Source organism: Zeus faber (genome assembly GCF_960531495.2).
Source record: "Zeus faber genome assembly, chromosome: 13".
NCBI lineage: Eukaryota > Metazoa > Chordata > Actinopteri > Zeiformes > Zeidae > Zeus > Zeus faber.
Window position 1 is genome coordinate 17444457 of NC_137198.1, and position 131197 is coordinate 17575653.

General features: G+C 43.8%; 10 protein-coding genes across 11 annotated transcripts in view; 4 read left to right on the forward strand and 6 right to left on the reverse strand.

The window, feature by feature from the left end:
• The window catches only part of togaram1 (TOG array regulator of axonemal microtubules 1), a gene marked incomplete at its 5' end in the record, with an annotated part of 15554 nt that extends 13367 nt beyond the window's left edge, over positions 1–2187 (forward strand). The window contains 4 exons of the mRNA XM_080012042.1: positions 1–132; positions 266–485; positions 1031–1117; positions 1204–2187. The exon at positions 1–132 is cut by the window's left edge and continues 16 nt beyond it. Of these exons, the coding sequence (XP_079868168.1) occupies positions 1–132; positions 266–485; positions 1031–1117; positions 1204–1454 (690 nt within the window). The 3' untranslated portion in view covers positions 1455–2187. The remainder of the gene's footprint in view (positions 133–265; positions 486–1030; positions 1118–1203) is intronic.
• A 2258-nt stretch (positions 2188–4445) lies between these two features.
• ccdc28b (coiled-coil domain containing 28B) lies at positions 4446–11712 on the reverse strand. The gene is made up of 6 exons (XM_080011882.1): positions 11594–11712; positions 10275–10713; positions 9075–9244; positions 7975–8129; positions 6166–6188; positions 4446–6019 (listed from the first exon to the last, which is right to left on the reverse strand). Exons 2-6 carry the CDS (start codon positions 10508–10510, stop codon positions 5965–5967), a joined length of 639 nt encoding a protein of 212 aa, XP_079868008.1. The 5' UTR covers positions 10511–10713; positions 11594–11712; the 3' UTR covers positions 4446–5964.
• Positions 11713–12358: 646 nt separating this feature from the next.
• On the reverse strand, positions 12359–20684 carry tmem39b (transmembrane protein 39B). Its single transcript, XM_080011902.1, has 9 exons — positions 20351–20684; positions 17469–17658; positions 16504–16723; positions 16309–16392; positions 15347–15501; positions 14793–15129; positions 14256–14443; positions 13017–13137; positions 12359–12740 (listed from the first exon to the last, which is right to left on the reverse strand). The coding sequence occupies exons 2-9, from the start codon at positions 17600–17602 to the stop codon at positions 12507–12509; spliced, it is 1473 nt and encodes a 490-aa protein (XP_079868028.1). The 5' UTR covers positions 17603–17658; positions 20351–20684; the 3' UTR covers positions 12359–12506.
• Positions 20685–21424: 740 nt separating this feature from the next.
• Positions 21425–27203, reverse strand: LOC307238805 (KH domain-containing, RNA-binding, signal transduction-associated protein 1-like). Of its 2 annotated transcripts, XM_080011951.1 has the most exons (11): positions 26892–27203; positions 26179–26306; positions 25778–25894; positions 25465–25611; positions 25235–25359; positions 24844–25108; positions 24652–24728; positions 24497–24558; positions 24180–24357; positions 22410–22472; positions 21425–22206 (listed from the first exon to the last, which is right to left on the reverse strand). In XM_080011951.1, exons 1-9 carry the CDS (start codon positions 27046–27048, stop codon positions 24248–24250), a joined length of 1188 nt encoding a protein of 395 aa, XP_079868077.1. In that variant the 5' UTR covers positions 27049–27203; the 3' UTR covers positions 21425–22206; positions 22410–22472; positions 24180–24247. The 2 variants fall into 2 exon arrangements, with proteins under 2 accessions (XP_079868077.1, XP_079868076.1); XM_080011950.1 differs by having other exon boundaries at positions 22410–24357.
• Positions 27204–31896: 4693 nt separating this feature from the next.
• On the reverse strand, positions 31897–35920 carry zbtb8os (zinc finger and BTB domain containing 8 opposite strand). The gene is made up of 7 exons (XM_080012943.1): positions 35724–35920; positions 35259–35283; positions 34864–34985; positions 34697–34779; positions 34124–34176; positions 33811–33847; positions 31897–33577 (listed from the first exon to the last, which is right to left on the reverse strand). The coding sequence occupies exons 1-7, from the start codon at positions 35803–35805 to the stop codon at positions 33491–33493; spliced, it is 489 nt and encodes a 162-aa protein (XP_079869069.1). The 5' UTR covers positions 35806–35920; the 3' UTR covers positions 31897–33490.
• A 7877-nt stretch (positions 35921–43797) lies between these two features.
• Positions 43798–52016, forward strand: LOC307239269 (histone-binding protein RBBP4). Its single transcript, XM_080012613.1, has 11 exons — positions 43798–43849; positions 46608–46755; positions 46867–47012; positions 47652–47825; positions 48050–48165; positions 48263–48423; positions 48529–48655; positions 48758–48835; positions 49389–49523; positions 50196–50306; positions 51480–52016. The coding sequence occupies exons 1-11, from the start codon at positions 43834–43836 to the stop codon at positions 51540–51542; spliced, it is 1275 nt and encodes a 424-aa protein (XP_079868739.1). The 5' UTR covers positions 43798–43833; the 3' UTR covers positions 51543–52016.
• Positions 52017–52302: 286 nt separating this feature from the next.
• Positions 52303–55014, reverse strand: LOC307238889 (syncoilin-like; the record flags this gene model as incomplete). Its single annotated transcript, XM_080012043.1, has 3 exons — positions 52303–52452; positions 52562–52972; positions 54691–55014. 3 exons carry the CDS (start codon positions 55012–55014, stop codon positions 52303–52305), a joined length of 885 nt encoding a protein of 294 aa, XP_079868169.1.
• A 1792-nt stretch (positions 55015–56806) lies between these two features.
• On the forward strand, positions 56807–91891 carry LOC307238890 (uncharacterized protein). Its single transcript, XM_080012044.1, has 8 exons — positions 56807–56880; positions 66989–67306; positions 85540–85680; positions 85855–85898; positions 86010–86130; positions 86248–86358; positions 86580–90671; positions 90790–91891. Exons 2-8 carry the CDS (start codon positions 67021–67023, stop codon positions 90849–90851), a joined length of 4857 nt encoding a protein of 1618 aa, XP_079868170.1. The 5' UTR covers positions 56807–56880; positions 66989–67020; the 3' UTR covers positions 90852–91891.
• A 10461-nt stretch (positions 91892–102352) lies between these two features.
• LOC307239407 (sodium-dependent lysophosphatidylcholine symporter 1-B-like) lies at positions 102353–112230 on the reverse strand (the record flags this gene model as incomplete). The annotated part of the gene is made up of 14 exons (XM_080012765.1): positions 111988–112230; positions 110606–110734; positions 109302–109426; positions 105895–106018; positions 105734–105812; positions 105466–105638; positions 105221–105311; positions 104810–104928; positions 104589–104672; positions 103795–103878; positions 103588–103700; positions 103249–103392; positions 102776–102952; positions 102353–102407 (listed from the first exon to the last, which is right to left on the reverse strand). Exons 1-14 carry the CDS (start codon positions 112072–112074, stop codon positions 102353–102355), a joined length of 1584 nt encoding a protein of 527 aa, XP_079868891.1. The 5' UTR covers positions 112075–112230.
• A 12046-nt stretch (positions 112231–124276) lies between these two features.
• Positions 124277–126939, forward strand: LOC307239292 (protein L-Myc-1b-like). The gene is made up of 3 exons (XM_080012644.1): positions 124277–124371; positions 124595–125264; positions 126212–126939. Exons 2-3 carry the CDS (start codon positions 124733–124735, stop codon positions 126796–126798), a joined length of 1119 nt encoding a protein of 372 aa, XP_079868770.1. The 5' UTR covers positions 124277–124371; positions 124595–124732; the 3' UTR covers positions 126799–126939.
• Positions 126940–131197: the final 4258 nt, after the last annotated feature.

Here is a 131197-nt window from a genome sequence, read left to right on the forward strand (position 1 = left end):
AAGACGGAATACACCGGGCAGATCTCGGCACTGCTGGGCTCCAAGGACTTCAGGGACCGGATGAAAGGCATCGATCAGCTGGAGGACGACTGCCTGCACAACCCCGACATGGTGGTCAACAGTATATTCCGGGTTGGTAGTCCCCATCCTATGAGCCACAAACGTCTTTTATCTGTGGAGGACCACACACCTGCAAATTCCCCAGCTTCCTTGGTTACCATGGTTACCCCCCCTGTTTCTCACCACCCTCCTCCTCCGCTGCTAGGTGTTTGATGCCTTCACGGCCAGGCTGCAGGAGTCCAACAGCAAGGTCAACCTGCACGCCCTGGAGTCTCTGCAAAGGATTGTCCGCCTGATGAAGGACAGCCTCTCCCCAGTCGTCAACATCCTGGTCCCAGCCATCGTGGACAATCACCTCAACTCCAAAAACAACGCTATCTATGCCGCCGCAACCGGGGCCATCAACGAACTCATGCTAAACCTCGGTGAGCCTCTTTGTATATTAAGGCTTAGCCTGAGCTAACTGAGTTCTTTGTGTGTAACAGGGCCATCAAACGAGTCAAACAATTACTCGCGATTAAATCACATGATATTTGATCTCTCTTGGCCTATTTTTCTATTTTAAAAAAGCAGTGCCATAATATGATTTGATTATTGAGAACAGAAACACAAAATAATCTTTGATCAAAATATTAGCATTTGATGACATTTTCATAAACAAGCTACTATGGGTCTTCTATTTCTTTGCACTGAGCCAGTTGCTAAGACAATCAAGGCTGTTTACATGAAATGCCGTATTAAAGCTTTGAAAGATGTAAAATAAAACATAGTTATTTTGCACTTCCTCTGCACTTCCTATTGGGAACCCTAAAGGGACCATGGACCCCATTATGGGAACACCTTAGATTTGAAGGCTGTGCACCATAAAGCCTTTCATATTTAAATGTTTGTAATTCACTTGTTGGTTGAAAAGTATTGCAGTACTTACCGATGTGTCCTATATTTGGGATTGTCTCTGTTTTCGCACCAGATAACACAGTCCTCCTCCAGCCATTCTGCACCAAGGCTCAGTTTCTCAGTGGCAGAGCGAAGGTGGAACTGATTGACAAAGTTGCAGGTAAGTCAATAATAACACCGCACTGCCACCAACTCACCGACCCACCAGCCGGCTCAGCCCTCTTCCTTCCCATCTCTCCTCTCCAGAGCTGGTGACGGAGCTCTACCCTGTCAAGCCCCGGGTGGTGCAGCAGAAGGTGCTGCCCCTGCTGTGGCACCTCGTGGCCACTGTGGGCAACAGCGGCTCCGTCCACGGGCGCGGCGGCGTGCGCGGGGCCACCGCCGGCCTCTGTCAAGCCCTGCACGCCCAGATGGGCCCCGGCCTGAGCGAGTGCGCCGCCGCCCAGTCCGCCAACGTCCGCCTGGGCCTCAGCGAGTTCCTGAGAAACCCGTCATAACGTCTCCCCGAAAAAAAACCAAAAAAAAAAAACCCCCACCAAACCCCACCAAGCCCCCGAAGGAGAAGAACACTCGCGCTGAGCTTACTTGAAGAAAGAGATGTTCTACATTTCTACTCGTGCCTGCACTTTTTGTATCATCGTTAAGAGAAATTCCTTAAAATAGGAGCGCTCGGCTCCCTCCTATCTCAACTAAATATCCTCCGGTCCGGACCCACGTCGCCGCGGCCCCGTTCACACCCGGCTGATGCGATCCCCCAATCTCTGAATCCAGGTGTGAGGGACGCGTCAGGATCCAGAGGGTGGTCCCCATCCGCACGGAGGAGGGACCCGGTCGTCTTGCGACCGCAGGCCGGGCGTCGCGTGCATTTCTGTTTTGCGTTTTGCAATTTCCCCACGGATCAAATAAAACGTGTGACGTCGTATGCAAGAGATTTCGGGGGACGAAAAAGGTGGAGACACGTCGTGAAGCCAGGTGTGAACAGCGTCCCAATGCGGACCCCGGACTCCCGATCAGGGTGTTCCCTGGATCCGAGCCTCTGTCGGTATCAGGTCTGGCATCAGCTCTACAACCTGCTCTCTTTGCACTTTAAACGGTAGCTCGTCATCGTGACTTTTACATTGTAACGCCCCATGATTGTCATTGGTGTTTTTTTGTTTTTTCCGGAAACAAAAGGTAAACATATGTACTGTAGACAAATCAAAAGACACAGCCACGGAATGTAACAGGGAAATGCACAATACGGCAGCAAGGGATCTGAAAGGTGTGTGTGTGTGTGTGTGTGTGTGTGTGTGTGCGTGTGTGCGTGTGTGCGTGTGTGCGTGTGTGCGCGTGTGCGCGTGTGCGCGTGTGCGCGTGTGCGCGTGTGCGTGCGTGCGTGCGTGTGTGCGTGCGTGCGCGCGCGCGCACTACTCACAAAAAGTTAGGGATATTCAGCTTTTGGGTGAAATTTCAGGATGAACCTAAAATGCACTATAACCTTTACAGGTGAACTTAATTTGACCTTCTCTAAACTTTTGAATGCACATGTCCAACTGTTCAATGTTTCAGTACTTTTTGCACAACTTGCTGTTCTCTCACAAGGAGCTGAACGACAAAATTCACAACAGGTGTTTGATCCATGAATCGACCAATACATTTCCTGGTTCAATTAGAATTGGTATTTAAACAGTCCTCTTCATCATGCTGTTCACATTTTGACATCATGAGACCAAGACGACACCTAACAATTGATCAACAGGACCTCGCCGTTGCGAGGCTTCAAACAGGATGTTCTCAGAGGGAAGTGGCCGCTGAGCTTAGAGTGTCACAGAGTGTCATCAGCAGGTTGCAACAGAGACACAGAGAGACTGGAAGAGTCACAGAAAGGCATAGAAGTGGACGTCCTTTGGCCACATCCCACACTGATGACCGCTTCATTGTGAACAGTGCCCTGCGGAACCGGATGATGAATGCCACTCAACTCCAGGCACATTTAAGGGAGGTGAGAGGCACCCAAGTGTCACGTCAGACCATTCGAAACGTTTACATCAGCGTGGTCTGCGTGCTAGACGACCTGCAAGGGTACCTGACCACACCACCAGGCACAGGCATCATCGTCTTGCACGGGCCAGGGAGCATTCACGCTGGACGAGGGACCGGTGGCCTCAGTGCTGTTCTCTGATGAAAGTCGATTCACGTTGAGCAGAAATGATGGCCACCAACGATGTTGGAGGCGTCAAGGAGGGCGCTATGCATCAGCCACTGTTGTCACCAGACGAGCCTTTGGTGGTGGTGGTGTTACAGTGTGGGCAGGTGTGTCTAGTCAATACAGAGCTGCCCTACACTTTGTGAATGGTACAGTGACAAGCCCATACTACCTGAATAACATCATTAATCTAGTCATTGTGCCCCTGCGTGAACAACACAGGCCTCATTTCATCTTCATGGACGACAATGCTCCAGCTCATGGAGGTCGCATCATTAGGGAACGGCTGCTGGAGACTGGGGCACCTCAAATGGAGTTGCCTGCACTTTCTCCAGACCTGAATCCCATAGAAAACCTATGGAATCAGCTGAGTCACCGTGTAGAGGCTCGTCACTCTGTACCCCAGAACCTCAATGACCTGAGGGCTGCCCTTCAAGAGGAGTGGGGGGCCAGGCCTCAGCAGACAATGAGTCGACTTGTGAACAGCATGAGACGTCGTTGTCAAGCTGTACTTGATGCTCAAGGGCACATGACAAGTTATTGAGACATTGACATTTTTTGTTGTGGTAAACCCACCGCTGTTGTTGGCTTTTGTTTCAATCAGTTGTTTGAGATGAGGAAATCACCATTGCATGCTTCTACTTAAATGCCCTACTTTCACGATATATCACTGTAGCGTGAACTTTTTACATTTTCCATTCACCCAAAAGCCAAATATCCCTAACTTTTTGAGTAGTGTATGTGTGTATGTATGTACAGTATATGTGTGTATATATATATACTTTTTTTTTTTTTGCTGTTTCTAAAAATGAGATGTGTTGTTTGTGAAATGTCTCTAAAAAAAACAATTGTTTGATTTTCAAGGGTTGAGTTGAGATTCATTAAAATATCAGAGATACTTTGTACAGCTCAAATAGGTCGTTCACAGTATTGTTCTGATCAGTCAAACACACTCCTTCTGATGTTGCAGTATGTCATCTGTTGTCATTTCTTGTTTCTTTGTTTTGTAAAGTCCTGTTGTATGAAATATGTTAACGATATGCTGGCTTGGTTCCGTCCTTCTTCTGCATGACCAAAGTGTGTGTGTGTGGGCGCGTGCGTGCGCTGACCCCTGGTTCATACATATGTTCTGCTTTCATTGGCTGTGGATGGCAACGGCTAAAGTGGGTCAATTTTGACAGTTTTTAAAAAAGAAAAAGCCTTTCCATGCTCATGTTAAATTGTATTGAATGCATCTGTGAACAAACGAAAAGGACGAAAGCATCTCCACAAAGTGTTTTATTTGTGTAAAAATGACTGCCAGGTGCCTCTTTCCATATTTGGTGGCGGTGGTCAAATCAGGGATTACACAAAACCAAATTTTGAAAAAAGGTGTGCACACACACACACATGTGAGCTGTGAGTGTGTCTTGGCCTCATTGCCTTTTTACATCATGAAAAATAAGTTTAACATACAAGATGACTTCCACACTAAAGTACAGTTCTGTCTGATATGAAAAGACATCTTACTTGGGGTCTAATCCACATTTTCTGGATCTAAAAGTGATGATTGGTATGAGATACTTGTAGTGATGGAATCGTTTGTTAATAACGTATAACAAAAGTGAGGACAAAGCAACCTCATTCGACAGAGGAAGTGTCCGACATGGTCGCAGAAGCTGCAGGAACACAGTTTTCAGGCGTCATGGAGGAGGAGGTAGCAAGCAGTGGACCACAGCCCTGTGTTGCGTTGTGGAAAATGTCCTTTTTCAACGTAGCTGCCATAGTGAGGTCGTCCACGTCGCTGCCGTTTTACCCGCAGAGGCGCGTTCACAGTGGATGTGTCTTGAGGGGCCGAGGTTGAAAATTCGCCCCTTGGCACCGTCGACCCAGGGGTTAAACTGCGACGAGTGAAACTGGCCAGGGTCAGTGCGGGGCTGGAGCGAAGACGCGGCGGGACTTTTTTTTTTTTGACTTCCTGAACCTGGAGCTTTCCCACCTCGGCTTGCAGGAGACGCAGATGAGACAATCGCTGTCGCCTCAATGTTTACACTTTTTTTTTTTTTTTGCATGTCTTGCAGTAGCAGGTCGTGGGTCAGGTTGTGCTTTAAGGAAGAAACTGCTACTGAGCCCTTGAGTGCAGTAAATAGTAATAAAGCCAAAGCACTTGATGTATCGCCTACCACATCTTTCAGTTCACATATATTAAACAAAAAAAAAAAAAAAGACACAAAAAACGTACAGTAGCTGAACTGCACATTAATGTCACATCCTATCACAGGCTGTTTTACACTTTCCTACACAAAGTTCAATTTCATAGAATATACACTTTTTACATTATTTTAACTCATCTGCACCAACTAAGCGGAAAGTCGCTGCTAAATACCAGCATCAAATCACTGGGCATTCAGCTTAACCATTGGCTTTAATAAAATACGGGCCTTAGACACGTGCTACCGTCGTATGGCTTGAGACAATGACCTGGAATAACAAAAGAAGCATTATATTGTAACCTAAAACAAATGTCCCTTACTGGTCCGGAGTTGGATAACGTAGAGATCTTTTGTCTTATTTTGCCATTAGAAGCCACATTATGAGTTGATTCCAACATGGAGGGAACATGTAAAACAAAGTGGGGACCCCCCCCCCACCAGGTGGGTTCCCCCCTACACACGCGCACGCACACAGACACACACGCACACACAATTGTGCTACGAACAGGGAATTCATGCTGTTGGTTTAGTGCTTAGTGAGGCCTCTTCCGTTCCAAAATGGGGATTTCAGCTCATACGGTGTGACGCAAAGGCGACTGGACGGATAAAATGGCGTCCACGTCCCGCCCGTCAAGGACCGGGTGTCTTGGGCAAATCCTGGTTCTCTGCCAAGTGAAGCTTTTGTCTGAAAGGCGGCCTGTTAAGGATTCACAAGAGGGGCGGCGCGTGCCATGAACGCCAACGTCAACAACTCTAATCCATTGTTTGGTGCTGGGAGCATGCTGGGATCCCTATAAATAGTCTGCAGATCAGTTAAAAAAAAAAAGATACATGGAAGTGCTGAGTTCCTCCAGCTGTGGAAACAAAGGGGATGTGTCGTTAGAGCAGAGCTCCAGCTAAAAAGAACAGCAAGCGGCGAGAACAGCGTCAAGTTGCACTGCACGTAAATGACCATTAAATGGAGTCGGGTTGTATGACATTATCATTTCGGATCAATATTTGAAATCTGATTTCCATAAGTTCCCATTCCCATTGATGATAACTCATATTTATAATTAAAATTCAAGGACTTTCAAGTACTATTTTAAGGACTTTTGTTTCCATTTTCAAGGACTTAACGCAAAACAAATATAATACATTTTCAGTGTGATCTTTATTCATTTAAATATAATGGAATCTTAGTCTCATTGTCATATGTGTGTGTGTGTGTGTACACTCAAATACACAAACAATTATATGAATATATATAGTATATATACAGAATATATACACACACACACAATACATATATTTTGTTGTTTTTTATGAATCTTATTGTCATCTATTGTTATAAGTGTATTTCCAACCATGCTGAATTACATTTAATTCTCTGATATAATCTTTGTCGTAAAAGTGATTCTGGAATTTTTCTTGCGTTACGAATTGAATAACAAAACCAGGGGGAATATCACAGGTTTTCAATGATTACGTTGTTTTCTTCCCAAGGACTTTTCAAGCACTGCGGCACAAAAAGGGGCTATTTTCCAAGGTATTTCCGCACTTTAATGTCTGAGGACCAAATTAAAACACTTCAAGCACCTCAAGGACCTGTTAAGAATCCTGTATATACACATAATAATTTGTCCTGCACGCAGTATCTGTATATTATATTTAGTATTTTGTATAATTTCATAAATTTGATCACTTCTGTTTTGTATTATTTAGCTATTTGTATATATACAGTATTTGTTTGATTTTTATTTTTTATTTTATTTATTCTATTTTATTATTTTTATTAACCATTTTTTCGGACTGTTCAGTTGTTGTTCTGCACAATTCAGCATCCTCCCCCGGCAAACGCACCAGCTACTACAGTGGAGATAATTAAAGGAGTATTTTAAGAGGGTAATTTCCATAACATTTTATGTTTTACAGTTTTATTTTATATTTTCTCTCTTCATAGAAAGAAGTAGGAGATAAAAGCTTCAAATAATAACACGAAATATGATATCCCAATTTTTTTTCCCAGGGGCAAGTTGGGGTCTTGGTGTCTATGCATACTGCCAACATTTGGTTTATTGTTTAGGGGTTATATTTAATGTCAGGTTTATTTCACATTGATCGTTGTGCCTCACTGTTTACTTCATAAGCTATTGTATAGTACATTTCATTTTTGGACATGATCCATTTTTCAGGTCTTTTTCCACTTTCATCACTTTTTTTTGGTTTTTGTTGTTTTTCTGTTATTTATTTCGTTATTTTATTGGGTAGAGTTAACTTTTACTTTTTCCATGTATTGCCTTTATTATTACTATACTTTAGCCTATTGTGTTCATGTGATCCATCTATCTATAATAACAATTAAAAACAACAAAATGTTTTAATATTCTTGTAGTTTTTATATTATTCAAAATGTTATATGTTTTATTCTATACACACTGCTTCTGCATTTTAACATGTTTGTTTTGTTTCATTACTTGTGAAGGTCTCACTTTAACGTTATCTACACAGTTCATTGCTGACCTTCAAATTCATGCGAAGGGCCGGTCAAGGCTTGCGGGAGGGGGTCTTGGCTTTAACACGACGGAATGCAGGTGCTTTCGGTTTTGGATTTGGGGTTTGGGGTTTGGGGTTTCGGGTGTGGCACTGTCCCGCACTCACGTTGCACAGCAGGTGCTCCAGGTTGTGGTCGGACGCGCACTTCCTCTGGTCCTCGGACAGCTCCTCCACGTGGCTGTCCAGGCTGAAGTGCAGCCGCGCCAGCTTCTCCTGCATCTCACGCACGTGCTCCAGCTGCTCAAAGGAGCACACCTTGCCTTGGAAAACAAGACAAAGCAAAACAAAAAACAAAAACCAAAAAACAAAAAACAATAAATCAGGGAAGATGAGACGCACGGTCCCTTCCGGGTCACTCGGTTGGTGTTTCGATTGTGACGACTGGACGTCTACAGCCGTCACATGGCTATTACGTGATCGCCTGATCGATGACGTACACAAAGAACTATTTTCCCTCGCGAGCCTTAAAAAGATTCATTCAAAAATAAAGTAAGATTCAATAAATAAATAAACAAATACAATTTTGAACGCTGAATCTAGAAAACATGCATTTAACCATCCTTAAATTGTGTCACGTAATGATATCGCTTTTATTTTATTATTTATTTATTTTTTTACATGGTTTCTTTGTTGAAGATGAGTTACATGAGTAACAGGGTTTGACCCCGTCAATCACCCAGCAACAGGGTTGAGTTTTTCTCATAGAATTAGCAAATATACAAAATGTGGGTAAAAAGTATTTGTGCTTATGGCGTGGGGACTGTAAGGACCATTCCAATGATTTACCTAAAATGTATTTCAACAAAATACATGAATAAAGTTGAAGCAAATGTTTTGGTGACAGGGTTGTACTTTGGGATGCTCCTCTTAGTCAACATCACAATACCAGTGAAAATACAGAAAACTCAGCGAGAGAACTTACGTTCCTTCTTACCGCGGCCTTCATTCGGGGGGGGGGGGGGGACATGTGACTTGTGGAATGTTCCCGATATTTCACAGGGGTGAACGTGTTCAGGTGACAGGGTTGAGTGAATATTATGGGACACAACTAAAATGTACATTTTTCACAACCTAGAATGAATCGCTCACAAAAAAAACAACAAAAAAAAAAAAAAAAAAAAAAAAAAAAAAGATGTTTCAAGCTTGACGATGTGAAACGGATTCACACAAGTAGCTCAAAAAAATGGTCGGGGAGCCCCACTCACCGAAGGCTTGCAGCTTCCCCGAGTGGAAGTCGTTGAGGAGGTTGAGGAGGCCGCCCTCCATCTCCCGCACGTCCGAGACGTCCGTGAGGAAGGAGTGCTGCAGGGGGGAGGGCTGGGCCACCTTACTGGGCCCCGCCGGCTGGGGGGCCTTGGGCTTCTCCTTGTGGGGCCTGGAGGAGCACAGCGCACATCAGTCCGCACTCCGCCCGATTCTACACGATGTCACGTTTGAGCCCCGGTCCTCTTACTTCTATCTGCGGTACGAGAGACAACCATGTAACTGAGTTTATAACTAATTCTAAGTGCACAAACTGCGGCGCCGCTAGAAAGTGAAGTGTTCGTACAGGGGGTTCATTGGGTTTATTTTTGGGTTTAGTGTAGATTGACTTTCTTTCTCGCTTATTTCTCACTTTTTTGCGTTTATTACTATTGTTTTTAGGCTATGCAATATTTCTATTGTTTACCGGTTGGCATTAGGATTATTGTATATTCACAGATATAGTTGGTGATTGCTTAGTCAGGTTATTTTATATATTGCCAAATATTTTTTTTCTGTAATTGTTAGATTTGTTTTATTGTGCTGGTAAATCATTTCTAGATTATATGTATTTGTGATCATTAGGCTTGTTGTCTATCTACCAGATTTTCAATTATTCATTCTTAGGTTTTATTTTCTTGTTTATTGTCAGGTTTATTTCATTGTTCATGGGTTAGGTTGAATATTGAAAAATGTTCCCTGCCTTCTAGTTAATTCTAGGTTAGTGTATATTGGCGACTATTCTTGCTTTTTGTTGATTTCTATGATTATTTTATTGTTTGTGCTCATTCTAGGTTTGTTGTTTATCATAGGTTTGTATTGAGGTTTTTTTTATGTACATTCTCTATCTTTTATCTTCAAATTAATCCTCAGCATCTATCCACCCACCCACACATCCATCTATCCATCTATCCACCCACACATCCATCTATCCATCCACCCACACATCCATCTATCCATCTATCCACCCACACATCCATCTATCCATCCACCCACACATCCATCTATCCATCTATCCACCCACACATCCATCTATCCATCCACCCACACATCCATCTATCCATCTATCCACCCACACATCCATCTATCCATCCACCCACACATCCATCTATCCATCCGCACATCCATCTATCCATTAATCCTTCAATCCCACGTGTACAGACCTGGTGGTTTTTGGGGGAGCGACCACTGCGGTGAGAACCTCTTTGGACTGGCCTGGAGCGCCGATGGACCTCTTGTACTTCCCTCGGTTCTTGGGGGAAGGAGGCTGCGGCAGGCCCAGGGAGAAGGTGGCACTTTTGCTGGCCGGCAGTACGGAGAGCTTGCGGGGGTTGACGGGCGGAGGGGGCGGCTGGGGGAGGGACACCTTGGGGCTCCGTTTTTTGCGCTTATCCTCCATGTTGCGTTTTGTTGTTTCTTTTTTTTTTTTTTTTTTTTCTTTTCACGTCAGGTCCCCCGAGGTGAAATCAAACAAGATGACCAACCGGCGCAAAGCCAGTTCCGAAACAAGGCTTGGGTGTGGAGAGAAATCACCACCGACCGCCCTCCTCTTGACAGATCTCGTGATAAGGGGGCTGAGTGGAAGATATTGATTGGGAAGGTCTGCAAAAACAACAGCCAAGCCAAGTGGGAGTTTGGAGTCCTGCCAATATTTTGCACACTGTACATACAGTGGCCTACATACAAATATACAGTAATATATATACAGTACACACACACACACACACACATATATACACAAACAATACACACATATATATACACACACACACACACACACACACTCATATACATACATATTATGATATAAGATTATTTTGCATCATTTCTTGCTTGTTGTATATATCTTTTTGTGATTTAGTTTGTCCATTTTTTTTTTTTATTATTACTCTCATGTGTTAATGTCGTGTCGTGAATCGAATTTATTTATCGCGACCAGTGCCGCTGTGGTTATTCTAAACATTTTCAAACTGGAAGTACAGATGATAATCAAAACAAAACCCGGCGCGGTCCTCAGATTGATCCTCGCCCTGACGCGGGACTCCGCTGCCGTCACCTGACAGCGGATGGCGTCACATAAAAGCAGATGACGTCACACGTCCAATAACCCCACGGGAGGGGGGGGGGGTGTTATTGTTTTACGCCCAATACCTCTACGTGTCTACCCTGGGACACAATGGCCAAATTTTGTGCACCGTCCCCGCACGATACTAAATTGCAATAAATCAAAATAAACGGCGCTCCATTGTGAATAGAACGCATCCTCCAGCAGACTGCACAGGTCTTTGGCCAAAGATGGCTACGACAACAATACGAATGAACACGCTCAAAAAACAACCCCTCCATCTACCCACGCTTGCACCAAGTACGAAAAACTTAATCAGGAAAGCTGCGCAGGTATACCGGCGAATATGCTCACATGGCGCGTCCGGGAAAAAAAAGACCCTTTACTTCCCACCAAAAACAAGAATTATTGACCTACCGAGTGATTTAGGCAGAAATGACGAGCCCTCTCGGACGCATCTCCTCCCGGACCGAAACGTGCGAGGGCAGATAGGAGCAGCGACCCGCGGACACTGTGGTTTCCGTCCTACATTGTGTTCTACTCCGTCCCTGAGCGGCGGCGTCGGTCCGAGCGGTGCGCTTCATCCGCCGCTGAACGGACAGCACCGCTCAAAGCTGCCACGGGAGGCGGGGCCCCGGCGCGTCACGCTGCTGACGTCATCTCACGGCGGCCCCGTATGACGGATGGCGTCAGGCAGAACGCGCCATCTGTAGCGTTTATTTATTTGTTATTAAATAAAATGAGTATGCGTGAGCACTCATCCGCAGGGGGGGGGGTACTTTATGAAGTAAGATGGTCTCAAGTTATATAGAGTACTTTTACTGTTTTAAGCACGTTTAAGAGCAAACAGTACACCAGTGTCTTGCTCACCGACACTTCGACGTGTTACCAGGAGGATCGGAACCAGCAACCCTCCGATCACCAGACAACCCGCTCTTCCTCCTGGGCGACTGATGACTATTTGAAACGAATGCGAAGTTTTCCGTCCAGTCGTTTATATCCTAGCTTCACGGCACAACAGAGAAACCCATCGCTCCTGGTGGTTAAATTCGCCGGATAATCCCTAAGTGGTGATAATGGACAAAAATGTCCCGACCAAAGCATTTGTCAAAGAGCGGCCTCTGGTGGCGAGGGGGCAAAACATCCCCCCCCCCCCCCAAGAAACAAAGCAAACGTTTAAAGTAATACAAAAATATTTTTCTTTTAATTATGGCAGATCAGAACATAACCAAACAGTGACACAAAATGCAGTTGTAGAAAATATACAAAGCTCTCAAACATGGTTTCCTTGTCCCATGGTTAAGTGGTCAACCACAATAACTTGTGGTTTCTAAGTGATTTTCTGCTCAGACGAGCTGTTTGAGTACGAGTAGGCTTTCCCCAGCACGATCCTGTCTCTCAGGAGCTTGAAGAAGGCGTAGTAGTTGCTGAAGAGTATCAGAGCCAGGGAGATTGTCTGATGCCACTTTTCAGAGCATATTAACGAGTAGAGTTGGTAGAATATCATGGCACCCTCCAGTATGATGAGTATGTTCAATATTCGTAAAGGCTTGTTGAAAAAAAACTGCAAATAAGCAAACATATAAGTGAACCAATAAGCGAGACATAGAAGCAGGTCTACGTCAAATACGTCGCCATATGTTTCAAAACAATTCGGAGACAGTACGGTGTCTGATTCCAAATTCTCAAAACACCTTTCATTGCATTAATCTTTAATCTGAAACTTTTGATTAAACCAAGGTTGCACTTGTGGATTTCAGAACAGAATGCCGTCCGACGGATTTTACAGTTGTGTAATATACTATATTATACTGTGTTTTGTATTGTGCTATGTACTCACATAGAAGCGGTAATGTGACACATCTGAGGGAACTGCCACGTTATAGTGACCCATGGCCTTGTAGACATTCTTATTATGTTTGACCAGGACACCCTGGGGCCACATGTATTCCTCTGTCCATCTAGGATAAGAGAGAGAAAACAGAATTCAAATGATCCTAAATAGAGCAAAAATACATGATGCAGAGTCTGATGAAGATGAGATTCATTCAGGCGTTAAAGAAAATTTTTAAAACTTAAAAATTTGTTTTTAATGGACTTCACGCAAAACAAATACAGTGGTACCTCGACTTACGACTGTAATTCGTTCTATAAGAACGGTCGTATGTTAAAACAGTCGTATGTCGAAGCAATTTTTCCCATATACACCACGCTGCTATTTTTCTATGATTTCCTTCATAGTTTCAATGGGAATCATTGCCTTTTTCTTTTTCCCATCATCCTTCTTCTTAGGACTCATCATGAAGAGTGAAAATAAACAAAATACACAGCACAAACACAGTAAATATGAAAAAAATATGGATAAGCCACGAACTACGTGCACACACGATGTGGGTCGCCTGCTGACTGACTGCTGACTGACTGACTGACTGCCGACGCACCAACTGCAAATTTCCACGGTCGTATCTTGGAGCAGTCGATACAAATTTTCACGACTATGTCTACTCGTATCTAGTATTAGTCGTTAGTAGATGCATTTGTAAGTCGAGGTACCACTGTATAATCAATTTTCAATGTGATCTTTATTAATTAAAATATAATCGTAGTCACACACACACACACACACACACACACACACACACACACACACACACACACACACACACACACACACACACACACACACACACACACACACACACACACACACACACACGTGTCTACTTCCAACCATGCTGTATTAAATTTACATTTCCTGGCATAATCTATGTTGTAAAAGCAATTCTGGAAAACATGTTATGACGTTATGACATGAATAAAAAAAAAAAACAGGTATATTTCAGGTTTTCAATTTTTTTTTTTTTGGGGGGGGGTTCTTTTCAAGCAATTCATCACAAAAGGGCCGCTATTATCAAGGTATTGGTAAGAACCGTGCAAGAGTGTAAATTGCTGACTTGACTCAATTATTTTCATGGTTGTAATCCAAGGAGCGCTTCCACCTGAACCTGTACAGACAAGCTCCCGGCGAGCACCGTTTTTCAGCCCCGCGAGCAAAACATCCCTCAGAGAAGTTACGTACATGTGCTGCAGGACATTCGAACAGAGCGAGGGGTCGACTTTCTGCCAGCAGCCCAGGTGGGCGGCCGCCTTGTGCAGCAGGTCGCAGTAGCGCGGCGGCAGCAGGTGTCTCATAAGGATCACCGACGTGCTGACGGACACCAGCAGGAAGAGCTCACAGGACCAGCGCTTGTCCACGTACTGGGTACTCTACAAGGAAAAGTCAGATTCAAGATAATTGTTCACAAAAAAACGCATTTAAGATCCCAAAAGCTAACAAGAAAAAAAAATCCCCCACCTTGATAATAGAGGAAATTGATTATCTGGACTAAGACCAGCACCAAGACCAGCACCAAGACCAGACGGAAGGAGCTGACTAGTCCCTTCATCGCCTTAGTCTAGGACATCCTCGTCTTGAACTTGTCAATCTTAAATTAAGCAACGTCTCAGAAAGGCATTTTTAAATGATGGATTCATTTTCATAAGATTAGCTTCGTCCTGATTTAAGATCAAAGCCCGTCTGTGACACCGTCGTGTTGCTCACCCGCCAGCGTCTCACCTTGACAAACCAGACGGGCACGAAGGCCACGTAGTAGGCGCTGAGCATGGAGCTGACCAGCACCTCCTTCATCCGCAGGTTGAAGTCCATCTTCAGGTATTCCACCTCCTTGCGGATGAGGTCCGGGGACAGGCAGCAGGCGTGCGTGGGCATGGCCTGGACGCCGTACAGCTGGCTGGTGTGCTGCTTCCATGTCTCCTTTAGCACCGTCAGGTAGTCCCTGCCCCGCCCCATGCCACCGCCCACCTCCTTGGAGCCGATGCTGGTGATCGGCGACAGCGGCCCCACTCGCCGGAAATCGCAGTTCAGGCGAAAAAAGGGAATGTACATTCCAAATCTGCAGGTGGAGGGGTGTTTTTTTTGGTTTTTTTTTTTTTAAAGCAAGTTATGCACTATAGCTTTCGATTATAGACGTGAAAAAACAACTGGTGATATACCAGAGTGTTGCATTTTATTGACATCGCTTTTCTCACTCATCAATGCTTTGTGTCACAGTGGGTTAGTAAGCAAAGCTGGAAAGAAATTGCCCTCCGTGGTACGAGGATGGTACTTACGGGTAGCAGAGAAAGAGCAGGTTGAGGACTGAGTAGGTTCTGAAGAGGTATATGAGCGACCGGCACAGACTCCATCCAGTAAAGGTGAGCACTGCAAAGCGTGCCATAACCAGGAAGATGGAGTGAGGGAAGGACAGCTTCCCACTCTGCGAGGCCTGCAGGGAGGGAAAGGAGGGAGGGCGGTGAAAGGACAAGTTAAATCGGTAACGGTTTTTATTACCGGCACCACTCCCAAATGGATAGGCAGCATCCAGTGAGATATACACTAATATTAGAATGTAAACCAGGAGGAAACTTCTGTATTAAATTGTAATTAGGGATGTGCAATATGACGATATATATATATCGTAAGGTGATAAGAGAAATGACTGTCGTATATACCTTTTTCATACCGTTTCTATATTTCTACATCATAGAGTTTCTACAAACATGGACGGACCTCGCCATTCAGGAAATTACTCAATGGATGGATTATTACAGCATTTGCCCCTCTGCTACCGCGCTGCGACAACGTAAGGTGAGGGTGAATTAAAGTTGACATCTTCAAGTTTGCAAATAAGTTGGATATACAGTATGCAGTATACAGCATCCTTATTTTATCTCTTCTGTCAATTTGAGAGCGCCGTCCATGACGGGCCACGTCACAAGTAAGCTTTACCATTTGTTTTTCTTTTTTGTATATAAACTATTAATTGAATATACAGAAAACGTGCTTTATCGCGATATATATTGTGATTGAGATATGAAATGACCGATATCGGGAAAGAAGATTTTTCGGACATATTGCACAGCCCTTAATTGTTATAGAATGGTAACTAATGTCAAATTTAAACAAACTCCTTTCAATTTGGGTAAATTTTTTTTTTTTTTTTTTTTTTTTAATGGTTTACTTGACGCTGGGCTACACCAAGGCTAAGGCTGCTAAAAGTAAATAGCAGATGTACAGCTGAAAAAATACTTACCTCTTTAACAATGGCTGCAATTAGCCTTCGTGCCAGTATGATGATTGTGAACACCAACATATTATAGTCGATAAGGTGAAAGTTCTGTATGAAAAACAACAAAGTAATAAATAAAAGGCTGACATTATCATTACAGATTGAACTGCCAAAGGCCACATGTGCCAATGGTGGGCGGGTCGACCACAGAGAACTCACCAGCGACGTGTGTGAGGGCGGGTGTGAGGGCGGGTACCACCACACAGTCTTGTAGATGTTGACATAGTGGACAAAAAGGGCCACGAGGTGGCAAAAGAACAGATGCAGCTCAAACAGCACGTTGCGGTCCACGGACAACTCAGGGATCTTACAGTGCTTCAGGGGCACAACCGTCTGGGCCGCCAGTGGGGGGCTGGACATGCCTGTCCCAGAGCCATTCCTGAAGGCACAACGTACTTTAGGCAACAGCAGCGGAACTCATGCAAACTAGGACTTAAAAGGCTGAGGATAATATTTAAGACAAGATAACATTCTAACAATCCCCGGATGTGAATCCAGGTGTTCATCCAGTCAATGAAGAGATATAATTTCAAAAGATGAGAAATAACACATATGTCCAACTATCGTTCTCCAAAAAGTTAACATTAGGTAGCGCTACGCTGACAAGTGAGCCCCGTATGGGCAGGTGGCAGTAAGGCTAGAGTAAGTACAAGTCATTGTATTGCAGCATTACTTATAAAAGTGGCAGAAAGTAATCATTATATAATAAGACATTCTGTCGTCCTACAATATCAGGATGCCTGTCTACACACATGTGGTGTAATGATGTAATGACTTTGGTACTTCAGTACAAACCACAGTAAATCTTCTCCCATTTTCTATTTATGAATGTCTTAAACTAAACCAGGTGCAATGCTGATCCATGCATCACATACAAGAAAAAAAAAAAAAAAGATAAAAATACTTTATTAATCCCCAAAGGGAAATTCCAGGGATATCAGAATAAGGTCTGCGTTACTCAAAACAGCTGTGAGATATTTGTCTTACTCTCACGACTTACAGTAAGGAGAACCAGCTATTCTCCAAACAGAGCTCAATTAACCAACTCGCAGCTTTTCGTTTGTTCCAAACATGAAGAACTTGACGGACATTTGAGACAAGGTAGTACAGTAGGGCCCTATCACCTTGTGCGAGATCTCACTCCTGTTACAGGGGAACTTGTGGAGTGGTGGTTGCCGTTGCTCATGGACCCCGGCTCGCTGCTGAGCGGTGACCTGCAGTACGCAGTGCGGTTTGCCCCTCTCCTTCCACCGGCCATTGCAGGCACAACCTCCGTTCAGCAGATCGGTTGCGGCTCGTTTGCGTTTTCTTCACCTGTAGGTGGTGAGGACATTAAGTCGGAATCAGAATATGTTTATTCGACCAAGTAAATAATTGATCTATAATTTTAGGAATCAGTCGGTCTGTCCTTCGATTATCTCAACAACCGTTGATCCAATCTACTTCACACTTGGCAGGTGTATTGCTGGGGACCCAAGGACATGCAAGTGTCGCATTTGGTGCAATTTGGAAACGCAACACGTGTAATAACAATAAACTTTGAACACACTAACTAACAACGAGCTGTTCTGTGCAGCTGGGGCACTTTGGGACATCGTCCAATTCCACCAAGTGGGGCAACTTGTGACATCATCATCCAATATGTGATGCACGGCTGACATGCAGCTGCGTGCATTGCTAACATCAGGACAGAGGAAGCGCTGGAGATGCGAGCCGAGCGCCGGGCACATGACCTTCAACTTAACACACGCGAGCAAGAGGAGGAGGTCCCCGTGCAACAAGCGGCACTTGGTGCTTATTTTTTAATTGCAAAATTTGTTCTTACATTATGTTAAACTGTGCCATTTTTGACGGGCATGCACTGGAAAGAATGTGTATGCTTTATGTATGTCTGTTTGTATGTCTTTGACTATCTTGACAACCATTCATCCAATCTACTCCACACTTGGCGGGTGTATTGCTGGGGAACCATGATGGTGCAGTGTCGAATTTGGTGATATTTGGACATGTGACATGTGTACAATATCAATTAACTTCAAATAAATAGCAAACAGACGGGGCTTCATGGCTTTGCGACTGAGTCACAAAGACTGTCTTTCCCTGGTCTATAACTTTAACCGGCAGTTTCCTCTTCCATTGTGGAACACAGGACTAAATCATTGACATTTTGTTCAGCTGTGACATTAGAAAGTCCTACATTTCGAACAGGCATGTACTAGTTCCACAAAGGGAGTGCCATTTGGGTCCACAACATATTTAATAAGGTCAGTAAAACACAATAATCTGTCAACATGTTTGCCAAGCTTAAAACAATTAATTTCACTTTTTCCAAAAGACTACTGATTATTTTCATGTCCGTATAGACTTGTGTGAGTTGAATCACAAATATTACAAAAGATTTATTACCACCACAATGTTGTTATTTTAAGTAGTAAATCTGTTTCCCCAACCACACAGCCCACATTATTAATAAAATATAAAAACATAATTTTTTATTAAATTATTTAATTGTGTCCCTCAGTTTTGCTTTCCCCCTGTCACACCGACACATTGACATGTATGAACTGATGCTTTAAGTGATTTCATTTAAACGTTGATTCTTGGTTAATTCTTTGTTGTTGAAAATTCTGCTAATGTGCCAAAAAGTACATTGTTACAAGGAATTCTTCTTGGTATGGGTTGGTGCATTCTAGTGCAGACAGATGGGTAGCACAAAAAAAGTTTCATAGTCCAAAAAATAAAATGTAAAAATATATACAGAATAAACTCAATGTGATCTATTCACCAGATAAAGAACCATTAAAGGGCTACGACAGGCGAGGATGTTAGGAGTAGTGTTAACTGGGCATGGATATGAATGAGTGCTGCTGAGGAAGCACATTCTAAGTCAAAAATAAACGTTTGTATAGCAGGGTTAATTTGTTATCCTATGCAACCTGTATCTTGATCAAAAGTGTATGTGTCATTTGACTTTGAAAGGACTGGTACACTGATGTACAATCAAAAGTAATGAGAAAAATGGGAAAAAAAAAAGTAAAGATGGACTATACAGCACCAGATCAACATGACTTAATTGTACCTTGGCTGTCTCTGAGAAACGGGTTTTTTTTCCTCGTTTTTTTTGTTTGTTTTTTAACACTTAACCTAAATTCAGGCTTTTGACTCGCTTCGGGCGTGGACATCGTCATCTATCTTCCAATCTAACCACAAAGGAAGGAATATGTCTGTCTGCCCTTCGATTATCTCGACAACCGCTCATCCGATCTAGTTCACACTCGGCGGGTGTATCGCCGCGGACCCAAGGACGCGCTGCGTGGAATTTGTACACACACGAGGCATCTAACATTAATAAACAACACACGGCAGCGGCGGTTTCATCTCCCGACGTGGAACGTGGACAGCAGTGATATTGTGTGTGTGTGTGTGTGTGTGTGTGTGTGTGTGTGTGTGTGTCATCAGTTAGGCCAAAACATTTTTGAACGGGCATGCACTGGTCATTTAGTAACAGTGTAATAACTGACATTGTTATCAGAGCATCACCACTATTGCATACATACGTATTCACCATGTTGTACCGTATTTAATTCATCCCGTGCATAGAACACACTCTGTGTATTTGCTTTTGTGGTGTTTTTCTACACTGCTTATGTTTCGTATGCCTGCATCTGCAACAACGCACCGCGCATTACCAAGGCAAACGACCCGTATAGGAGTGCAAACGTCTCCGACAGAAAGAGGCAACCAGAACGAACGCAAAACGCAGTCTCCCGTGGCCTGGCCCTTCCGCCCGAACCACTAGCTCATCACCGTCAGCAGTTCGGGGTGGCACCGGGCACCGCGATGCCCCCGGGGTTCAGGACGCGCGCTAAAGAACCGCTCTCTATATGGCTTCGATATGGTTATGTTTGCGGAAGCTGGCAGACGAGCGTCCTTGCTTTCTTTTTCTGGGGGGGGGGGGGGGGTGGTGCTTTTTTTTTTTTGTACGGCGGCTCGGCCCCGTGCTTACCTGGAGGAGTAGAGTTTGCGGACACGCGTCCGCATGGGAACCAACGTGGTTTCGACAACGAGCCGCGACCCCCGACGTTTCCGCCGAGAAGGACGACGCGCACCGACGAAAATACAAAAGACCCGAGGCCTTGCTTAGCGTCTGGCTAGCGGGTTAGCTCGCCGCCGAAGCGAACGGGACGCGGGCGCTCCGCTCTAGAGGCCGCCGCGGGGCGCGTCGCGCTGGGTTAACGGGGACGTCTGCCTCGGAATCGTCTTCGAAACGCGGCCAAGGTCCTCATGGCAACGAGCGAGAATCCTCATTGTTGATGTGAAGATCGCCGCCGCTGCTGCTGCTGCTGCATAGGGGGCGCGGACCTCAAACGTCATGACGGCATTTTGTAGGCCGCTTTCTCTTCCGGCGTCTCACAACAACTACAAACATGGAGGCGGTTGGAATGTCGGGCTCTATTTTTTTTCCCCCAAAAGACTGTTTGTTTTCATGTCCGTATATAGTCATGGAAGTTAAATCTACAATACTTTCATAAGTACATACCCCCCCCCCATCCATCCACCCAGCGCACACTGATAAAATATAAGATTTTAAATTAAAATGATTAGTTGTGTCCATCGGTTTTGCACTCTCCCTCCAAAACGACTGCATTGATTATTCAAGTGACATCATAAAGGGGATGTGACATCACAAAGAGGAGGTGCCATTTAATCCAAACATCTAAGCGTCATGGATGATAAAAAAATTTTTTTAAATAAATAAGGCTGAGGTGGGGAAAATATTTTCTGGGGAATTCAACATGTATTCTAGACAATGGAAAAATAAAAAAGTTAAACAGAAGGGCCAAATAGCAGCCAACTCATGGACTCATCTGTGTGCAAGCTGCACCCTCTGCAACAGACCGCATATACACTGTACTTATCCCTGCAAAAACATGTGGATATGGATATTTTTACATATATACACTTTGGGGCTCTCATGTATATGATGCAAGTGACAAACAATTGTACACAGCTTCATACGTCTAACGCAGGAGGAGAGTAATTCAAAGACAAACCCAGTGAAAGCAAATATTCAAAGAGAGCAAATGCACATTTTTTTATTTAAATATTAAAAAAATACAAGGCACATTACGAACAGGTTGATGGGTTTTTTTTTAAGGACTTTCAATTCTCCACAGGTTGCAACTCACTGTTGCACATTAAATATTTAGTATGCAGAAAAATAAATCTTGTGTGGTTCTCTAGAACCACATTTAGATTAATAAAAATTTGAAATATCCGAGATACCTAAACAAACAGGCACTTGCGGTTCTTTGGTATTGTATATTATGGCAAAACATGGCAAGGCCTTTATTTTCACTCGTCAGAAATTACCAACAAGTATTTGAAGTGGCGTGGATTTAAATGTTAATTCAAACTGATGACATGTTGCTATACAGCTTCAAGTTGAGTGCTGCTGAGGAAGCACATTCCAAGTCAAAAATAAACTTTTGTTTAGCAAGGTTAATTTGTTATCCTATGCAACCTGTACCTTGATCAAAAGTGTATGTGTCATTTGACTTTGAAAGGGTTGGTACACTTGTTGTACAACTTCAATATTAAAAAAATAAAAATGGTTCCAACACGTTATGATTCCAACATGTGGCTACAGACTTTTAGCCTCAAAACAGCCTTTCAATCCATGTTTGCTTTCACAAAGTGATTGGCAATTTGGAACTGTGTGGACTTCTACCTGAAAGCTCATACTACACTGTGGCACTGTAGGTGGCAGACTATTCCCACACATTGTAGGTGGTAGAGTACTCCCACACAGGAGTCCAGCCTGCAATGTCCGAGACACTGCAAAGCACTTTACTGCAAGACCTGCAAGAAGAGAATACAATAAAATACAAGTCATCAACATGGACTTAGCGTTACGTCTTTTGGTAGCTAGAATGGTTAGTCATGAATGGGTTGAATGTGCTTCTGAAGAACATTCCACTCAAACTAGGAAAACAAATGCTTTCACACTAACCCTCAACTAAAATGACTCTCGCATGCCAAGGTTTATAACGAACATAACTCACCGAGCCCTCTTTTCTAGGCTGTCGCAAAAGGATTCAACTTTTCCTAGCCACAACCCTGACAACCTAAAAACAGAAAACTTAAATCAGACCCAATATGCAAGTCACACATTGGACAACACACCCATGCAACATGTACAATTATACTATAAATGCATCATGCATCTTGAGTCGAAAGGAGTTTTTTGTTCAATGGGATTTTACACGCTTTTAGTGCAAGTGTAAATTGAAAGCATTCTACACTCTACCAATTTCTCAAGATGGTATTTGTGAGTGAAATGAATGGACCATTATTATTAGAGCAAGAGTTGCATTAAAACCATTTGTGATTGTTTTGTATGGCTAATTTTTCTTGAAATAAATAACTACCAGTAGCAGATTTTAAACGTAAAAGTGTTTTTGACAGCAGGTTTTGGATGACTTGCATGACTTGATCTTTTATACAGAAGACAAAACAAATAGTCTAACAGATGAGTGTTGGGGTTAGTTTTACCTTCTTGTGGCGATCGTTTGGCTTTTAGAATCCTCTCCTCTGCGAATTTTTTCTTTTATAAAACAACAGCCAGCATGACTTTGGATCAAGGTCAAGTAAGATCCCTGTAAGCTTGATTTGAAATACTGTTGAAATTCAGTGATTTCAAATGGCTGAAGATACACTGCTCACTGAAGAGCTCCAAGAGGTATGCTAGCTAAAGGTTGATGACATAATACACATTAGAGCACTAGAAGCTACAATAGCAGACATGTATTACCACAACGTTAAAAGCTTTTTGTTTTGGAGGATGACATTGCAGAGGTTATCTAGATAAAACTTTGAAGACAAACACGAAAAGCTTGTGCTAAGGATGAACAAAGATTTTTTTTGTTGTTTTTTTTTAATGTTGAATAGTTCCAGAGAGTTGAGCACCTAAAATATATGTGCAATTAATAAGGGCTCTTCTTTGATTCAACAAAAGCAAAATACCATGTTTAGAATGATTAAAAATGAACTAGCCTTTATTGATACAACGCACTGCAGCAAAACATTTTTGGATATATTTTGTATCCTATTTAGCAAAGAGTACACAAGCATTATGCATTTTGGAGACCGCACTACTTTGGAACAGACAGTTTTCCTAAAATTATGCACATGGTATTGAGTTGGCTGCAGGATTCTTTGCAGACCGCAAAGACCGTTTGCTACTTCTAACTGCAAAAAAAACAAATAACAAAAACAACTTGTAATACATTGATCAAACTAAGTGCGCCAAAACTAAAGGCAATTGTGGTCAGATTTTACGGGATTTTTAGGAGATTATCTGAATGGAACATGAGAAGATTTGGATAGGCTATTAACACAAATGCAATACAGCATACCTCTAGAAAGTTTGTGTTTTAACTCCGAAGAGCTCAGAGAGCTGGGTTTGGATTTTTAAATTAAATCTTTTTATTGGAGTTACTTTGATTCACCATCGATATTCTTTGTTGTCCAGTTATTGGGGACATTTGAAATGCAGCCTAATTGACAACATTAATCGCCACAATCACTTCTTGTTAGGAACAAGTAACTCAAAATGATAACCATCAAACAGATTTAACTAAACAGTGCATCTTTCCTCCATTGAATTTTTTTGTAACCACGTACCAAGACATTTACTGGAAACATAGAGCAATGAAACGTCGCAGTTTTATCTTGTACACTAAAAACGCATCTAACAAAAATTGTAGTTTAAGTAGATAAAAAAAGTCAACATAAAATAAACATAAAAAAGGAACCAACAAGAGGGAAATTACTTTTGGAAAAAGTTAAAACGTGTTACAATTGTAGGCAGTTGCTAGGGCAACCCTCTACCAGAAGCCATTCAGTATCTTCCGTATGGGTGCTCCCGATACGCTCCCTTGGTCTGCCTGGCAGGGTTAGCTTTGCCTCCAGCTCCAGAGTTGGACCACGAGCCCTCCCAATCATCTTGAGCTATGAAGACACAGCAAAAAATACAGACTTTTCAAACACATGTAAAGTGAGGCTATCGTGAGACATGTTTATCTCAGTGTTTTAAAATAAAAACGGCAAAGTTTCATATGGCTGAGGAGAAGGGAAAGAATGTTCTTACTGTAAGTCTCATACGTAGCCTCCTGGGGCTCTCCGTGGCCATAATCATAGTATTCAGTATCTCTGGGGACAGAATGGTACCAAGTAAATACCCGTTCCGATGTAAACCATGGGGGGGGGTGGGGATAGCCACGTTAATCGAATTCGCTCACTTACGCGGGTGCCGGTTGTTGGCTATAATAATTATCGTAGGCCTCATAGGCTGGCTCTGTGTAGGACTCTTCATATGAAGGCTGGAGAGAAAATCAATATATTAACTGATCGAACATTCCAGAGGAATTTATTGTGATGAAGAACAACTGTGATGAATTAAAACTTAAAATCAGTCAGGGAGAGTATGTCACTTACATATTCTTCATAGCCGTCAGCTTTAGGCTGGGAAGCTTGTTGGGGAGGAAGCTGGTGGGACAGGGATGAGGGTGGGAGCATCCTCTGTGCCCCTGATGCAGGGGGTCTTGAGCGGGGGGGAGCAGCCCCTCCTCTGGCAGGTGGAGCAGGGGGCCCACCCCTACCAGCCGGTGCACCTCTAGAGGCACCACCCCTGCCTAGACCTCCCCTGGGAGCTCCACCACGGGGTGCACCACGAGGTGCTCCACGAGGCATTCCTCGTCCCCTGTGAAAAAAGGTAAGAGCATCGATAACGGTGCTTTAGATCCTTTTGCTTATATTAAAAAATATATATATATAAAAAAAAGAAAACAGACACTGAAAATAAAGCAAGAACAATGACAGGTCTTACCTGGGCCCACCAACATTGTGTGGTCCACCTCTACCCCGCCCTGGACCACCTCGCCCCCTGCCTGAACCATCCTGGGCCCCGTTCAGGTAGTGGGGATCCATATACTGCTCCTGCTCACCGGGCTCCTATAACAAACACGACAGATTATCAGCCTGTTTTCATCCAAGACTATAAGTGGCTAAATAACGAAGCCCTGATCAGAGACATGGTGTGTCATATTAGACGCATACCGGGATAAGGAACTTCTTGACTTCATCCATCGCGTGAGCCATGCGCATGTAGGCCTCTGGTATGGGAGCCGTCACCTCAATGAACACATGCAACTCCATGGACAGATGTGCATATTTAGCCTCGCCGCCCTTCCTCAGCTCTTCCTCCTGAAGATCGAATCCAGAGCAAATGACATGTTGACCAAAATGCAGTGGGATGACATAACACTTAAGTTTCTGTTGCTTTTTAAAATAACAGTTTCTGACAGGATTAACTGTAATTATTGGAGCTATTGATAGAGTACGATTTGCCTCATAATTACAGCATTCTTACCTTAACCTTGTCTCTCATGGAACCCTTTCCCAGAACAGAGATCTTCGCTCCAGTTTCCTCTTGGAGCCTCTTGATTGTGCTGCCTTGAGGTCCCAAAAGCTTACCAACAAAGTTGACCTATGAACAAAAGACAGAATAAAGCAAGGAAATGTATACGTATACTTTTCGCTGGACACCAGCAGTTTGCAGTATCCGATCAAGGTGAGAAACAAATGGGGGTAACTAAATTCAACATAGCTATGTTTCTTGACCCCGTAGTTAACATAGAATTCAATCCACCACCTTTGCCGACTTGCTTGTACAATGAAGGGCATTGTAGCACACAATTTACCAAATTGTATTTCTTCGTCTAAACCAAGGAGAAATGGGAAAGGGGATAAATGCAAAATTGTGGACTCTACCCTTGGGAATTGTTTGGATGGAATGAGCACCCGCTCCTTGAGTTTAAGATTTCTGGTGGTAAACAGGTCCAGATATGTTTCTTTATCTGCCTCTTTCTTGGACTCGCCTTTCTGGATCCTTTCGATCTCTGCACACAGGGAGAAGTCGGTGTAAAACGTCTCGTTAGTAGTTCAGATAGGACCATTAAACACACGCTTTTATTAATTTTTCAATAGACACGACGAACAGAGGCATGACGGACGCAAATTATATAAAAACATCAAGATCTCCAAGGACGAGCGTCAGTTAATGAATGTTAGAACATCAAAAAAACGGTATGCAGAAAAATAAAATCTTGTTAGGATCTCTAGAACGACATATGGATTTGTAAAAAAAATAAAATATCCGAGATACCTGAACAATGCATGTGTATTTTGTTTGAATATCCAGATTGAATTTTATACACGCAAACTTGCACAATGTGTTGTTCTTTTTTTACAGTGTGAATTGTTGCTTCAGTGGTTTATTTGTCTTGGTTCGTTTGTATGCCTTTTCTACTCTATTAATGCACAAACACCTCGCCATGAACGACAAACACGTGTTACTCCGACGCCATTGTTCGAGCCTTCAGCTAGCCGCGACTCAGCTAGCGTTAGTTATCGAGGGGGGAAAAGACCTTGCGCTACAAAACACGGCGCGCCTACATCGGTGTAGCTGGTGTGGAACACAATACCTGCAGAGATAAGTTTCATGGCGTGAGTGAAGGATGAATCCAGGCTGTCCTTTTCTGCCAGGAGCTCCGGAAGGTACTTGCTGTCCTCCATCTTGGATTTCTTTTGTACCAGGCTCGGATCCACGGCGGCGTCTGGCTTGTCGTTCGCAAGGCTCATCGTGCACACTTAGGTTAGCAAAGCTAATACCCTTAACTGTCAGAACTGGCTAGCTGTAAAAAAAAAAAAGGTGGGGGGGACAGATATTTCGCCGTAATGGTATAATGCTGTTTTCAGAGTCCTTCCTCTCCGCTATCTAACCTGGAGTGGCTCGGCTGGAGGAATGGCGCAGATAACACTCTGGAAACCGTGGCTCGCGCAGATTTGATAGGATCCCGCGATATTATTTGCCTGGTGTGGGTGTTGCGATCTCGCGAGGTCATCTTTATGGGCGGGCCGTTTAGGCGTAGGCTGGGTTCCATTGAACCTGGGAAATACGTAACTCCGAATTGATAGTCCCCACATTATGCGCTAAATATGTTCCATTGCGCTCCGCCGTTCGGGAAAACAGAACAAATCGCCCGTAGTGCGTGTTTACTTGGCCGGCGTGTGAATTCTGCACGGTACAAAATGCATGCTTACATAATATGTAACTACAGAGAGGTTGGGTCGTAAACGGAGGTTGTTTAAATGAATATTTAAAAAAAAAAACCCAAAATGGAATTCGTTCCCCTCTGTGTGCCGTCATGCCTCTGTCACGTCGGAACTGTTATCCCGACAGGCTTGGGACCGGGCGATCCGCCCCGAGATTCTGATTCGGTTCGTTTAGCATTTTTCCCCGTAAAATGTCTCATTTTCCCGATTTCCGGCTTTAATGAAATGCAGCATTATACCATTCTCCCGCTCAGTTTCGTGGTCTGTGTTTTCTTTCGAGACGCAGTCTCGTATCAAAGAATGGTATTGGTTGAAAATCACATTCTACAGCGACATTAATTGTATAGTTATTTCAAACCTTGATATCAACACTTGCATTTTGAACTTGTCAGCTACATTACAGCTATTCTCCTGTTCACTTAAGGGTTGACGGTTGGCTGACGACGTAAAGGAAGGATAACCCGGGTTGCCAGATGTGTGGGGGGGGGGGGACCCAGCCATTCTGTCCATGCCATTTCATAAATCCGCAGCCCATTTTTTATTTATACATATTCGTGTAACTTGCATCAAAAATAAGTCCCGAGAACCCGCGTATCCCAATTCCACGGGAAAACCGCGAACCTTGCCACACTGATGATAACCGTGACGACTAGGGGTCGGCGGATCGATACCAAAAGTGTCGATACTTCCAATACTCCGCCTCGTTTTGAAGATCGATTCGAGCGACAAAAGAATCTATAGCAAAAAGGGAGCAGTTTCCCTCTCCAAAATAAGTAAAATAGCTTGGGTTTTTTTTAATTTTCAAGAGGTTTACTCGTCACATACATATAAATACGCTCATACATATATGCAGTGAAACGTCTTTTGTCTTTTTTTTGTCATATATACCACGTTACAGTGTGAGATGTTCATATTGGACGTGGCCAAAGTGTCAAATAATGAGGTAAACTAATGACAAAGTAATCGCTGTGAACAAAATACTCCTCTGAACGCACAAAATTGTGTTGTTTTTTGTGATGTATTTAGTTGTTTTATTTTATATATATATATATATATATATATATATATATATATATATATATATATATATATATATATATATATATATATATATTATTTTTTTTTTTTATTTTTTTTTTTTTTTTTTTTTTTTTTTCTGATGTTTAGAGATTCCGGGTGCGTCGCGGTGCGGTGCCCGTGGCTCCCATGGCAGCCAAAGTCGGAACGAACTTTTAAACGAAGCCCTGTAGATCGAATACGAGTGACGGTTCAACAACTGGATTATTGTTGATCATTTCTCGCCTCACATTTGTTCGGAAACAGATTGACCGACTGACAAACAGGTAGATAAGGTGAAATGGGTGAAAGTTTACAGAGAAATACCACAGAATCCGAAGTAAAAAGCTCAGTTCCCAGGGCGGCTCACAGAATTAGAGGCGTCGGCACAGTCGGTTTTGACACAGGTGGATTGGGCGCACGTTAGAATGACTGGAATGCATAATCCCAGTGGTATTTTCAGAAAAAAGAAAACTGCAAAACCTGTTTTGGGGAACTCAAAAGACCTATATTTGCTTGTGTAAAAAGGAGTCCACTCGAAGGCACACATGCACTCGTCTGACTGTGAGGTTTTATTTCAATGCGTTATTTTACTAGTATTATATAAGTGTGAAAAATACTGTTGAAACCTGTTCTGCACAAAAACAACTAACCAGTGGAGTAACGTGATGGTGATCCCGCCGATGGGATGGGCCCATGAGGCCATCCCGCCGAGGTGATGGGGCCCCTAGCGGCCACTGGGCCCTGGTGCACCGGTGATAGTTGCGCCACTTGAACTAATTACAAAACAGTACTTTTTTTATTTATTTTTACTGTGAAACTTAAACTGTAAAATAAAACTTAATTGAATACATATCAATGGCAAATAAATAAACAACATACTTAGGGAGAGTATCGTATATTTTCACGTGTTATTCACCGCGCCACGCATGGCAACTTGACCCCGGGTTACTGTACTCGGTATCGGATCGAAAACCTAACTTTGCCGTAGCGCCCACCCCTAGTTACGGCCAGGTAACCATAGACTTTTGGATTAAAAACGAGGACGCAGCTCGTTTTGCTGTTTCTCTCCTTCAGACACAAAACAGAATATATGAAATAAAATATGAACACGACTTCATTCCTATTTTCGATATATATATATATATATATATATATATATATTACATATTTTAATGTTGTGGGGTAAGGCGGAGTAAGTGTGGTGAGCGCCTGTTTTTTTTTGCCGTAGACAGTGACATGCTAAATTCCCTTATTGAATAAATTCGGAACGCAATTTATTCAGTATTTTTCACGCAAACAGACAAACTGTGGCGTGTGCGACGATTATTTTTCTTCTTAAGGTTTTTTTTGTTTGTTTTTTGTTTTTTGGCGGGTTGCAATACCAACTTTGAGGCGCAAACCGCCACCCACCGTCTACTTAACATGAACGAGCCAATGGGTGGGGGGGGTGAAAGAGCGCCCCCTGGCGGTTACGCTCCCAAACCTCGGGTGGCGTGTATTGCGTGTCCTGTGCTGATTTCTACGCCTGCATTGTAAAGGACGCGCAACTACTCGACGCTGCGAGAAGTGACAAAAAAAAAATAATAATCCACACGGAAGAGAAAGGAGTCCAAAACGGATTAACTCCTCGAGAGAGAGATGCGGAGAAAGGTAGATGGGTGGGAGAGGGGAGTTTGTTTTAATGGCTTGTTTCTATGTTTTATAATATATTGTAATATACACTCACTGAGAACGTTATTGGGAATATCTGTAAACCTAGTTATTCATGCGATGATCTCATCAGCCAATACGATCAAATGTGATTTCAGTGTGATCGTTGGTGCCAGGTGGGCTGGTTTGAGTATTTCTGTAAATGCTGATCTCCATGGAATTTCACGCACAAGAGTCTCTCGGGTTTACTGGTGCGAAAAACAAAACAAAACAAAAAAAAAACACCCAGGGAGCGGCAGTTCAGGGGGAACGGTCAGATCGGCACGCACAAATGACAGCTCACACAAATCCCACAATAGCGTTGCAATCTACGGATTGGTCAACACCCACGTCCTCACCAAGATGGCGGCACGTGGCGATGTAACTGACGTCAGACCTGTATGGACGTCATGGATCCGACGAACCCACAGACAATCTGAATAAGATGTGTATTCAGGGCGGTTGCGATATGACGTGCTCCAAGATTGGACTTCAATTAAAGGAATATAAGATACAAACTCTTTATTTTTTTATTACAATGAACCTTTATTATGATTGAATTTTTTTCTTTTAAGTATTACCAGAAGACAATGCGATGAAACAAAGTGCAGTGTATTAAACGTCATAAATATATATGTTTCTGAGGACAACTGACAGTTCTACGAAATAAAAACGGAAAAACATCACTCTCAGAATTTATAGACATTCCAGAGATATCAATGTATACAAACATCCTGAATTATAATGACTGGTAACAATAACCATATGCAATTACATAACACAAGGAACATGTATTTATTGTGTATCTGTTAATATAAATATATAAATATAAATATTTTCATTCTTTTGTGTTTTCGGTGTAGCCCACTACCCACAATTTATTTCATTATATATCAATTGAAGTCAGTTAAACCACTTACCTTAGTTTATTTATTCATTTATAGGTTTATAAAATACATTATTATTGTGAAGTTTTCTGTTGATTTAAAAAGTGGCATAAAATAATTCTGTTCTCCAAAACGGATGAACGATCGTGATCACAATACTGACTAAAATAATCGTGATTACCATTTTAGCCATAATCATGCAGCCCTACTCCGTAAAAGTAACCACCTAAGGTTGCAGCGTAGGAAACCCACCCGCAGCCGCAAACACGGCCCGATCATAGAATTATACTGTAACCAGGCTGGAACAAATTAACTTCTGCGGTCACAAAACACACTGGAACAGAGAGCCAATGCACACTCCTCCATTTAACTTTAATGAAGGGTCGACTACCCTGGACCCCAAGTATTGATGCCTGCAGCTTTATTTATATTTACAATTATTGTTCTAATGTAATCCTTGTTCTAATGTTTATTGTTAATTGCTAATGTTTTGCTAACTTAAAGAGGGCTACCGTTCAACAAAGGTTTTTACTTTTGCAGTTCATTAGTATTCAATAATAATAATAATAAAAGGACTTTAGTTTCAATTTTGAGTATGGGTCTGTTTTCTTGAGACAATATCATCGGTATTCTACTTTGATTACAGTTGATTGTCCTTGTTGCTAGATAGAAATTTCAGTGCTGGCTGGCACAAGTTTAAATAATACCACTGCACAATACATAGAATCAGGACAATAGGTCAGAGAGGGCATTCCTTTTTATTATCATTGAAGGTGGCGCTTGGCCTTATATGAAATATGTAGTTACCAATAAAAGAGTCAAATGGAGTAAAGACCACAAAATGTTCAACTGATGCAAAGTGATGAATTTAGAATAATATCTAATTTATGCTGCGTTTGTTAAACATTGGAAGGGCTTACATAATGTCAGCAGTTAACAGTCTATTTACAAACACAAAGTAAGTGAATAATTAAGTTAATGAATAAATGAGTAATTAAATGAATAAATAATGCTGTTTCCAGTCTAGAAGTCTCTGTGACTCTGCGTGCAGGGCCGGGTTGGGAGGACGAGGACGTTGGGAAATGAGTATTTGAAAATATCACAACTTATGTTTCATTGCCAGACAAAAACACAAGTGTAACAAATTAAGATGAGGGGTTTAAATATATATCTATATATATATTGTTAAGTTTAGTTAAGTTTTGCAGGATAACAAAAAACAGTATACATCCTGTATAAATGCTGGATTGTAAGACATGGAAATTGGGAATAGAAATACAAAGAAGTAAGGTTTTTCTATAAACTATTTTGAGTCAGTTAACACTTTGATATCCTTTTTTGAAATTGAACAACACAAATTAAAAGTGCAGTGTGTAGTATATAGTTGCATCTAGCGGTGAGGTTGCATAGGTCAGTTATTCAGGCAACTGGGGATATGTTGTTGGTGTTTTTGGTGGCTTGGACCTTTCCACATAGAGTCTACATGTTCACCCCATGGTCACATGGGTTTCCACCACCCCAAAATACATGCGTGTTAGGCTTAGACGCTCCTGTCAATGCCCCTGAGCTAATTCATTTCCAAAAAGCCCCAACCCAGGGACCACTGCAATTACCTTTTAGGATTCAACTTGGAGATCGATTTTGATATAGTTCAAACTTGATATTTTTAATCAACAGTTGTCACTCCAATTTCTAATCGTGAGAACCATGTAATTTGGATAGAAATAGAGATCATTCTATTTGCAATTTCACCCCCATCACCACCACCAGGGAGAGAGAGAGAGAGAGAGAGAGAGAGAGAGAGAGAGAGCGAGAGAGAGAGATCTCTGTTGAACTTGAACTTGTGGGAGAATACAGAAAAATGCATCAGATTATTAACATGGGATAGTGAATTTTGTTTCAACAATGTAGTGCCAAAATTGCCATTATAAAAAGGTATCTCTTTAATACAAAATTAAAATGGGAAGTTTTTTTGCTTTCATAATTACTCTATAAGAGTGATACATATTAAAATGGGAAGTTTTTTGGTTTTATAATTACTCTGTAAGTGAAGGGAAATCCTAGATGGCCCAATGGTGGTGAGGACGCTCATCATTTATAAAGTAATGAAAAAGATCTCTGTGTCATCCGTTTGATAACTCAGCAGTACGTCCATCACATCATACACATCCAGAATCGCAGGGTCTGTTTTGACAATATCTCCCTCCATAATGGCAAACCCAACCACAGGGCTTCATTTTCAGTGCATATTAAATGGCCATCCACGGGTATGACACCATGGCTTCAGTAGTCCAACAGCGTGACACCCGCATGATCCGCCTCCAATTGTGTCGTCAGATATCCACAATAGCAAAGATTTCTGGTTTTTCTATATCATGGATTTGCATTGCAGAGTATGTGATGGCCTTCACTTCGGTTCCCTGGAAAGACATCGGACAAAATATTTTGTCAGTATCCAGAGGCCACAGACACCCATCCGTGAGCAGTGAGGCAAACAGCCGAGCAGCATTGGTCAGGGTTCGTCTGGTGCTACTTTCAAGTACTTTTTTTAAGCACTATTTTTCAAGGACTTCATGCAAAACAAATATAACCATATTTCAATGCAGTCTTCTTTAATTAAAATATGATACACACATTGCCCCGGCTGACGTACCTGCGGATGCTTGCTCAATTTGAACTCTTCACCCCACCTTAATAAAAGGAAAAAATTATTATGAAACAAGTCACACAAGAATAACAGAATAATGAAGAGGTATTTTTAAATTGTACAGGATACTATCCAGAATCATCCAACCATCCTCCTACTTCTCTGGAGGGTAACAACAGTGAACAGACAAACCCCTGATAAGTTCATGGCTCGTAAAAGCAAAACGGGTTTCTGGCTTATTTTGACACAGGCTGAGTTTCAAAATGCCGATTATTTGAAGCCTTTCAGTCAAGAGTGCCCAAGGTTCTGAAATACGTACCCGATTGAACGGATCCTGAAGTGCATTCTGTCGATGTGTAAAACTTTGACTTCCTGTAGCACAGAAATGCAATTCAGCCACATAACGCAAAATAAGACAGAAAGTAAATCAGTCACTAAAAAGACGTGTGCTACATACTTCCCCAGTGCTTCATATGTGAGTATGAGGCCATTGACTGTATTCAAGCTTGTTCAAAAAAAGTAACAGCAGAAATTGTATTATATAAATATTACATATATATATATATTTTAAAAAATAACAGAAAAAGGTCTTCACGACTAGTTTATTCTTAAAACGTTTTTGCTGGGAGATCAGTTGAAGAAAACAACAACCCAAAAACTTCACCTTTGTCATATACCATTGCTAAGATAGAACAAATGTAATAGCACATCAGCGATTGGAGAGAAAATGGATGCATTTATTTGTCTACGCTTTTCTTCGTGAATGAAATAGAACGATTTGAAAGTGCTTCCGCCGGTCGTTTGACTGTGGAACTTGGTTTCCCCGGCTCCCAGGAACCTGTCGCCAGGGTGTTAAAGACAGTCAAAACAGAGGGCTCTGGGAGGCACTCACCCTGGGAATGAAGAAGAGATCTGCGCTAAACTTGAACAGCCAGTCGTCAAGGAAGTGGAAAAGAAGAGACTCCATATCGTCACCTTCACCGGAGAAGAAGATGGAAGGCTTAGCAGAGCTTTTCTAAACTATGTAAGGAAGAAATGAGCTTCACCAACAGCTCTCACCCTCCGACTCCACTTCCAGCGTGTCGGTGGGTTCCACCGTCTCCGTGTCCGTCATGTAGCCAAACATGCCCATTGCACACTGCTCGAACGCCTCCTCCAGAGAATCCCCCCAAGAGTGAATTCTAGGAACAGGACGCATGTTTTGTTTTATTGTGTACAGATACGTTTATTGTCCATAGTTTATTAAAAAAAAAAAAAAAAAATTCTATTCATATTGTTTTGCTTAATTATTATTTAGCCTATTGGGTCTAACGATAACGTAAAAAAAACCAATAACATTGAGATATATAAGCATTGTGTGTGTGTATGTATATATATATATATATATATATATATATATATATATATATATATATATATATGTATGTGTGTGTGTGTGTGTGTATTCCACTCACTGTACATCAGCAGTGTGATCCAAATCTGAAAATAGATAGATATATAGATAGATAGACAGACAGATATATAGATACTTTATTCATCGCCGAAGAGATATTTCAGTGTCCCAGTAGATCACATCTAAACAATATGTAAAATAATAATAAAGCAATACAATAAAAATATGAAAAAAAATAAACAGTTAACTGTACCCAGAAGAAATCTGCCACTATACACTAAACCAACAGATAAAACCTCAAAATAATACAAACAAAGAGAAGCAAATGAAAAAGAACGTCCAAAAATTAAAGCCACGGTCCGATACGATAACTTAGGAAATAAACAGCAAAAGGAAGAGATGAATGTACAATAAAGCTGATACCAAATATAACCCTTAAACAGTAAACAAAAAGTCAGCGCACACACACCAAACCAGCCCAAACGGCGAAAGACAGTATGACAGGCGATCGGAAGCGCGGTCTTACATTCGTATTTCTTGTTGATCGCAGGGTATTTGGACTTGGTCGCCTTCTGCGCCTCCGTCAGGTCTAACTCCCGGTCATCCATTGCTGCGTTGTGCTGTGGTGTGTGTTGTTGTGCAAGTCGTGTTGTGGTGTGTTAAGTTGTGGTGTGTTAAATTGTGTTGTGGCGCGTGTTGTGTTGCGATCAACTTCGTCTCTTCGGAGGCGTCGCAACAACAACACGCGAGTCAGGAAGTACTCAGCCCACGTTAGCGAAAGCGGGGGGGAATGCGTCACGTACGGCGTGACGTTTGCTGCGTTCCATAGAGGGCGGAACTCGGGCAAAACAGACTTCCCACTGGGAAAGGTGCAAAGGACCCGAGCCTTTCAATAGGGGCCCGTCGGAATTCACTCACGTCAACATATGTTTTGTAGCTTGTAGAATTCACATGTTCGATAAACAAATACGCATTTCACTGCGGACCCCCATGTTTTCGCCGAAAAGAAGCAATGGAACACAAGCTCGAAAGTGGGGGGGAACTCGGAATGACCGATTTCGGTTTTTCGCGCGATGCAGCATAAACCTGTTGAGATCCCTTAAAAGTATTTGTGACTCCATATTAGTCTAAAAATAAACAAATCACAAAACAAGTTGGGGAAAACGACTTTAAATTGTAGTTCACTGAGACTGAACCAGAGTAGATCTAAACACATTTTAATATGAAATCAAAAGTATAGAGAAGGTGATCAGTTTATAGTTTATTCGTTTTGGTCATTCCTAATGCAGCACCAGGTGCCTTGGCACAGTGTACCGATTAAAGGGCACCTATTGCGGTCCTTTTTACACCTGTAATATCGTTACACCTGTATAATAATTCAAAACATGTTTTTGAATGATTTGGGCTGAAAACACCACTCAAGCTTGTGCATTCGAACCGTTGTGAGATGCCTCTAGACATGGACTGTTCCAAAACGGGCTGTTTCAGTGTGTGTAGCTTTAGTTGTGAATGAGCAGCCAAGCCCCTGGTTTTGTGAGCCAATGGGGTTTAAGCACAAGTTACGTATTCCGTAAACCAATGGGCTTTGAGCTTTACCCAGGGCTCCATTTTATTTACTCTGTAAACTTTCACTGATTTAACCTCATTAGTACACTAACAAATGTATCTGAACAAATTTGAGCAGAGCAAATTTTGACAAAATAAGCAATCCAGTTGCTCAGTAGTTACTCATATTAGATCTACGATGCCTAATTTAAAAGTTTGTTACGACTTTGGCTGCCGTGCACCGATGCTTGCGGGAGACACGGACACAACGCCGGGACTCTCAAACGTGGGGATTTTTGTTCCATGTAACCTTTGGGAAATAAAATAAAATAAATAAATACATACATCTACAATAAAAACACACAATTTTTATTGGTTTGGTTTGGAGAAATGCACGGCAGATCGGATGGAGCAGATGACCAGATTAAGAAATCCGTGACGACCTGACGTCAGCTTGTGCAGAGAGGAGAAAAAATCTTTGCAAAACGATAGCGATTACTTTGTCATTGGTTTACCTCATTATTTGACACTTTGGCCACGTCTAATATGAACATCCGACATTGTAACATTATATATATGACAGAAAATAAGGAAAAGCATAATAGGTTCCCTTCAACATGGATGTAACAGGCAGCGTGTTGTAAGTATACGCTCCCTATTACATGCTCCACTGGCCACATCAGTGGCGCGGGTTCTGCGCCTAGCCGCGTGGCATTTCTCTATTTTTGCGCGAGAGGAGTACGTATGTACAGTACGTGTGGCTACGCTAGCCTTTTCCATAGGATCAACAGACAAAACTATGTAGAAATGTTTTTGTAGAGAGTGCTATCAATTTAAATGTATTTAATATGAGCCAATTGTACCAGAGTCATAGAGCTGCTGTCGGATTTGCTTATCGGGGTTATTCCGGTTATCTCCCAAATAGGAGCCTTTCTGTGTGGAGTTTGCATGTTCTCCCCGTGCTCACATGGGGTTCCCTCCACCTCACGTCAGTAAGGACCCCCACGAAAAACATGCACCCATCATCGTCTGACCAGCGATGGACACTCATCACCAGGTCCCCGGGCGCGTCCACGAATGCTGCCCACTGCTCCTGGCTATGCCCCCTTGAGGAAGGACAAGCCAGGATGGGTTAAACGCAGAGGCCTCATTTCACCGGCCACCATCCAAAGCATGTGCATGTGTGTTTGTGTGTGCCCGCATGTGTTGTAGTGTGGTGTGCTGTGTCATATGAAGAAGTTATGCAATACAGTACAAAAATGGCCCACCGACCAACTTCAACAATTAAAGGGATATTCCTGAATTGGAGGACATTTAAAATAAAATTTCTAATTTCAAAACAGTGCTGGTGTTTATGTAGGTACTGTAGGCCCTACCTTGTCCAGATAAAGCACAAGAGATGTTCCATCTGGCAGACCCATGTTCCATTTTACACCAGCTATCACCAGCAGCCACCGCCGGGACCATCCAGTAGCCCAGCAACCAGGCCACCCCTCCAAGCAGCCCCCGCAACAGCCAAGTCCGGCCACGCCTTCACCAGCGAGCACAGCAGCCCGAGGTCCCAAGCTCCGGAAGGGAGGAGGGGGCAGTCTGGTCTGTCGTCGCCCTGGGGGAAGAAAGCAGATTGGCCGTGGTGTTCCGGGGAACCAGGTACCCTGGAAGGGGAACAGTTAATTGGTTTTGGACTTTTGTAGGTTTGAGGTATCGGAACCCTGTAATAGTCTGAATTTTAGGCATTATTTTTCCCTGCCTGGTTAGGGAGGGGCCCTCAGCCAGGTATTCTCCCTGGCCGCAGTTTGGTGTCGGGTATGTGATGTGGGGATAGTGTGGTTTGAGCAGCCACACCAGGCCTTGATCTAGGTAATTGGGACCCAGGATCAGAGTGGCTGCATAACTGTTGCTTGTTGGTTGGTCTAATGAGCAACAGGTAAAACCCCCATCCCCACACACACTCAGTAAAGGAGCCCTTGTCATGACACATGTCTTATCTGCTCCTGGGCTTATTCCAACTGGCCCACTCTCTACAATAAACTGGTGTGTCTACAACTCCGTCGTTTGTGTCTCTGTACTGGAGGTCCCTGAAAACACCACTTGGGTGGCGTGTGATGGCGGAAACTGCCACAGCCGGATTACACCGCAAGTCTTGGAATTACCTCATCTACGCCGTCCCATTTTTTTCTCCAAAGTATCAGAATCAGAATCAGAATCAGAAATACTTTAATAATCCCAGTGGGAAATTACTTTTGTTACAGCTCCAAATCTACATACAACATATTTACATACAACATATAATAATAATTAAGAAACATATTTATATATAAATATATATATGAACATATCTATATGTTATAAACATATCTATATAGAGTGTAAAATGTACAGTTAAAAATATGCAAAAAGAAGAAGGTGCAGAAGTGGAAGTCCGTGTTTTGAGGTCAGATTACAGAGAGGGGGTGTCTGACTCTCTGAGAAGGGCGTTGTAGAGATTGATGACCACAGGCAGGAATGATTTCCTGTGGCGCACTGTGGTGCATCTGGGTAAGAGGAGTCTTCTGCTGAAGGTGCTCCTCTGCTGGGCCAGTGGGTCGTAGAGAGGGTGTGAGACATTGTCCAAGATGGACTGAACCCTGGACAGCATCCTCCTCTCTGCCACAGTCGTCAGGGTGTCCAGCTCCTCTCCTGCTACATCACCGGCCCTCCTGATTAGTTTGTTTAGTCTGTTGTTGTCTGCGACCCTCAGCCCACTGCCCCAGCATGTGACAGCGAAGAAGATCGTACTCGCCACAACAGACTCATAGAACATCCTCAGCATCGTCCGGCAGATGTTAAAGGACCTCAGCCTCCGTAGGAAATAGAGTCGGCTTTGGCCTTTTTTGTAGACTGCCTCTGTATTTCTGTCCCAGTCCAACTTGTTATTGAAGTACACCCCCAGGTACTTGTATTCCTCCACAGTGTCCACAGGGACCCCCTGGATGGAGACAGGGGTCACGGGTGTTTTTGCCCTCCTCAGATCCACTATGAGCTCCTTTGTCTTACTCACATTGAGCTGTAGATGGTTCAGCTCACTCCAGGTGACAAAGTTGCCCACAACAGTCCTGTATTCACTCTCATCACCCTTTTTAATACAACCAACTATTGTTGAGTCATCAGAAAACTTCTCAAGGTGGCAGGACTCAGTGCAGTAGTTGAAGTCTGAGGTGAAGAGGGTGAAGAGGAAGGGAGAGAGGACAGTCCCCTGTGGGGCCCCTGTGTTGCTGACTACCCTGTCAGACACACAGTTCTGTAGGCGTACATACTGTGGTCTGCCCGTCAGGTAATCAACAATCCAGGACACGATGGGGGCCTCCACCTGCATTGCAGCCATCTTCTCACCCAGTAGAGCCGGACGGATGGTGTTGAAAGCACTGGAGAAATCAAAGAACATGACTCTCACAGTACTCGCCGGCTTGTCCAGATGAGTGTAGACTCTGTTCAGCAGGTAGATTATGCTGTCCTCAATTCCCAGGCGGGGCTGGGAGGCGAACTGTAGTGGATCAGTGAAAGGCCTGACCATAGGCCTTAGCTGCTCCAGGCCTCTCGAAGGTCTTCATGATGTGGGACGTCAGAGCCACCGGTCTGTAGTCCTGAGGGCCGCTGGGACGCGGCGTCTTCGGCACAGGAGCGAGGCAGGACGGTCCGCACGGCCCTCCAACCCCATGCCACCAGTCTTCTGGAACCCAGTGATGGTTCTCAACCCCTAACCCACACATCCCTCATGTTGTTTTGCTGGAGTTTTTTCTCCAGCTTTCTCCTATAACTGTCTTTCGCCTCCTTGCCTCCTCCTCGCACTCTTGTTTTCATTCAGGATGGCCTTAATGTCCTTAGTGATCCATGGTTTATTGTTTGCGTAACAGGTGACCGTCTGAGCTGGGACATTGCAGTCCACACAGAAGTTGATATAGTCCGTGATGCACTCTGTGAGCCCATCAATGTCCTCCCCGTGGGGCTCACAGAGTGCAGGCCAGTCGGTCACTTCAAAGCAGTCCTGCAGTGCCTCATAAGCCTCCTCCGACCACCTCCTCACAGTCCTTGTGGTCGTAGGCTTCCTCTTCACCAGAGGCACATAGCAGGGTTTGAGGTGAACCAGGTTGTGATCTGGCCTGCCCAGAGGGGGGAGAGAAGAGGAGATGTATGCATCCTTAATGTTAGCATACATCAGGTCCAGGGTCCTCTCCTCTCTGGTAGGACAGTTCACGTACTGTTTGAAAGTCGGCAGAACTCTGTTCATGGTGACATGGTTAAAGTCTCCCGACATGATGATGAGGGCACTGGGGTGTTGAGTTTGAAGTTTGGAGATGGTGGTGTGTATGATGCTGCAGGCAGATGTTGGGTTTGCAGAGGGAGGGATGTACAGGACAACGATGATGACATGCGGGATCTCTCTAGGCAGATAGTATGGACGGAGTCCAACGGCCAGCAGTTCAGCATCCGGGCTACAGAGCTGTTCTATAATGGTGATGTGACCAGGATTACACCATCTGCTGTAAACTAGAACGGCAAGCCCCCCGCCTTTCCGCTTACCGCTCTCGATACAATCCCAGTCCGCCCGGACGGTGTGGAAGCCATCGACAGAGACGTTCTGGTCCGTAATGTCGCTGTGCAGCCATGTCTCAGTGAAACACATCAAACTGCACTCCCGGTACTCTGCGTGGCTCCGCGTTAGCGCCGTTAGCTCGTCCATTTTGTTGCTAAGAGACCATACGTTTCCCATAACTAACTTTGTTAGAGAGAGCAGGACGTCACAGAGTTAGAGTGGAAAAAAACAAGAACGAACAAAAGAGAATAAAAGTTAAGAAAGTTAAGAAGCAGACTCAAAAGTTGGAGCAACGTAACAGGCAGCATGCAGCTTTCGCGCACGCGCACTGAAAAGATGCCTTATTCTGAATAAATGTTGTTTTTATGCTTGGTCATTTGAGGCAGTTGGGATATTTTTTCATCGAAGGGTGCTGTTACGTGCAAAATCGGTGCATTCTTGCCAGGAAAGGCGGACCCCGCCACCAATGATGGAAAAAACATATACTGTAAAAAAGCAAATGCGCAACACAAATACATCAAATGGCTGTTTTTCATTAAGTGGGAGCTAAATAAATAAAATATAAATATTCAATATTCAATATAATTAAATGATCTTATGGTTTACCACTTTAAGCTATGAACAAAATAGTTTGTTGTAATATGACTGTTATTCCAGGAGGTGTCACTGTTTAAAGAAAATTCCCAAATGGGTTCTTATGCCACAACCTAGACACTCAATAAATTTAATTGCTGTTGTTATGATTCTATGTACATTCTGTTTGTACCAGTAAATAATAATTTTCCTCAATTAACTGTTTCGCCTTTTAGTTATTTCCGAGTGTTGTGGGGGGGGGGTTCTCAGTGAATATCCGAACAATTTATCACAAGACAAAGAATCATGTCCAAAAAAGTGTGCTTGTGTGCAAAATCTATCAAAAATCAAGTACTATTATGACACATTAACGAGAATTAGGTCAAATCAAAAACAGAGTTTGATCCTTGCTGAAGCTCTCATTTGCTGGCATGGGCACGGGTATTGATGATGGGCTGGATGTGGCATCAGTGTTCTCCTGCCAGCTGTCTAAAACACACATGAAAGTAATAGGTTAGCATGCACAACATAATTAACATGGGCTCGACCCCTCAGATGTCTTGTCGTTCAAGTTTGATCAATTATCGATCAACATTTTGAGCAGAAATAAGTGGGAAAATGTCGTAATTTCATTAGTTTCAGGCCTCCAGCCACTTGCGAGTATGATATTACGACAGACAGCTTGAGCAGGGGCTGTGTTTAAAGAAAACGCGGAAAACTGTAAGTGCTGTGTTTTACAAAACATGTGACACGAACAGCCAATCGTACAGAGCAGAGAAAACAACCACGGGACACGAACAGCCAATCATACAGCGGGAACGCCGGCGCTTCCACTGCGGCTCTCTCCGGCCTGGCAGCGCGCAGCAGGGATGAGGCCCCCCGGAGCTGACGCCGGGGATCTGCCTCAAACACCAACTCGAACTTGAATTCGCACTCCTCTGAACCCGAGGCTGGCGCGGCTCCCATCCTTGCAAAAGGAGAGCAACATTGTTTTTCATATCCATAACTACTCTACTTATATTTGTGAACTTATGGAAACATGTATTTGGAAATGGCTTTGAATTTTGATTACATTTTGATTTGACATTTTTGACATTTTGATTACTTTGATTACATTTCACTGCATATATGTATGAAAGTATGTATATGTATGTGACAAATAAAAATCTTGAATCTTGAATCTTGAACATAAGTACCAGCCAAATGATCTCATGTAGCCGGAATGTTGTGTTTCAAAGTTAATAAAAACACGTTATGGAAGGAATTATGTGTCACAATTCACAAATACATAAAATGAAATAAATACAAATACAAATGGGAAAAGATCAATAAATACTACAATCTACAAATCTGTATTAAGGTTTAAGAAAAACAGACATAAGACATAAATGTCTTTTTAAATCCACAAATAATCCATTACTTGCGTTGTGTAAACATTTTTACAAATTAATGTAACCGAGCCGAATAGTCAAAATGTCAAAAAGAGTCAAAATAGTCCTCTGTTTTTTTTTTATTCCAAATCCTAATTTGTACTGACATTGATTATATCAACGTTTAGATGTCTCCTCTTCATTTATTTTTTTAATTATTATTTTTTTTTTACAAAATTCACATTTGCTCTCGATATCCACAAATCTTAAATGTGTTGGTGGCATAGGTGTTACGCACAATTTCGAACGCACTTCTTTTCCTTGCCGGGCCATCACAAATGTATTTGGGGACAAGCCACGCTCGAAAACAAATGCGAGCGCCGCACAAATTTCCCGCGGGGACCCTCCGCCCGTCGACGGCTGCTCCGGCTCCCGGTGACGACTTCCGGGGGGGGGGACGCCGATTGGCTGCCCCCCTTCCTCGCGGAATTGGCGCCATTGTCGGGTTGTTCGTGCTTCCCGAGCGGCGTCCCCTGGGGGTTCCTCTTCTCGCCGAGCCGCATCGCCCCAGCGCCATGGCCGACAAGGAAGGTGAGAGCCGGTGGCTTCCCGGTTAACGTTTGTCAGCGAGGGCAATTCAGATGAGGGGCGAGACGACGACGACGACGACGTCGCCGCCGCTGTTGGCGCGCCATTACCGCTCATTGTTAAAGAGCCGCCGCTCAGTGGAGCCGCGTCCACACGCTGAGGCTGTTTTGTTATTGTTAGAAGTGACCCTTCATGTGTCACCGGCGAGCTGGTCAGCCGAAGTCAATGATATTTTAACAAAAAACGGTCTTTAAATGTTTCAATAACTAACGTCAGGCCATGGAAGTCATTGAATGAGAAGCTTGTACAGGCGTTGCGGCTTAAAGTACAGCGCCTGTGCACTAAATTCACAATAGCTGTACAATAATCAGCCCAACAGCAAAATAAGGACGCTGCTCAAGAATGCACAGCATAATTGCTTAAATTAAATGCAAGAGAATAGTTAAAAAAAAAAAAAAAAAAAAAAAAGTGTTGGATTTGAATGTATAGATATCTTTGGTTTAACCGTGAACGTTTTGAGTGCGCTTTATTTCGTTTTCATCGAAATGAGCCTTTCTGGTGTTATTATGTCGCAATGTAGCTGAATGTTATTCTCCCTTGTAAGTCGCTTTGGATAAAAGCGTCTGCCAAATGACTAAATGTAAATGTTATTGTAAAACCCTAACACCAGTGATCAAGGAAGTACTCAGACCTGTTGCGTCTATGTAAACCTACAAACGCCCCAAACCAAAAGGACTGACAAATTACCACATTGACATGTCTACATAAGTGCGCACAGTTTATACACAAGTACATTTGGGAAGTTCAGACCCCTTCACTTTGTTACAGCATTATTTCAAAATGGATTTAAACCCCTTTGCCCCCCAATCTACAACGAAAAAGCAAAAAACAGGGTTGGAACTTTTTTTTTTTTTTTAATTGTAAATATAAAACTGACAGATCAAATTTACATTATTATTCAGACCCTTTTCTCAGTAAGCACCTTCAGCAGGGATTACAGCCTTGAGTCTTCTTGGGAATGATGCTACAAGCTTGGCATGCCTGTATTTGGGGAGTTTGTCACAGTCGTCTCAATCCGTCAGGTGAGATGAGGCACAGCCGGTTTTATGTTCGATCGGGCTCACGTCAGTGCTCTGGCTGGGCTACTCAGACCGGTCCCGACGTCACTCCTGTGTTTTCTTGGCTGTGTGTTTAGGGTAGTTGTCCTGTTGGAAGGTGAACCGTGGCCCTAGTCTGAGGTCCGGAGCAGGTTCTAATCAAACCATATACTTTTCTGCATTCATCTTTCCTGACTGTTCTCCCAGTCCATACCGCAGAAAAAACATCCCCACAGCATGATGCTGCCACCACCATGCTTCACTGTAGAGGTGGTTCTGGCAAGGTGATGCGCAGTGCCTGGTTTCCACCATACATGCTGTTTGGTTTTCAGGCCAAGGAGTTCCATCTTTAATTCCTCAGACCAGAGAACCTTGTTTCTTATGGTCTGAGTCCTTTATGTGCCCTTTGGCAAACTCCAAGAGGGCTGTCATGTGCCTTTACTGAGGGGTGGCTTCCATCTGGCCACTCTACCATAATGGCCTGATTGGTGGAATGCTGCACAGATGGTTTTCCTTATTCAAAGGTTCTCCCATCTCCTCAAAATAGGTCTGGATCTCTCAGTGACCATTGGGTGATTGCTCAGTTTGGCGAGGCAGCCAGGTCTAGGAAGAGTTTTGGTGGTTCCAAATGTCTTCCATTTAAGAATGATGGAACCTTTAACGCTGCAGAAGTGGTTTTTTTTTTATCTGTGCCTTGACATCCCATCCTAATCCTATCTCGCAGGTCTACGGACAAGTCTTTTCAATTTACCACAGGTGGACGCCGATCAGCTTGTAGATACATCTCAAGGATGATCAATAGTGACAGGATGTGCCTGAGCTCAATTGTTTAATTATGACATTCCAAAAAGGAAAAAAAAAAAAAAAAAAACGTTGTGCTTTTGTCATTATGGGATATTGTGTGTAGATTGACAATGGGGAAAAAATATGAATTAAATTAATTTTAGAACAAGGTTGTAACAAAGTGAAGGGGTCTGAGCTTTCCAAATGTATTGGTGTGTATATACGGGTATCGTGTGTTAAGGCTGTAACATAAGAAATTGTGGAAAGCGTGACTCTGTCTGAAAACATTCACAATGCTCTACTACTCCGTTACTTTCCACCGCTGCCGAAGCGTTTAGCTGAACTTCATACTTGCCTTCATACTTCCCTGCTACACTTGCCAGTTCCAGATGAAAGCAAGTCAGTTTTTACTTGCCTGTAGAGAGAAATGTTTTTTGGGGGAAAAAAATACCCAAGTCAAATCCGATGACACTTTATTAATCCCCAGGGGGGGAATTCAGGAAGTACAGTTCCTAGTCACTTACCTTGCTGTCTGACTTAAAGACAATATAATGATGGTTCATAGACTCATCTATTTTATAACCTACTGTTATTGTACCCCACACTTACCTCCACCTTCCACCGAATAAATAGTCCTTACCAGCAATACTTCAGCGAGTATGAGAGATGATTTGTCCAAAAATCAGTCTTGAATTTAGTTCAAAATTTTCTTAAAGGGATTTTTTTTGGTTCATACCTGCAAACACCCTAAAAAGGGAGCCAATTGGCCTGCCCACTACGATCCTACTACTGTTACTCCACCTTTGGGCCTACACGGAGTCTGCGTGTCTCTCGGCTCTATATACTTAGCCTGTTTTTTTTGTTTTTTTTTGGGGTCATAGCTTCGTTTGACGATGCCGTGGAGGAGAGGGTGATTAATGAAGAGTACAAGATCTGGAAGAAGAACACCCCGTTCCTCTATGACCTGGTGATGACGCACGCCCTGGAGTGGCCCAGCCTCACTGCCCAGTGGCTGCCTGACGTCACCAGGTCCAAACACTGACACAGCCAACTCAACTCCGTCACAAATAAACCCCGACGTAACCTGTGTGTTGTCATACCAGCTGTGTCCTCTCTCGTGTTTCCCCCCCTTTTTTACAGACCGGAGGGGAAGGACTACAGCGTGCACAGGCTGGTTCTCGGGACACACACCTCCGACGAGCAGAATCACCTCGTCATCGCGAGTGTCCAGCTCCCAAACGACGACGCCCAGTTTGATGCGTCGCACTACGACAGTGAGAAAGGAGGTACGGAGAGCTCAATGTATAAAAAAAAAAAAAATATATATATATATATAATAATGATAATAATAATAACCTTTATTTGTATAGCAAAATGCACTCAGAAAGTAGAATAATAAAATTATTAAAATAATGAAATAAATTACCAACATGGTAAGAATAAGCCCAATAAAAGAAAATATACCAAATTGCATTAAAAGAAAAACCAAACAAGCAAAATACATTTAATAAAGAAGGTAAATATATACTCATTTTCAGATTTTTCTTATCTCACTATAGTCAATATCATTCCTCAGTGAATTATTTACCTTGAATTACTGTTCTTAATTCACAACAACATTCTTGATTCATTAATTCTCAATTAATTATCACTGGTAGACCCTCAGCCCCCTGCCGACACAACAGTCAAACTTAGTTAAACTTAAAAGCAAATGACAGTAGTTGTCACACTGCCTTCTTTTACATAAATCTATAATTTAGAAATGCTGGGATAAGAGACCAGATGGTGGAATAAAACTTTTGAGATTTGCACAAATATAATAATTGAATAGATAAAGGGCTTTGGTGGTGTTAGGATATATTTTAGTTTGATAGTTGCCGTGTCATTTAAAACCGTAATGTTTTAATCAAACCTTTTTTCTTCAGAGTTTGGCGGTTTTGGTTCGGTGAGTGGTAAGATAGAGATTGAGATCAAGATCAACCACGAGGGAGAAGTGAACCGAGCCCGCTACATGCCTCAGAACCCTTGTATCATCGCCACGAAGACGCCCACCAGCGACGTGCTGGTCTTTGATTACACAAAGCACCCCTCCAAACCAGGTAGGACCACCGGCAGTGCATTGATCATTCACATCTTTTCGTAATGAGGACACCATTGGCCCTACAAGAACTTCTATTCGTGGCATGGGGAATTGTCTTGTTGGATTAATGTTTATTATTGTTTTTTGCTTAAGGAAATAAAGTAATCCGACCTCTACATCCAGTGATGATTTTTTTTTTTCTCCTTCTATACATGGTATAAAGTTTCTGTTTTTATATTCCAGATCCCTCTGGAGAGTGCACCCCTGACCTACGTCTGAGGGGGCACCAGAAGGAAGGCTATGGCCTCTCGTGGAACCCCAACCTGAGTGGCTGTCTGCTCAGCGCTTCTGACGACCATGTGAGTACTGCGTGACTATTCAGTGCTCCCACCGATCCTCATTCCTCACTGGGGGGAGTTTGAACTTTTTCTCCCCCCCCCCACCCCCCACCCCCAGACAATCTGCCTGTGGGACATTAGCACCGTTCCCAAGGAGGGGAAAGTCGTAGATGCCAAGACCATCTTCACGGGCCACACGGCCGTGGTGGAGGACGTCTCCTGGCACCTGCTGCACGAGTCGCTCTTTGGATCCGTGGCCGACGACCAGAAGCTCATGATGTAAAAAGCAGCTTTCACCCCACAAACAAAAATCTGCTAGCTTCAGGGAGCAAAAACATGTTGTTGCCATGCCTGTTTGACAACAGTGTCTTTGTGTGCGCTCAGTTGGGACACGCGCTCCAACAACACGTCCAAACCCAGCCATGCGGTGGACGCCCACACCGCCGAGGTCAACTGCTTGTCTTTCAATCCATACAGCGAGTTCATCCTGGCCACCGGCTCAGCAGATAAGGTAGCACTTTGCCCTGTTTTGTTTTTTTTTGTTTGTTTCTTTAAAATTAGACATTGATTAAGTCTGTTGAACTCAAAAAAATGTTTGACACTTTGATTTTAGACCGTGGCTCTCTGGGACTTGCGAAACCTGAAGCTGAAGTTGCACTCTTTTGAGTCGCACAAGGATGAGATCTTCCAGGTAGGAAGCCGCCCTTCAACATAAATAATATTTATGAAATGATTAATTATGAATGAAAATGTACACAAATTGAAACTCATAATTTGTGTACTTTTTAAAATTAATTTCATGAATTTAATTTTATTATTCTACTTTTTAAATGCATTTTGCTTGTTTGCTTTGCTTTTAATGTCACTATTTGATGGCCTTCTATTAATGTAAATCACTTTGGGTTACATGTCGTGTATGAGAGCTGCTATACAAATAAAGGGTATTATTATCAAATTGAAACAGAAGTAAATTGTTAAAGAAGCAGAGCAGTTTTTGGCCTTGATTTTATTTTTATTTTTTTTGTGGTTTGGAATGGCTGTGTGTGTGTGTGTGTGTGTGTGTGTGTGTGTGTGTGTGTGTGTGTGTGTGTGTGTGTGTGTGTGTGTGTGTGTGTGTGTGTGTGTGTGTGTGTGTGTGTGTGTGTGTGTGTGTGTGTGCTTTCGTTCTCAAATCTGGTAATACATAAAGGAGAGAAATATTATTATTAATTTGTGTTCTTGTTGATCGGATGCCTTTGCTACAGGTCCAGTGGTCTCCCCACAACGAGACCATCCTGGCCTCCAGCGGCACAGACAGACGTCTCAACGTCTGGGACCTCAGTAAAATCGGAGAAGAGCAGTCTCCGGAAGATGCTGAGGACGGCCCTCCGGAGTTACTGGTGAGTTGTGTTGCTTTTCAAATCAAACGCTGCATCTTTCGGGAATGGCCTACTATATCCTATGTAATACTATATTCTAACCATTGTCCGGTTTACTTAAGTATGCCAGTCAAAGGAAAAATGATTTTTTTTTCGGACATACTACTGTATATTGTCACATATTGCACTGCTCTGTGGAATACTCAATTGATGTAGCTGTCCAGTTTAACAGTAACAACAATAAATATGTTTTTCTTTTCTTTAAGGGTGAATATTTGACTGTGTTGTTGTGGACTATTTCCCTTAGCGGTGGCTCTTAAACTTGGCATACTAGGGATCAAACCAATTCTAATAAATATTATGTGTCAATGAATTTGTTTAATAAGCAGGATAATGTACAGCCTTAAAATTATGGCGAAATAATAAACCTGTCTGGGTTATTTTATTGATGATCACTGCATAGAAACTTCACAATGCATCGTGGGATATGTCTGCCATCATAATTCGCATGCCACGATATGTAACCAGACGTAGTACGCCATCCTGATACTTTTTGCATGAGGTTCTGGATCTACCAACCACTCATTTGTTACACAAATTATTACTCCATACAGTATTCTGTTACAGACACAGCAATACGCCAATGTACTGTAAAGGTTAAAGGTTACTGACCCACCACCTTTCTCTCTTTAGTTCATCCATGGTGGACACACAGCAAAGATCTCCGACTTTTCCTGGAATCCCAACGAGCCCTGGGTCATCTGTTCTGTGTCAGAAGACAACATCATGCAAGTCTGGCAGATGGTGAGACCTCGCGGTGGGGGGAAATCACGCTATTTTCCCGCACGATATTGTGTCGATACCCTGACATTAATAATATGAAGAAGAAAGAAACAGTCTTTATTCATCACGCAACACACCACACTATAACACATGCTTGCACACACACACACACACACACACGCACACGCACATGCTTTGATGGTGGCCGGTGAAATGGATTCTCTGATTTTGACCCATCCTGGGTTGTCCTTCCTCCGGGGGCACAGCCAGGAGCAGTGGGCAGCATACGTGGACGCGCCGGGGACCAGGTGATAAATGTCCATTGCTGGTCAGACAATGATGGGTGCATGTTTTTGGTGGGGGTCCTTACTGACGTGAGGTGGAGGAAGCCCCATGTGAGCACGGGGAGAACATGCAAACTCCACACAGAAAGGTTCCTATTTGGGAGATGTGTGTGTGTATATAGATAGATGGATGGATGGATGGATGGATGGATGGATATATATATATTTATATATAGTTTTATTTATTTCATTACCCGTATCAGTCCCACAACGGGGAAATTTGCAATTTCTCTGCATTTACCCATCCTAGTAGCCGAGCAGCACCAACGACGCAGGTTTACCTTGTTTATGAGCAAGAAGAAGCAGGGTTATCGTAATGCAGTTAACGTCGTTGGTAATTATAGATTCTCAACACAAATCACGAGGCAGAAAATCTGACGACAAACATAATTTTATTCACCCCCGGCGGTCAATTCAGACGTAACAGCTGCAAAAACAGTGCTGTCAGCGATCATAATATTCGGACACAATACTGTAAGGGCGTGATTCCGAACGTTAGAGACACTTTTAATGGAAACACTGCAAACTAATTTCATTACTTGTGAACATGTAATTAGACCAAACAGTACTGACCACATGTAAACAAACCAGTCGTCAGCCGTCGCTCATAGTTTCCGTTTTCAAGAAACTCCGTGTGGACAGAAGACCAAAAGAGAGGGGAAAAAGATGCATTTTTAAGCTTTTCACTGCAGTCAAAGGAGAAAGAAATGAATAACATATCAAAGTATCGTCATACTTGGTGTATTGAAAAACACAAAGAATTGTGGTGTGATCGTGTTGTGATTTTTCTTTTTTTTTGTACATTTCAAGTGTCAACAGTCTACGATTCTGTTATGTCTTCACTCTTCAGGCTGAAAATATCTACAATGACGAGGACCCAGAAGGAGCTGTAGATGCGGAGGTCCAGGCATGAGGTGGAGCCGGCGCTTGTTCTGCACTTCCCCTCCATTGGCGAAATTGGTTTAAAAGGATTAAAGGAAAACAAACTCAGTCGCTCCATTAGAACACAGCAGGTAGTTTTTCAAAGTAGACAAAAAAAAACAAGAGCATTGTTTTTATTGTTGTCATAATTCATGTTGCATATTTATAAAAATGACGCTCAGTCTTTAGGTTTACTGCACTATCGGTGTACAGAATTGTTTGGTGAAAGGCACAGGCATCAAAAAATGAGCCGGTGTTGTTTCTTTTTATGTATTTGTTTATTTTTATTTTTATTTTTTCTCGGTTTCTTCTGCCACCCTCTGTGCCTTTCCTCGTGTCAAATAAACTCTGCTCCATTTTTTTTTTATTTTTTTTAGCAAATAAATTGTATATAGATTTTCATTGTCTGTTTTGTATGTGTATTGTTCCTGTGCGCATTCTCCCAGTTTCTCATGATCTTTTTTTAGTGTGTTCATAATAAAATTTTATATTTCAAGTAGATATGTCTGGCACGTGCTTCTCTTGATGGCATACATGCATGTTAGATGTGAGGAAAAAAACATGTTAACAGGCTGAAATAATGCATACTTAAGTGACTATTCTTATTGGCAATGTCTGTTTAATGGCTCCACAGGCTCTAGGAAGTCATGCATCCTCTTCCGCGGTAGATTCTGTTGGTTCATCGCAGCGCCTATAATAAAGAAGAAAAATGGATCTGGAAGGGGATCGATGATTAAGTGTATCCGTGGTGATTAAACAATTATGACAAGGCCAAACCTGAGAAGGTCCAGCTCTCTTAAAAGGCTGTTCTTAAGCTCTTCCACATCTTGCTTGGACTTCCTCAGAATCTCATATTCTATTCCCAGGTCTCTCAGGGTGTCCTCCAGCGTGGCCACTGTCACCTGGTGTGACATATCGGTACACTGCAAATGTGTTGGATGTGTACAAAATCCTATACACGTTCTGTAGCGGTTGAATGTCTAGTACACTATAAATCCCCGGTCCCTGTACCTTGTGCTGTGCCATGTCCTCCTCCCTCTCCTTTTCCATGAGGACCATCCTTTCTGTGTGACAGGCTCGCTGCAATTCCAGCCTCCGGACCTCCTCCCTGAGGGGCCCCAGGCGACCCTTCAGCTCCTGCCCCAGAGCCTTGCTCTTCCTGAGGGCCTCCTCCCCAGCCTGCCTCCTCTTGAGCAGGGCTGTGAGCCGGGGCTCGAACCAGCTCTCCAGCGACGTGATGCTGCCGCTGAGGCGTCGCTGCAGGCTGAGCGAGGCGCGGCGGCAGTGGCTGACGTCGCTCGTGGCTCTGGGGCGGCGGGGCTTGTCGGCCACATCTCTCAGGGCGTTGAGCTGGTTCTGGTGGGCCTCCTGGAGCCTGGACAACTCCTGGATCAGGCAGGGGATCTGGGCCTCGAGCTCCTCCTAGGGCAAGGGTCGGCAAACTTCCGCGTTAAAAGAGCCATTTGGGCGTGATTCCCACCAAATAAAACCCACCCGGAGCCGCAAAACCTATTTGACCGCTATAATGAAGATAACACCGGATATACAGTATAGTTTTATTACACTTATGCTATGTACTGTATATAAGAACTGTAGTTTGTTGCATTTATGAAATAAAAACTACAAACTGATAAAGACTGTCATTTTTTTTCCTGTGCTTGACACAGCACAACACTAAATTCTTTTGAACTCAAAAAAAAAAAAGAATACTGGCACGGATCATTTTTCTTTGAAATAAAAAAACAAAATGCAGGCCCTTCACTTATTTGTGGATTTGAAAATAATAAATATTCACTTTAATTAAAAGGGGCAAAAAAAATGTTAGTTATGTTTTATCACGACTTAAGTCTATTTCAGTGCTGTCATCCGCCACTATTTCCTCAGTCGCGTGCCGCAGTCAACCGTCGACCTGAATATGAAGCACAACGACATCAGTGCAGGGTCCCATATAAACGTCTATATTTGCAAAATTAATAGCTCGTTTCTCTCAGCTGCTTAATGCGATTTCTGCCCCTGAACGTCACTGCAGAGCTTCTCCATATCCGGGCTGTATGGTGTAACTTTGAGCTTCACACACACACACACACACGACTGTTAGCTGTCATCGGTGAGTCGCGACCGATTTTTGCTTTTTATGAAGTTCGTGGTGGAAATGTGAATGCAAAGATGGACAGGGCCCCAACTGCGTACTTGTTCATGTTCAAATAGGTGTCGGGAATGGCTTGCCATGTCTCGATTCCACTCCGCCATCCGTGAAAAGAACTTTAACGTTCTATTTTCCTCAGAAACTTTTCTTTTTTTTGGATGTATCCAAAGTGAGCTTACCGGGAGCTCAAAACAAGTCACCAGCCTCTCGGCAACAGGTGACGCATACAAGGTGCGACGCATATTTTGATCGACAAAAATTTTAAAACACGTTTTATTTCAGTGTTATAAGATCACCTAAATCTCCAGAATCATAGCTACTACATCGAAAAAATGAACCAAATAGAATAAAATGTATTTAAATGAAATATCCATTATTTATTCACACTATTTTCTCAAAGCCGCAGGGAGCCACGGCGGAGGGATGAAAAAGCCACACGTGGCTCTGGAGCCGCGGGTTGCCGACCCCTGTCCTAGGGGCAGAGGTGAGAATGAAAAAAACATCACGCGGCAGGCTGGATCCCTGATCCCAATCAAGGAAATGTATCCAGAATGTACCCGTTAGACAACACGAAGCCCTTTGGAGAAAGCTCAAGGGTCTTGTGAATAATCCATGTATTGATGCTGTCATCATTTCTTCCAGCTGTGTGTGTGTGTGTGTGTGTGTGTGTGTGTGTGTGTGTGTGTGTTTGTGTGCTCAAGATTCGAGAGGTTTATTCGTCACATAAATAGAAATACTTCACTACATATTTGCAGTGAAATGTCAATGCAACCGATTATGCACAATATGTTCTAGACTTAACACAATAGCTACCCAATTTCTACTTGACTAACCAACTGAAACTAACGGATTCCTAAAACAATGCAGTAAGTAAATATAATTATAAAATAAAATAACTCAAAAGTAAAACAGAGTGAGGGTACAAAATATAAATAAAGGGAATGTGTGTGTGTGTGTGTGTGTGTGTGTGTGTGTGTGTGTGTGTGTGTGTTACCTGGGTGACAGCGCCTTGAGCCACCTCATACTCCTGGGCGGCCAGTGTCACCTGGCTCTGGATACAGTCCCTGGTGGCGATGAACAGCCTCCTCTTCACCGGTCTCATGTCCTCTCGCACGGCAATACAATCAAGCTGCACCAGGGTGAGAAGGCGACGCGCTGCGTCGAGCTTCTCCCTCAAGTGCTCCACGACCCGCAGCATGGGTTTGTGCGACTGCAGAAGCTCCTCCACAAGCTCGTCCCTTCGAACCTGCAGACGGTGCACCTCCTGTATGACCAGGTCAAGACGCAGGCCCAAGTGGCTCATGTCCGCCTGCTCCATCCTGCATCTCATTGTTTCGGCGGTGTGACCGCGTCCCAGGTGCCCTGTGTCGTGTGTGTTTTCACGATCCGTCTCCGAGCCGGTGTTGCGCTCCTCAGGGCCAGCGACGTCCTGCACATATTTAAATGCAGCATGTGAGTCGTCTTGTGATTCCATATCATTCCCACCCTGGGGATCCTCGACAGGCCCATGGGGGTCCATCACCTGCAAAACTAAGAGGAGGAGGAAAGCACAGGAGGAACCAGAGGCTTGATTAAGATTGATGCCAACGCAGCTACCAGACAACAAAACCCTGGTGATCTTTGTAATTGAATATTTTCTTGTCAATAGGAACCGCATATCTACCTGAAACGCAGTGCAATATTTTGATGAAGAGGATCTAACACACGTCGTCAAAGACGTTATGTGAGAGTGTCAAGGCCAAAACACACACACACACACACACACACACACACACACACACACACACACACACACACACACACCCCAAGCAAGAAAGACACAATTAACAGTTTGAACTCACATTGTCCACAGATGACAGCAGCTCCAATTGCTAGAGACGACTACGGAGGAAGAAAAAAATTATATATTTGATTCAACACGGCTGTGTTTTGCGTGTCCCCTGCGGAAACAGATAGGACTAGCAGTTAGTGTTTATTAATAACGCGGCAGGCAGAGGAAACACAATCTGATGGCTCTGAGGGGCACTCTCCCAGCCACCCTCCCCGCTGCTCAAGCCCTGTCTCTCTCAGGGCCAGGGTGTGTCCTACATGTTTTGGTTGAACAGGCTAACATGTCTGGACCAGTGGCCGTTCCATCTCTAGACAGAACTGATATTTTTAGACCAGCAATGCTCAACCTTTCTTTTTTCTTGCCAAGAACCCTCAATTCCGTATGATTTGTATTAGTCCAAAGCTCCATACGTGGATCTACCATAGTTCAGTATCATAGTTCTTCATTTTACTGTCGTTATTGTCTATAAATGTGTATATTGTCTTGTATTGTTGTTTATTGCTTACATTATATCATACAGTCTTAGGTATAGGATTGGTCAAATGCAGAGGACAAATTTCATTGTACTTGTGCAATGACAATAAAATATATTCTTTTCTAATATGTTAAATTGATGGTCAATTTAATTTGATTTCATTGCATGTAAAGTCAGATATTGCGGTCCAATTTGCCCACAATATCAGAGTAGAAAATCTGCAGGGAATCCACAGTAAGCTGATCTAATTTTTGGGTGGGATTTTTCACATTAGGTATAAAATTGTGATGATCTCATCCTAACGCTACAACGGTAATTCAATTAAACATGATAATAAAGTAATTATTATCATGATTATTATTATTATTATCAATAATAATAATAATAATAATAATAATTTAAAAAAATACAAACAAATACAAAAACAAATAAAACAACTAAAAATAAATAATACTTTTTTTTTTACAACAAAATGTGAAAAACACGTAAAGGAAAGCGCTTGGTTTTACCGGTGATTCCCCTGCGCCGCCACTAGATGGCGCCACGACGCCCACCGGCCCTCTTTTCCTCCGCTGACCCCTCACCTGCCGCTACAGGTAGGACAGGGGCGCTAACTTTAGTCATTTTCCCACAAACCGCTGGAGCGTCTACAACCCACACGCGTCAGGGGATAAAGTAGTTTACCCTCAAAAAACAACAAGGACAACAACAACAACAACAACAGCAGCAGCAACACCTCGGACGGATGTCGGTCTCCAACAAAATGCCCGGCGCTTCCTGACTGTGGGCGCTTCTCGCGGAAATGTTTTACCTGAAGTTTGTTTTGGGACGCGGCTGAAAAGTCAAGTTTGGAGGAAGACGCTTCGGATGGAGAGCGGGTGAGAGGGTGAATTCACCCTTCTGGATTATAAAAAAAAAAAAAACACCAAAACAGAACCCCCCCAAAAAACAAACAAGGAGAATAGGTACGAACAAACAATTCATTTTTCTTTCGTGAACGTTTTAAAAAAAGCGAGGTGTACGTGATGTTTCCGTTGGAAAATAACTCGTTTGAACACATTGGGGGGGGGGGGGGGGGGGACGTATCCTAAATTTGTATTTTAAAAACTCAAGCTTTTTACACGTCTAAAAAAAAAATACATTTACATAAAATAGCTTGTTGTTTTCGAAACCATGGCGTTAAAAAAAAAAGTTTTTGTTTCCCCCCCCCCCCCCCCCCCCCCCCCCCCCCCGCTAACGCCCGGTGAGTTATAAATCCGCATTAGAGGGGAAGTCGGATGGATGAAGGTTCTGTCATTTGTCTGATGTTTCTGAGGCGATTACAAAACCCTTTCTACGAGCTGGTTTTGTGTTGGTACCTGCAGAGAGACGGGTTCTGTATTGACATGCAGGGAAAACAAGGCGTTGGGAGGGTTTGCTTTGCATCGCCTTGGGGGGGGGATCCCAACGAAAATGAAACGCAAAACCCATCCTCTCAATTTTGGAGCCGTTGACAATGGAGGCTATTGTGTTCTCTTTCCCATCAGTGACCCAGAAAGTGTGACATTTTGCCAGTATGGCGATATTTATAGATACTTTCTTCGATCTATCACTCAGTGACAGTCTGCAGTGTTGTAACATGCCTGAAGATAACCCTCCAGTTGCAGAACATTCTTTTTCGGCGGTCCATGCCTCTGTTTGACTGCCACCTGGCCTGGGATTTTGGACTGGAAGCCGCCGCCACAGCCATAAATCCATCCAGTCTTTCAAAACACAGCAGCAAGTCCATTGATCTGATTGACAACTGACCCTGTCAGGGACCCAGTCAACCTGCTTTTTATGCCAAGGAGAGAGAGAGAGAGAGAGTGAGGAGAGAGAGAGAGAGAGAGAGAGAGAGAGAGAGAGAGAGAGAGAGAGAGAGAGAGAGAGAGAGAGAGAGAGAGAGAGAGAGAGAGAGAGAGAGAGAGAGAGAGAGAGAGAGAGAGAGGTGTGTTTTTTTTTTTTTTTTTTCCCTCCTCATTCTGGTGCTCCTTCCCCAAATGTACCATGCCATGGCTTGTACCCAAGGAGGTTACAGGTGTGTTACGTTCACACCAGAGACGGGACCGACGCCAGTCCATTTCCTGGCACCGAGAGTAAAGCAGTGTCGGAGTATGCATGCAGGAGCGCATAAGGTGGCGTGTAGGGAGGAGGTGTGATGTGGTGCGTCTAAGCTGACTCTAAGCTCTTCACCTCCCTGATCAGTGTTGAAATGAAGAGCCACATTATAATAAGTAAAGCCACATGACGAGGCATGAAAGAAACGGAGTGGGACCTTCTGTAGTGAGTGGTTTCACAATGAATGATGGAGCTGGTGTTGAGAGAGAGAGAACCTGGCTGTTGAGTGGAACACAATGGGGCCGTTAATCAGCAGCTACTGGCTGATCAGTAACTAATTATCAAGTTTTTATCTGCGTCATTGCAAAGTTTGATCAATAGGTGTGTGTGTGTGTGTGTGTGTGCGTGTCTGCGTGCGCGCTTGCGCATTAGGGCTGGGGGCATCAATGACAAATTGGAATATCACAACTTCTTGCATGATTTCATTTTGGATAATGACTATTTTTGCGCTTTCACAGGGAAGATTTGAGAAACCATCATTAGCAACGTGGATATTATGAGCACGCAGGTGGAGGCATTGACCACAACAGGTGAAACAGTCTATGACATTCAGAAAGTTGAACTGCATTTGCCTATGTCCCGATATAAAAATAGCCGAGAACGACATGCTTACAGTGTTTGGGTTTTCAAAATTTTCTGTCTTGCAAACTATGGCAGATGTGACGCGATAGAACTCGAACTTTGGGTTATAAGTTGTAATTTCTTGGCCCTGGACGCGGTGGCTTTGTTTTGGCTCTGGAGAGGACACGGTCTACAAGATTCCAGGGTTGTATTTTTAAACTGGCTGTGTTTGCCTTCACTGTTCCTCTGTCGCTGCTACCAAATTACACCCACACACTCACCCCCAGCCCCATAGAAATGGTCGTTTCAGCATGGGATCCCGCAGACAAACCCCTAGGAGAAACAGCAAGTCGTAATCTCAGGGACCTGCGTGGAGTTCCTTCGTCCTCTTATGGCTGGGAATCCTCGTCTCATGTTCATTGAGGGGAATAAGAAGCAGAACGCGAAATAACTATTGAGCTCAACCCCTAGAAAACCCCCAAACCAAAAACAAAGAAATAAAAAAAGGACACACAATGAACAATAACCCCCAAACGGTGCATAACATGGCATATTAGAATGTTATCTCCTAATGACTCTCATGCGCCTGCCATTATGCTTCTTTATAGGCTCATTACAGGCTTGGGCCACTTTGACAGCAGCCAGGGAGAGATGGGGTAATGGAGAGAAAGGGAGAGATTTGGAGAGAACTGTTCCTCAGTAATTATCAATCTCTCAGGAATGCAGCCTCTGCTCCTCGCAGACAAGCTGCTGCATGGCTAGAGTGGCCCGACGACAGGCAGAACCCGCTCCGAGCTGTTTGCGCATATCCTCATTGTACCCCACGCACTCACACACACACACACACACACAGTTGATCTTGCCATCTGCCTGACTTATTTTTGTTACTCACATTGGCAGAGACAGGCTCCAAACCCCTGCTGGGATAGTAGTTGGGCAGAGTTGGGTTACATAGAAATGTAGGTTTTATTTATGTCATTATTGTCTTCTGCCATTGTGGTATTTATACTGTGTGTGTGTGTGTGTGTGTGTGTGTGTGTGTGTGTGTGTGTGTGTGTGTGTGTGTGTGTGTGTGTGTGTGTGTGTGTGTGTGTGTGTGTGTGTGTGTGTGTGTGTGTGTGTGTGGTTTTTTTTCGTATCACTGTCATTATCTACATGGTCTTTTTCCCAAAATTGTATCCTCTCCACAGCAAACAAAGGGACCACATAATGTCAGTAAAGGGTTTTCTTTCAATCCAACGGTGTATTTATGTTGACGTGTTTGTAAGAAAGCAGCCTCCGGGGACAAGCTGGTTCCTTTTTCAAAAAAAGGACATTTTTAAAGACCCTTTGCTGTTTCAATCAAAAAAACAAAAGTTTTTCGATTTGACACCGAGAGAACAAATCTATTTGTTTGACGGTTAAATGCTACTTTAAAGACTTATCCAGTCGAGAAAGTTACAATTCGGAATCGTAGCAAATGGGAAGTAAAAGGCACATTCGGTTGACTGTTAGCTGCCCGAGTCAGGGAAAAGCTGCTCACGACGTGGAATTGAGTTATTCCACTTTTTCCCCTTGTCGGCCTCAACTTGGGTTAAACAGCAGAGTGTGTGTGTGTGTGTGTGTGTGTGTGTGTGTGTGTGTGTGTGTGTGTGTGTGTGTGTGTGTGTGTGTGTGTGTGTGTGTGTGTGTGTGTGTGTGTGTGTGTGTGTGTGTGTGTGTGTGTGTGTGTGTGGTTCTAGCCCTAGCCCAGACATGGTTTTCTCAAGTTAAGCCGCTGAGCAGCAAGAGCGCTCCTTTGTTTGATATGACCGAGAGGAGACGGCCAACGCCCAAATTGAAGCCTTGCAGGTGCTGTACAGTAACATCAGCGTTCACACCGCTAATGACTTGTCTTTCATCAGCGTACACACACACATTCTGTCAGGGCCTTTCACGCTAGCTTCTTAAAAGTCACCCTTGTTGCACAGTCAAAATCGGTGCTGAGGAAATTAGGAAATTTGCCACATGTTGTGTTTCTAGAATACTTTTTTTTGGTCATTATGAGAACTAAAAATGGTCCGTTTCTTGTAATGATCAGATGTTATTCATGGCTTAAACTTAACCTTGTTGCTCGTTGCTCGTTGCTCGTTGCTGAGCCAGGCAGGAGTCAATGCCCTGCTGGTTAAACTGCGTCCTAATGCAAACAAAGGTGTCTATCTGCACCGCTGCCACTCCCTCGTGCCTTTTAACTTTTTTTCCCGTTGAGTCCGCTCCGTTGGCTTCACGCTATGACTCCGGTCCCTGAACTCTCCCCTACCTGCCCAAAACACACATTGTTCATATTTGTCGGAGTAGATAAGGAAATGATTGCACTTTTCTACGGAAAGTGTATTGTGCGAGTTTCCTCTGGGCCTTGTCATTGGAAGAATGACTCGCTCCATAAATATCAAACTACAAGTCTTAACTCTTGCAGGATGTTTTTTGTCCCAATCCAACCATGTTAACTTATAACCCCAGTCAAATTGTGTTTCATGTACAAGGTGGCATTGAGGTGTGATTGTACAAGTCAATAAAGTCTAGTCTGGTTTTAGAGTATATTCGCCGCCATTTTGTTCTGGGCGGGGATGGATTTTTTTACCCAAATTTATTACAAACAGTTCTGCTGCGATGACTTTGCTCAAGGCGAGGCAGGTGCCGGAGCTTGCACGTCTCTCACCGTTAAAGCAGGAGAGGACACCCAGATTCCTTTTTGGAATTCGTGTCCTCCAGCTCTTCTGACATGCAGCTGTCAAACAGATAAAATAAAACGTTGGGGTTGTGTGGTGTGGTGTATTTGCTGCTACGTCATACACGCTATCAGCCCTCGATATTGTGCTGCGTTCACTGACAGTGCGGCAGGCCGAGGTTTGCTGCAGAGCCTGGTACCAAGCGTCCAATGTCAAAGCCTTGCCTCCTATGTGAGAGAAAAGTAAACATGTTAGAACACACGCTCGCTCCAGCAAGGTGTGTGTGTGTGTGTGTGTGTGTGTGTGTGTGTGTGTGTGTGCGTGTGCGTGTGCGTGCGTGCGTGCGCGCGCGCGCATTAGGGCTGGGGGCATCAATGACAAATTGGAATATCACAATTTCTTGGATGATTTCATTTTGGATAATGACTATTTTTGCGCTTTGACAGGGAAGATTTGAGAAACCATCATTAGCAACGTGAATATTATGAGCACGCAGGTGGAGGTGTTGACCATAACAGGTGGAACAGTCTATGACATTCAGAAAGTTGAACTGTATTTGACTATGTCCCGATATTAAAATAGTCGAGAACGACATGCTTACATGTGTTTAAACACAATATCCTTGTTTTGTGAGCATGCCTGTGGAAGGCCTTGGCCATGTGGCTGGGTGCTTGTTTTGATCATATGGTCCATAGTGATGAGCTGAAGTGTGCGCTGCGCTGGGGGATGTTACAAGCGGTGGACTGACCTGCGGCTCCTGCAAGAACGTTTCCAGAGTTATTAGACCCTACAAGCTGCTTCTCCCTCTGCATTGTTTGAGTATCAACATTCACAACTCGGGAGGTGTGGTTAGGGGTAATTACAGTGGCAATGGGGTTATTCTATAATAGTCCTCAGAAAAGGGAACTTTTAACTTTGACTATGAAAGCAAGTGTTCCAGATAGATTATCTTGCTTTAATTAACCCTGACTCTCATAAGTAAGTCCCAGTAAAAAAAAAAAGAAAAAAGACATTTCAGTCATGTAAGTTGTCAAGGGTGCTCTGTTGTCTGCGCAACATTTATTAATTTTGTATCAACAAGTTGGAAAAACCCCCAAGTACTGGTTTTTGTCCGCTACCCTAGCAACGGAGACATGAGTCAACCCCTTGTGACTGGAACACAGTCAAGTGGGTGGTCCTGCGCCTTGTCCCAGGGCATCCAACGCCGCCGTCGTCATCCTGTGTGATGGAAATAGGAGCAGGCAAGTCAGATCACTGCCATCCACCCTGAACGCACCGGCTCCTTCTTCTCCGGGCAGACGACTGGGTATTGTTGGCCGCAGTAGCCCGTACAGATGCACACAACTGAGTCACTCCCAAATAACTATAATTTGCAGTCGGAGAAACACAGGGCTTAGCCCTGCCAGATGAGAGGGCTTTGGTACTTTTTTCCTGGAGAGGATGGAAGCCCTAAAGATCGGCCTTTCACTTCAGTGGACACATGCGTCTCATCCGGGCAGTCTGCACCACTCAATTGAGACGCACACAGTGAAAAATTTGACTTTGTCGAACCGAATTCACAAGCTATATGTCCTAACACATCCATACAAGGCTTTATCCCCTGACATTGGTTTGGACATCAACACCCCTCCCGTCTTTCTGGAGAGGCCAAACCAGAATTATGTTGCAGGTGTTGCTGCCGTCTACTTTGGTACTGATGTTTGACATAGACTTGTGTTGAAATGCTGATGTTGTCAATGGATAAGCGGGCAAAGAAAGGGTTCATTTATGACCATAGTGTAATGGGCGTCTGACACCTGGGAAGAGTGAATCTGCCTGGAAAAGCTGTGTGCCATCGTTCAATATCTGCACCCGGAGCCCGGCTCCTTTACCCGATTCATTCTCCTTCTCAAATACTGTGACGCTAAAATGAGCCACTGTAAAGTAATTCAGATCAAAGACTTGTTTTGTATCGCTCCCACACAGAAGGTTTGTGTTGTTTGGCTTGGGCCGCGTTGGCCCGGCTTCTACAGGAAGCTGTTCTAGTGTCGGGGTGACGGGAAGCAGGGCAAATTTGGCTCCTTGCTCTCGAAGCGGCAAAATCTGTCTCTTCCTCCACCTTGGTAGCTGAGGGGCGATGTGAACTTTCTCATCGCTAAATAAACATTGCACTTCTTATCAAAATGTTTGAGGTGATTCTCAGTTTTTCTTTCCTCCACCACGGCCTCCCCCTGGACGCCACAGACTCCCGCCTATCGCTCCCAATTCCATCTCATCTGTTCACAGGCCTGGCGTCGGCTCTGGGGGCCCGATCCGGCTCTTATGCCTTTGATTTAGAGATGAGTCTCTAATAAAGCACTTGGCTGGAAGCCTCAGAGTAGAGCAGTTTGGCGAGGTGGATGAAGGATGGAGGGAGGAGAAGAGCAAGACCATGACCCTGTTAAAATGAGGGAAGAAATAGTCATGAAAAACTACAGTGAAGGTGAAAACATGCATTAGTTGGGATGCAGGGATGTTTAATTCTTCTGTTCTTTAGCAGTTCTTCCTGCACCGATACGCTGCTTCCAAAGTGTGTGTGTGTTTGTCTGAGTGCGGGTGGGGCTTTGTGAATTATGACTCGACACTGTGGAATGAAAGGAGCGCTGCCAGTTCTTTGCAGAACAGAGGAGTTTGGTTGAGCGGGGGGTGGTGTCTGTGTATACTGGGTCTGCTGGGCTGAGCGCTGCCCACAGCGGCACAAAAACACAAACACATGCAAGTACATGTTGTAAACCCGTTGGTACGCAAGCATGCACGCACTTCATTAAGCAATCTAAAGAATAATACGTTTTAGCGTTCATAATAAATGCTGCAATGCATAAACTAGGGCTGCCCCTGGCTAAAGATTTTCCTGGTCTATTAGTCTATATATTTAATTATTTAATTATGTTTTTGGGGTTTGACTTCCAGGGCTGAGAAAGAATGTTATAACTAACATTGTGAACACTGTGCTACATGACAGATAAATACAAAACCTGAATATAGTTGCAGGCATCAACACGTGGGGTCCAGGGTAGTCAGCCCTTCGTTAAAATTCAATGGACGAGTGTGCTTTGGCTCTCTGTTCCAGTGTTTTTTGTGACCACAGAAGTTCATTCGTTCCAGCCTTGTTACAGTGTAATTCTGTGATCGGGCTGTGTTTGCGGCTGTGGGTGGGTTTCCTATGCTGCGACTAACGGCGGTTATCATTCATTCCTCATATCATAAATAAACTAATGTAAGTGGTTTAACTGGCCTCAATTGTCGAGGATATATAATAGTGTGTAGTGGGCTACACCAAAAACACGAATAGGATTAATAAAAAAAAAAAAAAAAAAAAAAAAAAAAAGTCAAACACATACACAATAAATACTATTATACTAAAATTATGTTCCTTGTGTTATGTAATTGCATATGGTTATCGTTACCAGTCATTATAATTCAGGAAGTTTGTATGCATTGATATCTCTAGAATGTATATAAATTCTGACAGTGATGTTATTACGTTTTTATTTTGTAGAACTTACTCTGGTGCATGTCAGTTGACCTCAGAAGCATATATATTTATGGTGTTTAATATGCTGCACTTTGTATATTCCAATTGTCTTCTGGTAACACTTTAACAATTTTTTTTCAAACATAATAAAGTTTAATAAATAATTCCAGTCACTTTGGAAATTTGTATGGTTAAGAGTTTGTATCTTGTATTCAGAGATGGGTCCGATCCAATATCGGTATCGGGTGCTGATACTGATGTCATTCACTCATTGGATATCGGACTGATAACTGATATCGTTGATCCAAATTACATTCCATAGCTTGCGGTAGACCATGAACCCACCGTTTTATTTTGCTTATTTAATGGTCTGGCTCCTCGAGGATTCAACTCGGCAAATAATTGACCTGTAAAAATGCAACACGAAAATAGGAACTGGCTGTTGGAGTTGGGCAAACCATCACTGCACAGCAGTCATTCAGCTGTGTTGTAGTGCTGCAGGAACAAAATTTAAATAGACTAACACCATTTGAATGCTGAAATTGCCATTCGATAGATTATAAATGTTTTGGCTAACGTTAGCAAATCAATTCACTGGTGATGATCAATAATGTTCAATATAAGTTCATCCAGTTTGTAGCACAGTGAACGCACATTAGAGAGAAATATTCCCGGTAACGGTGTGCGAAGTTTGCATCGGCGGAGACGCTCGAGTGCACTGGGTCGTTTCCCTCTCCTCCGGCATTCACTGTGTACAAGGGAGTGTGTTCGCCTTGACGAGAATGTCCAGTAATTCCACACAATGAAGGTGGGAAATATACCCGACCAACAAAATGTCCTCTTGTGCAGAGGTTCCCAACCACTGGCTTGTGGGCCGTGCCGGGCCACGGAGCATTTGCTACTGGGCCGTAAGAACGCGGGTGGGATTTTTTCCGTCCATGAAGTTCTGACGTCAGTCCCATCTGTATGTGCCGCCATCTTGGTGAGGACTCAGTTGTTGACAAATCACTAGACTACAATGCTAACATGTACCCTGTGCGAGCTGTCATTTGCGAATGCACACGTGTTGCGGCGATGATTAAAAAAAATATTTTTTCAGTAAATTATTCCACAATATTGGGCCAATCTGGATCAAACTTGGACAACAGCATGTTGGGACTGCCCTGAATACATGTTTTATTCATCTTGTCCGTGAATGCGGCAGATCATCCATCCATCATGACTACAGACGTCAGTTTTTCATTAACAATAGGGCTCCCTCCCCTTCAGGGCTGAATCCCTAATAACCAGCCTTTAAAAATATACATTTAATTTACAAGCGCTACAAGGGGCGCATGCATGAAGCAAGCCGCTTGTTGATTAGCCGGTTAAACATTACATCGGTTAAACTTATTAGGCCCTATTATTATTTTATTATTGTACACATTTAAATTACAAATTGACATAATCTGCACTGGAATGTGGTGTACGGAAGGTTGGTTTCCCGGTATCGCTGTCCCTCGTAATGGACCCCTCGTCGGGCACATTTACCAGGGCCACGGATCCCCGCCTGTAAATCCCTGCTCCCTGCTATAAAGCCTTTGCTGCGTCTTCCCAGTCCCCGGCCCCCCGGGGCTTGGGCACACTGCCGCCGTCGGGGCATTTAAAATACGATTTGGTTTTTGAAGAATGTGATTAACCATTCCAAATGGCTCTTGTAATATACACAATATTTATTCAGACTTTTAGATGAGTGGACTTCATTGTTCTTCTGAATGTGTCGGGACAACCAGCAAGGTGACGGAACATTTATTTTTGTTAAAAATTTACTTCAAATTAAAGCCCTCTCGCGTTTTATGCAAGGGTTCAGCCATATAGGTTTTCAGGTTAATTTTGACAAGGCGCAGCTCCCGAATGGAGTTCATTTTATTTTTTTTCTGCAACTAACCGACCAATGAAAAACTTGGTCGAAAGACTCCTCGTCAAATAACGTTTGATCAACTATTTGGGGGCAGCCCTAGCAAAAATACTAAGTGTAAATTTCACTCAGCGTTGTTCCAAAGTCCGTACATTGTTTATTGAGTTTTTCTAATTATGCTCCTCATATTGTCTCCTAATTGCTCTCCCCAGCTTTCAAGCCATTGCTCCCAGTGTGAGGTGGGATGTCAAACCGGGACTCGCTGGGATTCGGGGACCTGATCCCCCAGGATGTGGCTGAGGTGTTTGCCCAGGAGCGCTTCTCCAAAGGGAGGCGGAAGAAACGCAGCAAGTCCCTGGGGCGGGCTTTCGGCTGGCTGAAAGGCAAAAAGAGGAAGAACATCATCGCCAACGGCCAGAGCCTTGGCCTGGGACCCGGGCCAAACTTGGCCCTGGATGGACCCCCTGCCGCCGGACCCCAGGGAGGGCAGAAGGCAGGGAAGCAGGGCCACCCCCCGGGCAACAGCCACGGTAAACCCACCTTCGTCCTTTTTATGATCTGTTTTGTTTTGTTTCGTGACGTCTGTTCCTTTATATCGCGGTTTAGTTTGCGAGCCAAGGGTGTTTGAGCATGACTTTGGGTTTTTGTTGTACTTACTACGTAAATTTCACTGATTTCATCTCATCAGTCCACCAAAATCTGTTTCCGAACAAATTCGAGGCGAGAAATAATAACATTCCAGTTGCTGAATCTTCACTCATATTAGATCTACAAGGCCTAAATTAAAAGTTTCTTTCCGACTTTTGTTGCCATGCTCCAAGCTTGTGGGAGGCACGGACACTGCACAAGGACTCTCGGACGCGGGGATTTTTAGTTTCATGTAAACGTCAGAAAATAAAATAAATGCATCAACAATAAAAACACTATTTTTATTGGTTTTGTTTGGAGAAATGCACAGTGGATTGGATGGAGCAGATGATACTATAAAGAATTCCGTGATGAGCAAAACTGGAAAAAAACAAAAAAAAAAACATTGGAAACAGCATTCAGAGCGGTCAGAAGCCTCAGTGTTTCGCTCACAGTGATTAACTTTGTTGTTAGTTTACCTCATTAGTTGACACTTCGGCCACGTCTAATATGAACATCTGCGATTGTAACATTATACACCGATCAGCAACATTTAAAACACCACTAATATTGTGCAGCTCCCCTCGTGCCGCCAAAACAGCTCTTACCCATGGAGGCATGGACTCCACAACACCTCTGAAGGTGTCCTGTGGTATCTGGCACCAAGACATTAGCAGCAGATCCTTTAAGTCCTGGAAGTTGTGAGGTGGGAATTATCGATTCGACCGATAAAATTCTGAGTCGGGTACATCCCTAAATATATCCCACCCCTTGGCAGGTGCCATTGGAACGAGATGATCAATGTTATTCAGTTCACCTGTCAGTGGTTTTAATGTTGTTGCTGATATATGACAACAAAAAGGAAAAGCATAACAGGTTCCCTTTAAACATCCTGTTCCTTGGCTCTCAGGAGTGCATGTTTGTTCACTGAGAGGCTGTTTGTGTAGACTGACTCACAAGCTGACCTCTGAGAAGCCACCACCTTCTGTTGAGAAATCTGTCTGTTTTATGGTACTTCAACTTTTTTATTTTTATTTTTTTACTACTTTTTCACTTTTTATTTAACATGCTGTATTATATCAGTATCCTATACGATATATTACATTCTGTATTCCTATACAGACAGGCAAATACCCTGGGTTTGATCAGATAACTTAATTACCAGAAATGAGTAATCAGAATACTTTTGGATATCTCTAGGATAATCTCTAAAGAAGAAGAAAAGAAGAAACAGTCTTTATTTGTCACACAACACACCACACTACAACACATGCTTGCACACACACACACATGCATGCACATGCACACACACACATAAAACTTCATACAAAGTCAGAATTTCACACCACTAAATGACGGCAACGCAGACATCTGCAATACACAAGTCTTGAATAAAATTCAAGTCATAAGTCGAAACACTCCAAAACCAGGCAATTTGAGAGGCTAATACTTCTCCCCATAGACCCACAGAACTTGACCGTCTGACAGGGTTTCGGCTCAGATTTAACTCAAACACGTGTTTGTTTGTTCCTCTGTCACGCCAGCCGTGGTTTGTGTGACTACCTCTGTTATTTACTCAACACAAGAGCACAGATGTTCTGAACAAGAGAAAGCGCTTTTTTAACTCTCAAAATGCCTCAAGAAATCCTTGATAAACGTGAGGCGTGAACATTTTTCTCATTGGAACTGGTCCTGCTGCTACCGGCAAAACGGCAAAAGAAAACACACACCAAAAAATTTTTTTTCCATCTGATTACATAATTCTAATTACCAGTAATAAATTCCTGCCGAACTGTCAGCACACACACGCTTGTATGTACAGCAACTCAGCTCTACACTCGCATTAATAATGAAGACTTCACGTTGACTTTTCTTCCAGTCTCGAGCCTGCTGGCAGATCGTGTTGCAGCCTGCATGTACAGTACCATGTGCATTTATATATCAGAATGTCACTCTATCAGATGCGCTTTTTTGGGTTGCAGTTTTTTGGGTCTTGCAGAAAACGAAAAACGGTTGATACATTTTAATGGTGTGGTTTTAAAAAAAGATAAACCCACCCTGTCTCCAAGCCTCATGAAACAAAAACACATCAGACAAATTGGTCTGGGTTCTGAGTCTTGTGTGAGCTGTCAAGTCAGATAATGTGACAATACTGCCATGCAAGCTGTTAACAAATAATTATTTTGGTATGCATTTGTACATTTTTTCATTAATTGCTTCTCAGATTCGGGAAGCCCCGTCTCTTCCTGCGCCTCTCCAACTGGAAGGCCAGAAGTTTTCCACTTCTTGTTCTAATAACCTTGATACCCCCACGGCCAAGACGCCTCATGACCGAAGACGAACAAACACGACGATGTTTGTTCAACAAAAACACAAATGTACATGCATGTAAACACATATATCTCGCCATACATAGCTCCAGGGTATTTTCACATCATCAGCAGTCTGCTGCTATAAGGATTGAGTTGGGTTTTTTTGCGATAGTATGCAGAGTCTGAGACGTGATAAGGTCCAAGGTGAGCACAGAAGCAGCCTCTTAGAAAGACTCTGAACCAGACCTGTTATTGGAGGTGATGATTGAATCCCCGAATAAATACCTCATTCATACATAAATATTTCTTGGGCCTTTAGTTTATACATATCACATCTATTTGGCATGATTTTGGTGATAAAAACGCTGCCTGCTGCTGGTTCTAGCAAGGATGGGGAAAAAGCTGTGAGCTTGAGCTTCCTTCGTGACTGAAACCCTGTCCCATGTGACGTGGACACACCAGGGTGTGAAATATCAGGCCGTGGGCCGATGCGCTTTTAGAGGCCAAAAAGACGTTTTTGGTTTGCCTGACTGGGTTAGTTGCCTGTGCGCTGAATCAATATTATTGGTTATTGACTTTGAGGGGCTCCTGTTTTTATCATGAGGTTAAGATATCCTCTCATCTTGTCTTATATCATAATTGACATTACCATAGTCCAGTGTGATGAACCTCAGGATCTCTCTTTAGCACGGAATTCTTCTCTTTCTTTTGAAGTTTTTAACATTCCCTGTGATAATAGAGAGGTGCCGGGATGAAGTATTTTTTGGAGGCCAACCCAGAAGTGAGCATCGCTCTGGTTCCCTCGACAAAAAGCCAATCGGATTTTTCCACTGCATTTTGGATTATTGCAGAAAATAAACTCTGTGGCAAACAAAAGTTTATGATACTGACATGTTTTGTTCAGCAAGCTATTCTCCACAAATGAACACCACTATTCTGATTTTTGAAGCGTAAATGCAATCACCAGAAGTATAAAGTTAATGTTAGTCTATTAAAGAACTACACCACTGTTGCATGAATTCAGCCTCACAAGACGTTGGTCTGGGTCCCGACAAATGTTCGACAGATATGAGTCTCGACAAATTTCTGTCAAACACTTTTTGTTTTCAGCATTCAGTCCTCAGAAAATGCAGACTTAAAATAAAATATTAATACAGCCAAACATAAGCGATGATAGTAATAATAATAATAAATATAACTGCAGGCAGCAATACTCAGGGTTCATCTTATTCGTGGTATGTATTACAGTTATTTGTGTTATGTGAAATGCATCACAATTTACTAAACTTACAAACATCAAACATTGTGGAATCGGGTAGTTACACCCATAGTTTTATTTTAGAATATTGTGACTGACCTTCAGAGTGACTTATAGTGACGTATAAACGTAACGTCATTACATTCATGGAATTTCCTGTATGCAACTTTCATAGCTTTACGTATGAAGCATTTCGATGAAGCATTATGCAGATAGGTCAGTTCTAAATAATTGTTCTAAATAGTCTTTATTGTCTTATATTTTCTGATCTTTTTCAGCATCTGTAACAATGACAAAAACAACCTCAGTAATTACTTTTTACAACAATATTGTTAAATATATTTAATTTGATAAATATATGAAGACATATTTGTAATTACTACATTATTGTTCTTATCATTTGTACAATCATTATTTTCTTTTTTTTTTGGTCTTTCCCACATGCCCAGTATGGTTCATTATATACATATTTGTCTTTTTTTAATTTCATTCCTTTTTTTGTAATCCTGTTCAATATTGTACTTCACAACAGTGTAACGTCTTTTGAGTTCATGCATGTGTTTTTACTTTATTAGTATCATATTTTACTTTTTTTTTTTGTTTTATATCTTTTCTTTGTATTTCATATCTATGGTATTTGGCGAATTGTCGAATCCACAATTGGAAAATCCCGTTTAACAGATCACTTGATTACTATGGATTTTAACATTAATTTAGCATTAGAATTATTATGGAAGAACTTGTCAATACTTAACACTTACTGCGTTTTCATCGAACTTTGCTACGTTTAGCTGTAGGAAACTGTGTATACATGAAGTTTCTTTAAAACAACTGATTATTTTTTACTTTAAACCCGACATCAAAGTTTAGTGTCAGTGCGGCCCACGCGTTTTTCTCACACGCACCTTTTTGCCGAGTCGTTGCACGAAACTTTGCCCTGGGCGTTTTTTATATATTTTTTTATCACTTATGGGCTACCATAGCTCAGGCTCATGACAGCTTCCGGTGGCGTTTGTTGACAAGTTAGCCAACGCGAATTAGCAACGTTAGTTACTTGGTTTAAACGTAATTCCGGAGTGACACCAAGTGGAAGGAAAAATATCCTGTCACCCAGTGCAAGGTACAGAGGACTTAGAAAGTGGACGGACTCAACAAGAGTAATCAGTGACCTAATAAAAACAGAGTCTCGCAATAGGAAAGGGAAAAGAATTACATGGATAGCAAATAGCATGAGATGGGCGGCAAGAACAAAAGCCAAATGGTGGTTAGAACCTGAATATTATAAAGAAGAAGTTATAGATTATTATTACAAGAGAAATGGAGAAGGAAAAAGGATGCACTTGATGTTTAGAATTAAGACAGGTGGAGTAACATGGACATATCTGTGTGAGAAGCTCTTCTCCACAATGAACTTTAATAAGTCAAAATACAGGTCCAAACTTGCTGATGAGCATCTTCAAGCCATACTGAGGCTCTCAATTGCTTCCTCCCTCAAGCCAAATGTGGCTCAGCTGTGTAAGAGGAAGCGCTGCTAGGTCTCTGGCAGCAAAGAGTAGGTAACAGAAGCCTATGTTGATGCGGCCCAGCCTCACCCAGAATCTAGCTCCAGCGGCCCCCAGGTAAGTTGAGTTTGAGACCCCTGCTCTAAACCAAGCCTTGTCATTGTTATAAATTACCTTGTTGTGTGTAAGTACAGGTACAGTCTCAGTGACGGCAGGTGACTTTGGGTAATTTTAGTGGTGACTTTTTTCCTTGGATTACATTTTCAATAAGTTACGTTTCCAGGAAATGTGAAAAACGTTGTAGTACGTTATGGTATTTCTGGGAGTAATTACCATATCACGGCTACTATTTTTCCGATGCCTCGCTGGATGTTGAACACATCCCTCACTCTTGACCTGACGTGGTCAAGAATTTTTGTGGACAAACGTTTTTCGCATTTTATCATGAATCCGTCAAAGTAATAGGGACCAAACATTTGAAATATCAATCAAACAGATCCGCAGACATCTACCAGGTAAGAAGGTAGTTAAACATATACACAGACTCCTAGTTTGTAATCTCTAAGCACTACAGAGTGACGGGGTTTACACCGCACACTGGACACGGGTGCGAATGTATGACAATGTGATTTTCTGGATTTTTTTTTTTCTCATTTTGTCATAGTTCATAGTTGAGGTATACCTATGATGAAAATAACAGGCCTCTCTCATCCTTTTAAGTGGGAGAACTTGCACAATTGGTGGCTGACTAAATACTTTTTTGCCCCACTGTATATATGTGTGTGTGTGTGTGTGTGTGTGTGTGTGTGTGTGTGTGTGTGTGTGTGTGTGTGTGTGTGTGTGTGTGTGTGTGTGTGTGTGTGTGTGTGTGTGTGTGTGTGTGTGTGTGTGTGTGTGTGTGTGTATATATATATATATATATATATATATATATATATATATATATATATATATATATATATATATATATATGGGGAATCAACAGTTTTTATTTTAAGGCGCCTCATCTTCATACATTTTTTTCATAGATATAGTTTTAATTTGTGTTTCAAAAGTTATTATTTTGTTTAATAGTTTTTAAATAATGGATGCTTTGGCAATTGCTTCTTTATTGCCTCAGACTTACGGCTTCTTTTGGAATGTAGAACACAAATGTACACAAACTTTGCAATTATTTTATATCACAAACATAATAAATACATGTTACTTTCAATTTGTATTTTATTACACTTCTTGTGCTAACAACCTACAATTCAAGAACACAGTTAAATAAATTAATTGCAGTAACGTTTATTGGACATTAACATTAATTTGGAATTGGACTCATTATAGAAGGATGCGTCACTATCAGACCTTCTCTTTTTTCAATTGAAGCCTGCTATGTTTAGCTGCAGGAAGCTGCATGTAGATGAAATGTCTTTAAAGCAACCGTCTTTGCCTGGAAACCAGAACTTTTCATTGTTATAACTTCTGTGGAAATAGAGCAATATTCTCAGCGACGTTTGGTGCCATGTCGGGCAATGATGACGTAGTGATGGAAATGCGACCGTTTGAAGCTGTGAGAGGCAACAATGGAGGAGTGACGTGGTGGCGACTTTCTGTGGATTATTTATAGCTTTCCGTGTCCACGTTTTCTGATGGGTTACAATTTCATGAAATGCATTATGGACTCCTATAGTTCGTATCTTAATTCCTACGCTTAAGCGTGTGTGTGTGTGTGTGTGTGTGTGTGTGTGTGTGTGTGTGTGTGTGTGTGTGTGTGTGTGTGTGTGTGTGTGTGTGTGTGTGTGTGTGTGTGTGTGTGTGTGTGTGTGTGTGTGTGTGTGTGTGACATTAAAACCACCACTAATATTGTGTAGCTCCCCCTCGTGCGGCCAAAACAGCTCTGACAGGCATGGACTCCACAAGACCTCTGAAGTTGTCCTCTGGTATCTGGCATCTCTTCTCTTTAGGGTGTCTATGACCCTGTCGCCGGTTCACCTATTGTCCTTCTACCACTGTACTAGGTACTAACCACTGCATACCGGGAAGACCCTACAAGACCTGCCGTTTTGGAGATGCTCTGACCCAGTCGTCTAGCCATCACAATTTGGCCCTTGTTAAAGTGACTCAGATCCTTACGCTTGCCCGTTTTTCCTGCTTCCAACACATCTACATCAAGAACTGCCTGTTCACTTGCTGCCCAATATATCGACCCCTTGACAGCTTTTATTCACTGCACCTGTCAGTGGTTTTAAGTGTGTATGTGTGTGTGTGTGTGTGTCTGTGTGTGTGTGTCTGTGTGTGTGTGCGTGTGCGTCTGTGTGCGTGGCAGTTTCGCCTACCAAGTGGCCTTTTCATGGACCTCTGGCACAGAGACACAGAAGACGGGGTTGTAGAAAACACGCAAGTTTATTGTGGAGACGGGGCTTGATAGAACAAGCCCCGGCGCAACTGGACAAAGGTCATGACAGGGCTCCTCTCCCCTGAGTGTGTGTGGGGATGGGGGTTTAACCTGTTGCTTGTTAGACCAACCAACGAGCAACAGTTATGCAGCCACTCTGATCCTGGGTCCTTAATTACCTAGATCCAGGTCTGGTGTTGCTGCTCAAACCACACCATCCCCACACCACATACGCCCGACACCAAACTGAGGCCAGGGAGAAGCCTACCCCACCTCCAAGCAGAGAACAAAAAAGAAAAAAAATACAGACTGTAACATAGGGTTAATATACCTAAAAATACAGACTCAGACCCAGGGTAACTATACCTAAAATAAATAAAACATCGGACTCTGAAACAGGGTTCCCATACCATAAGCCAACAAATGTCCAAGAACAGCACAGTCCACCGGCTTCCTTCCCCCAGGGCGACGATGCAGACTCCCTCCTCCCTTACGGAGAGAGTGGGGCCTCGAGCTGCTGTGTTGCATTTTTCTGCATACCTGTATGTGTGTGACAAATCAAAATCTCGAATCTTGGCTGGTGGAGGCGTGGCTGGGGTTGGCTGTTGCGGGGGGGCTGCTTGGAGGTGTGGCCTGGCTGCTGGGGCGCTGGATGGTCCTGACGGTGGCTGCTGGGCGGAGCAGCTAGCGGTCACCTGTGGTGGTTGCTGCGGCTGCTTCTACCCCAGTCCTCTGCCTGACCCCCTTGGTGCTGCTGCTGCCAGTCATATGTATATACGTGTGTGTGTATATATACATGTATATACATGTGTGTATGTATGTATGTAATACACACACACACACAACTTGATAATCTCTTAAGCTTGTGTTAGCCGTAGACCTTATTTCAGGCATATAACCAAAAACCCATTCAAAAATCCTAATGACAAGGGAACCGCAAATCCAGAAATGCTGACTAATTTCTGGGTTTTAGGACTCATTACTGCACCTCTCTATAGATTCTTCCATATCATGTAGCTCTAGTTACAAGGCCTCTATCCCTGCAAAGTAGCATATTTCAAGGGATCAGGAAGGGGGGTTAACCCTTGGGCATTTGACCTGGTTACATCCAGAAGCTGCCTTTATGGCCAGGAAAAGTTAATATGCCCTTTATCGAAACCCTCGGAAAACGGGTAAAAGGGCTTGGCTCCTCCCGGGGACGCTGATGGTGATTGGCGGTGATGACCCGGGGGGCCCGCTGGATATCGGGCAGGGAGTGAGGGGGTTGGCCCAGGGCCAGTTAATTAAAGGCCCTGCCAGGACCGTTCCACTGAGGAGGAACAAGGGGTTCTGTTTTTCCTGACCCCACAGCTTATTCTGTTCCCCATTTCAATGAGATTAGAGCGGTACCCATGGCAGATCAAAGTGTGTGTGTGTGTGTGTGTGTGTGTGTGTGTGTGTGTGTGTGTGTGTGTGTGTGTGTGTGTGTGTGTGTGTGTGTGTGTGTGTGTGTGTGTGTGTGTGTGTGTGTGTGTGTGTGTGTGTACACAATGTAGATTCTTCGGTCAAACAATGTCGTAGGAACTGCGGGCTGGTATCTACACACACAGTAGGATTCACAGAACGTAATCTACTAATGTATTTGTTTTTCCGTTTTATTGAATAATTACAATGGTTCTTTTGATTCAGTGGTACCGTGTGAGCCCCCACACCAGCAAATTGTATTATTTGTCGCCGACACGGATAATGGAGTTTGACCAAAGCGAGTAGAGATACCCGGTAGCTGCTCCGTGGAGATAAACTGCCCCCACAGAGCTTCTCACAGAGCTCCCAGTGTGGAGAACCTGCTCGCCCACTAGCTCTGTGTTTACACACTGTCTGGGTAGTGTGCACTCTGCTACGTCTCGGGACGACCTGCAGAGATTGTGTCTGCAAGCTTCCCTAACTTCCTCAAAGTTAGCTTAGCGCAGGTGTGTACATAGATGTGTGTAGGCGTATTCGTGTGTGTGCTCTTGGTTCCATCAGTCAAGTGCAGCATGTTGCAAATGTGACTTTAAATGTATCTCCTGCCTTTTATGGCCAGCTTTGTAACAGTGTTTTAAAATTGAATCCATAAGAAGAACTAGTCACTTTTTAAAAGTTACTAGTACTTACAGTATATTTTTGTTATTAGTTGCTAATACATCGGTTACTAGTAACTTTTTTTGTTTTCCTCGTAAAATGTAGTAGGTACTTGGCTTGGGCAGATTTGCTATTAAATCGTCTATCGGCGACGGACTGCTTCGATCGCGATTGGTGTTGATGACGGACAATTTTATTTATTTTTTTTCAGTCCCCAGGAAAAATCAGAGCATTATAATATATATATATAATATAATAAAAACATATATAATATAATTCAATAGAGAAGGATTTAGATCTATTTTGTTTCCTTAGTTTCTTACTTGTATGGAAAATGGAAAAACTCTGAACTCAGAGAATTGGAGCAGAGTTTTTTTTAATTATTATTTATGTCTCCTCCAGACAACGGTGTGCGCTGACTCACATGCCTGTTTATTTTAGATCTGCCTATTTTTGTTTGTTTCCTACATGTAGGAAACAATCTTGTTAAAAAATCGGATCCATCTTGTTAAAAAAAACAAAAAAAAAACTGTGCTTTTTTCCAAAAAACACCGCTGTCGGAAGTCTCCACATTGCTTTCCATTGCTATGGGACTTCATTTAGTAACAACTTGATATTTTGGTGTAAATATTTAACCTGCAAATAATGAATCCTGCACTTCACCACATTTGTCACATTACATAACATTCTATGCACGGCGCACAACCCCCCCGCATAAAATCGTCAATTGGCGATCAGTGCCACCAGCGATCGGCGATGTATGTATTTATTTATTTTTTTTACTTGTCATGAGAAATTAGTAGTCAAAACAACTAGTCAAAATAAAATTGACACTGCACTAGTATTAAATTGTACTAGTAACATAGAAATTGATACTAGCAGTAACAATCATAAACGTTTTCCATTGCTAATGAATAAGTACAAGTACCTCAAACATTTTGACTAGTAAAACTAAAATAGTTACATGTAACTGTGGGAATAGTAACTAAGTACTAGTAACTTTTAAGAGGTGACCAGTTCGTCTTATAGATTAAATGTCAAAGCGGCTTGCCATAGCCTTTCGTATCATGCCATATTTTCCTGTAGTCTTCCACGGCCCTCTTCTTGGATTTATTAAATGGCGCTAGGGAAAGAAAGGGCGGTGAGGAGGAGGAGGAGGAGGAGGAGGAGGGGTGATGATGAATTCATGGCGTTCTGACTCTGTACCTGGTCAAGGTCACCGAGTGTCTCCGCACGCACACCCTGAGATTCCTCACATTCCGGAGCTCTATAATGATATTATTTCTCAGACTGAACAACAGAGTGTGTGTGTGTGTGTGTGTGTGTGTGTGTGTGTGTGTGTGTGTGTGTGTGTGTGTGTGTGTGTGTGTGTGTGTGTGTGTGTGTGTGTGTGTGTGTGTGTGTGTCAGTCTTGGCATTTTAAGTTTTCTCAAGGTAGGAACTACTTGGAAAAACTACTCGTGAACCATGTGCCATCAGTAAACACTTGTGTTTCATCATGTCTTGTCTCTGTGGGGTGTGTGGCTGGGTAGTTTTACTTCTAGAGGGACGGTCACACAATAGCCGGGTAGGGCAGAATAACGGGTTTTGAGAGAGAGCTGCTGATAGTGTTTCACTTTTTTCCTGCTCTCAGGGCGGGAAGCAATCAAACGGGCGGAAACTTCGCTCCATCGCCCAGTTTTAGAGCATCAGCCCCCAGGAGGTTTCCTCGGCTTCCTTCTGACCGATACTTCCTTGTTGACGACCCTGAAAGTCAGTGGCCACTTTAAGTGACAGTGCTTTAAAGGGTGTGCGGTGAATTGTTATTGCTATCGAGTCGGAAATCTGAATCACAATTACGGTACTTTATTCCACCAGGTGCATTTACATGTACTAGGAATTTGTCATGGTGATTATTGGTGCGTGTTTACAGCTAGCGCAAAAAATAAAAGGCTTAACAGTCAAAAATGTTTTTATATAAGTAATTAAATAGTTTAAAATTTATATTGAATACAAACTTTAATTACATTTAAAAAAATAAGTTCGCCAAATATAATAAATACAAACTAAAATAAAATATAAAAAATAGCCGAAAAAAGCAAAACAGCAATAGCCGAGCAAATATACAATGTGATCCCATGCACAGGATATTGCTATGGATTGTTATTTACTGGGTATTTATTTACTAGATTGTCACAGTTTGTACAGTGTAATTGCACATATTTATATATGTATATTTATTGTGTTATTGTGTTTATATATAAAATGTCACATAAAACCTGTCTTAAGAATGGATTGACGCCACTGATAGCACCATGACTGCGCATCACTTGCAACCGCTATTTGCTCCGTCTTAAGGTCCAATTCGCACGCCGATAAAGTTTTTCTGCTAAGTGCACCTTGTTTTGCGTCTGATTGCAATTATCCCCCCGAGGCACCAGTCAAAAACGAAGAGCCAAAAATATGCATATATCCTTATTTAAATAAGTCCAAATAGCACTGGAGCACTGAGACGCTATTTGCTTGGCAGCACAGGGGTGCATTTCACCCTTTGTGCCCGGCGGCTTTGGGAATTACACCGTTTCTTTTTGTCTGATTTGCGCAGGTTTAGCAGCCGCAAAAGCTGCGCAATCCTTTTGTGAATCTGCCCCCTTGGGTTTATGAGCACCGGATATCACACCACTCTACTCTATTAATATCATATTCGGTTCCTCTAAGGTACTCTCAATGCCAGTTTGCCCTCTAGTCTATCGCGTATAAAGCACAGAGGTTTGATTTCATCAAACCCATATCGGCCTTTGTAACATGATACCGCTTGGCCTCAGTATTGCCAACCATGCCTGATGGCCAGTGGCAAGTTATTATTTATGAAATCATAGATCATTTCATTGTCAAAACATGGAGATATGTTACATTAACTTTGCACAGCCTGCATGTTTTGCAGGCTGTGGTACATTTCCACGACAAAAGAAGCATATGTGTTTTGGCTACATTTTTTACAGTTTGTTATTAATATTTTTGAGGGATTTATCATTTCTAATGTCCAATTAATATTCTATTTTAGGTCTGGGGTTGTGATAAGCAGGCGTCCAACTTGTATGTTCTCTTAAATATCGCCGCCGGTTCTGCCAATGCAACGTGGTATACAAAGGAGGTTCATGCTCGGAAAACGTTAAGTAGGCATGTGACATCATCGACATCACTGGACAAACTGTTTCCATAAATTGGCGTTATCTAATTGATCTAATCGAATCTCTCCCAAAAAAGCCTATTTTTGAAGCTTTGACATTGGCTGCAGCAGATGTCTGTTTTCAGCCTAGTTCTCGTCATGAACCCTAATAACCGTTAGAACACCAGGGGCCTAAAGCTCTTACATCAGTGTCTCAACTGGTCCTTTAGTCACGACCCAAACACAACTAAAGATCTGAACGACTATGACCGTGACAAACGTCTGAACGGCGCTTCAAAATAAAAGCACGGCATCGGAAATCAGGTACATTTCCGAAAATATCCATTAAGGTTTTTGAATAAGTGGACGTATACACTACCGGGTTTGGATCTTGACCTTTTGGGGCATGCTCTTGAAGTGTGTGCGTGTGCGTGTGCGTGTGTGTGTGTGTGCGCGTGTGTGTGTGTGTGTGTGTGTGTGTGTGTGTGTGTGTGTGCGTGTGTGTGTGTGTGTGTCACAGGGGCCCCATTGTGTTATGGTGGATATTGAGCGTGACAGCGCAACCAGACATCAGCCGCAGTATCTGTTTCCCTGCTTGATTGTTATCCCTGTCACACCATGCTTCCTTCCCTTCTCGCTGCTTGACTGAAGGGATGTTTAATTCATTAACAACCGAGCGTTATGAGGAACTCAAGCCTCGACCCGGACGCGTGAAGCACACCTCTGCTAACCGTGAGGCTAACAGTGACGCCCAAGTCATCTCACTGTCTTTTTGGGCTTCAAGCACCTGGCAGAGAGCAAGCTGGAGAGAGTGTCTGCGCAGGGCTGTGTGCCTGGCGGGGCCAAACCGGAGAAAAGGGGCAAGTCGGGGCAGGGGCGGCGCGGTGGAGGTGGTGGTGGTGGTGGTGGTGGTGGTGGTGGTGGTGGCGGCGGCGGCGTGCAGGAGTCTGCGTAATCCCCAAAACTCCCTCTAGTTAGGACATGAATAGATGCGCTTGGCTACGTAAGTGCATTTCTACCTGTGCACTCACTGCATCCGTTGCAGATGTGGAGAGTGACCACCCAGTGAGCCCCAGACATGACACCAACATGCCATCCACGTATCTCCCCCATCAGGCTCCCAATCTATCTGGCTAAATGTGGCCCGATTCTAGAGTTGGGTCGATTTGCGATATTTCCAGTCGATGTACAAGCCTAAACCCGTTTGACTTTATGCTGAGATGTTCTGGCAAATTACTGTATTGACCCAAATATAAGACAGGGTTTTTTTTTCCTGGAAATAGGTTTTTGTTTTTACACCAGCCCAACCCTAACTGATTCTAGCCTACACAAAAGAAAAACTGTTTTTTATCATTTAAGCCCAGCCCAGTGTTACACTTATTAAAATGCCTTAGAAGAGACTCGCCGAGTAGATTTGGTTTATTTCTCAGTTTTCTGTGCTTCGACAACAACAACAAAAAATGACCAGCTATTGATATCGACTTCTATGAAACATCTACTGTTGGAAAACCATATTAAAGTCGAACAAATGATCCACCCAAAAATTGTCCCACAGAACAGCCACCTCTTTGTTCCTGGTTGCTCTTACTGATGCTCGTGTCTTGGATTAAGGAAGCTGTTGCTCTGGCAGAGCAGCTCTACTTACTTCAAAACGCTCTCCAACCAATCCACTATTATTTATATGTCATGAAGTGTTGGCATTAAACTGCTGTAATCTGACGTGTTATTCATTGTTTTTCTAAACTGACATCTTCTGCGTCAGTGGGTGTTAAGCCGGACGGCCGGTATTACGTCCATTTAATCCCGGTATGTTTTTTATTTTTTTATTTGCTAAATCCCTGCTGTAAACATCATTTTGTCATTCACATGCTATGGCCAACATCCCGTGTAATACCCCACCTCCCCACCCCCCCAGCTTCCTTATTGTCCATTAGGGACAGATGGTGTGTTAAATATCTCTGTGATTTAATATTGATATAATTACAATGGGATCAGATAGCCGGTGATCATATGGGACCCTCATTAACAGATGTGCAGTCACTCTGCCCCCAAATGTAGTCTGCCACAATTCAGTGCATTCCTTATGTATGCAACAATCACAAGATCAGAATCAGAATCAGTTTATTCCAACACGACATTTACATATACAAGGAGTTTGTCATGAGTTTGGTGTGTTTCTCTACAGACAATCAGAATCAGACTTTATTAGCCAAGTAGGCTGACACATACAAGAATTTGACATAAGTTTTTCAATGACTCCTCGTACCTACAGGACAACAGTAAAACATGGGAAAAAAATCCAAAGGTTACAGAAGATTTTAGAAAATATTTACACAAAACTATGTACATAAAACATACAAATAGAAATATAAAAAAAAAACATAAAGATATTTTTCAATTTGCATTTAAAAGCTCAATAGTCGGAAAAATAAAATAATAATTATGATAAAATAAATAAGAAAATAGCTGAAAAAATACAAAACAGAATTAGTAAAATATATATAAATATACAGAATATACAAAATGCAATTCTAGTTTCGAGACTCGGCGTGCTCGTCTCATTAGTTTAGGATACTGTTGTATTAGAACTTCCAATTCTGTTTTGTGCTTAAATGACAGTCCACACTCCTACTTTATGGCAACCTGTGTGCGTCGGCTGTTTTTGTCTGAGTCAGAATCATGACTATGGGAATGCTTTCCATTTGCTCAGATGTCGTACATTCCATGTCGTGTCTGCTCAACACACCAGGAAGTGAAGCGACTGGCTCCTCTGCCTCACAGGGCTCGGCGGTTTCTTAATCCAATGCAGTGAAAAGGGGAAAAGAGAGAGGCTTTAAATTGGAGAAGGAAATGACAAGAGTTATAGGGCTGGGTGCCTCCTAAAAGCAAGGAGAAAAAGGAAGTTCAAAGGGAGTTTTGAAACCATCTAAACTTTAATAGTCCACAAGAAAACAAGATTTGGGATATTTTCTCCATGGGTTATAAGAGGGTAAAAGTTCTTTGATCCTATTTTTAAAGAATAGGCAAAACATTTTTTACAGATGTGATCATGTTCCGTAGAGCTGAAAGATGCATGTTTTTAATCTTATTTGTAGGAGTGAATCATTTCCTTTCACTTACTCCCCCTTGTGGCTTAAGACAGGGGACACTTGGCCTACCAGGAAAAGGGAAGTGGAGATGTATTCATTTATTTAGTTCAAAGAGAGATATTCTGATTCAGGCACGGTCTGTACCCCAAAATCCCTGACAACAGCCTTTCCCTCACTTAAGAGTGTTTACAATTATGAACTCTGCCCGATGCGTGTCACAACCACTTTCTGACCAATCGGCGCTGGACGTACTCGCAGATGGCAAGCAACAGTAAAAGGCTGGCTACATTAGTATTGTCGGTGGATGGCGGTAGGGGTTGTTTTTGGGCACTGGGGCCTTCTGATTGGCCAGCGGGGACAGTGGGAATTAGGCTGTGAAGGATTAGCGTCTGAGCTCTGATTGTCTATTGGTGCTCGGAAGCCTCCATGTGCTCCACATGGACTGGCAATAACAACCCGTGGCACAAACATGCAAGATTATGATCCTGCCTCGATCTCTGCGGGATGTTTTGTACTAATGGAATGTGACCAGTCAAGTTGATTTGTTAGCATTTTGTTTTGGTTTCCTGGATATATTTTTAGATAGATACAAGTCTAGCCATGGTGGTGCTTCTCACGAATAACCTCAGCAATAACTTTTACTGCTTTCCAATAATTTTCAAACGGAAAGGTGAGTAGAAATACATGCCATCTACCCGTGATACTTTTTGAAAAAAACATTTTTTAATCCCTTTTATATTAGATTCTTTGAAGGAACAGTGCTCATCTACTGCACCTAAATTATAAAGTTATTACTTTCTGCTCTAAAAAGCCATTGGTAGCATAGATGGATGGATAGATGGATAGGTAGGTACTTTATTTATCCCAGAAGGGAAATTGCAGTGTCCCAGCAGCTCACATCACCACAAGAGGAAATATAATAATAAAGGAATACAATAAAATATGAAAAAAGAAAATGGAAAGTATGGGAAATTTAACTGTACACAATGAAGAAATCTGCGATTATAGACTAAACCTAATGATAATCAACAGTTAACCTAACCTTAATGTAAACTAAAAATAACCTAGAAATAGCAGAAAAGCAATAACATTTGAAAGACCTGAAAAATAAAAGGTCCTATACAATAACTTGTGAAATAAACAGTGAAGCAGCAAGATGAATGTACAATAAAACCTGACTTTAAATATATAACCCTGAAACAAGTTGTCTGTTAATTGATATCATCTTGTTATGAGGAACGAGTGTAAAGTCCTGCATTGTGCGTGTATTATAAATAATGGGTTAGTTGAATTATGTATGTGCTGCAATGTGTACTCGAAGGACCACCTCTAATGCTGTTATAGCAGTGACGAGGGGTAACTACAGTATAACTGGGATCATGCCGAGCACATGGCTGTCGAGGCTAATTCCAGCACGGTCTTACACGACCAGACTCTGGGGAACAGTATGCCGCTAAATGTAGAGCAGCTGTTACATTTACATAAAAGTACCTTGGCAGGTTTAGTCTGCCGACCCCAGGCTGTGCCCTGGAAGTGCACGCATTACAGTGCAGTTTTGGAGCCAGTGAGACATGTTTAATTGAGCCAAAGGCAACAATTGCCGTTCATTTGTTGTATTTGTTCCTGATAAACTGTTCTATTCTATTCAACTATTCATAGTGTGTGTGATTTGCAGATGAAAAGTGAAAGTAAAGTTGTGTTCATTTTTGTGCACTGTTTTTGCACCTTCTATCTGTTGTCATCTTATTTACATAGTTGTATTTCTGAATAATGTATGATTGTTGGTGAAGCATCATAATATGTATTTGTATCCCCTTTCTTATGACTTTTCACATTATTTTCTCATGTATTCATTCTTATTATTACACATTATGCAAAGTTCACATGAGACAGTTGTGTTGGACAGTTGCCTATTTTTCTTCATTTTATTGAAGGCATTGACTTTAGCAATTAGTAGGCATTTACTTGAAGATAAACCAAATGCTGTATTATCTATTTAACATGATATGACTAGATTAAAGAGCATATGTTGCTATAATCCCCTCATAAAAGTCCTTATCAAATGGATTTAATTCTGATATTAATGGAAATGTATACAGCCGTTCCTTGCCGCTATCTAATTTATTTTAATATTTCCTTGGCTTATCCAAAATGCCAAAAGCACTTTTCCCTTCATGTGTTAACCCATTAATGCATTTGTACGTCTATGCGCTTAAGAATTTAAGGACCAGATTGCACTTGCACTGGCCATATGGTTACCATGCCCCCCCTGTTACCGCAATCCAAAGCTTTTTGGCTCCCCAGGAAGGCTAACCCCTTCCCCCCCTGTTCTCTCTGCTTCTAGCGGTCCTAAAGCAGGAGGCGGAGGATAAGACGGTCCCCTCGCTGTTCCAGGAGAACGTCTTTGTTGAGGCCAGCAGGCCCAAGTACGTGGAGGACCTTCACAATGAAGCTCAGGAGGGACTGAAGCTGATGCAGCAGGAAGGTGCTAACCCTCCCATTTAACCTCTTAGTCCTATGATGCCACCCCATAATTAGGATTGAGAATGACTGCTATGAAGACCGCTATGATTTACTATTTCTTTAAACCGTGTATGTGTGTGCAAATAAATGAAATTGAGTGTTTCAAATGAGAAATTTTGTATACTGTTCTCTTCAGAGACCGACAATGGAGTGGATTACAGAGATGATGAGAGCACCATCGTAAGTAATACATAAAATGAAGGTTCTTTCACAGAATTTGGGGAATTGCATGGATCATTTCCCTCTGAGAGAGAGATTAGTGATTATTATTATTATTTTTTTTTTATACAGTCAACGGTCCAACAAGAAGAAGATGGCGGAGGGTTTCTGTCAGACAGCACCATCCCTGATGCTTCCTCCATGGTCTCCACGCAGTCCACCAGGTCCTCCCACTCGGGAATCACCAGACAAGGTAGCTAAAGGGAAATTAACTCCGCTTCAGGTTTTGAAAATTGTAATTTATTAATGGCTATAAAGGGTTTTGTGGCTCAGAGGCTCAAAGATTGTATCCATGTGTCTCGCCACTTAGGATCCACATTCCGGCCGTTGAACTCCGGGAACATGCCAGAGAAAGCCAAGAACAGAAGAAGGCACAGGAAGACCGTTATGGGGATCCCGCATCATGTCCAGAAAGAACTGGGTACGCAGCTTATCCTTTCCCTCGTATGAGACGTTCCAGTTCAATACATTTCATATCTCCCATAGCTTTTACATGAGTACTGTGATATTAAATATAATCTATATATCGTTTTTTTGTGATCAAGTGAGTTTCAGGACATTTGGAATTTGTATTTTAGGAAGATCTATTCTTGAAGCCATTTATATGAATGTGTCGTAATCTGTCTTACTGCCTTCTGTCAGGGCTGGATAGGGTAGGCTGGACAGTTAAACCAGTACTGGACGAGGAGCAGCTCTGCAATGATGAGACAGCAGATAATGCTACTGTGGATGGGGCTCCGCCGGCACCAGAGCCCCAAGAGCAGGCTAGTGTCAACAAATCTGAGAGCCAGCAGATTAGTGGATGTCAGGTTGGCCACAGGGATGACCTGGCCCTGCTGCAACTCTTGGGTCCTGAGCTGTCAGCCCTGCAGAGGCCACGGTCCTTGGCCGTCCCCTGGATGACCACTGCCAACACCCTGCTGCCGCCCAGCCCCGTTATGTCCATGTCCCCACAGGCCACCTACCTGTCCAAAATAATTCCCAATGCTGTGATGCCTCCATCCATCGAGGTGGTGGAAATCAAACGTGGGCGGAGCCGCAACAGCCTGCGAACTGTCAGCAAGAGCAGCCTCCTGCTCGCCAGCCCAGCCTCTTCCCGTGCTTCCTCTCGAGTTTCTTGCGGCAGAGCCTCCACCCTGTCCTCTGCGTCTCACTCCAGACTTCAATACCTGTCCGATAGCTCTGGCTGGAGTCGCGCCGAGTCTTCGGAGACCTTGGTGTCAAACTCCTCCACCATCTCCAGCAGCAGCACCCCACGACAGAAAGAGTCGGATGAGGAGAATTCGCCTCCGAATAGTTCTTCCAGGGAAGACAAAGTGAGCATTTATTCCTCTATCAGCAAGGCCTCCAAGACCACCTCTAATGGAAAGCCCAGAAGCAAAGGAATTGACCACAAGAAGGAGGGTGCCTTTGTACGCAGCCTCTCTGTCATGAAATCAAAGAGAGCTCCTACTCCTCCCAGCCGCTCCTACTCGCTCCACAATAAGATGAAACGGAGGTCTCGTGACCTTGCAGAGGTCAGGGTGGTTTCAAGGCAATCTTCTCCCCTGAACACCTTAGCTTCAAGTGAAAAAAGTGGAGGAAACGATGCTGGAGAGAGTAAAGTTGCTTTTCTCCCCCCTATGTCATCCGTGACCACAGACAGCCCTGGCTACACTGCCGACACCAGCTCTCTGGATGACTCCACCGGTTCTGTGTCTATCAGTCCTCTTAAATCCCAGTTGCAGGCACCTGAGAAAGAGGTCACTCCAAAGACGGAGGAACCAGATGCTAAAGACACTTTAGCTGCACAGCACCAACCACCCGTGGAGAATGGGATAAAGATAACAGCCTCCCCCTCCAGTGGCTACTCTAGCCAGGCTGGCACACCCAATCAAGCTTCCAAACCGCCCGATAGCTCATCCCCAAGGCACAAAAGGGGATTCCTCGCCAAGCTGCAGAGCATATTTCCTGGGTCATCTCCTGCCCCTGCGGTATCAGCCCCATCCCCTCTTACACAGACAGCCACCCCCGAGAGCAGCAAGCCCGGCCAGTCTCCCGTACCTCCGATTGGTGCTGCCAGCGCGAGCCCCTCAGTCAAGGCCTTGAGGGAGCTCTTCAACATCCCAGCCCCACCCAAGATCCATGCACCTCCACCCCCTCCTCCAGAGGTTTGGGTCCACAACAAACGCACCTTTGAGTTGTTGCTGGGACCCCCTGCCCCGAGTGACACTTATGCTGCTGTAAAGAAAAACCCTAAGGATAGGAGACAGCAGAGACCATCTCCTTCCATTTCTAGAGATGGCTCCAACAAGAGCTCATCATCAGAAAGGAAAGGGAAGAGACAGATTCTTCCTACAGAGATAAGTGATGGAAATGTCACCTCATTGGTTACAAGGAAAGTTCAAGAAAGTGAGCAGTTGAATTTAGAGTCTAAGCAAGTAAACAATGGAAGATTGAGTCGTGTAGAGCAGTGTGAAGATGGGAAAGGAATAAGTAAAGTTACAGGAAAGAGAGAGATGGTAAATGGAAGAGAGTTAGCTCATGGGATGTTGGTGGAAGTCATAGAGAAGTATCACCAGAGGCGTACGGCACTACAGAAAGAGCAGGACAAGACGGCAACTCCCACTCAGTCATCAGTTTCTGAGGTAAAGACTAACACGGAAACATTATCTACTGCTACATCAGTGTTTTTCCCCCCATCCCCTACCTCTACTCCAGCACACCAAGTACCACTGCCCCCCACAATACAGCATGTACCTGTAGATACCGCCGGCGTGCCCTCTAGTCAAGCTACTGGCCCTGCTGCACCACCTATAATGGAGTCATCCTGGCCCCCACCCCCTCCACCAATGGAGCAAGCTACTGTCACCCTACTCAGTGGGAATGAGGTGATGGATTTCCCCCTTCCACCTCCACCAATATTGAGCGAGGAAGGGCTTGTTTTACCAGACAACGCACCCCCAGTGCAAGTGCCACTGGTGCAAGCCATTCCCCACGTAAACATTGTGCAAGAGTCGGATATTCAACAGTGTGAGCCTGCACAAATGAAAACATCAGTTGCTACATCTGTAGAAAAGGCAGTACGTCCTAATGTAGCCACTGAGGTTGCACAGCTGACGCCAAAGGATGTACGCACTGCTGCACAACCAGTGGCACCTAAATTGAAGTTAACTGTGTCTGTGCACCAGGGAATCCCTCCTCCACCTCAAAGTATCCCCCCACCACCACCATTTTCAGCCCCTGCGCCCCCTGCCAAAGAGGTTTTGCCTCCGCCTTTGCAAGAGATCCCTCCATCACTTCCTCAGGAGATGAGTGCTTTAAAAGAGCGCATAGTCGGCCCCCCTCCACCCTTAGAGTCAGACTCATTCCCATCAGCCCTGAAACTTAATCGGCCACCCGAGAGCATTCCGCCTCCACCTGAAACTCAGACTGTGGTGTCCACAGCGCCAAGTATTTCTCCACCACCGCCTCCGTCAGAGGCCCCCCCCCCCTTTTGCGAGGCACCCCTTTCTACTGATTATAGCGACCCAGCAGCTAAGGAGCTCTCCACTTTACCTCCCTCTCTAACCCCTTTAACAACTTCAGTTGAGAGCCCACCCCCAGCCACAGTGTGTGCTCCCACTGACGACACACACCAGCCTCTTCCAGATATCACAGACAACCAAAGCAAAGATCAGATCTCTACTACAATGCCAGGAGAAGCCCCAACGTCTATGGTCACCCCCCCCCTTCTGCAAATGGTCAAGCTCAGGTCTGTAAATAACAGTACTGACTCCAGAAAGCCCCAAGAAGAAGTCCAGGAAGAAGTCCAGGCTGAGGTCGTAAAGACCCGGCAGCCCAATAATCTTGTTCCACTTGAAAATTTGTCTGTGGTCCCAGAGCACCGTCCTTCACAACCCGCGGACATCTCTGCACCTTTACCTGCCCAGGCCCCTGCGAAAATAGCACAAAGAGAGACCGCAGAGCGCAAAAGCAACGAACAGATCTCTGCCCCTGCCCAAGAAGAGGACAGCTCTTCCCCCTCCCCTCTACAGACAGTCAAGATGAGGACTGTAAATAACAGCTCTGACTCCACAGTAGCCCAAGGTGGAGTCAAAGTACAGCCTGAGGCCGCAGCAGAGGGTCAACAGCCCAATCATCCAATTGCCATCCAACCCTCCAGTGGCGAAGCTCCTCAAAAGCCAATCAGAAGATCCCTGATTATGCTCTCTCCTACACACATAGCTCCTCCTGCCATAGTCACCCCTCAAGCAGCCATTGTCAAGTCCCAATCCGCAGTGGTTCCACCCTCTTCCCCTGCCCTCGCCTCTCCTACAAATAAGTCTCCGCCTGCGACGATCCCCTCCTCCTCCATGAACCTGCAGGAGGCCATCCGGCTGAGGACGGCAGCTCGGACAACCGACGGCCCTTCTCCTCGTCGTAGCCTACAGCCTCCGGTGTCACCTCTGGGCGGAGACATCCACAAGTCTCCATCCAGCACAGCCAGCTTCATCTTCTCCAAGAGCACCAAAAGGGTGGTCATTGAAACGACGTCCCCTCTAGAGACCCAGGCACATGTCCAAAAGAAGCTGGCTGCTGAGATGCCTTCTGTGTCGAAACCAGTGGTAGAAGCGGAGTCAGAGAAGAAGGCAGTCAGGGTTCCGCCACCTGTAGCAAAGAAACCCAAAGCCAAGGTCAAAGACGCAAAGAATGATGGGGAAACTGAGAAGATGCCTACTGCAGGACAGGAAGCACAGCGAGAGAGCAAAGAGGGTAAGTGGTTGTAGTTGTTTATGACTTGCAGTTGATTACCACAAACAGTATGAGAAAACATTATTTCTGTTTTTGTGACATTCGTTAATAATGAACCATTGCTCCCATATGACCTAAGGTACTCCAGAGAAACCAAATGGGACCGCAGGTGGCATTGAAGGAGGGAAAGCGTCGACATGATTTGAAAAGACTGATTATCTATGAGGATGATGAAAACATAGATTGGAGAATGACCTTAAGCTTAAAAAAATAAAAACATACTGGACTGAAGTTGAAAAGTTTGTTCGTGTGAGGAAGAAGACACTGGCCGGGGGAAGATGCACGGAGGAAAAACATTTTTCAGTTTTTGAAGAGTTCTCTTTTAATGATAGTTGGACAAAGTAGAGAAATATAATTTCGATCTTATGTTAGTGGTGTGGGTCTTGTCGTTCTCAACTATTCATGTTATATATGTTATGATATGCAATATTGTATTATATATAAAATTTCCTTTGCCAGAAGTGCATCTCAGCTTTACGTTCCCAATACTTGCAGGTTATGAATGTTCATTAGAGTAGGGGAAGTTCTGCCCTCTAGTGTTGGATAATACAATTACTACTCTGCCTGCTGAGCTTTCACGTGGATGCGTCTAACAATGGGTAACGTGGGCACCTGTCTATTACATAACAGATTGTCTTTATTTAATATATCCGTTACTTTGGATGTGCACTATTGAAAATCTGTCTTCCAAAGTGGTGTTTTTCACTCGTTTAAGTGTTTTATTTTTTTGTAATTTTCCATTTCCATTCAAATCTCTTCACCTATTTGGGGCTCCTTGTAAAAGATCCTTATCTCAAGGAGACTTCACCTGTATAAATAATGGAAAATAATATAAGAGCGTAATACTTAAGGAAGCCTTCAGGGTTGCAAACTGTTTTCATCTTCTCAAATATCCCAAGTTGTTGCAACCCCAGAATTTAAGAAAGTAAACTGTACTTATGTACTTCTGTGATTTTATTTTATTTTTTCTTTCTGCTAATGTAAATCAAAAGAAATGAAATGCATGTAAATTATGATTTGGGAGTACATTTTATATTGGTTTCACTTAACAACCAAGAGCTATATTTTACATCAGTTATGTTGATAATTGTTTGGGAAGATCTGTCTGTCCTGGAACTGTAAAATATGTCAGACTGATTTCAGTGATCATATATTAACTGGTTATCTATGGTTAAAATAAACAAACTAACAAATGAACTTGTCTGAGTCTTGAATGTTTGTAAGTTGCGTCAAAGGGTAAAGAGCAATTAAACAAATAAACATGAAAGTCTTTGTGAAGTTGCAAGATGTCAAGATTTCCATTTTCCTCTGTTATATATTATTCAATAAGGTATGGCTGAAAAAAAACCTGTTTCTTTTAAGATAATCGTGCCAATAACAAAACAAGAATTGTTCTCACTAGACAGATGAAGCACTCCCCTAGAGGAATGGCCTCATTTATCAGGCAATTAACAATTTGAGCAGATTCAGATCATTCACTCAGTACGCCACATTTAAAATGCAGGTTTGTCTCCATTATTCACCCGTTCATTTGAATAGCTGACAGAACAATCAAGGTAGGGAGAATATCAGGATCATCTTACAGGGCAAATGGCTTGAGAAATTGAGTTTCAACAACAAAAATTCTCAATATTTGTGTTTGCAATAGATAAAGTCAGTCTCCCACCTCAAAGACCAGTCAATGCCTTTTAAAACAGACCCGCTGAATTGACAAAATAATCAACACAAATCAAACCCCATTTAATTCTAAGATCCCATTTTCTACTCGGTTCTTGTTCATTTTGTAAAGTTCCAGTATAAATAAGAGCTGAATGCATTGGGTGGTTTGGATTTTATTGAAATTAGTCAGTGGAGTAGGTCTACTGTAATGAAATGTTTCAAAGCATTACAGTGAGCAGCTATTGGTTTTTTTCTTTTCCCTCCCACTAATGCTACCTCCATGTGAAACTCCAAGTCATCATCCAATCATCTGCCACGCCCGTCTCTACCCACCCTGTATCGACACCCTCACTCCCTTTGTCGTTTTTGCAACCGACTTTGGACATTTTAGTCCGTTCAACCCCTTTGCTGCTCGTCTTGCACGTCTCTCCGTTCACCTCCTCTCCCCATTCCCACACCCACTGTGACTCTTCTTCTGGAACAGACTTTTCCCTCATCCCCACAGTTACAGCGGGCTCCGTTGGTTCCACCTTCGTCAGATTGACTGCCACGAATGGCCCTTCAGAGACCTCGCCTTCACCCGACACCCCTAGCTCTGCTGGATTCCTTTCCGATGAATCCATTGATCCTGACTGATCGTCCTCCTTCTCTGGAAGCTCTCCAACCCGATACCGCGAGTCATCGTCCACGCGAAACTCCTTTGACTCCCCCACGCCAGACATTTCTACCTCCTCCTCCTCCGACATTTCTTCCTCCTCCGACATTTTTTCCTTCTCCGACATTTCTTCTTCCTCCTCCTCCTCCTCCTCCTCCTCCTTGCTTTGGGGCTCAGTGAATGGCCGATTAATCTCAGGCTTAATTGCCGAGATGTCGTCAAGCTCCCAGCCATCATTTGCGCTGACTAGGGATGGGGCTACTGTTGAAATGCGATGTTGTGGTGCGGACAATTGATCAGAGACCTGCAACGGCCCACTGTTGGCATAACCTTAAAGAATTTTTTAAAAAACACATTATCAGTGACATCGTTGAAAACTGGCATTGAACATCTATTTTTATTTGTTTTATAAATAATGCATCTACCTTCCATCATGGCCCTTTTGGATTTAGAAGTCACACATTGTGAGTCACAGCATTCACAGATTGAGTCATCGCCGGTCAGGGCTCTCCACCTGCACGGCGACGTTAAACAAACACTCACGCCCTTCATAAGGAACTGAAGAGAGACTCAATCCCGACCTAAAAACGTCATCGCTTTACGCGCCATACCTGCCTTCCTTGTAGGTGCAGGATTTGTGTGCAGGACTGGGGTCCTCGTTTGTCACCAGCAATTTGCAGTGAACACGTACCTAAAAATAAAACAATTGAACCAAAATAGTGCACGCGCGCGCGCGCACACGCACACACACACACACACACACACACACACACACACACACACACACACACACACACACACACACACACCTCAGCATCTGGGACAGAAGTGAACTGGAAGGCACGGAGTGAGAACCGCAGAGTCTTGTCCTGCCGAGGGGCCACGAACCGAGATCCCCCCGGATCTTTCTGGCTCTCCAACAAACACCTGAGAACGGCACCAGTTCGGCAGAGTCTAGCTCAGTAACCAAAAATAAATAAATTCATTTGAAAAAGGGACACACTGCAGTCTGCCATACATACCCAAAGTTATCAATCAGAGTATATCTAACGGATGGTTTGGCGTTGTTGAACGGCGCGGCAAAGCAGCTCGTCACGTAGAGCTTTCCTCCAGAGAGAAGGCGCGGCGCAGACACCTGGAAATTCATGGTCTGCCCGAGCTGTAACGTCTGGGACTCGACCGGCGTGCTCCATGTATCTGGGGCAGCGGAATCGCAAAAGATCACATATTATTACCACGTATGCCTCAGAAAAACGGTGCGCGTCGCGCTGCACGAGTGACTATGGGTTGCTCTGTATCACGCCCCGCCCTAGTCCAGAATGCACTCTGCACACCATCCAGCAGTTGGATTTGGAACTCGCTGGGCCTCCCCTGCAGCTTCTTACGGGCCACGGCGGTGCTCCAGGTAGGACGCATGGCCAGCTGGTACACGTGGTGATACCTGCAGGATGAGAGACGCGGTTGCTGAGCGGGGCGCAGCCTCAGCGTCAGCATCACTCACAGAACCTCAGAGGGGCGACGGGTGACGGGCCAGTCGCACCTTTCAAACCGGCACTGGATGTTGACCTGGACGCTCGGGACCCAAGGCCGTGAAGGCGTGTAGGTGAGCACGTGTTTGTACACAAGGTGGCCGCTGGGGGGCGTCTGTTGGGACGGCGCAAACACAGTTATGCAGAAGGGGACAAGGGCCAGGGAGGGAGGGAGGGAGGGAGGGAGGGAGGGGAAAAAAAACCCCCAATATAATTGTTTTGACATTTAGAATTTAGATAAGGCAAAATAGCGAGACGTAGAATAAAAAAGGGCGGTTTCGAGAATACAGCTGACACTTTAAAACTTAGAAAGGACGACATGTCAAGATTAAAGTCAGGAGTAACTGTAAATACAGGTGAAGAGAGGAAAAAAGTTGCATGAATCTTTTTTTCCTTTTTACTCTTAACCCCTTTTGTCAGCATTGTGACTTTAAACTCACAAATTTTAGTGATTATAGAAATTCCCTTTAAAATAAATAAAACAATTACCCAACTCAATTTATTAATTATTATTAAGAATAATAATAATAATAATAATAATCAATTTATTTGTTTATTTATTTATTCCCTCCTATTAAAATAAATAACAGGATCATTCTCCAACTCAATTTATTTATTATTATTATTATTATTAATAATAATAATAATAATAATAATAATAATAATAATAATCAATTTATTTGTTTATTTATTTATTCCTTCCTATTAAAATAAATAACAGGATCATTCTCCAACTCAATTTATTAATTATTATTATTATTATTATTATTATTATTAATAATAATAATAATAATAATAATCAATTTATTTGTTTATTTATTTATTCCTTCCTATTAAAATAAATAACAGGATCATTCTCCAACTCAATTTATTTATTATTATTATTATTATTATTATTATTATTAATAAAATTATTAATAATAATAATAATAATAATAATAATAATCAATGTATTTGTTTATTTATTTATTCCTTCCTATTAAAATAAATAACAGGATCATTCTCCAACTCAATTTATTTATTATTATTATTATTATTATTAATAATAATAATCTATTTATTTGTTTATTTATTTATTCCTTCCTATTAAAATAAATAACAGGATCATTCTCCAACTCAATTTATTTATTATTATTATTATTATTATTATTATTAATAAAATAATAATAATAATAATAATAATAATCAATTTATTTGTTTATTTATTTATTCCTTCCTATTAAAATAAATAACAGGATCATTCTCCAACTCAATTTATTAATTATTATTAATAATAATAATAATAATAATAATAATCAATTTATTTGTTTATTTATTTATTCCTTCCTATTAAAATAAATAAGAGGATCATTCTCCAACTCAATTTATTAATTACTATTAATAATAATAATAATAATAATAATAATAATCAATTTATTTGTTTATTTATTTATTCCTTCCTATTAAAATAAATAAGAGGATCATTCTCCAACTCAATTTATTAATTACTATTAATAATAATAATAATAATAATAATAATCAATTTATTTGTTTATTTATTTATTCCTTCCTATTAAAATAAATAACAGGATCATTCTCCAACTCAATTTATTTATTTATTATTAATTATTATTATTATTAATAATAATAAAATTATTAATAATAATAATAATAATAATAATAATAATAATAATCAATTTATTTGTTTATTTATTTATTCATTCCTTCCTATTAAAATAAATAACAGGATCATTCTCCAACTCAATTGATTTATTATTATCATTATTATTATTTATTTTATTTTATTTTTGGGGGGGGGGGGTATGTGACCCTCCTACCTCCCTCCGAGCGTCGCAGTCGGTCAGCCGGTAGGTGAAGAGCAGGTCTCCGTACGGCCCGAGCTCCCCGTTGCTCCCGCACGCGCTCCCGAGTCGCAGGTTCTCGGCGCTCGCGCCCAAACCGTAGAAGTCGGTCTTCACGCGCACCACCAGGTCGGACGCGGAGCACGTGGCCGACACGTCCGGGAGGCGCGCGCGGTACGACCCGGGCTCCGACCTCTGCGGCGCCGCGAGCACCGCGCCGGGCGGCGCGCGTGGGGCCGACGCGCCGGTTCCCGGGGGCTCCGGGTCGAGGAGCGGGGACGCGCGGGCCTCCGCCGCGAGTGACAAGACACTCCACAACACGTACCAACGCGTTGTTTTCATCGCCATGACTCTTCCGTCTTGTTTGTTTCTTTTGTTTGTTTGTTTGTTTGTTTTCCGGAACTCTCCCCGGGGATTTGCGCGCCCGCTCCCTGGGTCGCGGCTGGAGGGAACCGCCGCTAATTAGTGATTGGCGACGCAGGACTTCGCGTGCGATTCGCTCGAAGCGAACGAGTGTTTGAAGTGAGTTGGGGGCCGGGAGTGACTGTGGCAGCAGGGAAGCCTGGGGACCGGGGCAATCTGCGGGATGCGTCTGGCCACCCTCCCATTCAAACAGATTCCCATTGGACCTGGCCGGGGGTCGGACCAGTCGCAACCGTTTATCTGATACGGAGCGGGTTCGATACGGTCCGGAGGAGAGCCCTTGACGCACCTTACCAAGATGGCTGCTGCTGACGTGAAACGTTGAATTTGCTATCGCCCGCTGCCACTGACGTGGAGCTGTTGTATCCACTGCCGTGACGGTGTTAAACTAACTGGTCGGTGTATTTTCTCTAAAAAGCTTTTGTTGGTATGAAAGATGTGTTTGCCGTACTTCCGACATGATTTGGTTAAAGTTTAATTCACCAGCTTACTCTCTCAGCGCCACGTCACACGTTTTGTTGCTCTGATTGGTTGCAGGTCTGTCCAACGCACTGATTGGTTGTAGGTCTATCCATTGCTCTGATTGGTGGTAGGTCTATCCAGTGCTCTGATTGGTTGTGGGTCTATCCAACGCTCTGACTGATTGCAGGTCTGTCCAACGCACTGATTGGTTGTAGGTCTATCCATTGCTCTGATTGGTGGTAGGTCTATCCAGTGCTCTGATTGGTTGTGGGTCTATCCAAAGCTCTGATTGGTTATCCAATGCTCTGATTGGTTGTAGGTCTATCCAACGCTCTGACTGATTGCAGGTCTATCCAATGCTCCGATTGGTTGTAGGTCTATCCAGTGCTCTGATTGGTTGTAGGTCTATCCAGTGCTCCGATTGGTTGTAGGTCTATCCAGTGCTCCGATTGGTTGTAGGTCTATCCAGTGCTCTAATTGGTTGTAGGTCTATCCAATGCTCTGATTGGTTGCAGGTCTGTCCAACGCTCTCAACGGGGATGGTAGCTCAGGAGGTAGAGCTGGTAGTCTAGTCATCTAAAGGTTGCTGGTTGGATCCCAGGCTCCTCCTGCTAGCATGCTGTAGTGTCCTTGAGCAAGACACTTAACCCCTAATTGCTCCTGATGGCTGCGTCTGTCGGTGTTTGACTTGTAAGTCGCTTTGGATAAAAGCGTCTGCTAAATGCAATGACTTGACTTAATGACTCTGACTGGTTGCAGGTCTGTCCAACGCTCTGACTGGTTGTAGGTCTATCCAGTGCTCTGATTGGTGGTAGGTCTATCCAGTGCTCTGATTGGTGGTAGGTCTATCCAATGTGCTGATTGGTGGTAGGTCTATCCAGTGCTCTGATTGGTTGTGGGTCTATCCAATGCTCTGATTGGTTATCCAATGCTCTGATTGGTTGTAGGTCTATCCAACGCTCTGACTGATTGCAGGTCTATCCAATGCTCTGCTTGGTTGTAGGTCTATCCAATGCTCTGATTGGTTGCAGGTCTATCCAGTGCTCTGATTGGTTGTAGGTCTATCCAATGCTCCGATTGGTTGTAGGTCTATCCAGTGCTCTGATTGGTTGTAGGTCTATCCAGTGCTCTGATTGGTTGTAGGTCTATCCAACGCTCTGACTGGTTGTAGGTCTATCCAGTGCTCTGATTGGTGGTAGGTCTATCCAGTGCTCTGATTGGTGGTAGGTCTATCCAATGTGCTGATTGGTGGTAGGTCTATCCAGTGCTCTGATTGGTTGTGGGTCTATCCAATGCTCTGATTGGTTATCCAATGCTCTGATTGGTTGTAGGTCTATCCAATGTGCTGATTGGTGGTAGGTCTATCCAGTGCTCTGATTGGTTGTGGGTCTATCCAATGCTCTGATTGGTGGTAGGTCTATCCAACGCTCTGACTGATTGCAGGTCTATCCAATGCTCTGACTGGTTGCAGGTCTGTCCAACGCTCTGACTGGTTGCAGGTCTATCCAGTGCTCTGGTTGGTGGTGGGTCTATCCAGTGCTCTGATTGGTGGTAGGTCTATCCAATGTGCTGATTGGTGGTAGGTCTATCCAACGCTCTGACTGATTGCAGGTCTATCCAATGCTCTGCTTGGTTGTAGGTCTATCCAATGCTCCGATTGGCTGTAGGTCTATCCAGTGCTCTGATTGGTTGTAGGTCTATCCAATGCTCTGATTGGTTGCCGGTCTATCCAATGTACTGCTTGGTGGTAGGTCTATCCAGTGCTCTGCTTGGTTGTAGGTCTATCCAGTGCTCTGATTGGTTGTAGGTCTATCCAGTGCTCTGATTGGTTGTAGGTCTATCCAATGCTCTGACTGGTTGCAGGTCTGTCCAACGCTCTGACTGGTTGCAGGTCTGTCCAACGCTCTGATTGGTGGTAGGTCTATCCAGTGCTATGATTGGTTGTAGGTCTATCCAATGCTCTGACTGGTTGCAGGTCTGTCCAACGCTCTGACTGGTTGCAAGTCTGTCCAACGCTCTGATTGGTGGTAGGTCTATCCAGTGCTATGATTGGTTGCAGGTCTGTCCAACGCTCTGACTGGTTGCAGGTCTGTCTAACGCTCTGATTGGTGGTAGGTCTATCCAGTGCTCTGATTGGTGGTAGGTCTATCCAGTGCTATGATTGGTTGTAGGTCTATCCAATGCTCTGACTGGTTGCAGGTCTGTCCAACGCTCTGATTGGTGGTAGGTCTATGCAGTGCTATGATTGGTTGCAGGTCTGTCCAACGCTCTGACTGGTTGCAGGTCTGTCCAACGCTCTGACTGGTTGCAGGTCTGTCCAACGCTCTGACTGGTTGCAGGTCTGTCCAACGCTCTGATTGGTGGTAGGTCTATCCAATGTGCTGATTGGTGGTAGGTCTATCCAGTGCTCTGCATAAATAAATAATTTGACAGACTTAATTGATTCTTTGTGACAATTCCACTCAAAACTCAGAGACAACGGACTTTTCTGACTCGTTGATGGTTCACCGGAAGGTTTTTATTATTTTATTATATTTTTTTAACTTCTTTCGCAAAATCACTAATGATGGTGGGAGGTTGGTAGGAAAAAAATGTTGTTAAATGTGCTGTTTTTCCAGCAATGTTTAAGTTAAATGTTAAACGGCATGACAGTGTATTACTTACAGATAAAGTACTTGTCCTGCAATAGGACCCTTATCAGTCTTCACAGCAGGATCTCAAACCCAAACTACCTGGGGGCTGCCAGCCAGGGTGTCTCCCCGTAGGGGGGCCACAGTGGACATCAAAAACTATCTGGAAAACAAACTTTTTATTTATTTATTTACACTTAGCCTAATAATAATAATAAATAAATAAATAAAATGAACTAATAAATACATTAAATTCAATAAACAATTAAATGAATCAAAAATAAATTTAAAAATAAGTAGAAATAAAATGAAATCAAAATAGATTGTATTATCAGCAATAAAATGAATCTTTGTTATATTCTTATTAATTCTGTTTTATAATCTGAAAACGCGATACAGTAAAAACGTGCCGTTTGCTTATTCCTTAATGCTATAAATAAGCTATGAGTTACGTGGTCAGCGTGTGGAGTGGGTTTAAACACGACATGAAGTGCAGTGATTCAGAGGTGAAACATTCCAGGTGCAGGGAAAGCACTGATCAGCCGGTTCCTCAAGAGCTGGACCAGACATATTTAATATCAGCATTCAGTCTGAGAAGTGAAATTTAATGACGATATGTTTGCTTGAATTTATTGACAAAATTGAGAGTTACAGAATATTGATTTGTCACCTGATTAGTTTACACAATATTATTATTCATTGTGACATTGTGGTCATACTCGTCAAAAAAACAAACCAAAAAAAAGTACAATTTACACTATATACAATAATGTAATCACTTTTTTAACTAGGAGTTCATTGCACAATTTAAATGTGATTCATTAAAAATAATTGATATGTTAATCAGTTGAAGGATTTGAGAGCTTGACGCACCCAAATCTAGGAATCTAGCATGGGATAATTCATGGTAATTTATATATAACCTTTTAAAACCGAATAAAGTGCTTTACAATTATTAAAGAAAATGTAACAAAAAGTACAACACAATATCAAGCAACAGCTCCGAAGACACACGGAGTGAAAATTCGCCCTGTCTTAAATAAAAAAAAAATTAAAAAAAAAGTGAGGCTGCTCTTCTTGTTAAATGGCATGTTCAATGTATTTTATAAATGACATGAGGTCATTGCCACGACGAAGTGTAACCCCAAACTTGAAACAAACTCACTGCTGCACACTCCAGTGTCTTCATCAGATTATCAATCTTAATCTCATCCGATAAAAATCCCTTACGATTGTTATGTTGAATAAAGCCTTTTTTTAATTTATTTTTTATTTTTTTCCCTTCCTTTGGGAAATGAACATGGCGCTTTTGACCTTGAGGTCAAGATCACTGATCAGTCTTTCAAAGTCATTTAAATAAAAAAGTTTTAAAGCACGTTCCCACAAAGGTGGATTGATGTAAAAACCCTTTTCAGTAGCACAAGGAGAAAAAAAAAAAAAACGGTCGGACAAATAGGCTTCAACTGTGAATCTCAGCGTGGCTGCAATCGGTACGGATACGCTAGAACGGAACCCGACCATTGATGTGAGAATACGTATATGGGGAATTGAGCAAATCCTTATCAAGGACCCTTGGTCTTCACCGACCGTCGTCAAGCTTTCACGTCAATAACCTTCCACAGATAGATCCAATTCTCTGACGTCTGGGCAAACATAAGCTTCATTTCTTCAGTCTACTGCACGTTTGCTTCAGAAATCGAGACCATCCGGGCCTGGACTGCACCTGTCCATAACTGACTTCACCTTTGAGAGTGGTTAAAAACAGGCTACATTTAAATGTAAAGGCACTACGTTGTACGTTTGGATTATCGGCGACGTAAGCAGCGCGTGTGAACAGAAGCGGTGTTTTTCTTTTTTCCCAGCTCCGTTTCCTCTTGTCACAAAGCAAATTCAACTTTCTTGTAGTGTGCACATTTGTATTGAAGAGAGCAGCAAGCAGTCATTCTGAGCGACAGTTGTTTGCGTGGCGTATATAAATAAGGTGACATCATTTGTGTGCACACATGTCTTTCGTTCATGGATATGTCAGCTTTTGCAAAGATTTGGAATCTTTGTATAGAAATTGTCGCATTTATTGCAAATGGTCTCACATTCTGATGTTCTTTATGTATATGCATAAAAAAATATGGATACTAATGAGTAGTGGGATCTAAGAGTGGGGAAATTAAGTAGTGCCTTTAAAACAGTATTTTACGGAGATGCGATGTACTGGATGCACACTAGGGGGCGCCATTAAACTGTGCAATGCACTCAAAGGCTCGTTTTAAGGTAGTTTGAGAATAGCTGGCCACAGTGCGGTCAGTGGTCTCTCCTGTGTTAGTCCAACTAAACCAAAAACACACACGGTGTCCAGTCTCCCCGGTGGTCTCGTCCCGCTGGTCCGCCATGCAAATAAGGAGAAACACTGTGTTGGCCTCTTTTTGGGTTGGCAGCGCCGAACCTCCTACACGACGCTTCCAAGTTCTGCAGAATCCGATTCGGAATCGAGTTCAGTGTCCCTGTTGGAGGATGGGAGAGAGCCAAGGTTGACATACAAAGGTGCTCTGCTCGTCCAAACCGGGCAGATAGTACATTCACTTGACAGAGCAAATCGGAGGATTTCTTTTTTTTTTTTAATTGAAGCTCACAATAAGGTGCCGGGTCAGAAACTGAATTTAGCATCTCTGTGTGAAGCTACTGGTTCAGCAGAACCCTTTCTTACCTCCATGGTTTGCCCAGTGAATAAGAGAGGTGGTCATATTAGAATACTGCAGGGCAACAAAAGGCCTCTGGCCTTCTTTGGTCATCCCAAATCAAGTATAAACCTGTGTGTGTGTGTGTGTGTGTGTGTGTGTGTGTGTGCGCACACACATTTGGCCACACTTACAGCATCTCCTGCAGCAGCTTGCGGTTGCTTTGCCTCCTCTCCTCGTCGATGGGATAGGTCTTGAATATTAACAGTCCCAGCGCTATGAGAACCACTGGAACAGGCGAGACCAGCACCTTCAGGGTTAAAGTGACCGAGTCCGGCTGCGAGCAGCCCCTGGTCACGTACCCAGCAAAGCTGTACAAAAATGTGGAGATAAGGAGGAGAAACGACGGGGGCTGCGACTGCAGTTCGGCTCGGTTATAAGTTAAAGGATTTCGGGCCACATGACCACGGACTGTAAATGCAGCTTAGCTCTAATATAGGCAGGAAAGAGTAGCAGAAATAAAGGCCTACACCAAGTAAGATATACAGTTTGCTATAATATAGAGTCAATATAAAGTGCAAGCAACAGAGTATAGGAAAAGGTTTACATAAATCCTCAAATTGCATGGTGACTTTCATGATCAAGACAAGAAAAAACTACCACTCACTCTAAACTCAGTGTCGAAATTCCCAGCGACACTCCAGAGGCGAATTTGGTGAAGAAGACGTAGAAGGAGTAGAAGATGGCCTCGTGGCCGTGGATGTCGGGATTGTTGACCTTGAAATCGTCCACTACGTCTGGCAGCATTGACCTGCGATGGCAAGACCCAACACGGGAATGAATAGTAATAATAATAATAATAATAATAATAATAATTAATAAATTAATAAATAAATAAATAATTAGAATTATCATAATTACAACCTTTATTTGTATAGCACACCACTGTCACAACTCGCTAAAACAGAAGGGGATCGAATTTGGCTGAGGACTCATTCGAGCTCACCAGGGCAGTAGAAAAGCTGCTGCCACGCTCACTCCAGCCGCCACCGACACCATGTAGGAGATGACCAGATTGCTCTTGATGCAAACGATCAGGACCATGAAAGGCACCGCCCACTGCGGAGGAGGAAAAGAGGGCGCGGCCGCCGTGACTCCACCGAATCCAAAGCGCGGGCGAGAGAGACGCGTCCCGCCGGCGGGCGCTACTCACCGTTATGCCGAAGTAAACCGCCGTCTTCTTTCCGAACCGGGTCAGGAACCACTGCCAGAACGGTATGGACACCGTTCCCGAAAGCTGTTTCAGGACATGACAATACGGGGGAAGTACATGGTTCACAATAGGATGAAAAGACGACGCGACTATATGAATACAAAGGGATCGACCGAGGAAAATGTGGTCAGTGATAAAGGAAACAATGAGCAATTGAGGGGAAAGAACAATGGACTGAGGCGTCGTTTGTTTGCGGGGCCCCTCCACTGAACTTTGCGGGGAGCTGCGACAATCGTTGACATCTCGCGGTGGCGCCGGCGGCCAGAGCGTGAAACCCCTCGCGCGGGAGGAAATTTGACGCCAAACTAAAGGGGAAGCGTCCTCTCATGTCAACTGGAACCCCAAAAAGTGAGCGAGTGACGAAACGGAGGGAGCGAGCGAAGCGCGGCTCCCATGGTGCCGCCGACGGAATCGCCGCCGGGGCAACAAAAGCGCCACTGTGTGCCCCCGTCTCTCTCTCTCCCTCTCTCCCGGGATCCCCCGCCCCCCCCACTACCCATGCAGCGGGTGTGCGAGCCAGCGACGGGTTCCCAGGGGCCAGAACGGTCCCTCTCTCGCCCCGAAAAATCCCTCCCCTCTTTTGTGTCCGGCACGCGAGGGAGCCAAAGGAGCCGGCGGCCGCCACCGCCGCACGGGTTTCGGTCTCAGAGAGAAAGTTAATATCCGTTGAAATGTTTAGAATGTGTCCTACAAACAGCTGGTTTTGGGGTTTTCTCCGGAAGTGGATCACTCACCATGATGACCAAGAGAATGTTCTGAAAGTCGTTCCTGTGGCCCAGAGCGCACGTGAGGAAAAGGGCAAAGTTGCCCTCCAGGAGCTGTGCCAAACAGAGAAGTTACAACGGTTACAATGCAAACAAATTAAAATGGAAATTCCAGAGGGAAAACCGATTATCCCATCATTCTTTTGTTGTTTATTTTTTATTATTATTATTATTATATATATTTTTTTTACCATGAAGGCCAGGGAGGTGAAGAGGAAGCCGAGGACCAGTTTTATGTACGGTCCATGGCCCATCACCAGCCTCAGGCCCTGGCAGAACGTGATCTGCTCCGACTTCATTCGCACACTCACTGGAATTAAATCAGAGCAGGGGAGGGAAAAAACAAAAAAGAAAAAAAAAGAAATGAGTCGCCCGGCCCACGTTGCCCCGAACGCCGGAGACAAAAGCAGTCAGTGCAGTAGCAAACGCAACGAGTCGAGCCGGTGCATCCAAGAAACGATCCGGCCCGACGATCTGAGACATTTGGCAATTTGGAGTAGGAGTTGCTACAGCTGATAAAGATTTGCTATTTTTGAGCATTAGAAAGATTTTTGGAATGTGCGTGCGTTTTCAACCCATGCAGCTCGTAAACGTCTCCTCACCCTCTCGCTCTTTTACGCCCATGAACAGGATCGCGGCACAGAGGACGTAGATGGCACAGATGACTCCTGAGGCGATCATGTAGGCTTGTTTCTTTTGAAGGGAGGAACAAGGATATTAGCTTCTAATATCTGTTCCAGTATGTAATGACAACAGGCCTTTCGCCGAAATTTTTTTTTCTTCTGTCAGATCCTCCGTGAACCAGTCACGATTTGCGACGTTTTCGCCGCACACAGCCGACTCTCACCGTCTCGTCCAGCGAGACGAAGGAGGCGTTCGCGTGCGACCCGAGGCGGGATCCGTTGCCGTCGGGTGGCAGCGCGTCGTACACGGTGGGGACGCAGGGGGCGATGGCCCCGCCCACAATCTGCCCCTGGATCGCCGTGCCCACCACAGTTCCCAGCACCTCCACCGTCATACCTGAGGGGGAAAAGCGGGGCGGGGAGAGGGGCCGGCGGATTAACGGCCGGACGGATTAGCGCGCAACCGTCGGGGTCGAGGGAAGATCGTCTTACGGTAGGCGGTGGCGGAGTCCCTCTCCTTCTGATCGTCGCTGATGAACATGGTGAGGGCCGAGTAGGGCACGTGGAAGCACTGCCAACGCACAAAGAGGAACCGTGAGATGTGGCCGCGCGGGCGGACGCAGTGATGATCGCCGGCGGCGCCGGATACTGACCGTCTGCAGCGACTGGAAGAGGCAGTAGAAGACCAGGTACCAGAACACCTTCCCTTGCTCCACCGGAGGAACGTACCAGATCATGAAGTAACTCAATACCGCGAAGGGAGTCGAGAGGAGGATCCTGCGGAGTTGAGGAGCGGAGGGTCAATCCACACAATCAGCGGACAACAATCGTGGGCTGTTGAATATAGTAGACCTATGAAGGCCACTTTATGCAAAAGCTTTCATGAAAGTACTGCATTCCACCACCGTTGTCGAGCAAAGCGGCAGCCGCTCTTTCACTTCAATGCATAGAACAAACACACGTACATCTGTCCTGTATCTTAAATATAACTATATCAGCATTTCTTTCTGGACACATTTTACTGGGGTTCATGAGGAGGCAACCTACCGCTCTAAAACTGCGATGTTGCAGCGAGCAAAGGCGTTCCGTCGGCCACTTCACAGTGGTAAGGCCTGTACTTTTCCTCCACATCACACTGTATAATTCAAGGTTTTTCAATCTGCGGGTCTCACATTTTGTTAACGCGCTGTTCCCACGATCGCACGATCGCGTTTTCTGCTTTGGCCGTCGCCAAATTGGCTTACGAGAGGCGGCCGTTTTTTGCATTATTCATTCCGTTTCATACTTAGTGTCATTTTCGTTCCCCGCCAAACGTCTTTTTTTAAGATGATCTTTTTTGCATGTAATCCTCCTAATCCTGCCTTGTTTGATCCTCAGTGTGGTTAAATGGACTTCGCTGCCCCGGGGGAGGAGGACGGGCTGGCACGATGAGGGGAACCAATCCGGCCCACCTCACCCTCACCCTCAACCTCACCCTCACCCTTACCCTCACCCTGCGCTCAAAACAACTCAGAAACAGCCTTTCTCCAGCCCTGACTCCTTCAAGTAATGCCCGCAACAGAATGAGCCTGAAGGAAGGCCGGTGAGTTTACGGCCCTTTTTTGTTTGTTTGTTTGTTTGTTTTTTGTTTTAGGTGAAATGTGCCTTTTTCGGTGGCAGCAGCTCCCATTTTCACTGAACTTAAAGCGGCAATCCATAAAGTTGGGTGTGCTGGGTGGGGTTACGCCGAAGAATTAACGTCTCTCTATCAGGGTGGAGGGTTGGCTTATCCTCAGAGAGCCAGTTCCTTTCATTAAACACACACTGATGTTTGCCTATTACACATCATTTGTTTCCACACTCACACCTGGGGTCATATTCCGGTTGAATCACGAAAGCCACGCCCATATCTCCAACAGATCCCGACTGAATCGGGTTCATGAAAGGCAAGCGGGTTCATTCAGCTGGAAATAGGAGTCACATTGCACATTCATAAACTGGTTCGAACGTGGACGATTATACGCCACGGATGCAGGTCAGATTTAGAGGTCAGTGAGCTGACTGCAACGACCTGAAGGCAAAACACAAATACACGCATGGTCGCATACACTATCTCTCTCTGTCCCGCTGTCGAACAATGTCCGAGGAGGACGATTATAACACACAAAAAAATGTGTTCAAATGTTTGCTGTGCTGCATTATGGAAAACAGTTAGTCATAGGGATTTGTCAAAAGCATAATAAATGCTAATTTGGAAAAAAATTGGTAAATTCTAGAGGAATGTAGTAAAAATTCACCACCCCCCCTCTAAAGACGTGTGCCCTTGCTAATACGTGACATCATGTGATGGGACACGATCTGGTAGCACTGTAGAGCTGAGTGCGGGCTTTGACGCTGCATTGGCCATAGAGGACCATACGCACATCCCCTTTAATAATTACCTCAATTACCTAATTGAATAATTACCCCACAATTTAGAGCTACTCTCACCACACACACCGTACATCTGTGCACGCCGCACACAAGACCACACACACACACACACACACACACATACAGTGCATGTGCTTTTCACAACCTCATTGGATTAAGATGATGGTGTGTTGTGGGTTGGACCAATGGCAGCAGGAGAAGCCGATGATTCCCACCCCGCCGCACAACACAGGCAAGCTCACACGCGACCGGCACTCCGGCCTATTTCAGGGTCCCTCCGATATGAATTCTATTTGGGTCGTAAAAGCCTTGTTGTAATGTTTGCATATTTTTCCTCTCGCAGATTCCAGGCGACACGCGGTTGCTCAATTCACTTTAAAAAGGGCACGGAGGAAGTTAGGCACATTCCAGGCCTGCATCCCAATGCTGCTGTTTAATCCTAAATGGAGGATTATCAGACCTCTTAGGTGAGAAATGCTTTATTGGGTGACATGTACTGGCAAAGGGAACAGTTATGTTTTATTATGTCATATTAGGCGTCTATCGTCGTGTAGTCATGCACCCATTTACTGTATTATTAGGGTATTATTACAAAGAGACCACCAGTTCAAAGACAGCGGCAGCCGAGGAAAGATAATGTCATCTTGAATGTTGGGTTATTTATGAGGCATATTATAGTATGTTCCGAAGTAGAAAAGAATCACAACCACAAATTATTTTCGCTCTCGTCCGGTGGGCGGCCAACTTGCGGCCCGTGGCCCCCCAAGCAGTCCGTAGACCCCTGCGGTGCGGCCCTCCAATAGATGATGGAGAAATGAAGATTCATTCCAATTATTACTCTTTAAACATTTTTTCCTAAATAAAGCCTTTATTTCATGATATTTGTTATTATTTGGCTCAATTAGGTTAATTAATATGATGTTTTTGTACCATTTTGGGATACTTTGCGCTAGTGGTGCTCTGCGCTCTTAGTTGCTCTGCGGGGTAAATGGCCAATGTTCTACTGTTTGATTCGGTCTGCACAGCGGCCACAAAAAAAGAAAGCCCTGGCAGCAACGTCTCGAGCTTTACCTCTTGACCACCGCTGTCCTTTGGCACGCCTTGCCAAGCCTAGCGGTCTGCTTCATGCCCGCTTAGCCACAAGCTTTCAAGCTCTATCAGCTCCTCAAGGACCTTTTATGGTACCGGGCCGGCACAAAAGGGGAATGCCAGGTGCCAAGTGCTCACAGTGGCCACTTTTTGAAAAAGGGCTTTCTTTGATAGAGTTGAAATAAGGATGGCCTGTATTCAAGGTGAAACTGCTGGGAAAAAAAAACCACTTTTTAATGTGTTTGTTGCACTCATTTGACACACTCCAGTTAAACATTTCTCATTCACTCATCTTCCCTATCAGCCTCATTGCCATGGATTCTAAACACATTTGGAATATTTTTCTTGCATATTTGTCGCAAATTACAAGAACTTGCTCAACATTCCACGGAGAGGTTTCATACTTTAGCCACATTATATCAATGATTCTCAGCGTTCGACCAGCTTGGATTTCTTTTCGTTGGAAATCCGTTCCCCCCCGCCTTCCCATCCCGAAGAGAGTATTCCAGCCCGACCCCGAAAAACAGGCGCACGCGGCTGCCCGAGTGGGAACACCTACCACGGCATCATGCGGCCCAGTCGAGTCCATTGCGTGCGGCTCACCAGGAAGCCCACCGTCGGGTCGGTCACTGCATCCCAGGCCCGGCCCACAAACAGAATGATGGAAGCGTAGAACGGCTCCAACTTTGAGGGGGGGAAACGGAGAAATACAGGGACGTAAGACCCAGGGAGGGAAGACGCCGACCCACTCACCCCCCGTGGCACCAGAGTCATTGTGAAGGTTTGAAAAAAAAAAACATGTCCAATGACATCCGGGAGAGAGGATGCCTGCAGGAGCGTGTGAAGGGAGCAATGTGAGACTAACACTACAGGAGGTATTCGCAACAATGAGCAATTATTAGAGAACTGAGTAGCGTTTTAAGAACATTTTAATGAGCTCATCTCCCGGGATGAATGGATTCGTTGGGGCTCCTACGGGGTACACTGCATCTTATTAATGCACTCTGACTAATTTAGCGGCAACGCTAACGCTAGAGTCTGGGTCCGTGCCATGACGTGCCACCCATGATGAAAAGAGTAGGGATTAATGACCCTGTGATCATCCTGATAATCTGATAATGAAATTAGACACAAGGGAATAATGATTCATTCGACATGAATTCAATTAGTGGGAAATGTATTTAAGTAAAGTCAAGTTTATTCGTGGAGAGTCGAAAAGAACTAGCGCCGTGCCCCGTTCGAAACAACCCCGTTCCGAACGGATCGATACCAAAGGCGTGGATACTACCGGTACCGCGTCTCGTTTTGAAGATCGATTCTTGCGTCAATAGGATCTACGGCAAAAAAATTCCCAATTTCTCCCAATATATTTCCTCCGTTGTGCCTGCTTGGTGCCCATCGCTGTCCTTTCCGCACACACGGGACGCTGACGGCCGCCGCTCGCAACGCCGGAGCGGAGTGCCTCGCTGTTCACGAAAAGCCACGCCCCGTCGGCGCACAGAGCGGAGCGGCTCGCCGTTCGCTCGTGTATTCAAGATGTATTAGTATGACGCGTGTCACGTGTCCGAACTGCACCATATTGGACGCTTGCCCGTCCTCGGATCCCCCGGCGATACACCCAGCGAGTGTGAAGTCGATCGGATGATGAGCGGTTGTACGAGATGATCGAAGGACACACAGACACAGATTCCTTGCTTCGTAGTTAGATATGTAGGTTTCTGGAGGTTTTCTCACATCATTTGACTTACGGTGGGAATTTTAAATGGGACCGCCGACCCTTAACGATGTGGTTGAAATGGTCGGTTGACGTGAAGCCCATGTGTGTCTCCCTGTTCCCTTTTGTCCAAAGCTCCTGGAACTGACCTGTGCCACGTCCAGCAGGTAGATCTGGAGGAAGAAGCCCAGGGCGCTGCCGGTGATTTGGTAGGGGGCCCCGCCGACGGCATAGCACAGCTTGCTGCAAACGGAGAGTCGGCTCCTCTGCTCCCTCGTCTACGAGGGGGAAAGACGGGACGGGAGGGAATATGAAAGTGTGAGTTTGCGTTACAGAGAGAGCAACGGGGCAGAGATCTGGCAACCGCTATAGATCATACTTCCTCTCCTTTCCTGCAGATTCCCCCGACCGCCTTTCGCCGCCAAATATCGAGAGGCGGTCTTCGAAACCGAGGTTTGCGATGAATTGATATCGCAACTAAGCCACCTGTCACAACTAGGGGCGGAGATTGGCCAACTCCCCTCACCCCATGGCTGGGAATTCCAGATTAGGAACAAATCCCACATGACTGGGCCTTTTCCTCAGCTCAGAAAAGTGGTGTGACAAGTGTTAAGCCGCTGCCGTTCACACACATGCACACGCTCTGGCTCCGCCTTGCTCAGCCGCGGCCATTGGCTCCGGCGGTGGGATGTTGTAGCGAGTGTGACATTCAACCAACAGTCAGCAGACAGTCAGGAGTGGGCTGCCATTGTGCAGCCAAGAACGCGGCATCACTTAACAATCAGCTCACAGTGGTTTCATAGTCACAAAAAAACACAGGCACTTATGTTAGGATCCTCTGGGTTTTATCAATGTGTTACTTGTACGAATGAGGGATGAAAACCCCGGTTTAATTATTCCAGTTGTCCAAGTCCCTTTCTGGCCACCCAGCCACTCAGAAGGCAGATGCTACCGAAAATAATCGTGTGAAACTTTAAAAGGCTGCAGCCCATGGCTCCACCCTGGTGGTTTAGACCGCTTCGCCGATGGCAGGGGGACGAGACGCATCTCAAGAGCCGACTAAACATCTTCGATCGCATAATACAAATACATCGTCCAAAATGACAGAGCAGTACGGATAGTCAGTTAACGTCGATGTGGGGGGGGGGGGTTTCATGAATTGAGATGCTGCTCCTTTAAAGCAGAGACAGAGACAGCTGCACCACTGGCCCCGACAGATGGGAAACAGAGGCTGAAATTCAAACCCTCAAGGAAAGGAATCGAAAGACGTTGCAGTGGGTGCTGGTGTGGTGCCTGGCCAGCCTTGGTAGCCGATCGTGATTATCTCAAATGATTATTCTTTTTTTTATTATTGATGTTCTATTATTATTATTATTATTATTATTATTATTATTATTATTATTAGTAGTAGTAGTAGTAGTAGTAGTAGTATTATTACTCCCCCGGCGGATGGCGATTGCCTACAATTTGGGAAAGTAGGTCTTGAATAAGCCAATGACACCCATACACGTGACGGGAGTCTGCCACTCACCTTGACTTTGATTCCATCCGCACTTAATGGTTTCACCGGTAATAAACTGGTCGCGGAGTACTGCTCTGCGCCCTCTCCGCGCGCCATATTCTACCGAACCCCGTCAGTGAAAAAAAAAATAATAATAATAATAATAAATAAAATAAAACGGGAAAAACCTCAAAGAAACATCTCGTTGAATGAGGGGAGAGAAAAGCAGCAAATAAAAAAAGATCCGAGTCACAATGTCCGGAACGCGGCGGCGGTCTCGTCCGTATCCAGCCGGCGTCTGCGGCGCCGCGGTCCATGCCCACGCAGCTCATTCAACCAGGCTTTACTACGCGCCCCCCGCTGACGTCATGGAACCCTTTCGCTGCCGCGCCCGATGACGTCGACGATCACGTACCATGGACAGCAGTCCGAACGCCCGAGATGAGACGGAAGCCAAAACCCTCGTATTCAATCGGTTAAGATGATGATATTTCATGGGAGAGATTATTCTCGTTTTTTTTTTTTTTGAGAAAGCGTTTGAGCGTATTCTATTTGAAGACATTTCAAATATTTTTTATTATTTTTATATTAGTAAGTATTGTATTATACCAATATATTATTAAGTATTTTTTTGTCCAAGTGTATTTTATTTGATTCGATTTAATTTAATTTGATATATATATATATATATATATATATATATGTATATATGTATACTGTATATATATATATTTTTTCTTCTCCAAGTACATTTTATAGTGTGGGTGGGTCAATTCATCTAAGGTAAATTTATGTTAACTGGTTATACTGGTATGTTTAACAACTGTTTGCAAAGCTCGTATGTAAACGATTCCTTAATAAGCCACAAGGAAAGGGTAAATAATTCGCCCTTGGAAAAACAGTGCGTTTGGGTTGAGTCAAAACACCCCACACACTCAGCCGCCCCCCACCACACACACACACACACACACGCCCACACACACACACACACACACACACACACACACACAGCCTTGACGCATGCATACACATGACACTTCCCAAGGTCACAGTTGTATTCAGACAGGCCCTCTGGGATAAGAAGCCCTAAAGGGGATCAAACGTCTCCTTACCAGTGCACCCAGTGACCTTGAGATCACCTTCTTCCTATTATTATATCTCACTGTTCCTAAAAAGCTAAAAAATAAAAAAAAGTAAAAAAGGGAATGGAGACACAGCTGTCTGTTCTTGGAACTGTGTGTGCACAAACCTGCAGCACGACCCAGGGATGCGAAATAGGGAAACTGATTGGAATGTTTTATGAAATGAGTTTCCTGCTTTTCCATTATTGCTCATAGCCTAAGTGTGCTTTGAGTTTGGCCAAGTTATAAAACGCTTAAATAGCATTGCCCTTGTACTGTAAGTGCCGCATTTACTGTCTTTGTACGCTTGGTGGACTGCTCGGCCATGCTTCCCCTCAGCTTTAACTCCCCGTGAGAAACATTTAATAACGGATCTTCTCTCACTGCCGATGTCCCCTCACTCTCTAATACCACCTGAACATCGTTCACTTGTCTCGCAGCTCGAGGGTTACATTTTGACATTTTCCATTTTCCTAAAAATGACCAAGCTGTCTTTCCTGGAGGGCACATCCAATTACGAACAATCGCTCACTGGTGAGCAAAGACGCAGGCTCGCATTACAAACGTAAAGTCAATTGACGCTCAAGTCAAATACGCACAGACGTGAAAGCACCGTTCCTCCCCCGCCGCCTCCACTGAGAACCAGTTCTATCCAACCCCCCCCCTCATTCGGATTTCTACACCATTTGACTGACCGCAATAGCAGAGCGTCGTTGGCTTGACACTGTTATTAAAAGTAGTCTTCAGTTTACTGTTAAAGGCCATGCATTCAGCCGAGTGAGCGTGCTTCAGTTTGCAACTCAAGGGCCGCTGACTGGCTCCATTTGTGTGTGTGGCTGTGGAAATGCAGAGGTTATTTCAAAGGCACAACATCCTTTTCCACTCTAAAGAAGAGATTGAAAAAAGTCCCATGTTTGATTTTTATCCCATTTTTATTTAGCTGTCACTGACTGTATAAGGAAATGTTTGTGTTCTGCGGGTGCTCCTCTATATGCGGCTAAAATTGTTGGTGGCAGGGTCCGCATTTTCCGACAGGAATGCGATGATCGGCCCCCATCCCCCATTTTTTATTTTATTTTTTAAATCAAATCCGAATACGCCGGGCTTTGAAGCCCAGGGTAACCCCAGGTGTTGACAAAAAAAACCAAAACATTGTCATTTTAAATGGAATTACGGGAATTGTAGTGTCATCCACGCAACACGGATGATCTTATGGATTTCCACTTTAAAGTCTATAAGTTCTTCATACAACAATTAACAATATTTGAGCCTGCAGCCTTAGGTGTCCATTATGACCCGGTGTGGCCTTGACCAAATTTTCACAAAACAGTTGCGGAATAGGAAATTTTCGTCATTTTGGCTCAATCAAATCCTTCCTCTGATGTTTAACCTAATTGGGGAAGTGGGATTATAAATCTTGCTGCCCGCAAATTCAATCTTGCACACAGTCTATTCTCAACGTTGCATTCTTCTCAATATTCAAGGTAAAATATACCGCCCAAGTATTATATTTATAGTATATTTTTCTACCTTTTAAAAGAAAATGAATATCTTAAATATCTTTATCTTAAAAAAATTCTCGACTCCCACTGCTTACACCATACAACCACCAGGTGGCAGACGAGCTCAATGCATATCTGTTGCAGAGGGTAAATTCCCTTTGAGTCGTTTCTTTTTTTAATGGTAAATCCTGATGGGAACTTGATCAATAAAAACAACAACAAACAAACGAATCCTTATTCTTACGACTATACTAGTTATATTTCCTGCTTTTAACTGCGGTTTTACATAATTTCATGGTTTTTGCTTAATATTTTACATTTAATTTAGCATATATGTTGGAAATGAGTGGTTCCTTTATATGAAATAAGGATTTTATTTATTATAAATTCCAGGTTACATTTTTTTAACCAATCTAAATAGCAAGCTGTAAAGTAGTTACTTTATATGTGTGTGTGTGCGTGTGTGTGTGTGTGTGTGTGTGTGTGTGTGTGTGTGTGTGTGTGTGTGTGTGTGTGTGTGTACATATTTGTGTATATATCCATGTATATATATGGATAGATATGCATATACATATATGTGTGTATATACATATGTGTGTATATATGTATATATATGTGTATATACTGTGTGTATATATATATATATATATATATATATATATATATATATATATATATATATATATATATATATATATATGTATGTGTGTATGTATGTGTATGTATGTATGTATGTATGTATGTATGTATGTATGTATGTGTATATACTGTATATATATATATATATATGTATGTATGTATGTATGTATGTGAATGTATGTATGTATGTATGTATGTGTATATATATATGTATATGTGTGTGTGTGTGTGTGTGTGTGTGTGTGTGTGTGTGTGTGTGTGTGTGTGTGTGTGTGTGTGTGTACATATTTGTGTATATATCCATGTATATATATGGATAGATATGCATATACATATATGTGTGTATATACATATGTGTGTATATATGTATATATATGTGTATATACTGTGTGTATATATATATATATATATATATATGTATGTGTGTATGTATGTGTATGTATGTATGTATGTATGTATGTATGTATGTATGTGTATATACTGTATATATATATATATATATGTATGTATGTATGTATGTATGTGAATGTATGTATGTATGTATGTATGTGTATATATATATGTATATGTGTGTGTGTGTGTGTGTGTGTGTGTGTATAAACATTAGAGTTAAGCTAGAATATGAGTTCAGTTCATTAAGAGGATAGGAAATAATATTAATAATAATAATAATAATAATAATAATAAATATAGCTGAACCTTCAGAAATGCAAAAAAAAGTTTACAATTTATAAACAAGTTGCCAAATAAAACAATATTCATGAATATCACCTGATATGTAATCTATTGAGTACAAAAATAAGGCCATCATCAGGAAGGTATTTTTTTTGAAGACAGGTATTTTTATTACAAAAACAAGGCCATACCCAGAAAGGTAAATAAATCAGTTATTCCCCTTCATTTTCTGTTTTTACAACTTTTTAAACTTTCGTTATATTAGTCAGCATCCTCCAAAGGTTTTTAAAACTTCCAGCGGTACAAAAACGCCTTCTGGGGCCGATTATATTTTTCAGGGTTTTGTGAAATGCAGCACTAGTTACAGTTTTCCGAGTTTCCGTTAAATGCAGCAGTCTGTTAATGCAGTCCACAGGGCACAAGTTGCTGGATGCAAAGCGCCCCGCTCGTTAAACGAATCAAATTGCGCCAATGTTCTTCTACTTCTTCAAACAACCAGACGTCTAGAACATCCCGGTTCCAACGAGACCCCAACCATGTCTGTGCGTACCGCGGTTGTCCTGTTTCCGATACTTTAAGCCCGAAAAAAGCCAAGAAGATTAATAATAATAACAAAATTCTGAGCAAAAACACGGGCTGAATCCTAATAATAATAATAATAATTATAATAATAATAATTATAATAATAATCTGAACAAAAAAAATAGGGCTCCTGCACTTCGTACTGGGCCACATCCCTAATAATAATAAAAATTAAACAGAAACAAAAACACAATATTCAAAAACTGTTCACGTGCCGGAGTATAATATTTGCACTCTTTGTGTATATAGACCAGACAGACCTTTTTGACAGTTTTTAAATTGTTGACGAAGCATGTATTATTGTAATATATTGTGGAGTCTAGGTGAACCTATTGGGGTTTTGCATCGTGCTGGTTACCATCTCGCATCCCAGCATTTTGAGGGTGTGTCAGAATGTGGCGCCGAACATCCCTGGGGAGCAATAACAGTTTCATCTTCTCACTCTTGTCTGTGCAGCCTTTTCTCCAGGCACAGGGACTGGAGAGGAAAGGTCAGAGTTCAGAGGTTCTGGGAGGGACCCTGTGTCACAGGGGTCATGTGGGAAAGGGGACCGCTGGGACCTCAGCCTTCCCAGATTGGGGCAATCCCAGTGAAAGTGCCCTGAAAACCTCGGGAATTCCTCCAGTCTTGTAAGTGACATTTCCCTGGTGACTGTGAGTGAGTGTTAATGTCCCCCCTCCGCATGAGCAACTCCCCCAAAGGTGCATCCCATTGACATCTTTCTCCCACCTCACACATATGCTCCCCCAACAATGGGAGACAAAGGCGGGTACTTGGAGTTAAACACCAGATAACTTGGGGAGCAGACCATTGTTAGTGTTAAGCATTGTAAAGGCAACAATGATCCTGCTGAGAAAAAGATTCACAGTTTTCATCCCTTATAAAGAAAAGGACTGGAGAGGGTGAGGAGGAGGAGGAGGGGGGAGAAGGTGGAGGAGTAGAGCCCTCATCTAAATTTTATTGGGCCAAAGGTTTTTGTTCTTAGTGGTGGGGATGAAGTTTTCTGACTGTGGCAGACTGGGGAGTGGCCCGCTCCACGCCAACACGCCGTGAAACCGATCTAGGAAGATGTAAATTCACACGTTGCTTTGTCTCCCCCCAAAAACAGGTTTTGGACGATTCAGAAACGCCATAAAATATAAAAAAACGCCCCAAATGTCCTGTGATTTGCATACTCCAGTAAGAGTGTCTTTCTTTCTGCTACCGACAGCAGCTGGCAAACTGCAGTAGTAGTGGATCCCCACAAGGAGCAATACAACAGTGACACCCTAAACTCAATTAGGGCTGGGAGATCAAGTATTCTAATATTGATATTGGGATATGAGACCTAACATCATTTGGGATTTGGGTTATTGCAATATAGTGATATGGTTAAATATAGTAATGATCGCCAGTTCATACCCTGTACTGTACCAATCATTTATCTTGTGCATAGAATCGCATTCTGTATATTCTGTATTTTATATATTTCGCTCTTTCTGTTCAAAATTTTTGGGATATTCGTGTTTTATTTGGTTCTTTTTATTTACATAATTGTTTAACTTTTCATGCTAATTGTCTGTAGAGAAAGGCACAGAAGTGTCACCATGACATATTCCTTGTACATGAAAATGCACTCGGCGGATTAAGCTCATTCTGATTCGGAGATGTTGTCTTTAAGGCTGCATTGCAATAAAGTTGTGCAATTTAGTAGAGCTGGTCATCTAGTGATCTAAAGGTTGCTGGTTCGATCCCAGGCTCCTCCTGCTAGCATGCTGTAGTGTCCTTGAGCAAGACAAGTAACCCCCAATTGCATTCTGCGTCCATTGGTGTTTGAATAATTGTAAGTCGCTTTGGATAAAAGCGTCTCCTAAATGCAATGTAAAGATGTGATATAAAAAACACCAAGTCAACCCCAGAATATCCTCAAATCATTTCACACATTAATATCGTGATATTTCATTTTTGTCAATTCTCCCCCCAGCTCTAAACCGAATTTATGACGATGAAGTCAGCACTAATGTGATGTGGATGGTCGACTGAGTGCGGAACATGAGTGGGCTGGTGGCTGCCTGTGGGGTGTCATCCTGTGGGCTCCACTGGACAGATGGGGACTAAAGCAGGCCTGGTCGAGCTGGAACCCACACTGTGTGGGTTCCAGCTCGACCAGGCTGGAGGGTCCTCCTCGGTAAGGACCACCGCTGTCAGGCATGGGGTGACTCCACAGGCCACAAGTGGGGTTTGCCCTCAGGCCCATCGCCAACGACAGATGCCCGTCACTAATTAGTGTCAATCTTCCGGCCTGGATCGGGGCTCCAGCTGAGCAGGAGTCGCCTCTCAGATATAAAGGAGGCACGCAACGCCGCGGTTCACTCTAATCAATAAGCCGTTTTGGGGAGATGGGATGAGGCTCGGTTACTGGGATGATGTCTAGCCTTGTCTTGTCAGAGGACGTTGATGAACTTTGACCCCTGGCCTGCATCCATTCTGGCCACACCTCAGGCCAGACAATGTGATACAAAATGAGTCTAGGTATCCACTTAATCATTGCCTGGTTCAATATGGCTGTGGCCTGCCAATGGTCTCAGGCCCTGCGCCCATTGTTGCACGAGTCAATGAGTGACTATCAATGTATGAGTGTGTGTGTGTGTGTGTGTGTGTGTGTGTGTGTGTGTGGGGTCATTAAACCTCCGGGAGAGCTCCTTCCCAAACGCCTCTCGAGATTTCTCTGAAAAGCATAATTTGCCTTCAATGGAAAGAACTCGCAGAGAAAATCTCAAATTGTTCCGTTGAGTGCTCGCTGTGACTCTGACTATTATCTGTGTCAATTTGTTTCCACCACACAAGCAGGTAGCATTAATAAGGAACACAATCAGCCTCACGTGACTTCATGGTTTACACGTTTCGAACATATTATTATTATTAAATACTGTTTTATTGATCCCTGGGAGGAAATTCAGTTGACAGTCCTTCTTCTACAACTTTTAAAGACAGACTTTGGATATGAGCAGCTGATTTACATGGTGCTTGCTTTAAACATCAGAGTCAGAATCAGAATTAAGTTTGCACTTACAAGGAATTTGTCTTGGTGTTTGGTGCATAACAATAATAAACATAAATAAACATAGTGAGAAAATAAGTAACACACTCGTACTGAAAGTCAAGAAACACACATGTAAAATAGAAACAAATTGATAATAAGAACACAATATGTAAAATATATAAGAATATGGCTGTTTTTAAAATGAAAGAGCAGGAATGTGCAAAATATGAACCATGAAATGTGCAAATGTTCCCAGTATGAGTATAATACTGTGTGCAACGTGCAAGGATAATAGTCCAGAAGTATGTGTGTTAATGTAACGCATTGAGACAGATGTGGAGACTATGGGGGCGGGATAAGAGTTCGTTGTCGGTGGGGGGATGATCCCGGGCCTTGTTGATGAGGCCAGCTGCAGACAGGAAGAAACTGTTCTTATGGCGTGAGGTTCCTGATGGACCGCAGCCTCCTGCCAGAGGGGAGTGACTCAAAAGGTTTGTGTCCGGGGTGGGAGGGGTAGGCCATAATGTTTCATGCTCGCCTCAGGGTCCCGGAGGGGTGCAGGTCCTGGAGAGACGGTCGATTGCAGCCCATCACCTTCTCAGCAGAACAAATGACACGCCGCAGTCTGTCCTTGTCCCTTGGCGGTGGCAGCGGTGTACCGGATGGTGATGGAGGAGGTGAGGATGGACTCAATGATGGCGGTATAGAAGTGCACCATCATTGGCTCTGGCAGGTTGAACTTCCTTCAGCTGCCGCAGGGAGTACATCCTCTGCTGAGCTTTATTTAGTGAGGGAGCTGATGTTCATCTCCCACTTGAGGTCCTGGCTGATGATGGCTGATGATTCTCGGGAAGCGAAATAACCACACAGTGTTGACTGGGGAGTCACACCGTGTGATGGGGGCGGGTGGGTCTAGGTTCTTCCTGAAATCTACAACTACTGTCTTCACAGCGTTGAGCTCCAAGTTGTTCTGACTGCACCCGGTGGTCAATCATCCCCGCCGGAGATGAGCCCAATGAGGGTGGTGTCGTCCGCAAACTTCAGGGGCTTGACGGACTAGTGACCGGAGGCGCAGCTGTTGGTGTACAGGGAGAAGATTAGAGGGGAAGAAACGCAGCCTTGAGGGGAACCGGTGCTGATGGTCCTACACTATTAAAGGCGGAGCTAAAGTCCACTAACACGATCCAGTTCCCGGAGGAGTCCAGGTGTTGGAGGATAAAGTGGAGGGCCATGTTTACTGCATCGTCTACAGACCCGTTGGCTCTGTAGGTGAACTGCAGGAGGTGAAGGAGTGGGTCAGCGACGGCTTTAAGGTGGGACAGCACAAGGTGCTCATGTTACTTCATTACCACAGAGGTCAGGGCGACTGGTCTGTAGTCCTGTGGTCCTTGGCTTTTTGGGGACGGGGATGATGTTGGAGGTCTTGAAGCAAGCTGGCACATGGCATATCTCCAGTAAGGTGGTAACAGGTATTTTCGCACCACAGGAACTTTTTCATAGTTCTAAGAACTTTTGGAAGAACCCTCCCAATTTTTTGTGTCTGCAGTGCAGGAACGAGGAATGATTGTTAGTCTTAAGAATTGTTTTAGCTCCTACTCCAGAGCAGGGACTAACTGGCACAAGAGGAACCTTCAGTGACGTAAGTGCACGGTGTTTGGCCCATAAAAATAAAAACCAATAAAAGTAATATTTTAATTGTAGGTGTATTTATTTCATTTATTTTATTTTCCGACGTTAACTGAATGAAACAAAAAAATCCACGTGTCCTGTCCCGATGCGAGCCTGTGCCTTACGAAAATCGGAGCAAACTTTTAAACGACGTCTTGTAGATCTAATATGAGTGTAGATTTAGCAACCGGATTGCTTATGTAAGCAATGCAGTTGCTGAATCTACACTCACTGAATCTGCATATCAGGTGATATTCTCGTCAAATTTGTTCAGAAACAGATTTTGGTGGACTGATAAGGCGAAATCAGGGAAAGTTATGGAGTAAATACAACACGGAACACGGAACTTGTGCTGAAACGTCACATCAGCGTCACTTCAGCGTTTCTATTGGTTTGTGCGAATGCAACCAGAAAAAGGCCCTTGAAGGTATCTAGTTCCCAGGGGACCTCCTCTGTTCCTCGTTCCCCTTAGGGAGTCCCCAGAGCGGTTCGGTGCGAAAATGCCTAGTGATGTCTGTCAACACCCGAGACAACTGATCAGCACAGTTCTTCAGGGCAGGATGGAGAGACCGAGTCTGGCCCGGCTACTTTGCGGGGGTTCTGTCTCTCGAAGAGTCTGATAATGTCTCCCTCCAGGATGGTGAGAGTTGTCATTGTGGTGGGGGAGGAGGGGGCCTCCGAGGTGGGCAGCTGTGGAGAGGCCCGAGGCCCCTGCTGCAGTGGGGGAGGTGGAGCTCGTGGGCTGGAGCTGGTGGAGGGTGTCACGGGGGATGGGTTCAGGACTGTCCCATTGTCTTTCAAAGCGACAGTAAAAAGTTAAGTCCTTCAGACTGTTGGCCAGGCGCAAGCAGTTATGGAGCGGGGGGGCTCTAGGTTTGCAGTTTGAGATCTGTCTGAGCCCCTTCCAGAGAAGCAGAGTCACTGGGCGTTTTTCGCGCTGAACAGTTCTGGGGACTCCCTGAGGGGAACCAGGAACTGGAGAAGTACCTTCAAGTACTTTTTTTCTGGTTGTATTCGCGCTGCACTGGAAATTTTAAGTGACGCCAGCCAACAGGGCTTCAGCACAACTTCCGTGTTCCGCGTTGTATTTACTCTGTAACTTTTACTTATTTCACCTTATCAGTCCACCAGAATCTGTTTCTCAACAAATTTGAGGTGAGAAATAGGCAATCCAATTGCTGAATCAACACCCACATTTGATCTACAAGAGATTTAAAAGTTTGTTCCAACAGCGCACAGGGATGTTTTTGTTTCTTTCAATGAATGTCTGAAAAGGAAATAAATACATCTACGCAATAAAAAATACTATTTTTATTGTTTTTTTTTATATTTATTGGTGAGTTTTTATTATGGCTGAGTATGTGGGCTGGTCCACATCCAGAGCGATGCGATCCTCTAGTGCAGGTTACTCCCTGCAATGGAGTAGGCGCTGAAAACGTCCCTCAAAAAGGCATTCTTAGAACTACTATCGTTCCTAGTTCTTTATTATGAAAAAGTTCCTGCGGTGCAAAAACACTTTTATGGGCTTGAGGCATGAGAACTGCTGTTGTCGTTTCTCAGAGTACAGTCCTTTAGCTTCAGAAGAAGCATCATATATTTGTAGGGTAGAGTATCCCAACATTTTGGGAAACCATGCATTTAGACATTTATCAGGCTTAATTTATGTAATAATTTCAAAATCTTCCTGCAACAATGTTTAAAGATTGTGGAGAAACTCACATTTTCGGTTAAAACCAAATGGTGAATATGCAGCGAACTAAAGTAATGTGATCCTGTAATTTATTCTTGAAGGGTTTTTTTTATTGTCATATGCACAACAAAACAGCACGGCAGCAGATATTGCTGCCTATGGAATTCTTATACATTGACCCAGCCACAACTTTGTAAAACAAAACAAATGAGTTATAAAAAAAGTAATGGAAATATATGTCAAAAACAAGGACAGTTGACTAAAAATAATATATTCACACCAGTAAGGCTACATGAGTAGTCCACTCTTTGGAGATTTGATTGTCAAATCTTTCAACTATGATCCTGAAGCCTGTCAAGGACCATCATTGATAACATTTATAATTTTGCTTTATTTTGAAACTAGATTATTTTTCCCATTACATTTGATACAAAGAAGACAAAATATAGTCAATCAATTTTATATTGTTGAAATTATGAAATTATTTATACATGAATGTAAATATATAAAAAAGTAAACCTTTATTTTGACTGCCTTATATTAGTTGTCTTTATTCAAACTATTGATACATTGATATATTTATAATAAATCTAAGTAGGCCATTTTTTCTATTACATTTGATATAAAGTAGACAAAATATAGTTAATCAATTTTATATTGCTGATGGCTAAATTATTTATACATAAATGTAAATATATTAATAAAAAATATACCTTTACTTTTACTGCCTCATATTAGTTGTTTCTATTCAAACTATTGATACATTGATATATCTATATTAAATCTATAAGTAGGCCATTTTTCCCATTGCATTTGATATAAAGGAGACGAAATATAGTTAATACATTTTATATTGCTGATGGCAAAATTATTTATACATAAATGTAATCATATTAAAAAATATATACACCTTTATTTTTACTACCTTATATTCGTTGTCTCTATTCAAACTGTTGATACATTGATATATTTATAATAAATCTATAATATTATATGTAAAATGATATCAGATGTTATATCAGAGAGTTCCCGTGCCAGAGGTGTTTTATAATTTATTATTATTATTATTATTATTATTCATGAGTATTCCGCTGCTAATCTAAAGGCAGCCCGTGGAGGACCGGGCGTGGTTGACCGGAACGCCCCGCCCCTCATGCGAAAGCGCCGCCTCCCCACACCGCTGCAGACATCTCCCAGGCGCCGCCCCGCTCCGCCCCGCTCCGCCCCGCTCCGCCCCGCGCCGCCCCGCACCGCGCCGTTCGTCTTACAAGACGTCTCACTGGCGCGAAAAGCGCACTGTGTGTGCGGCGCTGTGTCTGCGGCGGATCGGTGGGAGACTGCGGCGCCTCCCCCACCCCACCCCACCCCACCCATCTTTTAACCGACGCCACCCCGGAGCTTTCTATGCACTTCTTTATTCTCCACCCGCAGTGACATATTTTTCCATGTGCTGAGTCGCGCGTCGGGGGTTGTTCTTTTGTTGTTTTGGGGGGTTGTTGTTTTTTTTCGGAGCCGGTGAGTAGTTCTTCCTGTTGTTCCACGAACCAGAACCTTTTAAGGCGGGCATTTAAACGAGGGGGGGGGGGCCTCTCGCAAAGTTGTTGCACGAAAGCAAGTTGCTGGTACCACGTCACAAACGTCAACGGCGGGACGCTGCTCTGTGACGTCATACCGTTATGACACTTTAGGTTTAATAACCGCCACATGCGATCAATTATTAACGGGCTCTCGTTTGCAGGGGACAAGGCTCGGGAGAGGACCGCGCTCACTCATCTGGTTGACTGTTTTCCGGACCCCGCAGGCTCGTGGATCTCAGTACAGACGATTTGTCGCCGATTTGGACTTTTTACTGGAATTAATCATTGGAGACTCTACAATGGAGTTCGACTGTTACCAGCCCTATTTCTTGGACCTGGACACGGGGGAGGATTTCTTCAAGTCGACCGCACCGAGCGAGGACATATGGAAAAAGTTCGAGTTGCTCTCCACGCCTCCCACGTCGCCCACACGGACCCTCGGCGGAGAAGCCGTCGCCGTCTCGCACTTTTCCCCGGGGGACCAGCTGGGCTGGCTGTCCAGGGTCCTGGGCCAGGAGGACGAGTGGGAGGGACAGTTCGTGCCCGACACGGGGGAGCTGTTCGGTAACCTCAGCTCCATAATCATCCGGGACTGCATGTGGAGCAGCTTCTCCGCCACCAAGCAGCTGGAGAAGGTCAACGAGCGCCTGTCCGGGGCGCAGGGCCGGCCCCCGGCGCCGCAGACCCCGGCGAGACCCTGCAAGACGCAGGACGCGGCTCTGATCGCCGCCTCCACGGACTGCGTGGACCCCGCCGCCGTCCTCACCTTCCCCGCGAGCGGCGTCAGGAAGCCGGCGTCGTCGGGCTCCGAGTCCCGCTCCGACTCCTCCGGTAAGGACGCGACCGCTCCGCACCGCACCGCCCTCCAGCCAGGCGCAGCCCACGCTCGATCTAGTTTGCTGCGGTACAAGTATACAAGTATACGGCTGATTTGTAATCTACGTTCTTCTTGTAGTGGTTTGACACGGCGCACCACGTCACGGTTGTTACCGGACGCCCACGCGGTCTTTTAAAAAAAGGCGCCCCCCCAGTTCGATTATAGGCGTTTTGCGTTTGCTTGCGTTGCAATCGGAGTGCGGCAGAGGGGCGGGGTCCTGCTCAATTATTACTTCGCACAAAGACAGCGACACACCGTGGGAGAACTCTGTGGGATTAGCTCGAAGCCCTGCCCGTCGGTCCTCCCCGTGGAGACGGGCCGACCGTGCCCACTTGCCGACTAAAGCCGGCGTTCGTGCAAAGTTTTCACCGGGTGAAGTCAAGTGTTTCAGGCCCGGCGTTTCTTCGTACAATGAGACGCCACGCTCTCGTCAACCGCTTAAAACGTCACAATACGCAACGTCACAAACTCGCAGAACCGCTTGCAGCCGCTGTAATGACCCATGGCACACTTTTCTAAGGAAAACTTTTTGTTTTTCGCCCCCCCCCCCCCCCCCCCCCCTCTTCTTTTACCATTTAATAAACCCAGAGATGATATTCTGGAAATGATGAATTTATAATAAGGTATTCAATACATAAACAAACAAGGGTTAAAAATAATAATATATATATATATCTTGCAACACAACAGCATTTTTTTCATTGTCTTTATTTAGAAACGTTGATTGGAAATGCACTGTTTTCAAATTGCTGTATTCCCCGTGGATTGCATCGCCCTGAGACCCTCTTCGGGTTATGTTTTGCTTTTGAGGGATATATTGTTAAAATCTCTGCCTGCGATAACGGGTGTAAAACGGCACCTTCCCTTAAGCCTACTGACCCCTGCATCTGTGCTATCACAGATGATGATGACGATAATGACGGGGATGAGGATGACGACGACGACGACGACGACGACGACGACGAGGAAATTGACGTGGTTACCGTGGAGAGCAAGCGGAAACGGGGGCAGCTGTCCAGAAGCAGGGAGCCCGAGACCCTCACGGTCCGCGCCGACCCCTGCCCCAAGCGCTTCCACATGTCCGTCCACCGGCAGCAGCACAACTACGCCGCCCGCTCGCCGGACAGCGGGCTCGAGGAGGACGAGGACGAGGACGAGGAGCCCGAGACGAAGCGCGTCTGCCTGGAGTCCGTCTCCTGGGACACCCCGCAGAGCTCGGACGGGGAGGACACGGACCGCCGGAAGAACCACAACTTCCTGGAGAGGCAGAGGAGGAACGACCTGCGCTCCCGCTTCATGTCGCTGCGGGACCAGATTCCCGGCCTGGTGGAGTCCACCAAGACCCCCAAGGTGGCCATCCTGACCCAGGCCACGGACTACCTCGTCCAGCTGCACAGCAGGGAGAAGCAGCACGTGCAGGAGAAGAAGAGGCTCAAGTCCCGGCAGCAGCAGCTCCTCCGCAGGCTGGCCGAGCTGAAGCGCTCCTAACTGGCTCCCTTCCGCTGCCAAGGACTTCTCTCGTTCACCGTTACTTTGGGAAATCCATGACCGTGCAAAGCGATGGATTAACTTGAAGAAATGCCTCATTCATATTGCTATGGGCCTCCTATCAGTGGACTCTTTGCTGCCCTGTGAACCTAATGGGGGTGTGGGTGGGTGGGTGGGTGGGTGGCTGAAAGTAAAAGCTGTGTGTTGTTTTTTCCCCACCTTTTTTTTTTTTTGCACAGTTTATAGTGTAAGTCGTTTGGATTTGAAATACAAATATAGCTATGACCAAGGCATTTCCTGGCATGCTTTTAAATGGGCACTGAAATGGCCTGTTTTGGAAAGTTTTGTAATAGTTTACCAGTTTGGTAGCGGATGCCTATGTAGCCTACAGCATGTGTGGTCTGGATCTTGGTTTTTCTCAATGAAATGCCTCAGCATTTCATCATTGAGCACTTGTATCAGAGTGTTAAGAGCCTTGTTATGCACATATGAATGAGTGAGTAAGCCTTTTTTTTTTTTATGATTGTTTTGGTTAACATATTGTTCTGTAAATAATAGTTTATCACTCCCGGCAAGGGAGGCAAAATTGAAACTTGCCATTGAACTTTGTTCCCTATAACATGCCGTCAGGCATTGTAGAGCCTCTATTTTGTTAAGAAAAAAAAAAAACTGCAATAAAAATGTAAGTGGCACTACTGTACTTTATCGTCACAAGTCACTTTGTGATATTCTCAATGCTTTCAGTTGTTTTTTCTGTTTTTTGATGCATGCTCAAACTGCATTAAATTTTTATACATTTGAATAGAACCATGGTGTTGTATGTCCTTGTTTTGTGGAATGAATAGCCGCACAGTACATTCACATATTCACACTCTACTTGAATGTCTCTTTGTGGCATATTTCCAAGGGATTTTTCCAGGATCACAGATTATCCTTTCAGGGACTTTAGGAAAAACATTAAGATCAAACAATTACATTTTTTTTGCCCCTGGGAAATTTTCAGCAAAGATTCTGATATCAGACCTCAGCAGTTTATTAGTGCGCGCCTTTGCCGGTGCAGATAGGATCTTTTCAAGTATTCAACACCGGTTTACTCGTGCTTCTTCACAGACATCTCTATTGTAAGAAAGAATACGGAAACCAAGGAATGGTTACAAAAAAGAGATCCGCCCCAAAATAAATAAATGCACATTTTGTACCCTCACTCTACGTCCTCCATAGGTCGCAGCTTGTCCTTGATGTTTGCCCTTGCAAGTGTGTGTGTGTGTGTGTGTGTGTGTGTGTGTGTGTGCTTCTGCCAAGGATCCTCCCCTCTGCAGTGGCTGCCGCATGCTCGGCACCTGACGTGCTTTGAACTGGGTCACATTGACGCAAACTGACATATTACACATGCACCACATGGGCACACACGCCGACCACATGAGGTATCTTTAGACCCCGTCCCGGGGGTTCAGAAAGGCGTTGCATGATATCAGCCTCTTTGGGCCGGGGTTCACTCTCAGCGCTATTAGCGCAGATCTGCAGCTGCACAGAATAGTAATGCTTCCTGCTGCATGCCTGATGGAGTGCGTCTGGAAAGTACACACTCAGGAAAAGCAGCGTCTGCCTTGCTGTTGTGCCCCTTTAAGTGCTAATCGATGAGCCCACTCACCAAGGCCTTACTTTTTCAGTTTTCTTTATCATAATGGGGATCAAGGTGAGGTGACTGTAATTTAATTGTTTCATCAATCGTTGATGATAACGAAAGCCTTCTGCAATGAATAACAGTGAACTAAATGTGCCATGGATGACATATCATCCATAATTCCTCAGTCCGGGAATCAGTTATTTCCCGACCGGGTCTCAGCACACCTTGACTGTGCTGGACTTCAGCTCCAAAAATGCAGATGACGACAACTTGATAAATATCAATGAGTGGATGACAGAGAATAAGGAAAGAAGGAAACACCACTTCAACCTGGAACAGCCGTCTCCCGCGGCACAGGCTTTTTTTTTATGACTGGGCACGGCTGCCGTCTCACCTGTGTTTTCACCGTTGTGCGCCGATAATTTCGCTCCAGGGGGGTGCTTTTTTTGGCACGGCCAACGTGTAATTCCATAACAACTCCGGCGTTTTGGTCTCAGGGGGATCGGGTATGGGAGGTAAACGTCCCCACCCACGGACAAAAGAGGGAAAACCCTCTCACACAGCTCCGTTCAACGTCATATTAACGCTTGATGCTCACTGTATCTATATCTCAAAGTCTTGGAAAAATTACCGCCCACTCTAGTTTTATGGCAGACGTCTAGGTGAACGTTAACGGTGAGACAAGCTCTACGATTACCATCAGCTGCAGGTGGTGTGGCTGTTCCTTTGCAATATCAGGAAGTGAAAGCACCCCGTTATCAGATATTAGTCCTTGGATCAAATAGAAGCAACCTGCTCTGCATTTCCTTTTCCTTTAACCTAATTTCAGCCTTTCAAGAGCGCTGTGAAATAACGCGCATGGGTTTGGCGTCGCTGTTGCTGCTCTCTTTGAATCGACGGGAGGCACTTTGCGTCCGCAGCCAAAATGTATAAGAGACAGTCTGGGGGTTGTTTATGGAGCAATAAATGTACGTAGATACAATGGAGGTAAACGGGCTAAAGTTATCGCCGGTTAAATCCATTCATGCTAATAGTGACCGGGGGCTGTGAACCTCTGGTGTTCCCATTTGTCCAAGTAAAGCAAGATTTTTTTTTTTTTCCTTAAGGAAACAATGAGGTAAGAGGATCTCTTTGTCCCCGCGAGGTGTGCCGATCTGTTAGAGGGCCCCTGACGGTTAAACTCCTCCGACTTGCCCGACCAGATTTTCTGCTCTCGAACCCACAAAAACGCCTACGCAAGAGCGAGCTCCGAAACACACGTGCGATCACTTTCACACACACATGTTCAGGACGTGGGTGGCTGGTGTCTGCTCTTGGCAAAATATGCAGCTCACATCTGTGCGCTGCTTTTATTTTCCCCCATTAAAATGCCATCTTTTCTACCCCCAAGCCACTGCCTCGAATACCACCTCTCCGACGAAGGGTTCGGCGGTGCAGCTTTTGTCCTAGGGGTCCGTGCGGTGTAAATATAAAGTCTGCGCTGATCGTGGTGCATCGGCCCCCACCCTCACAGCTCCAGTGCCACACACAACGGGGTGAGAAAAATAAAATAAAATAAAATAATCTCTGGTCGGAGAAAAGACATGACGTTGACAATTCTGGCTTCTTCTGCCCGAGAGGTCGCTATGTCAGCGGGGCCTCGACGGGAGAGAAGCCGCTGCGGCAATTGCTACAGACCTCCTGCCACCGCTTGTGCAACCCGCTCCACCAACAAGCGCATCCCTGTTCTTGACACGGAGAAAGTGAACTTTCGCAACCGGTCGAATCCTCAGCAGTGACGGATGTCTTACCTCTGCATTTTGTTATTTTTTTTTTATTTTTTTTCTCAAGTGCAGAAATGTTGGGCAACGTTTCCGCCGAATTGACTGGAAGGGATCCCACTGGGCTGGTTCGGGGAGCGCTTCTGCATTGCGAGTTTACACAAGGAGCGTGAACAGGAAACGGACCAAAAAAAGCGAGGACACACTGCGTTCGTTTGTGTGATTCTGAGAACACGGCCACACTGGCTCCTTATCTTTGGCCTGTATGTTGATAGTAGCGGCAGTTAGTAGTTTGCCCCTTTATTGCCGTCAACAAAACAAAACTGTGACTTTACCCGCCTCATCTGAAGGCTTTGCTGGTGTGACCAATGCTACCAATGACTACACAAACGACAAACGTACATATTTTAGGTGGCTTCGGACCCAAGCTAAATGACTCATTGATGGATGTAAAATAAAACAGGGTGGAGTCGAATCCAGCGCCAATAATATACAGTGGGTCGAATGCGGGTCGGCTTATCCCATGACAGGCTGATGATCTGCTGTTCCAAAGACTAGAATCAACAGTGACTAATAGATTATTACCCACGAATGGAATCCCGGGATATTGTTACATGCACAGCTTATCGGAAGTGTGTGGCGGGCGGGGATCGAGAAGAGGGAGAAGCAGACACACTCCCCTCCTTTCAATACTCAATTCTTTCCCAGTCCTCACCCTTCCCCTCTTTCTAATCTCTAGCGACCTGACAGTCGGGGGAAGAAAAAAAAAAGGGGGGGGGGGGACACGAGCGGGAAAGCGCGCGCGCGCGCGCACGCACACACACACACACACAAACACTTACGGAAACTTTCGCTGATCGCAGCCCTCCATCTCTCTGCCCACTGACCCACATTCCATCCTAGTTGTGTCACTGGAACTCCACCGTGCCCATGGCAGCTACTGTCCATCTGATCTTAATGAGGCCACGGGCCTACAGTAATATACAGTGGACACACGCACACGCACGCGCAC

Coding starts and splice junctions, on each gene's coding strand:
- LOC307239269 (XM_080012613.1), top strand. Junction 47,826..48,049: donor AAAGCACCCCTCCAAACCAG/GTAGGACCACCG, acceptor TTTATATTCCAG/ATCCCTCTGGAGAGTGCACC. Junction 48,166..48,262: donor TCAGCGCTTCTGACGACCAT/GTGAGTACTGCG, acceptor CCCCACCCCCAG/ACAATCTGCCTGTGGGACAT.
- LOC307239292 (XM_080012644.1), top strand. CDS start 124,733: ATGGAGTTCGACTGTTACCAGCCCTATTTCTTGGACCTGGACACGGGG. Junction 125,265..126,211: donor GTCCCGCTCCGACTCCTCCG/GTAAGGACGCGA, acceptor GTGCTATCACAG/ATGATGATGACGATAATGAC.
- ccdc28b (XM_080011882.1), bottom strand. CDS start 10,510: ATGGAGGATAAGCGCAAAAAACGGAGCCCCAAGGTGTCCCTCCCCCAG. Junction 8,130..9,074: donor GGGGAAGCTGCAAGCCTTCG/GTGAGTGGGGCT, acceptor TTGTTTTCCAAG/GCAAGGTGTGCTCCTTTGAG. Junction 6,020..6,165: donor GAGGAACTCAGCACTTCCAT/GTATCTTTTTTT, acceptor GCCGCCTTTCAG/ACAAAAGCTTCACTTGGCAG.
- LOC307238890 (XM_080012044.1), top strand. CDS start 67,021: ATGTCAAACCGGGACTCGCTGGGATTCGGGGACCTGATCCCCCAGGAT. Junction 86,131..86,247: donor CTCGGGAATCACCAGACAAG/GTAGCTAAAGGG, acceptor CTCGCCACTTAG/GATCCACATTCCGGCCGTTG. Junction 90,672..90,789: donor ACAGCGAGAGAGCAAAGAGG/GTAAGTGGTTGT, acceptor ATATGACCTAAG/GTACTCCAGAGAAACCAAAT.
- tmem39b (XM_080011902.1), bottom strand. CDS start 17,602: ATGGCCGGTGGAAGGAGAGGGGCAAACCGCACTGCGTACTGCAGGTCA. Junction 16,724..17,468: donor GGAGTGAGATCTCGCACAAG/GTGATAGGGCCC, acceptor TTGTGCCTTCAG/GAATGGCTCTGGGACAGGCA. Junction 13,138..14,255: donor TCGAATGTCCTGCAGCACAT/GTACGTAACTTC, acceptor CTCTTATCCTAG/ATGGACAGAGGAATACATGT.
- LOC307238805 (XM_080011951.1), bottom strand. CDS start 27,048: ATGAGCCTTGCGAACGACAAGCCAGACGCCGCCGTGGATCCGAGCCTG. Junction 24,559..24,651: donor AGCCAACAACCGGCACCCGC/GTAAGTGAGCGA, acceptor TTCTGTCCCCAG/AGATACTGAATACTATGATT. Junction 24,358..24,496: donor GGCTACGTATGAGACTTACA/GTAAGAACATTC, acceptor GTGTCTTCATAG/CTCAAGATGATTGGGAGGGC.
- zbtb8os (XM_080012943.1), bottom strand. CDS start 35,805: ATGGATGACCGGGAGTTAGACCTGACGGAGGCGCAGAAGGCGACCAAG. Junction 34,177..34,696: donor ATCTCTTCTTCATTCCCAGG/GTGAGTGCCTCC, acceptor TCTGTGCTACAG/GAAGTCAAAGTTTTACACAT. Junction 33,578..33,810: donor AATTGAGCAAGCATCCGCAG/GTACGTCAGCCG, acceptor ATGTCTTTCCAG/GGAACCGAAGTGAAGGCCAT.